The 144,179-nt window shown below is 39.1% G+C and overlaps 2 protein-coding genes across 2 annotated transcripts in view; one reads left to right on the forward strand and one right to left on the reverse strand.

The window, feature by feature from the left end:
* fmnl1a (formin-like 1a) overlaps nt 1-18,048 on the forward strand; it is a 27,493-nt gene extending 9,445 nt beyond the window's left edge. The window contains exons 3-26 of the mRNA XM_053514703.1: nt 2,671-2,757; nt 2,855-2,928; nt 3,037-3,120; nt 3,222-3,365; nt 5,607-5,712; nt 5,888-5,964; nt 6,060-6,153; nt 7,370-7,444; nt 8,139-8,249; nt 9,147-9,296; nt 10,389-10,490; nt 10,715-11,006; nt 11,105-11,371; nt 11,479-11,600; nt 12,403-12,602; nt 13,107-13,341; nt 13,442-13,510; nt 13,811-13,891; nt 14,402-14,531; nt 14,737-14,900; nt 15,019-15,120; nt 17,006-17,104; nt 17,209-17,314; nt 17,462-18,048. Of these exons, the coding sequence (XP_053370678.1) occupies nt 2,671-2,757; nt 2,855-2,928; nt 3,037-3,120; nt 3,222-3,365; nt 5,607-5,712; nt 5,888-5,964; nt 6,060-6,153; nt 7,370-7,444; nt 8,139-8,249; nt 9,147-9,296; nt 10,389-10,490; nt 10,715-11,006; nt 11,105-11,371; nt 11,479-11,600; nt 12,403-12,602; nt 13,107-13,341; nt 13,442-13,510; nt 13,811-13,891; nt 14,402-14,531; nt 14,737-14,900; nt 15,019-15,120; nt 17,006-17,104; nt 17,209-17,314; nt 17,462-17,526 (3,036 nt within the window). The 3' untranslated portion in view covers nt 17,527-18,048. The remainder of the gene's footprint in view (nt 1-2,670; nt 2,758-2,854; nt 2,929-3,036; nt 3,121-3,221; nt 3,366-5,606; nt 5,713-5,887; nt 5,965-6,059; nt 6,154-7,369; nt 7,445-8,138; nt 8,250-9,146; nt 9,297-10,388; nt 10,491-10,714; nt 11,007-11,104; nt 11,372-11,478; nt 11,601-12,402; nt 12,603-13,106; nt 13,342-13,441; nt 13,511-13,810; nt 13,892-14,401; nt 14,532-14,736; nt 14,901-15,018; nt 15,121-17,005; nt 17,105-17,208; nt 17,315-17,461) is intronic.
* Nucleotides 18,049-21,299: 3,251 nt separating this feature from the next.
* srcin1a (SRC kinase signaling inhibitor 1a) lies at nt 21,300-100,866 on the reverse strand. The gene is made up of 20 exons (XM_053514071.1): nt 100,841-100,866; nt 96,820-97,136; nt 83,199-83,225; nt 73,707-73,902; nt 69,152-69,447; nt 64,879-65,606; nt 64,542-64,634; nt 61,226-61,353; nt 58,458-58,478; nt 56,136-56,293; nt 51,033-51,208; nt 47,762-47,892; nt 47,438-47,585; nt 46,866-47,139; nt 43,686-44,120; nt 43,447-43,599; nt 37,727-37,777; nt 37,014-37,646; nt 34,338-34,451; nt 21,300-24,781 (listed from the first exon to the last, which is right to left on the reverse strand). The coding sequence occupies exons 2-20, from the start codon at nt 97,111-97,113 to the stop codon at nt 24,779-24,781; spliced, it is 4,059 nt and encodes a 1,352-aa protein (XP_053370046.1). The 5' UTR covers nt 97,114-97,136; nt 100,841-100,866; the 3' UTR covers nt 21,300-24,778.
* Nucleotides 100,867-144,179: the final 43,313 nt, after the last annotated feature.

A 144,179-nucleotide genomic window follows, 5' to 3' on the forward strand; every position in this document is an offset into this window, starting at 1 on the left:
AGTATTGATTTTAGTACAAGATTTTCACATTTTAGCCGAACCCCGATGACGGACTGTCCAGGGTGTGCCCCTCCTCATGCCTAAAGTCTCCTGGAAAAGGCTCCGGGCTTCCTACGCCCCTGTACAGAATAATCCCTATGAAAAATGAATGAATGAATGAATGAATGGGTCCTGAAGCTGTCCCAAGTAGTTTTGTAGTTTGTATATGGTCTTGATGACATCCTGCAGACGTCTGGGAGATGTCAACAACATCAAGTCAGAGTCACTCATTGTTCAGCAACTAGTGGAGGTAAATTTATCCGTTCTTGTTGTTGGAATCATACTGTAATGCTGTGCACAGTGTAGTGTAGCATTTTTCAAAATATGAGTAATAGTCCAAAATAGTGATATTCCTAATAATATTTTGTAACAAAAAGCTTGGTAAAAAAATTTTTACAAAAAAAAAAAAATGACCCATTTCTGGCTGATGTTAAAATTTCAGGTAATCCAGCTGAATAAAAAAAAAAAGGGAAGAAGTGAGAAGCCAAACGGAAGTAAATACAAGAAAGTGTCACCGTGTGCAGTGTGTCTACTTTCCTCAGAATATATTGCGTGCCATCAGACATAAAGTAAAACAAGCAAGAGACGTGTTGCTTAACATTGACGTTGCCTCATGTCCGGTACAAGCACGATAAACGTTAGCAGCACACGTAGGATGATCGTTTGAGGCTACGGAGGAAGCCCGACTTCCTCTAAACATCCATAAAAATTATATAATGCAACGTTTAGCAAAGCGTCTAGACTGGGTTTTGGGAGAGTTTTGCGGATTAAATGATCATCTCACTTTGTGCTGTTTCTTCATTTTGCTTAGACATCTTCATGAAAATCCATGTTATAACATCAAACATAGCAAACATAGCATCACACCCAACAATCTACACCATAATGAAAAAAAATAAAAACAAATAAAATGCTGTAGTGTCGCCTACTTGCGTCAACCAGGAAAATACTAAATAGGAATTCCAAGAACTAAGATACAGATATTAAGATGGACGTGAGATGGGGCTGCAAGGTAACAGCGCATTTCCTTCTCACTTCCTGTGTTAATATTTACATTTCGCTATGGCAACCACACGCTGCTAACTCGAATACCACGGCTGCAAAGCAACGAAATGTCATAGCAGTGTGAGCCGCAAGTCCCAGAAGTGTGCTTCCTCTCTCTCTTTTTTTTCTCTCTGCGGGTCGATGAGGACAAATGTTTCAAAAGTACTGTACTCACACACTGGATAAACCTCTCACTGTCCAGCCTTTCACTTATTCCTATTTCACAGAGAAGATACAGGTTCTAATATTATAATCGTTAGCTGTTTTAGCTGTTATTACTATATTTAGCTATAATTACAATATTCATTATTGCATTAGAAATTAAACAATGTGATTGAAAACAGTTCTTCAAAAATAAAAAAGGATTGATCTTGCTGTTTTTTGCATTGTATTACAGTATGAGTTTCTATTGTAAAATTATTAGAATTTTTTTTATCATCCATCCATTTACTCATCCATCCAATCATTCATGAATTTATTTGTTCAAAATTCAACTCTTTTATTAAGATATTTCACCCATCCAAAGTTAAATGATACTTCCATCTATGAATTCATCCTTTCATACATTTTGTTATTCATTAATCTTTCCTTTTTCCATGTATTTATTTTATCGTTCCTCCCTCCATATGTTTATACATTCATCCCTCAAATCATCCATTCATTAAACCCCTCTTCCACCTGTTGATCCAATAATCGATGTATTACATTGCATGGATGATGGATGGGTAAATAGATTAATAAATAGATTTTTTTAGTTTAAAGGATGAATGGAAATAGTTAATAGATACGTAATCTCTTCATTCCTCTTAATCACTTATTAACACACCATCCCTTATCATCAATATATCATCTGTAAAGCCATTAAATTATTTCTTAATTATTTCCATACATACATACATACATACATACATACATACATACCATCTAATTATATGTCAATCTATTAATTAATTCATACATTTATTATATCTTTTCATTTTTTCAACTTTCCATCTATTTATTAAACTACCCTTTCATCTATCCATCTAAAATGTATTATTATATTAACCCATCTATTCATCTATTATCCATCCATTAAACTAGTATTTCTTCTATTAAGATTTGTTTAGAAATCTATTAATCTGTTCATCCATCCATGTATTATCCATCCATCCATGTATTATCCTTCCATCAATCCATCCATATATTCATTTTTAAATCTATGTTTTCATTTATCAATATTTTATCCATTAATCTATTTATTCATCCATCCACCAAACATCCATTTATTAATATAGCTTTTTATCTTTCCATCCATTAATCACTTAAACTATCTATTATTCCATCTCTATGCCTATATGTAACACTAGTTTTAAATGTCTTCTGAAAGTTTTTTTTACTATACCCTTTCACCTATGTACAGACAGCATCTATCCTTTCATCAGTTCATTATCTATTCATTAGTCCATCAATCTGTTATGCCTTGCATATATGCATTTCCTTCCTTTTATCAATGCTTACATACATGCCTAGATATTACCCTCCATCCATCCATCCATCCATCCATCCATCCATCCATCATTCCATCCCTCTCTCTGTGTCCATTAGGAGCGTTTCCAGGTGAAGAACCCTCCATCTGCATACCTAAATAAGATCAAGAGTTTCTACCAGGATCAAGGAGGAGTGACACGCAGGGTTGGTCCTCGCTTCATTGTTCTCCTTTGTTTTCTATCAGCATTCCTGGAAGCTTCTACAAGGAGATAAAGTGTTTAATCTAATTTCCGCTCCACAGTTTAAGAAGCGCATTCAGGAATCCACTCAGGTTCTGAGGGAGCTGGAGATCTCTCTGAGGACCAATCACATTGGGTGAGTCTCCCTTGATCTCATTTTGGAACCAAATTGCGACCCTGGAAGAATGTCAACATGATTTATATTCTGTTAACAACTTCTCTATCCTTTTATTCCTTTTGTTAGATGGGCTCAAGAGTTTCTGAATGAAGAGAATCAGGGTTTAGATGTGCTGGTGGATTATCTGTCCTATGCTCAGGGTGATGCACCGTAAGTTCAAATAAATACAGGAAGCATGTATCAAGTTCTTTTGCCATGAAGACCTAAAAAAAGATACTCAATATGACTTTGATTTGCGTTGTGTGCTGCAGGTTTGAGTTGGAGTCAGTGGAGAATGGAGGTTCTGTTCCAGATAACAGGAGGATGTCCGAGAGATCTGTAGAGGATCTGACCAAGAACACCACGATTTCAGCAACGCAAGGCATGACCCGGGCTGCTCGAGCGTTCACAGTCCGGTTAGTTACTTGGAAATTAAAACCTCTAACCTGTCTTGGGTAACTCGTTTATTTTGGTCAGTCAGTGGATCTGAAATGGGACACCAGACACCATCATGTACACATCATTAAAGAATAGGAAAAAGCAAAGGAAGAAGAAGAAATTCTGTCACATATACAGTACACTGAACAGGACACTGAACTCTTTTCCTAATATATCCATGCTGGTAAGGAAGTGGCGGCACAGTGGTCTAGTGGTTAGCACTGTCGCCTTGCACCTCCAGGGTCCGGGTTCGATTCCCGGCCAGGCTTGATTCCCGTCTCTGTGTGCATGGAGTTTGCATGTTCTCCTTGTGCTTGGTGGGTTTTCTCCGGATACTCCGGTTTCCCCCACAGTCCAAAGACATGTAGGTTAGGTTGATTGGCGTTCCCAAATTGCCCGAGGTGAGTGTATGTGTGTATGCCCGGCAATGAATTGGCACCCTGTCCAGGGTGTACCCTGCCTCATGCCCTAAGCCTCCCGAGATAGGCTGCACGCCCCCGCGACCCTGAATACAGGATAAAGCGGTATAGAAGATGAGTAAGTGAGAGTGGTTAGGAAGTTGAAGTCAGAAAGCAGAGTCAACACTAAAGAAGGTTAAGACCCCTTGCTTAGAGATGTAACAGTGGCAGCTTCGTCATGTTGGGACTTGAACCATTGATCTTGGGGTTAATTATTAATGGGCATGTGGAGAAAACCAAGATGGATACTGGCAAATTGTAAAAGTAACCTCGGATTGTAAAGCAAAGACCCTGAACCAACAGTATAAGGAAGCAATGCTAACTGCTGCACCAATGTGTCAATGAAATGTTATATCTACTAAAAATTCTTAATAATAAATCACAGCTACTGTAGTTCCACAGATTTAGCATACACGAATAAAAGTAGCGGCGCAACAGTACACCAGCATGGCTTCTGTTGCAGCGAATGTCTAGATATACAAAAACTACTTTCTAGGAAATTAAAACTAATTTTTTAACCATTATATTACTTTGTAAAAGTAACATAATGTGAATTTTACAGTGTGGAACATATAAAAGACTGAGCGCATTGTTTTTCCTTACACAGAAATGGTATATTTATGTTGTTAAGTATCAGTTTCAAACCTGCTAACAGGCTAAAGCCTAACTATCATACTAGCTAGCTAATGTCCCCATCACACTTCGACAAAGCATCTATTGAGGTTCCCACTGCAGCCCAAAAAAAGAAAATTGAAGAATGCAGTGGGAACGGGGTCAAAATGGAAAATTTAGCAATTATCAAGTTTATCCTACTTCCTAGCCATGTCACAATCAGGTTCTCACTGTGACTCATCTTGTCACTAATTTCCTATCACACAAATGACCACATGCTCACCAGGGATGATGAAATCCAACCATGTTATTACTGTGTCTGACCAGATCGCACCACACTCTTACCAGGCGCTTATTATGCACTAAATGTGTTATTATTGTGTCTGGCATGGACCTCCAGTACCACGGACCTGAAGAGGTCGTTTGACAAATCCTAGTGACTTCCCAATGGCAACTCAACCAGAACCCCATCCAAACTTTTCCGTTTGCACCATGCCTGCAGTATCTTCTCATCTAAGGAGATAAAACTACATATTGCATACTGCATTCATCCAATTTTTGAGGATGTAGTGGGAACATTTTTACATTCAGGCATTTGGCAGACACCCTTATCCAGAGTAATATGTTTTATTTCATTATACATCTGAGTAATTGAGGGTTAAGGGCCTTGTTCAATGGCCCAACAATGGCAACTTGGCGGTCGTGGGGTTTTAACCTGGGACCTTTCAAACCATAGTCCGATAGCCTTAACCACTGAGCTACCCCTAGATCCTTCGTATCCTGGGTCAATGTGGGAGGTTTTCGCTGAGTTCAGCAACATGATATGGCCTCCGTACTGTAGATCAGGCTTGTTTGTTCGCTGTAATCCACGGATGTTTAATCGGATTGGGATCTGGGATTGGGTTTAGAGGTGGATCATTGGCCTTGGGCTCTTTTCTATCATGGCCAGAATTGATTTGTTTCCACAATTTGTGCTGCATTGGCTTTTCTGTGAGGTCAGACCAGACGGGGACGCCGTTGGTCCCCGTGGGCATGGGTGAGCCTTGGGTGCCCACGATCCTGTCAGTAGTTTACTGGTATATATCTGATTAGCTTTACTGCAGCTATATAATTTTCCGGATCCTCATTATTCTCTCTTTTCCCCCTCAGGCTGACTAATCTGACACATGGCAGGAAATCTCTGAAAAATCGCTTAAGCCAAAGAGATGATGTACATGTTTGCATTATGTGCCTGCGAGCTATCATGAACTATCAGGTACGTAAATAACACACAATCACTTTATTATACTACTTATTAATACTTTAAACTCAATCATGCCTTTTTGTATTTTGTATTCGTGCATACCGCAATCCTTCATCCTTGCATAAGGACTGTTTGTAAAAATAATTTCTGTATCTATTGTTTAATTTTTTTTGGTTGTCTTGGACAGTCTGGCTTCAACCTTGTAATGACGCACCCTCGCTGTGTGAACGAAATCACACTCAGTCTCAACAACAGGAACCCCAGGTACCCCAGGAACTAATATCCACATCTGTCTGTTTACACTTGATCTTTCTCTGTCAATGCTGGAACTATTTCACACCGTGTATTTTCTTGTGTAGGACAAAAGCCCTCGTGTTGGAGCTGTTGGCTGCCGTGTGTCTCGTTAGAGGTGGACATGACATCATTATCTCAGCATTTAACAACTTTAAAGATGTAAGAATAGGTCATATACTTCCCCCCTGAAAGTAGCTGATTCTTTAGATTCAAGATTGAAAATGAAGTGACTTTCAACTAAATTGCGCAACACCCTGCTTGGGTTGCCTCATGTGATGTGTAACAGTCCTAAAGTTGTGAAAGATTCCAGGGCATCTGACTGAGATCCAAGATGTGTAACATTTCCTTAGCAACTGCCTGGTCAGGGTCGCGGTGCTTTCATTAACAGTAGGTGATTAACTAACAGACGGAGCTGAGACCAATTATGATAAAAATAACATTTTTTGTTCTATTGGCAGAGAATTTTGTTTCTTTCAAGAAATAAATTGCTAAAAACTAACAAAATGATCTGACAATAGAACAAGACATTTTTGCTTGCAATTTCAATAACATTTGGTCACAACTAAGCATAATGATCTTACATTTGCTTTGTTGAAATCTTATTTTGAGTATGGTTAAGTATTACATAGATAAGTTTGGATAGATTCAGGAATATTTCACTTCCTAAGATGTATTTTTTTTTTTTGGCTGTAGTGGCATTCCTAGGGTTTTCCACAAAAAAAGTTACTTTTGACTATCTTTTATGATCTCATATTTTTATCTCTCTGATATCATAACAAGTGAAATATTCTTAAATCTAGAAAGCCAGACTTGATCTATAATAACATCTATATTTTCTTACAAAAAGATTACAATCATAAATATCATCTTAAAAATATAAGATTATTAAGCTTATTTCTAATCAAAATTTACTATAAATTTTAAGCAAAAAATGCATTGTTTATAGCCAAATAAAATCCCACTAGTATTAGCAATTTATTTCCTGAATAAAGCAAAATTAGGCTTACAATTTCAGTGACATTTGACTAATAATAAGCTTTATTTATTGTAATCTTATTTTAAGAAATGATAGTTTTGGCTAGATTAAAGAATATTTCACTTACTTATATATATATATATATATATATATATGCGTGAATATATGCGTGAATATATGCGTGAATATATATAAAACATACAGGGAGCGGCCCATACTTAATATTCATGTTCAATGTATTAGAAATATATCTTATGAATAGGCTCTGCAACCTGTGTGTCTAAATAGGGTACTCAGATTTTTTTAAGAAAAAAAAATTTATTCTATAATATATCAAGCCCTCTCTCCCTCTCTCCCTCTCTCGCTCTCTCTCTCTCTGTCTCGCTCTTTCTCTGACAGGTGAGTGGAGAGAAGAACAGGTTTGAGAAGCTTATGGAGTATTTCAGCAGTGACGACAGCAACATTGACTTCATGGTTTGTTTCTTACCCCATTGTTGCACTTCTTCTATAACACATGGATATATACCCAACATCTGGTTATACCTTACAACATTATATATACAGTACCTTACAACTCTGAACTTCTCATTTTCTCAAGAATAAACTCATTATTATTATTATTATTATTATTATTATTATTATTATTATTATGTACCATTGAGCCCCCAGTGAGGGGAATGGTGGCTCAGGCGCCTAAGGCTTTATGTTAGGTAGGATCTGGTTTTGAGCCCGGCTGTCAGTGGCTTGCCACACCCCATACTACCCAGCCACATGCGGTCCCAAGCCCGGTTGGAAAAGCGTCGGGTTGCGTCACGAAGGGGATCCGGTGTAAAACCAGATCAGATGGTCTGCTGTGACGGGAGCAGCTGAAAGAAAATCTTAAACCATCGATCCTTCTGCATTTCTATTAATATTACCAAAAACAGCATTAGTTTATGTATCTTGTTTGATGTGAGTTGTCGAATCAAGTGCACTTCTTATTGTCACTCTTGCGTTGCAAAGAAGATAATAATACAAATATTCCAAAATTTACTCATGATGTTATTCCTTTGCCAGCATCATTACAGTAATTTCAGTTGCCATGGTGACAGTTGCCAGTAACAAACCGCTGCTACCGCACCTTGTGATGTGTCTCACTTCTTCCCACGTGTTCTCTCTCTGACTGTAGGTGGCGTGTATGCAGTTCATCAACATTGTGGTTCACTCGGTGGAAAACATGAATTTCCGGGTACACCTTCAGTACGAGTTCACGCAGCTCGGTCTCGATCAGTATTTAGAGGTGAGTTCAGATCGCTTTCACCCAGCTGTGGCTTCTCACAACGCTATTTATACAACACTGATTTATACTTTAAGAAAAGCAACTTTGTTCTCACGAAAAGTCACCAGACAAAGTTCCTCCTGTCAGTCAGAGGAGATGTTAAGTCACTGAAACGAATAAAAGCATTCTGCACATTTCTGCATAAAATATATTATAAGAAGGACGCACAATAATGTAGTTATAAACACTGTGGCCTCGCACCTCCTGCATCAAGTCTACTGTGTGTGTATGGAGTTTGTATGTTCTCCCCGTGCTTAGTGGGTTTCCTCCAACAGGCCAAAGACATGCAAGGTTCCCCCTAGTGTGTGAATAAGTGTCAAAGTCAGCCATAAATAGGGTTCTCAATAGGGTTTAGATCTGAAGCCACTAACAAACATGGTGACTTTGCATGGTTAAAGATGTCCAGCTGTTATCACTTTTGTACTCACTTTGGTTGCCAGCTGTATGTTGAGTTATTTTCAGAGGACAGTAAATCTGTACTGTTATACAAGCTGCACATTGACTACTCTAAAATATGTCCAAGTTTCATTTCTGTAGTATTGTCCTTTGAGAGAAAATACTAAAATATTTTGCTGAAATTAGAGGGGTGTACTTACTTTTGTGAGTGGTGGTTTTCGACTTTTTAATATTGAACTACAGGTATACCTCCAAAGCACTAATAACCGATGGAATAATAACCAAGGGTGTTAAAGTCCACATAGACATCCAATTTGGAGAATCCACCCTCAAAGCCACTGTGAATTAGCGGTTACTATAGAAACGATGATGCGTTTAAAGACATTGATATAAACCTGACAGCAAGACAAATCATCACTTTTGTGTGTATGTACATTTATGTATGTGCATGTGTTTTCTCAGTCCTTGAAGTTGACAGAGAGCGAGAAGCTGCAGGTTCAGATCCAGGCGTACCTGGATAACGTGTTCGACGTGGGCGCTTTGCTGGAGGACGCAGAGAACAAAGGAGGACTAGTGGAACATCTGGAGGAGCTGCAGGAGCACAACGCACAGGTGAGGTTGAGTTTGAAAGGTGCAAACATTTTAAAAGGGCTGTACATAGTACAGTATTTGGAAACTTCTGGGAGGCCGGCGTTTCAGGCTGAAGCAGGCGGTCTGATATAAGTACATTAGTTTGTAGAAATTAGTAAAATTAGTAGAATTAGTAGAAATAATGCCAGCCGAAAAGCAAACAAACAAACAAACAAACAAACAAACAAATCAAAAGTCCCGGTTTGACTTGAACGCCCCTTTCATATCTCTCTATCTAGCTTTATGGTTCCCAGTGCTAGACAGTTTTCAAATTAGTGTCTGTCACAGCTTTACGGTCCAGGACACCGTGATGACCCTGGACAAGGGCCGAGCCGGACAGTTTTACGGATCGAGACGTCTCCATGGTTACCGCCTGATATTTGAGACGTGACGTACTGGCTAAATTGTTCACAGCAAGCACGACAAGAAACAAAACTTAATTCTGCAAAACGGACTGTGTGCCTCTGTCATGCACTATTATAATCTTTTTTTCGAGGAAATATACGCTTCTCTGCTTTCTCGGAAAAAGACGCAAGCACTTGTTAGCAGGTCCTGTCGCTCTGCTGCATGTCAGATTTCCCCAGATGAACATTGACATTTGGGGTCCACCTTGTGGAGAACAGAAATTTTATATTAGTTCATGCAGCATTTTGCAATTATTGATGCTATTAGCATGAAGTTTGAGGTTTAAAAGGGTAAATTCGGTCTGCTAAGATTGTATCTTGGTCCTGTTTCCCAAAATGTAACCGGATTGATGTATGAAAAAGGCATGATCATGATCAGATACACATGATGAATAAATGAGGGCATTTGAGGAAGAGGAAGAGAGAGAACGTGGCCTTATAAAGTCAGATAATAAGAACAATTTGAGGCGATATAAATCCTGCAATAAGAGCTCATTCGTGCTGAATTATGTATGAGTTCAGTCTCTGATCCACATGCAAATGAACACGGAGGCAACCTGATTGATTAACGTAGTGACCGGTCCTATACAAAGTCCATTTCTATACAAGTTGTGTGAGAATGTGCTCTTATATGACTTGTGTGTGTATGTGTGTGTGTGTGTGTGTGTAGCTGAGTGCTAAGCTGCAGGAGTATGAGAATGGAGCCATGGAGAAAGTGGCTGAACTCGAGCAGCAGCTCATGCAGGTCACTAAAGAGTCAGCGATTCTCAAGGTACCGTACAGCTTCCTCTCCGTCTGTCTCTCTGTCACACTGTCTCTCACTCGGTCTCGTTCTCTTTCTCAGACTTCATCACGCTGTCTGTCTCTCTCCGTCTCTCTCTACCATGTGCCTGAGCATGTTTAGAAGCAAAAACATGAACTGAAGGGCTGTGTTTTAAGCCACCTTCACTCACACGGAGACACCTTGTCTCTCTCGTCTTCCTTCCCGTGTCTCAGGAGAGCTTGCGGGAGTCATGCGCTCAGGTCAGCGCTTTGCAGCAGCGTGAGCGCGAGCGTGAGATCCAGAGAGAGCGAGAGAAGGAGCAGGAGCGCGTGTCTCAGCCGAGAAGACAGAGCGTTGAGAACAGGGACGCCGAGGAGCAGAGGGACAGCAAGCTCGAGGTAAAACTGAGGGAGCTGCAGGACAAAGGTTTGGTGAGGCTCGAGAGGACGTCCTCGGGGTCCCTGGACATTGAGGTCATCCCCGTGACTGTGGTGCAGACCGTTCTTGCTGGTGGCACCGAAACGGGTACGAATCAGATTCACTGTGGAGCTTCCGGGGTTTTTATTCTAATGATTGTTTCATGATTTGAAGAAAAGATCTAAATCTTGTTTAATGATCCACAGACTCAGCACCAGCCAATCTGGCTGCTCCGTCGGCAGCTCCTCCTCCACCTCCGCCTCCTCCTCCGCTACCTGGTGAGGAAGCTTCTCCCGCCGCTTCTGCCGCGCCTCCACCCCCACCTCCACCTCCTCCTCCTCCTCCTCCAGGGTGTGGAGGCCCGCCTCCACCACCTCCTCCTCCTCCTCCAGGTGGAGGCCCGCCTCCTCCCCCGCCCCCACCTGGGTGTGGTCCGCCTCCTCCACCAGGAGCCGCTCCTGCGGCCGAAACAGGTAAAGACGCCTTATACACAATCCGACACACCCGCGCATGAAAAAAAAGAAGACACATAAATATAAATACCCTGGTTTTTTTTCTTTTCTTCATTTTGGTGCAAAAGTTAAGAGCAGAAAGCCGATCCAGACTAAGTTCCGCATGCCGCAGCTCAACTGGCAGGCTCTGAAACCCAACCAGTTGGAAGGAACTGTGTTTAAAGAGCTGGATGATGAGCATCTCTTACAGGTGAGGTGGGGGAGAGGAGGCAGAAATTATAATATTTTTAAAAAAAAAATCTTAAAATGATATTTTACATGTAATTAAAATTATCGAAGAAGAGTTTCCTTAAATGTTTTTTTTTTTGTAAACTAATAATGTAGAATACAACAATAATTATATATTTCTTCATTTATTTAAAATTTTAATTTTAAATATACTGCATTTATTATAACTTCAAACTTTATTTATTAGTATAGCATGAAGTCATTAAACAACGTACTATAATATAATATAATTTATTCATCTATAATTTATATTTCAAATCAATATTATTTCTAATGTTTTGATGTAGAGTCGTTTCGTAGCATTTTTTATAATCCATGTGTTAATATATTTACAATTTAAATAAGATGAATATTTACTTTTATACATAAATATTAATAAATATTATTATTGGCCAATGCAATTAATTTTATTCAATGATAAAACAATACAATTATTTTAAATATTCAGGATAAATTGCTGCTCCAGTTTTTTTCATTTACATATTTTGTATTTTAAAACACAAATAATGAAATATTATTCATAATATAACATAATATAATAATATATATGTTTTATAACTAGTAATATTTACTAATATTTTCATGTTGTTTACTAATTCATAATGTCAAACTTCAAAAGGTTCATAACTATAAAGACTCCTCTCTGATGGCTTTTTAAGGTTGCGATTCAGAAATTGTAAGGTCTTAATAAGTGTGTGTGTGTGTGTGTGTGTGTGTGTTAAGCTGTTACAGTACTTATTGCTCTGTGTGTTTCTCCCTCACAGGAGTTGAACATGGACATGTTTGCAGAAAAGTTTAAGACGAAGGCTCAGGGTCCTCCAGCTGATCTCTCCAAGATGAAGGTGAAGGCTCAGAAAGCTCCCACTAAAGTTTCTCTTCTGGAGGCGAACAAGGCCAAGAACCTGGCCATCACCCTGCGGAAGGCGGGCATGAGTCCCGACGCTATCTGCACCGCCATCCAGACGTACGTAGAGCACCGAGCTCGCAGATTTAAACCGGGCTGAGGTTTTAATCATACACCAGTTTAACCTGTGCTGAAAGGGTTAATGTGGGATTTCATCAAAATAATAATTATTTTTACTTATACTGTATGTCATTATCAAATACAAATTTTATTGGATTTTAATTTTTATTCATCAGTCTCAGTAATATTCTTATCATGATTGTGACCAAAGATAGGAAAAATAAGTAAATAAATAAATTAATTAATGGCTAAAGATAACATTAAAGTAAAATTATACAAAAAGTAACATATATATTAAAGTAAAATTTACAGGCTTACAAGAGAAAATATAAAATAAGAATATAATTGTTTGTCTTTGGTAGAAAAATGTTTAAAAATTCAAAAATAATCTTTCAAATTCAACATTTTTTGTTTTATGTAAAAGTTACACATAAAACTACGCAATAGCAGTTGGGAGAACACCGTCTCGACTTCCTGACTTTATTCTCCCTCTTCCACCCTCAGATATGATCAGCAGGCCCTGAGCCTGGACTTCCTGGAGCTCCTGGAGCGCTTCATCCCTTCTGATTACGAGATGAAGCTGCTGCAGAACTACGTGAAGGAGGGACGTCCCCTGGAGGAGCTGACCGAGGAGGACCGCTTTATCATGAACTTCGGTAAAATCCCGCGCCTCGCTCAGCGAATCAGCACGCTCACCTTCATGGGCAACTTCCCCGAGATGGTCAAGCGGATGCAGCCGGTCAGTACAGCAGCGTTAAACCACGAAGTGATCTGCATTGGATGTGTATTCAGAGTGTGTGTACAAGGTCGGTCATAACTTCTCATCCTTGTTTCCGTAGCAACTGAACTCCATCATCGCGGCATCCATGTCGCTAAAGTCTTCCAGTAAGCTGAAGAAGATCTTAGAGGTGAGTGCTGTCAATCAAAATGTTTCAGGTCTTCTCTATACCGTGAATTACTTATTAGAATGAGAATTATTCGAATAATTTATTAGAATGCATAATAAAAAAAAAAAAAAAAACTTTCAGTACTATATATAGACAGTAATTATTGTTTTTTTTTTATGTCTGATGTCTGAGGTTTATGGAAGGAGTCTCCAGTGTCAGCACCTTGTTACCATAATTAAAAAATGATATAAATACAGCATTAACTATTAACGTTTTTTAATGTTAAATTAAATATTTTGATTCTAAACATTTCCCCCGTAGATCATCCTGGCTTTCGGGAACTACATGAACAGCAGTAAGAGAGGCGCGGCCTACGGTTTCCGTCTGCAGAGTCTCGATCTGGTGAGTTCTGACCTTAGAGCAGCTTCTGAATCATAGCTTAAGCTTTGAGATGTTTCTGGACGCTGCTTTATATTATAGATCTCTTATCCAAAAATAATAATAATAATAATAATAATAATAATAATAAGACCCGGTTTAAACTGGACACAGTGGACAATGAGGCGCCTGGGATAAATATGATGAAACGGATGTAAAAGCAACAAATCAGGCCATAACCTTTTGGTTAATCGGAACGTTTTATGAACTTTCTCCAATAAAATTACTAATGCAAGGGTATAAGCACTGTGAAATTCCATCAGTTAAGTGTAATAAGTCCGAACATTTTGTGACTCACTAGGTATGTAAGTGTCATAAATCAACGCCTGGCTGATTATAGAAAAAAAAACCTGTTATTAATCATGTATATTTCTATATATAATATTGTATACATAGGTTTATGGTTAAGACAAACATCAGCCGAACATATAAACGGCATCTTATTTTCTTCTCTCTTTCCCTTGTCTTTGTTAGCTCTTAGACACCAAGTCCACCGATCGCTCTCAGACTCTGTTGCACTTCATATCTAGCATGGTGCATGAGAAATACCCCGAGCTGGCCGCCTTCCACACCGAGCTGCACTTCATCGACAAGGCTGCTCTAGGTACGAGCTCTGAGCTCCTACACACACACACACACACAAACACCTCTTCCTCAAGTGTAGCCATGTGAATAATAACCAGGGAGCTCGATACTAATTAAATTTTATTCAAATCATAAACTTTATTGCTTTTTTTATGATGAGATGGTAGAAATAAAATGTCATGCATTATATATATATAAATAAAAAAACTCTCTTTTCGTCTCAGTGTCTCTGGATAGTGTGCTTCAGGACGTTCGCTCGTTAGAGAGAGGGATGGAGGGAACCAAGAAGGAGTTCATGGTGCAGGATGACATCGTGGCACTGAAAGACTTTGTTAAGGTCAACAGTCCGGTCCTGGACTCGCTAGTTAAAGACGGCAAGACGGCGCAGGTGATAATAACACACCTATTCGTTATCTCGGACACATTTCCATGTACAGTACTGTATAGCTCAATGGATTGACGAATATAATCTGATCTACTCGGTTGTTCCACGTCCTCTCCACTAGGAGGCGTATGTTTCAGTAGTGGAGTATTTTGGGGAGAACCCGAAGACCACACAGCCCTCCATGTTCTTCCCTCTGTTTGTCAGATTCGTTAAGGCCTACAAGGTAAGAGTGATGTGAGCTCTGGGTGACAATGAAAGACACAATTAATAAACACCTTTAGTTAACCTTGAAAGCTGAAATATTTAATGTTGAACACATTTGGGGAACAAAAATAAAAATATTCTTGATTCCTGATGTAAAAACGATGAAAATTGGTATTAATATTATATTGTTTTCAAAATAATTAAATAATAAAGTTACATTTGCATGAAAAAAAAAATCATGCAACAAAAAAAGGTGTGCTGTTATCGGAAACTCATCAAAGATGAACTCAACGTGATGCGACCCTGAGTTAATATTTGCGCCCCCAATTTTTACTATTATTTTTCCGTAACAGTTCTTACTATAACGTTTTATTCTTTGTATTTTACAGCAATGTGCCTTACATTTAAAACATAAAGTTATTTCGGAAATATTTTTCGGAAAAAATTATTTCCGATAACAGCACAACTCTTTTTGTTGCTTTTTGGTGCATTAATTTTTTTTCATGAAAATGTAACTTTATTATTTTAATATTTTGAAAGCAATATAATATATGGTTTTACTTATTTTTGTACTATATTTTTACTGTATCATATACAAGTACAACTATACAGTTATATACAGCCATACAAGTGCTGACACTGGGAACTCCTTTCATAGATATTAAGCATTTTTCATCTTATATTTTTGTTTTTTGCTAAATAGCATTTTTATGCCATTTGTTTACTTTTAATCTTCGATTATTCGTCTATTTGTGAGCTGTCAATCAGTTGGAATTGATGTCCTTAATCAACAACTTCTAACCAATGGGTATTACCACACTCGGGGTTGAGCTGTTGCTCTGAATATCAGCACGACTAACTAACTAACTGTGACTGGCGGAGGTGGCGACTGACATTTAGTGTAATTAACAGAGCTAAAAGTAGTTTTAAATTCTTACTGAAACTATGCAGCCAAAAGGCCCGGAGAATAAACCTAACCTGAGGAGGTGAATCAAAAACCTTAGAAATTTTCCTTTATATTTCCACTTATTCTGCTTTAGAATATCAACCCTAGTTAGATTTGCACATTTGGCAGACGCTCTTATCCAGAGTTTTTATCTCATTAAACATCTGAGCAGTTGAGGGTTAAGGGCCTCACTCAAGGGCCCAACAGGGAAAACTTGGTGGTTGTGGGGTTTGAACCTGGGATCTTCCGAACCGTAGTCCAATGCCTTAACCACTAAGCTACCCCTGACCCTGACTCACTCGCTAACTGACTAACTAACTGACCCAGTTAATTAACAATAGTAGAACACCTGTGATGCAGAGTGATACATACTGTATAGTTAAACGTCCCAGTGCTGTTGTGCTATTTATCGGCACTCGTGGATTGCCTCTGATTCAATCAGATTAAATGGTTTTAAAAAACGTTGTTTTTTTTTAGGTGCTTCATAAATTAGTTTTCTGAAACAAACATCACCTAGAACTCAAGTCCCTTCAACAAAAACACTGGCTTTTTAGGATTGTAGTTATTTAGTAAAACATTATTAAACTAGAAGTTTTTTCTCTTTTAGAGCATTTGGAAAATACGCTCTGCCAAATTGCTATTTCTAAATAATCATACATTATAATGTACAATACAGTAAGTATTTTATTAAATCTAGTCTAAAAGTTTGTTTGATTAACAGTTCTCCACAATGTTATTGTTTTTTTTTTTTTTATGTTTTTTTTTTTTTTCCAATTGCATAACATTGAATATTGATGTCATTTTTAATAGGAAGAAGTATTATTTGTGTAAATTTGTATTTACTTTGTCATAATTGCCTGAGCGGAATCTTCTTCCTAGTAAAAAAAAAAAAAAGTAAAAACAACAGAAAGACTAAAAACAAACATCTTCATGATTACGTGGTCTCTGTCCATGATAGCAAGCCGAGCACGATAACGAGCAGAGGAGGAAGCAGGAGATGGCGGCCGAAGAACAGAGCACGCCCTCGCCGAAGAAAAAAGAGAGCACGCCGCAGAAGGTCAGCCTCACTTCCACGTCTTTTCCTTTACTTCGATGTAAAAAAATAACTTCCAGGACAAAGGTTCGTTGATCTGCTCTCACAACATCTGTTCTTACCATCAGGGTCCCATGATGCCGAAGATGCCTCAGATGGATCTGATAGCCGAGCTGAAGAAGAGGCAGGTGAAGCCGCAGGTCACTGACGGAGCCATCGAGGACATCATCACGGGTAACAAGAACTACATGAGCACCTCTTACTACATTACGTATCACAGTTATACAATTTTTTTTTAAAATGAGATAAGCATCATGTCAAATAATGGTGAAATCAGAAATGTACATCCTGTGTGTGTGTGTCATTCTTTTGTCCCATCAGATTTGAGAAACTCTCCGTACCGTCGAACGGACGGACGAAGACCTGCGCAGCGGCAAGAAAATTAACCCCGTTATTCCCGGTCCCACGACCAACCTAAAACTAAACAGTGTTATAGCTTGTATTAGGGTTATTATACAGTAACTTGCACCAGACTTCAAATTCTTAAATACACCCATATTAAATATATATATATATATAAATACACATAAATACCCATCCAAATTACACACTAACAGAGACATCATACACACACTCATACGATCATCCTTATCACATATTATTATTATTATTATTATTATAATTATATATATATATTAACTATATTATTATTTTTTAACCTTGTATTACATTTTGAATGGCTGTACATAAATAATGATCTGGTTAATGATCTGAACTGTTTCATATCACCCGGCGTGCATATACTTTTGGATTTAATAGAGCCGTGGTGACATTCATGTGAAAAAAAAAAAAAAAAAAGACAAGGTGTTTTTAGGAAAAGATCACTGTATTAGAAGATAAAGTAGACATGAATGTCTTGTGCTAAACCATTAAAAAAAGCTCTGTTCAGCAATAAAAGAAAGTGTTTAAAAGCAACATTTTGCAACAACTGCACACGAAGCTATTAAAGTCAGCCGAAACTGTAAATGTTTCAGATCGCCGCATACTCACCTCCACCGAGACTGCAAGGAACTGTAAAGAAACACCGGGGGTGAGGTGTGAATACTGAATGGATAATACTGCAAAACTTTATGATTGTATAAAATATAATGGGCTCAGATTGAAATCCGTTTAACGAGAAGAATATAAAAGTGATCGAGATGTTCTGAAGGAAGCTCCAAGGTCCTCTGTGCGTGTCCACCACCTCTACAGGAACTTCAGGAAATACAGTTTATAATGAAATAATACAGTATAAATTATAATATAACAAGACAAGGAGCGTTCAAGTCAAACCGGGACTTTTGATTGCGCAGAATAATAGAACACAGTCATGAGAGTAAAACTCTTTCTATAGTCCCCTGCTACAATAATGCACCTGGATTCTAATCGAATGCATGTTGTTGTTGGTCTTTCGGCTGTTCTGTTGAGGAGTCGCTATAGCGGAGCATAGGATGGAACAGCACACAACTTGGAACAGGTTTTATGCTAGATGCCCTTTCTGACGCAACCCTCCCATTTTATCTGGGCTTTGGACCAGCACTGCATCCAGCGGCTTGGGTTTGGGCATAGAACATTGGGTGGGAATTGAACCTGGGCCTTCTGCATGACAGATGAGAAACCTACCAATGAGCCAAAAATGCACATACTGTAGTCTAATCAAATGCATGTAAATGTATAAATTCATAGCTTTTTAAAAATTTAGATAGTTTACATAGCTTGTAAAAGAAGGAAAAAGACAATGCTTTCCTTTCTTCATTAGTTACTAATCTGTGCGGATCCATTCATCCATCCGTCCACTGTAGGAACCTTTGTAGTCCAACTAGTGACCGTGGAGCCCAGTGGATTTATTATTGGTACCATTTGTGGTGGGACTTCCAGCCGACCTTTACGGACTACAGATGTTTTTTGGAACACCAATTAACCTTATGTCTTTGGGTTGCGGGAGGAAACCGGAGTATCCAAAGGAAGTCCATCGAGCACGGGAAGAACATGCATGCAGACCCCGCGGCGGGAATCGAACCCGGGACCTGGATGTGCGAGGCAAGACTGCTAACCACTAAGCCACTGTGCCGCCAATCTGTGCGAATATGAAATTATAATTATTATTGTTTTAAATTCATTTTATCACAAGTCCCGGTTTGACTCGAACGCCCCTCGACATAATAATAAAATTGTAAATGTCTGCTTTAAGACCACTGGTAACAGCGCTATACAAATAAAACTATAAATAATTTTTTTAATTTATAATTATAAATTTTTTAAATAATTTGTCAGGGTGCCAATAATTTTGAAATGATCAGGTTTGACTCCTGTCAGACAACAGCAGGAATCGTGGACGCACCCAAACTGTAATGTGTATCCATACGAATCCAGGATTATTATTGTTTACAAGGTGAAGCGTCAATTAAAACAAAGAAATGAAAATCTCAACAAATGCAATAATAATAATAAAAAAGAATAATCATTTAAAAAAATCAGGCACGGAAACATGGTAGTAGAAGAGAGCTGGAGTTTATTAGACACACCACCACCACCACAGCAAGTATGTACAAAATAATTTCAGCTCTCCGAACTCCTCGTACAGGGGTGTAATGTGTCTAGTTTCACATTTATTCGTCGCTGGCATCCACACCGATAAATTAGCGTCTTCTTTTCTTCAGTATAGGCATCTATATTTATACATCCATAGATTATTTATATAGAGATCTAGATTTCTTAAAGAGGTGTTGGGTTATATCAGACTACTCTAGAGGAAGGAGGGCCACGCTACGGACTCTACGCCGTGATCGGTGGCCGAATCCTTCTGTGACACACACACACACGCACACGCACACACACACACACACACACACTCGGCAACTGTCAATCAAATCTGGTTACCACGTCACCACAGGTTACAGTAAGACTGGACATGCCTTCGCCACGAACATATCTGAAGTATAAAAAGTCACTTTTTCCTACTTTAAACTCTAAACTTTATTTTTAAATAATTATTCATGTTATAATTATTATTATTATTGTTGTTGTTTTTACATCTGTGCCTTTCTATAGTCTCTCTCTTATTTTTTCATAAAACATGTAGACAACTTTATTTATTTATTTAGTCTTTTTTAAATTTTTTTTTAAACAATGGCACCGTGCGACTGCTTTTATGCTTTTATAATATACATGCATTGCTAATTATTTTTTATTTAATAAATACTTTAGAACTTCGACTTTTTAAATAAAACTTTTTTTTTTTTGTTTCCTGGACATAACTTTTTAATTTTTTTGTTTTTTTTTTGCATATAACTCTAAGAACAATGCGTTTTATTTACATACTGTAATATCTGTTAATCTTTTCCTTTTTAGTCTAGATTTCCGATGCCAAGTTTTCCAAACATCCACATGTCAAGTAAAAGCTTCCTAAAAGGGATAAAAGTTCAAATCATCTACAGTACACGTCGTCAAGTTTTTCATGTGCTGTCATATTGTCTGTGCTCTTTGTTAGCTGAAAGGACGGAATCGTACGTTAGCTAGACATAACGCTTAAACTAAGTCTCTTTCGCCGCAGGATAATACACACATGCACTTCTTCGCGTTATTATTATTATTTTTTTTTTTGCAATTAGAACTCGGTACCAAAAAAAACCGCAAACTCGAACCTTTTTACAGTTCCCAGTTACGGCAAGAATGGAGAGAGAGAGAGAGAGAGAGAGAGAGAGAGAGAGCTCTATCTCCGGTCTCACAGTTTCACCAGTCACACTGACTCTACTATCGTTTGTCCGGCTGTTCTCGAATTCGCCCAACATTTCCCTAACGTTTTTCACACACAAGAACTGATATAAAATCGGTATTAACAAAACTGCAAATTGCACAATCATCTAAAATGATAGCAACTCTATATTACATCGAAGTCATACTGTACATTTAGATCAATATTTTCAACTCAATATATAAAATGTTTTTTTTTTTCCTTCTCATGAATAAATAATAAAGGTAGTGTGATGTGAAAGTTGTAATTACACGTCTATAAAAAAAAACAAACAAAAAAAAAAACCAAACAAACAAAAAAGCTGTACAAAGCAATTACAGTTAATAGAAAACAACAACAACAAAATAAAAAAAAAAAAAAAAAAGGTTTGCATCATTGATTTGTTTAGGGACAATTGTATTACCTATGTTAAAACAAAACAAAACACCAAAAACACACATAATACATATTACATTCATTACGAGCTAAAGCTAAAGCTAATCACAGATATCATAATGCAAATTGTGATATCCTTAAACATGATTTTTTTTTTCCTTTCTCTCTAGTTGTCTGGAATTTAGGGATTTGAGACCTCCTTCGGCTCTCCATGATTTAAAGGTGCTAACACCTTAAGCGTTAGTGCTACACGGTGTGTGTGTGTGTGTTGAGGTGACAGACAGTAATGGACAGAGCTACACTTATGGAAATCGCCAAGCTTCAAGTACAGCATTCTGAATTATGATGCTTTGTGGATCAAACTGACTTATATTCATTCCAGATAAATGTTACATATTGATCCTCGTTCTGTGAGCATTCTGATTGATTTACGGTTTTACTCCTAGGGTCTTTTTAGAGAACGTCATTGATGCAAAACAATATAAAACTAGCAAACCAAAAGCCTACACTTTGAATGCAAAAAAAAAAAAAAAAAAAAATCATAAATCGACCTAGGTTCTCTCTGATTTGGATCTGCTGCGGGCGGATGGATGTCTTTGGCGTTTTCTTTGTTCGAAGCCTGGCAGTGAAGAAGCAAAATCACCCGGTGCCTTTAAAGATGACATAAAAGCCACCTGCCAATCATGCAGTTGGTTCAATTCATCCTGTCAGGCTCTCTAAAGGCCACACATCAAGAGCTCTTTCGCTCCCTCAAGAAAAAGCTGCACACGGAGCAGAGCTTTGTTTCTCGCTTCTTTCCCAGAAAAAATGGCAAAGGCGTTCGCCTACTGCCAGGCTGAACTGAAGCCAGAAGAGCCAGATTTGTTTCCTGTAATTAAGTTGATTTCTCTTGTGGAACGGAAATTCTTCCAAAGCTGTGGTTTTTTCACCAAAAAAAAAAAATAACCAACACACTCAAACACGTGTGCTAATCTCTCCTCCGGCAGCCTGCTGCTCTCACGGGCCCAACTCGCAGGCCATTGTTTTCATCTTCGCCCCGAGACAAATCAATTTCCAACACTCGTTACGTCAAACAGCTAGAAAGAAAAAGCGTATTCTCTTAACACTCTACTTTTCTTTCTATTAACTTCTTTGAAAGCAAGACTGAAAACCATGTCCATGACACCACCTCCTTTCTCAGATTTAAGAGTTACTGAGTCCTGAGATTAACAGCAGAGTGGATCCTAACGAACAGAATGTTCCAATTTTTTTTCCTTGCTTCTACCAAACCCTGTTTTGACGCTCAGTTGGACAAAATTCCTAAACATTGGCTGCATTTTGAGCCTTTTATGTTTTCTGCTCATTAGAATCTCTGAGGTTGATCCGGACAAATTCTCTAAACGCTACACCAATCCAAACCAAACACTGGATGAATGAGTGACGAGAAGCAGGAACAAGTTGACCCAATGGACTGACCCGATTTCTTCCGATTGCTTCGATCAACTTAGTCTGAACCAAGTGCTTGAATATGAGAATAACTTTTGAATCTATAGTCCAGTGTGATTGTAAGGATGGCAAAACCTCCACCAAATCTATTTGCTTTTCTTTTCTACATCCTTCTATATATATTAAAAAAACATACCTTCACATTGTGCATCGTGGCAGTGCCCAAGGGTAAAACAAATTGTGCCGATCTTGTGCTGATTGTCAGACACAATCATTGTATTTCATGCCTTGAAAAAAAAAGTATGGTTGTCAAAAATATCTCTTTAGATTTTGCTGGTTGTGCTTTTACGGCGGGTCTACATCTACACCTCTGTCATGGATTAATGTGCCTCACATAAGCTTTCGACATTCGGGCAGCTCTTCTAAAGCAACGACACCAACTGCAACTTTCTCAACCTCCTTACTCTGAAAACAACTTACATCCCAGAATCCATCTGTTGCACTTGTAACTTTGTGCCAAATTTGAAGAAATATTGAAATTAGCCATATAAACACTATTTTCCTTTTACATATTGATATTTCCATTACTTAAAAAAGACGATAGCACCAGTTTCGCTTACTTGCGTTCACCAAACTAGCAAGAATGCACATGTCGGTTCAAAGGTAGACCAACGGTTCTTAAGGTGTAACTGATTACTTTTAAAATCTTCCTCAACGGTTAGTTTCCTCCAACTAAAGTAAAAAAGACATACTTCCTAAAAGAGCCTCATCATAGCATAATCATTGTTCAGTATTTTACCTGTTCTGTTATTACCCTCCCAGAGGAACCCTCCCAGAACTAAACATGTTGATGATACAGTTTTGTTGTGGTGTTCTTTCCCCCCCCTCACATTCTGCCATATTTAATATTAAGATGATAAAAATTTTGAAAACATTGACTACTTTTGTACTCACTTTGGGATTATTGCAACTCTACCTTCGATCACGCATGTTCACAGTCTAATTACACTTGATAAAAAAAAAATCTACCACACCACTAGGTCTGTGAAAGGTGATACTTTGCAGATGGATGGCTGTGTTTAGGGTACAGAGTCCTTTCTCTGGCCATACGTGGGTGGTATTTTGCTGGCCCATTGGCGTGACGGAGAGCCAGGCTGGAACATGGAGGGGATCCAACCCCATCTGAGCGAAACTGGCAGTACGGTTAGGGTTCTGAAGTATCCAGATGGGAGAAGAATAAACCCATAATGAGTGAGAGATGGTAGGCTGTGTGTGGGCTGTAGCCTGCATCATTCTTCCAGACTCCTCAAAGGTTTAGCCAAGTTACTGGGCTGGATTCTACATGACTAATAAGTTTTCAAACTTTATGAATACAAGGTGTTTCTATTGTTCTTTAGTTCTTCCTCAAACCAGTACCTTACTCGTGGTTGTTAGCTGGAACAAACTGGGGTGCAACATCATTTCCTTTCTTCTTGTTTAGTGTAGCGTTGCCAATCAACAGGTTCGGGTCATGGGATGAGCCAGCGGACACAGGGGAAGGAGTTGTGGCTAAGGAGGAGGAGGTTGAAGAGGATGAAGAATGACTTTTGGAGAGTGAAGGGGTAGGTTTCGAAGAGTTGGTGCTCTGTTCTCGGAGGAGCCGGCGATGCTTGAGGGTGGTGGCAAGCAGGAGGGCCTCGGATGAAAGGGTGGCCAACAGGGCTTTGGTCTGCGCGGTGGAAGAGAATGGATCCTCCTGGTTGTTATTACAATGCCCAGTAGGTAGACATCCAGAGAAGCTAGCAGCCCGGCTGCTTGGGAGCAGAAACAACTCCAGGTGGCAAAATGCAGAGCAGAGAAGACAGAAAGAGAGAAGAAAATGAAGTTTCTTTATGAAGTAATTAGGTTAGATTGGGGTTGCTTTGTTGGTTGCTCACTGTAATCGATCAACCCCACATGCTCATAGGTAGGGTTTTGGTCAGGGATCCTATTTTTCTCACATACACATCTCACATCTAGGAAATGGGATACTAAGAGAGGTGTACACATGGCCGAGGAGACTCCAAGGAGGATGATGAAGAGGACAGAGGGAGGTGGGTTCAGGTCAGAACAAGTTGCGTTTCTTCTCACTGGGGTCAGGGATGTCAGTTCAGCGATGTGGTAGCATCGTCCCACGGAGAGGATGAGAAAAGGGCAGGTTGGTGAGGATGAAAAAGGAAGGTGGGGAGAACAAGAGGGATGGAGAGATGAAAACAGAAGACACTCATTAGTATTGAGCATGCAGGATGCCAGGCAGGCACAACAACAGTGAATTGTGCTATACAATAGAACCCCTACGTTCAGACGAGTAATAAAGCAACAATCCATTTGTGAGTAACTTCTACTAGGTAAGACACAAAAGAGCATTAAATCCAGATCATTTGATGTGTTTCTTTAGTTCCCCTCTCACAACTTTATTTTCTATGTGCAATTAATTCTTGTTTACACTTTAGCATTTCGAAATGGAAGACAAACATCTAACTAATTAAAATTTCTCACCCAACAGAGACATTGCCTGGAAGCTTGGATGGAAGTAGCAGAGATAGGGGATGTGACTAGCGAGTGTACAGAGCTTTATTAATCTGCTAGTATGTAACACGTATTTCAAACCAAGATATAGATTAAGTTTTGTTTTGTAAAATTCACTTATACCACTTCAGCACTGCTATTTCAGTAGGGAAAATATTAACTATTAACTACAGGGGTAGCTCAGTGGTTAAGGCATTGGACTACGGTTCGGAAGATCCCAGATTCAAACCCCACAACCACCAAGTTGCCCCTGTTGGGCCCCTGTTGGGCCCTTGAGCAAGGCCCTTAACGCTCAGATGTGTAATAAGATAAAAATGTAAGTCGCTCTTGGATAAGAGCGTCTGCCAAATGCCTAAACGTAACTAATTAATGTCTATTGGTGCAGGTGTTTATTTAGATTGAGTTTATTTTATTTAGTTTATTGGTAGTTTATTTTAAAGTAGATTATTTAATCCGGCACATAACTGTTCATAACATCACTTTTACCCAACATTTTGATTTCACTGACGGTGCAGGTTAAACTTCAGGCAGTTTAAGTACTGCAAAAGTGTAATAAAATTTTGCCTAGCAGTCGATTTAAGATGCGCCCATAGTTTGATGTATGCACAGTTTCTACTTGACATTTTGATTTCATTTATGGCGCAGGTTTAACTTCAAACAAACACCAAAGTACCGCCAAAGTTTCATTAAATTCAGTCCAGCCAGTTTTGCATTAAAAGAACTGACCAGTTCTGAACAGACAAAATCTTCATTTTATTGATAATAGATTACATTAAATTTATGCAAATAGTCAATATTTGCAGTGTTGAACCTTCTTCTTTAAGATCTTTGCAGTTCTCCCTGCCATACTGTCAATTACATCCTGACTGATGGCAGCCCATTCTTGCATAATCAAAGCTTGGAGTTTGTCAAAATTTGTGGGTTTTTATTTGTCCACCTGCCTCTTGAGGAATGACCACAAGTTCTCAATTGGATTAAGATCAGGGGAGTTTCCTGGCCATGAACCCAAAATTTCACCAAGCCACTTACTGTAGTTACCACTTAGTTGTGCTTTTGTACCATTCTTTATTCATGGCTGTGTTATTAGGCAAAAGAGGAGTCCACCCCCTTGGCTGAGAAGCGCCCCCACACATGAATGGTCTCAGAATGCTTCACCCCAGTCCTTAGTAATCCAATCACTGCATCTTTTGCAGAATATAAGTCTGCCCTGATGTTTTTCCTTTAGAAAAGTGGCTTCTTTGCTGCCCTTCTTGAACTGCATGAAGGTTCACGTTACCATGATGATGGTGGTGATAATGATAATTATTATAGTAATAGTAGTAAGAGTAGAGTAATACTTTTAATTGAGCACCTTGCTGCGCAGTTTACAATAAACATAATCGCTTCTCATGAATAAGATGTAAAATGAGCGTGAGACTCCTAATTAGTTTCTCCTGCATGCGTATATATGAAAACAATGTGGCATTGGTATCTTTGCATTCAAAAGAAGAAATGTACCATAACTTGTTTCTTTGTCTGGTCTCAGCACCTTGCTAAGCAGATGGTAAATTAGTGTACAAGTCTTAGATCTGAAGGTGAAACAGATGGCGCCTTGAGTGAGTGAGCGAGCGAGAGAGAGACAGAGAGATGACATGAAGAGTGACATGAATGACAGACAGCTGTAAAGAACGTCCCTAATATAAGAAACATAGACAAGGCCGCTTTTGCACAAAGTAAAATCATTTACTGGAACTCAGCATTTATTCGTGTTTTTATCTATGAATGAGTATGGAGGTCCATTCATCCCTGTCTGATGTCAGTCCAGCCGAAATCTACAGAATGGTCATTTCCGTTAAAAATATGGTTTCCCATTTGTCTTAAGAAACCATAAATGTTGCCCCCCCCCCGGAGTGGTGCAGTGGTAAAGTGTTCGATTCCCAGATGAGGGCCTGGAGAGAACTGATTGGCTCAGCTCTCTCAGCGGGATGGGATGGACAGCATTTAGTGCTCACACCACAATCACGGCTCTACAGACAATCATGGGTGTCTGTTAGCTCACGTAAGCGGAAGGAGCGGATAGCACTGTCCTCCGAGGTGTGTTACGCAACCCCCAATGTCTCAGGTCAATGTCTATGTACGTAAAGTGGACACTGTTTAAAGTTTGTTTCAAATCTTTTGGAACTTATCACTGCTCTCTGTACTCTAATGTTGGATGGAATTCTATCTCTCTACTGTATGTGTTGACTAAATTTAAATTTAAAATTCAAATTCAAATTTCACAGTCATACACAGTACGCTATGCAGTGAAATGCTTGGACGACTGCCCGTGACCGTAAGGCCTTGTTTACAAGGGCGTTAAGTTTTTGGATAAACGAACTTGCTCTGAATTTCCTAGACGTTTATGTTGCGTTTTGTAGTGGCGCTTGATTGACTTATATATCCGGGATATATCCGGTCCTCCGAAGCGTAAAAAATGAACGCGCAGAAAACTAACTAGAAGCGGTTTCCTTGTGTTTGTTGGGTTCTGAACGCCAAGAAAAAGCTGCATGCAACGTTTTTTAATGGCGTATAAATGCGCAGCCAGACAAACGCACATCACCGAAGCCCGTGTGAACACTCTCAGTGACTCCTACAGTATGTGTAGAAAACACTCGCCGCTTAATCTACGCTCACTGGACGCTACGAACGCAAAAAAAAAACGCTCGATTTTAATGCCCGTGTGAACAAGGCCTAAAAGACGCTATAATGTTTTTATCTATAATACAGCAAATTTTTAGCAAATTTATTTCTTAAATCTCTATATCTTCTTATAGTTTTAGAACTATTATAATTTATTGCTCTCTATCCCGAGAACAGGAACAGTGCTAGGAAAGAGGGCCTTCTGTTTCTCAGCTTCAGGTCCTTGGACCCGCTTACAGAGAGTGATTCAATTAGAGCGTCTTGTGTCATTGACTACCTTCAAGCCCTTGGGAAATTTTATGATGATGAATTCTCGTGCTACATGTATTTGTAATTTTTAATTAATATAATCTGCCAATTAGTTTTTCTCCCATATACCCTTTTTATGTGTCTTTAATCCGCTGCCATTTTGGTGCAGTCTCACTTGCAGAAGAGTATTTATAATCTAAGATGATCAATTCTGTTTGATTAAACACTGTATACAGATGGTTCTTCAGTTCTCCTTCTGGAGGTCAAACTAAGACTATTGATTGTGCACAGAATATCAGAACACAGTTATGAGAGTAGTTGTGTTAATTGTATAATATGTGAACTGCCTGCTGTAATGATACATTTTCCCTTTATGAATATTAAAGTACTCTCTTTCTCTTAATTTTTCTACATAACCCTGTGCTACACTAATGCACTCATCCCAATGTTTTACAAAGTTTTTCTGTTCTACTGGATATACAGTATGATCAGACTGCCTGCTTCGCGTCTGAAACTCCGGCCTCCCAGGAACTCCTTTGATATGTCTGGTACAGTTTTCTTTTAAGCGGTTTTACTGCGGCGAGGATCATCAACATACTGTGCATGAGGTCTTATGTAATTGTAAATCAGTCTAACACATTCCTTCACAAGTCTCGGTTTGACATGAACATCTTTTGCAGTTTGAACCAATTTCTACATTAGTGTTAGTGATATCAGGATGTACAGTGCCAAACAGGATTTTATTAATGAATATAACTTTTTAGCTTAAAATCCAATAGCGAAACAAGAAGCATGAGCTAGCTAGCAAACTAGCCCACTGGCTATAAGTGAGCGTTGCTTTTTTAGCATCTGTTTTTTTGCTAGTGGAAAAGAAAGAAAAAGTCTGTTTTGCTTTATTCAACAACTCTTCCTCATTATCTCCCTGCTCTTTCTTTCCCGGATCTTTTCTTATCTCTTTACACTGCAGACTCACCCTTTATTTATTCATTTATTTATCTAATGTTTACTTTTTCTTTTTTTACCGTGCTCCATTTAGCTAGCTCATCCATAAGGTCATAAAGAAAGACAGAGTAAAGTGGTTGTAGTTGCTGGTGATCATCACACATGAGGCAGATTACAGAACAAACACAGCGTTTTATTGTTCTTACACCTATACTAAACAAAAATCTGTTTTCCTATAGAGGTAAAAAAAAAAGATAAAAGGCCAGCATGAATTATAGCACAATAAACATAACCTCAGAGATGCAGCAGCATCAGCATTGTTTAATTCTGATGCTGTAAACTAACGACCCAACAAGTCTTGAGAATTTGCATGTGTGTAGAGTTAGAAGGAACTGTGCGATCTTGATTTACTGTAGAACGCATTACACTTTCATATCTTTGAGCAACACAATGTTTCCAATATAATGAAATATCTTTATGAAAGCTAATGCCAAAGACCGGTTAGGTTCAATGCAATAATGAGGGCCACAAAAAAAGGGAATGGGTGCACAAACTTTGGCGTACTGCTCCTGGGATAGCACACAGAAAAACGCTATGTCTCATACACTCGATTCAGACATTACGTCACGTCTTGCTTTGTTCCCAACAGCCCAAGGTTGTCTCGATTCTGATTCCCACAATGCGCTCAACATGTCGCATCTAAGCAACCTAGCCTACTGAGTAGAGATGGTTCTATCTACTGTATTGCGCTCAGGAGGTTGGATGTTTTTCAGGCGCTACGCCTACGTCCGATCTACTGTAAATGCTTTCCAGTTTGTATATCGACTCGGGGATTTTGTCGCGAGTGTAATGTACTCAGCAATTATTACAGCGCCTTGAGCAATGTGTTCAGTGTATTATTTATCTGTCCACCTACACCAAGGCATCTTCAACTCCAGTCCTGGACAGCCAGTGTCCAACACAGTCTGTAATACACCATATAAAACCTAAACACACTCACTGAGCCTAGTTATTAACAGATTAGTTGAATCAGCAGTGTCTGAGCAGAAGAATCACACTGGCCCTCTAGCACTGGAGCTGAAGATCCCTATACCTTTACCTAACACTGATGCAACCCTTTTGGTGCTCTTTGCGTTTGGTACAAACTTTAAGTTGTTATGGGTTTAAAACGACAGTAAAGAAACACAAAGGCTCCAATCGGTGGCATCATTTTCAGTTTTAAATACTGTGGAAATCAAAGCTTTGTGTATCTGCCACTATGTAAGACTACCTTATTTCTAGAAACCAAGCTTTTCTGAAACCTTCTCCAAATCCAAACCCAAATTGATTGGATTGATCCACTAGGATGAATTAACAAATAATACAGTATCGTGCAAAAGTCTTAACCCACTCCCCCATTTTCCCTCATTTTCTTCATGTAGTCTTCAGGCTTCCAGAAGGACTTTTTGTGGTTGAGCAGGTTTAGCGGAAATGTTTCTTTGTTTTTTAAGCCACACAGTGAGCTATGAATCATTCAAGCATAAAAACAAACAAACATCTAACTTAAGGCATGATCCAGTAAGTAACAGGTGCAGATGATGGGAGATGATCAGGCCAGTGATTATTACTGTATACTGCTGATGCTGAACTCTGAGTGGTTGGAACAGACGAAAGGGGAAATGAGGTTGCTGCTGAGGTTGTGCATTCATTCATTTATTAATGAATGAATGAATGAATGAATTCATTCATTCATTTATCTTGTTCTAAATCTCTTTTAGTGAACATGGTTGCAGGAGGCTATGCGAGGAGACTTTGGGCACAAGGTGGGGCGCACCAATGAGCAATTTGGAAAGCGATTTAACCAAACCTGCTTGTCCTATCTGTAGATGTCTGCATGTCCTTGGACTAAGGGGGGGAAACTGGTGTACCCTGAGGAAATCCTCCCAAGCACAAACGCACCAAATAACTCAAGGCGTGAATCAAACCCTCGACCCTGGAGGTGTTAGCCCACAGCGCTAACTGTCACATCACTATGCTGCCGAGTGTTAATACAATATTTCAATTATATCTTTAAGCACTTTGCAGCCCGTCGCATTAAAGCATTTATGCCCATTTAATTCATCTTAGGACATAATCTACAGAAATGACGGGAGGATTTACACTTCGAGGTATGCTGTTATAGAAAAATAATCAACATACAGTATCAGGTGGATCCAGTTGTACTGGAGAAACATGTTTAAATGCTTTTATTGAAAAATGTCACTTCGCTTTAAACTGAGAAACCTGATAAGGGCCGCGAGGCAACAAATCATAATGGAAAAATCTAGGATTGGCTCAGGGTGCATGGCACAAGGCAGCAGAGAGAACGTGCCACACTAAACACCTGGTTATCGAGCAATAATGCATCGTTCAGCTTGGAGGGAAATAGGAATGGGTGAGGAGGTACCGCGCGGGGGGAAGCAATTTGGAGAGAATTTTCATAACGGAAATTACGGTAGAGATAAGAAATTTCATCATAATAATCATTGTGACAACATGGTGGAGGAAATATGAGTCATATTAAATAGCCTCCTGTCATTAGGGGGAGGAAAATCATATTTTATGCCATTGGGAGGACTGAGAAAAGTGCAGAATAATTGCTCTCGTGTCCCCGTCGATTCACCATCAGAAGCACTTCTTAAAGGAATATTTCATGATCTGTACTTAATCCAGATTTAAATGTTATTTTTCAGTTATACGCGAAGATCGCTTCTTTACTTTGGCGTCAGCGCTACCAGGCTAATGCGTACGAGACGGTTATAGCCTCCAGATTAGCATCACAGAGAGTGCATGTATAAATCATCACACTCATAACATCAAACGTCTCGAAGAGACTCGCTGACACTGTATGACTCACAGTGTTATGGATAAAATTTAGCGAAAGTACATCATCTCGAGGCTGAGTCACTTTCTTCCTCAGCACAAAGTTTGGTACAACAAAACTTAGATGGGAGGCGTGGCTTAAAAATGCCTTTCTTTCATTTTGATTTTGGGCTACGTTTATAATGCAACACCTACCCGTGTTGCACGGGAAAACATTTTGTGGCAATTGGGTATTAAAGATAAAATAATCGCTTTATAGAGAGCGAGAGAAGAATGAAAGCAAACGGTGAGAAGATGAAGGGTGATGAGATGAGAAGGGCGAAAGTGGGCTAGATGAAAAGATAACCTTGAGATGAAAGAGCAAGTGAGTGCACACTTCAACACTTCATGGATTGTACATGTAAGAGAGAGAGAGAGAGACAGAGTGGGCATCCATACAGGTAAGATGAGTGCTGGAGGTTCTGGTTTCCATTTCAAAGGGAATAATTCAAGGTTTATTTAATGAGACAAGCTAAAGCTCTGATCAGATCTCTCTCTCTCTCTCTCTCTCTCTGGCACTCCTAAGTCTTGGCAATCCAGTGATTCAGACCCCTTCTGCCCTCCGCAACTGCCTGATGCATCCCGGTGCCCGACTTCTCATTAGAGCTTTCAAAACTGTCATGGCTTACGACAGCATTCACTCGAATAGTTTATGGACTGAAATCGCCATCAACAGTCCCCTACTCACGTCTGCATCAGTAAACAGTTAGTAATGTCAACGCAGTTTTGGCTGTGTTCTCATTACCACCTTGAATTGACTCAAATGCGATTTAAAAAGAAAAAATTTTTATTTGACAGCAATCTGATTTCTAGGGTCTGAATACAAAATCCGATGTTGTTCAGATCAGATCTGGGTCACTTTCATATGTGGTCCTAAATCAGATATATATCTGATACACGGTCTTCAGATCAGAATTTATGTAACGTTTTACCTCGTGTAAGATGATGACATCATCAGTAAGAACTGGCAGTTCTCATGGCAGCGCTAGGACCAGCTGCTAAAACAGCTAAAGCATTTAAAGACCTTTCGATTCATTAACTATCAAACTTTATTTATATAGTGCTTTTGGTTATTGTCGCAAAGCTGATCTACTGGATCAAAGGAAAATCATTCAAATGAATATGAATTGTGTGAGAAAATATGTATGAATGAAAATGATAAGATCGTCCCCGATGAGCGAGCCGAGGGCGACAGTGGCAAACCCCTGAGAGGGCAATAGGAAGAAACCTTGAGAGGAACCAGACTCGTTTGGGTGATAACGGACAGCGGGAATTGAGAATATCTTGCTTTCTTCCTCCTTCTAGACAACAATAAATACAGCTAATTGCTTGCCGTCTTCCAGAGCAAAACTCCAAGCATATCTTTTGCTTTGCATTGAGTGGTTGAAATGAATGAGAAGTTGCACAAATATGGTACGTTTTAATCCAGATGGTGCGAGCCATCAGATCTGGAGAATGTGGCTTGTAATGTAAACATAGCCAGTTCCTCTGAAGGTTCCTTGCTCATGTTGTCTCAGGGAGTTTTTCCTTGCCACTGTCGCCTCCAGCTTGTTCAATAATGTCAAAATTTGTTTTAAATATTATTCCTGTAAAGAGTTTTTTGCGACAATGTCCATTGTAAAAAAACGCTATACAAATTAGATAAAGTTGAACTGAATTGAGCCGGAGAACGGACAGAGGTGATTACATTGGAGGAAAATTTTATGAGGTCACACTAGGGGAAAAATTTTATGAGCTCACATTAGGGGGAAAGTTGGCTTGTTAAAGCTCCGGCCAGTACAAAAAATGGACATGCACTGGGGACCCATCACATTTTAAGTCTCAAGTAAATTTTTATTGTAGGTTTCCTTTATATCAGGTTTATTCCTGGCTCTCCCTGCAGCGGTCCTTAGAAAGGCTCCAAAATCCACCATGACTCTGGCAAGAATAAAGTGCTTACTCAAGATGAACAAATAATTGAATAAATATACATACAACACACACACATGTACTATACTGTATACACACTTATATATATTTATACTCACATCTTCCAAAGCTCAGTTTTTTTTTGCAGTATCTCTGCATACGTACATTTCATGAAATATTCTTTATAATGGAATTATAAGAATAGAAAAAAAACTCAGATCTAAGATTTGGCCCAGGGAACGATCCGAGTCTGTATTTTGAATTTATCATTTTATGCAGAGGCCGAATTTGCATAATACTGAGACAATCTCAGTTCTAATCTTTAAGGTGTCTTTATCACTTGTCAATCGTCGCCGAAATTATAACTCAATGCTGTGGACATCAGGGTGGCACTACTACTACTAGTTAACCAGAGTTAATCTGATTGACTGATACCGGTTGTTAAGGACAGGGTCAGGGGTGAAATGTCGTCCTGCATACCTGCTGCTGTCCCTGGCTCTTGAGGAAGTCTTCTCTCTGTTTGCCCACTTTGTTCTTGTCCAGGCCGCTCTGCTGGAGGTGCTTTAGACGAGATATCGCCTTCCCACCACCGTTCTGAGACACAGACAGTAAGATTTCTTTTAAAATGTTTTAGAAATATATATATTTTTTTATAAAATTGATTTAAAGATCTGCTTTTCTGCAGATTCGAGTGTGAAGCATTGCTAAAGAAGAAAGCAGAATAACAAGGAAAACAGGCAAAAAGGCAAGCGCACACACACACACACACACACATACAAACAAAATATTTTCAGAACATAATCCACTCTGCAGGGAGAGACAATAATAACAGATTTGGCTCTGTAATAAGTGCCGGGTGAGTGTTCTGAACGGTCTGTTCTTTCTCTCAGCTCAAATACTCAGAATTGTAGATCTAGAAAAAAAAAAAAATCAACACATGCTGTACCTGATCACCTCAACAGAATTATACAACGCGACCATCTTGAATTGGACGTATTTACTTTTAAATATTATCGAGTAGCATAATCTCAGTTCATAGTTTAAATGTTAAACTATAATGAGTAATGGTACTGAGTGTATTGAAATACCATTCAAGGGCCGGTCACATATTAAAAGTCACATATCATACTTTTTTTATTTTAAGTTTGCATAAGTCTTTAAAGGTCTGCAAAACATTTCTGTTAATGTTCCAGCTGAAACTCAGACCCTGCATTCTGGCTGCTTGATTTCTATTCCTGCTTCACTCCTTTTCCAATTACACCATTTCAGTGTCTGTAGCTTTAAATTAACCCTTTGTGGGTCGTTCAAGGGCAGTATATAATAATAATGAATTATTAATATTTTCATGGTCAGTCAGACTGCAGGGACTGAAAATGTCTCATAAGTAAAATGTAACTAAGAGCTGAAGAAAGCTAGGTTAGCTGTTAGCAGCTACCTGCTAGCCTAGCCCTATTTGCTATAAAGTGAAATCTTGGATCGCGAGTAACGTGGTTTGCGAGTGTTCTTTAAGATGAGCAAAGATTTTTATAAAATTTTGACTTGAAAAACTAGCAAGTCTTGGTTTACGAGTACCGAGTATCATGTATCACGCATGCGCTTCTTGTTTTGACGCCGGGCGTCACGTGATCAGAACTGAGCCAATGGTTTTTCTCTCTCTTGCGCTGCAGAATTGTGGGTACAAGACGAGTTAGTGCTCGTCTCTTACTGGTATAATCAACATCCGTGCACGCGTGTACTGTTTACTTTAACACTGTGACCACGTGTGCGTGTAAAACATATTTTATTTTGTGTTTGTATTCGTGTGTGTATAGCGGGCGTGTACTATTTATTATAACACACGTGTGCGCACGTGTAAAGCAAAAGAAAGTCTCATTAGAGAGGTTAAAGATCCATTTTCTCCCTCTCTGTTTCAGCCTGTCGTTACTGTATGTGTGTGCGCGCGGGTAATTTAACACTGTGACCCTTCACACACACTCTCTCTCTCTTGCCTTTAAACAGGAAACACTTATCTGTCGGGATTTATTCAATTATTTTTTTTAAAGTAAAGTGCAGGTTAATCTGTTATATTTTTACTTTATATTTTGTATTAATTATTTATGTATTTATTTTTTTAGCTCCGGAATGAATAATTTGAGTTTCCATTATTTTTTAATGGGAGAATTTGCTTTGATTTACAAGTGTTTTGGAACACAAGCCTGCTTCCGGAACGTATTATGCTCGTAATCCAAGGTTCCATTGAGTTCTTAAAAATGCTGCCCAGAGAATAGAGCTGGGCAGAGCAGGGGGAGGGACTCTTGGTATGTGAGGTCACAATAGGGGGGAAATCTAACTTGCTTGTTTAAGCATTGGACAATATAAAAATAGAAAAGGACAAAAAAAGAAAAAAATGTTTGTTTTTCCTCATGTTTTTATGTTCACATAGACTGGACTCCCAGTCTTAATGTCTAAAATCTTACCCTGCTTTTGTTATTGTTTTTTTTAAATTCCAACCCCCAACCCCGGAGGTGCGAAGTGACGGTACTAACAACTAAGCCGCCATGCTGCCTCCTTTGTCATTCTTTTAATTAAATTCCTTCATGAATTTGTATGAAGTATTTAAGGACCTAAAGCAAGACAACATTAATCGCAAGAAAATGCCATTTTCCCAAAACTTTCATAATTGCTTGGCTCATTAAAACTTAATCCGGGATTGCACTTGTTTATCGCAATTTGTGTGTTTAGAGACTAAAGCGATTTTCACGGTGTCTAGCTCGTAATAGGAGAGAAGCTAGACGCCGTTGTTCATTACTCAGACAGGAGGTCACCGCATAAGAGTAACAAGCAGGAGGAATAAAGACCCAAGAAACCTTGAAACGTTCAACAGCAGATGAGAGGAAAAAAAGCAGAAAAAAGAGAGAGAGAAGCAGTTTATTTTTATCACCAGACAGTTATGGCTGTAGGTACAAAGAATAAAAAGCAAAGGATAGATGAAGTTCAGTTTTATCGCCGTGGCGTCGAGGAGATAGTGTGATGAAAAGAATATAAACAAGATGGAAGGTCAAAAGGGGTCAAAAGGATCGCTAAGGTGTCTCCTTATCACCTGAGAACCAGTACCCAGAACCGGGGCAAGGAAAGAGACGTGCATGAGAGTATGAAATGCTACGTGTGTTCCTGAACCTTGGCAGTGCCGATACTTATGGAGGGTTTAGGTGGAACTGGAGGTCTCTGGATCTCTCCTCTTTGTACGCTCTTGGTTCCTGATACACTCGCAGGAGCAATGCTGGTGGATGTCTTGGAATCTGGAATCTCAAAATACGGAGGCCCAAAATCAACCAGGCTGAGCTCCAGCTCGCGGATGGTCTCTTCCAGATTGTCCAGCCGCTTATAGGTGCTGCGTCTAATGTCCTCCTTGCGCTCCTGGACCTGGGATTGGACTCCATCTCCTTTGTTTGTTTCTGTCTCATCGTCGATCTCAAATGATTCCTGGATCCTCAGCTCGGTTTTCACTAACCTCGCTGGTTTCTTTACTGTTAAAGGCGAAGGTGATTCGGTAATCCTGCCTTGCTCAAGCTCCTTTATCGTCCTGTCCAAATCTGATATGTGAGATTGTGCTTGATTGGTGGATGGATCACGTTTCCATAGTGACAGACGTGGACTCTTGACAATGTAGCTACTGTAACTAAGACCTTCAGGGCTCTGGGTTGGTTTGGCCAAGTTGGAAACCTGCGCCGTGGTTGGTTTCATTGATGAAGCTGGACATCCGGTCAGGACCTTCTGAGGGACGTATGAAGAGGAAGGTTTATCCGGAGGCTGTGAATTAGATATCATTAATTATACCTTGTTGTTTATCGCTAAAGTAGTAAAAAAGTATGCAGGAGTCATTGTCTTACCAGTGTGTCAGGGTTTGGTTGGTGGAGACTTTTCTGCAACGGCGTGAACTGCTGATATGGGAACATGCAGAAGTCTAAAACATACTTTATCAGCAAGATGGCATTCCATACACACACGTTATAAAGAACAGGATGTAGTATTAGTCAACACTGTCTTGCAAAATTCTTATGAACAGGGTCTGGTTGCACAAGCGTTTGGATATAAATACCACATCTTTAATATTTAATTGTCTGGTTTTAAGAGCCTGAGACATAGCATAGCCTTACACAAGCCAGATTCCTAGCTTTCCCCGGAGAGTCCTTGTGTCCCTCAAGATGTCCCAGAAACAGCTACGTTCACAGGAAGACATCCGCTTAGGAACCAGATTTGAAAAGCAACAAAACCCCCCCCCCCAAACCTTCCATAGCTACAACTAATGTTGTGTTTCTCACTTTACTGCTTCAGAGGAAATTTGAGAAATAAGGAAGGTCAAAAAATAGAGTGAAAAAAAAAAAGCAAAGGGCTGACATTTCCATCCAGGAGCACTTTAATGAATTCGCTGATCAGTAAGTGAGTCATCAGAGACAGATTCAGCAGCTTTAAAAAGGTCTAAAAGTCAAACTTTATACTTGGGCAAATTCATCAAGTCAATAACTTCTTTTTCATCTCTTCAAATAAACAGAGGCGTATCGGGCGAGACAGCTCCCCTGCGCTGGTTTGCCCTATGAAAAATGACTTCATTTGCATAGCGAGCGGTGACAACGAAGCTTTTTATATATGAAACTTAACGTTTCGTGTAGAGTTCAGATGCAAAGAGCTGATACCGGTGACGCTTTTGTTGTCATACAAAGCTGAGCGAGACGCTCTATTTTTTTCCGCAGTTTTCTTTTTCTCTTTCAATAAAGTTAACCAGTTCCCGTCTTCTAGCTAATTTTACGCATCCTGATCATTGTGGCAGGCTGGAACGCTAATACAGGGTTACAGAAATCAAGCTGTTGCATCATCTAATATCTGGAACATGTTGGCCATCAAGGAGAGATGGTCTAAACTTGTTTTAAAAACAATCCCTTAAGTACTATAAGGGTCGTTCAAGTCAAACCGGGATGTATGATTATGCAAAATAACAGAAGTCAATCATATGAGTTTAAAACTCCCTTTATTCCTCTATATAATCCCCTGCTACACTTATGTACTTATCCCAGCGTTCCACTAGTTCCACTAGTTTTTCACAGTACGCTGGAGGCATGACTAGACTGCCTGCTTCAGGTACAGTATGAAGCACCGGCCTCTCAGGAACTCCATGTGGAAATGACTTGAAGTGAGGCCAGGACTGTAAGGGGGATGCGGCAATAACTCCCAGCCAAGTTCCTGTAATGTGCAAGTGGTGTTGGTGAATGATTGCGTGTACAGTTTACACAGACAGATGCATCACTTTCTTTCGCAACTTATCTAACAATTTTTAAGGATTAGGCGTCACACTTGCCGAATGTTAATGGGAAAGAGTGTAGTGGTCTCCGAGCCACTTCAACCAGGATCGGCATTGATGGATGTACGGCACTTTGTGTCCTGTCTGATCTTTTGTTCCCAACCTGACTTTTGCTTCCGACATTGATTCCCAGGATGCTCTTTACCGCACACCAATAGTTACATAATCTTGTTTTGTAACATCATAATCAGTTGGCTTATTTATGGTCTATGTTTTAGTTTGTTCTCAGTCTTTACTAACATCAAGTATTAGCATTTGGCCCATAGCCTTACCATAGCTCGTAGATTTTTTTTTTTTTACTCTTCCAAGTTTTAAACCCAGCTGATACTTGGTTTAGGTTTGGTTTTGGTGGAAGACTACAGTACAGTATAGACATGATCATTTCGTGAATGAAGAGCAGGACTAACTCCCCTATTTGCTCCAGATGAGCTAACAGACTGGAGCAGTTGTCTAGTATTACAGCTACAGGTGGTTGCGTAGTCATTAGGTTAAACACATGGCTTAATCACCATATACATGGCAACCTGCAATGCATTCTTCTAATAAGAGAGAATTGAACAAAATGCGACAGTTTACACACTTTATCCATTTTGCATCTTTTGTTATGCAGATCTGGCAACCCTTATACATAGGTCATATCTAAGCTTACACATGCTTTCTGAATCACACAGCAAGTTTAATTACATGCTTATATAAAATTTCTCATTATAGTGAAACCAGTTGAGGATTTAAAGGCCTTTCAGCCATATTAATGCCCTCCACACTGTTTACTTGTTGTAACACAAAAACTGTGATTAATTCATGATAACATCCTCAGGCGGACACAATCACATGCAGAACTGGCCGCTGTTAATTTCCCAAAGGTTACTACATTGAATGCATTTCTCCGGGGCTGTTTTGCTCTGACTGGCAAACTTTTTTTAATGCATGGGAAATAAATGCATGACAAGGGGGAAGAATTCAAGAATTTAAAGATCCCGTATTTTACTATTTCTTTAACAGGTCAACACACATCTCAGAGCTTTTTTAAGGTGTGTGTGTGTGTGTGTGTGTGTGTGTGTGTGTGTATATGTTAATGCTCCAGCTGAAATTCCTCCCAGATAATGCACTTTTCATTCCTGAGTGTATTTCACTCCTCCTCCAAACACACCGTTTCAGTGTCTATGTAAATAAGCTACTTCTGAGCCCCGCCCCTCCATGGAACAGCAACAAAATGGGGGAAGGTTTCCCTGACATGATGGCTACGTTTACACTGCAGGTCTCGACGCCCAATTCTGATTTGTTGCCTATATCTGGTTTTTTTGACCGTCTGTTTACACGTTCTTTAAACTATGACTCATATCCGATACACGTGTTTACACTTGAAAAATCGCCCATACTTAAAGGGAGGTTCTTGCACTACACACTAGCCAGGATAGACGAAGGTGAAGTTTGCTTGACACTCTGCGATATATGCAAAGTTCGTGAAACGTCACCATGGTTTTAAAACGGAGGAGGAGAAAAAAAAACCCCGAAATAATTGCAGCCTGCGCATATGCTTCATTTACCAAATACTGATTTCTTAATTTTATTTAGCCCTAATAAGCATTAAAAAAGAGGGTGTGGGGAGAGGTGCTTATCCTTTTCCATGTCACCTGCGATGTTATAATTCCACACGCGCTTCCACCGGAGAATAACATTATGTCATTAAACGAAGCAAAGAAGTCGCAGTTTTAATGACGTACAGAACGCAATGCCTCAGGAAATCCGATCTGTCTGTTTACACGACAATCACAGTAGCACATATCTGATTTATATCTGATTTATTTCCACATATGAAGGAGGCCTGAAACCGATCTCGAAATATCGGAATGCATAAGTTTTTTTTCTGTTTACACGGACATAGAACATATCGGATATGTGTCACATATAAACAAAAGATCTGGATTGGGTCACATTTACCCAACAGTGTAAACGAAGCTGAAGTCACATAATGGAGAAAGAATCTTGCTTGTTTAAGTTATTGTCTAAAAATCACTACAATGTGACTTTTGCATTATAGGTAACCCTTAAAAGATGTATGCCTGGCATTATATAGAACCAAATGACTATCAAGAAAAACTCCATGATTACTCAAGGAACCGCACTGACGTGTTAAGTGTCATTTGTTTTTGCTAAACGTTCAGCACAATCTTACTGCAACCTGATAACGGGCTCTGCAGGAGTTTCCTGGAGAGTGTGCCAAAAGCAGTGCGACATGTGGCATCTCCAGCTTCGCCTTCACATTCGCTCAACCAAAAGAGAGCAGTCTGCACTGCCTGCTGATGCTAATGAGCCTCGCAGTGTGTGTGTGTGTGTGTGTGTGTGTGTGTGTGTGTCTCTGTGTGTGGAAATGTGTATTTACCCCTAAGGTACAGGAGCCAATGACGACAAACACTGACCGAGTTCAAGCTCTTGTGCGTGCATGTGTGTGTGTGTGTGTGCGTGTGTGTATCTGCCTGAAACACTCAGCAGGTATGGTATACATCTGGAACATTTAGCTAATTATATGGCATGCAGCATCTGTGTTATAACTAAATGCTTGCTTTTAGATCTGTGTATAGTGTAAAGAAAAATTATGACAAAAGTATAATGAGGATTGTGAAGTCTGGAAGCGGAGGTGCTGGCAACCTGCCGCTTAGGCATCTCTGTAATTTCTACGTGGAATTTTAGACTAATTGGCATTCCTAAATTGCCCATAGTGTGTGCATGTTGACTGTTGATCCTACCACAGTCGTAAAATGGGAATAAATACAATGGTCACCAATGGCCTCCACAGTCCCTAATTGGACTACAGAGGTTCCTAGATGGATAACCTGAATGTGCGCCCTTCAGGCACGTCATGCATACTGTACATGTGTGTTTGTCTCTCCACCGATTCGGGCCTGGCCGATTAGTTCATCTAGGTGTGGCGGCCACAACAAACAATAATTCTTCTTTTTTTCATCTCATCTTAAAACTCTTCTTCAACTCATCAACTTTATATCTGACATTTTGGTTTCTCTAAAGCTGCTTTTTAATGACATCCTTAATTAAAAGCGACATGTAAATTAAATTGAACTGAATTAATCTACGGACTCCAAGGACGGATTACTGAAAGGTGCTACTGGGAAGAGGCCCAAGGACCCAAGGTGTCATGGAGAACCCAACACCACAGACTCAACTGGCCAAAAGCCTCCCATAGGACAAAATAAAAAGCCTATGCATTTGTTTCAAAATGACACCTTTAGTGTTCTGTAGACTGAACCCTCTGTATTTTGTTGATGTTTGTTGACTCGGTTGTGCATCTTTAACCATTATAATTAGTTTCAAGCAGAATCATTGGCTCCATTTTTATGTAATTGGGTGTTATTTTATTTTGAAAAAATATGAACCAAAACCAAAATAAAACCAAGTATTTAGGTTTAAAATGCAGAATGGTAAAATATACACCTTGGTTATTAAACTTGTCAGAAAAGTGACACTACCAATGTGAGCTACAGTATTAATGTTCAACTGCAACTCAAATTAACACAAGGTACTGTAGGGGGTGTTTATTTATGCTTTCATGCCTCGCTACTTTACTTTATCTTCCTTACACTTCACTAACGCCACTACACCTTAATAACTTCTATAGAAAGTCCTCCTGACTGAGAACCTTTTTCCTGTGATGAAAGATCTCTACCCTGATGGATGTGCTTTCCGCCATCACCTAGAAGGCAAGAGAGCTTGATGACCGATTTTATGAGGATGAAAATGAAATAAATCAAAAGCTATGGCTTTCACTCTCACCAGATCTCAATCCTATTTAACACCTTTGGAAGATTTCTGGGCAACGTGGTATAAAGTGTCTACACTAGTATTATCATCACAGAGCAGGGGTGGCTCAAAGGGTAAGCCTTTGGTCTACTGATCAGAAGATCCTAGGTTCAAACCCCTGCACCACCAATTTGCCACTGTTGAGCTCTTGAACTCAGATGTATAGTCAGATAAAATAAAATGTAAGTCGCTCTGGATAAAGGTGCCTGCTAAATGCTATAAATATAAATTATCATAAAAAAAAACATCTGGGGAAATATCTTTAGTAAGAACAGGTGTTTATGGTGCCAATATTCTTCCATAGAATTTAGAATTAAAGTCAAGGCATGTCGGAGCTTTTAATAGCTAATAAAGCACTAAAAATGACTTTATTCACTGAATGTACTGAACTGGTTTCTTTCGATATTTTCCGTCTGTGTTTTGTGGTGAAGATTCTACCTCCAGTTCAGCAGCTGCCTGCTCGACTTCTCCGTCCTCTCTCTCTCCACCTGCTACGTTCGGGGGCGTCGAGGCAGGCCGAGGAGCTTCGGAAACACTCCTCCTCAACTTCACGTGCGGTTTCTGAATCTCAGTTTCCTCTGATTCTGATTTCTACAAACACACACTAGTCACAAACAAATAAAGCTCTTTATAAAGAAGGTGTAGAAACAGGACGTCTTTCTGATGTACAGTATTACCTTCATGGTCTTAGCGGAGGAGATGACCTCCCCGCTGCGTGTGGTGAGACCCGGAGAGGTGGGGAAGCTCCTTCGGGGAGGTGGAGGTGGGGGCGATTTGGACGGCTTCTCTGTGCGGTACCGCGGCACCAGGAGCTCGTCCGATCCCCGCCTGGAGCTGGCTTCCTTGCTTGAGATCTTGTGTGTGGGATGCTGAGGTTTGTTGGGTTTGTGCTCGGGTGTGGCATTGGGGCTTGACAGAGAGTCGCACTGGTTAATGTTCTGGTTCTGGTTTTGGTGTTGGTTCTGCACTGGTTTGATCTGTTTAGCAGCAAAGTCCAGATCCGGGATCGCTTTCATGAGCTCGGCCTGGGTTTCCTCCAGGAGTCGGTTAATGTCCTGAGCGCTGTACTGGGTGAGACTGGCTCGCTTTTCCTCCCAGTCCCTTTCAGCTGCCTGGAGAGAGAGAGAGAAAGAGAGAGAATGAGTCACACTCATTGCTGGCTTAGTACTGCCAATGACATTTTTTTTTTTATTTAGATTTACTTTTAACAATGTGAAACGGCTCCAAAACACGTTAGTTCCTTTTATTATATAATTTGTCATCCTGAAGTCATTCTTTTCCAGCTTTTATTTGTTTTTCTCTGGTTTCATCAATAACACAAAAATAACTGTTTTTCTTTCTCTAAACTTCTTTGCTGACACTGGAGACTCCTTCCATCAATGCTAAACAATATCTCCATATAAAAACGTCACTAAGCATATGTTTAATTCTTGGTAAAAAAAAATAATGCTATATTTTAATTGAATTATTTATATTCTTAGATTATATGAATCCATAATCTATTTCCTTATTTACTGTATGCTGTAATTACACTAGCAAGAGGAAGACTTTTAGGCAAAATTCTACTTTATTTACAAACCATCCCTTACATAATTCCCATTGCCTTGTAAAAATGCATGAAATTGTCAACATTCATGGTGAATTTACTAGGACACCTGGAGTTACGCATCTTATTGCATTTCACATGTGCTCCCAATGTGACAGTTTCCTGATTCAGCCATGATAATGATTTAAATATGTTCTTTTTTTTGAAAAAGGCGATGCAATCAAGCTTTTGCGACAATTAATCTTATTCTTTGACATCAGTGTGGAGGAATTTTGGCCCGCTCTCCTTTGCAGAATTGTTTTAATTGAGCCACATTGCAGTGTTTTTAAGCATGAAAGACCTATTTAAGATCATCTCAGTCAGATTTATAAGTCCGAACTTAGACTAGGCCACTTTTTTTTATCCATTCAGAGCTTGCTGGTGTGTTTCGGATCATTGTCCTGCTGTGAACTTGAGCTTAAGGTCATGAACTGATGGCTGGACATTCTCTTTAAGGATTTTTCAGAAGATTAGAACTCATGGGTCCATCAATTACAGCAACTCGACCATGTTCTGAAGCTGCAAAGCCTCTGGCCATCACACTACCACCACCATGTTTGACTGATGGTATGATGTTCTTTTTATAAAATCCTTGATGTTTGAATGGGAAACTCTAAAAATCTTTCATCCTTAAGAATTTACAATTAAAAAACAACAGTTATTCACTAATAAAGGATTTACTGCAAGGCTCACCCCTCCAACCAATCTGAGAATGTGGTAGAGCACATGGTTGTCAATTAATACTTGAAAGACTTTTTGGTCTGCTTGGCTTGAACGAGGTGTCAAACATTGCTTTCGAGATTGCCAGATCAGGTGGGTTTCTACCCAACTGGGCTACTTTATCATCATTTTAGGCTGGAAAATGTTTACTAGTCTAATTTTAGTGAATCAAGTGTGCATATGTGCATATGTAACTGACCTACAGTATAGACTTTAGTACTGTTATTATGTGGACTGGTTTATTGTTTTGAAATGGTTTTCAGCACTGACAAGTGAGGATTTTATTAGTGTGATGTGGCAACCCTGGTCCATATCATTACAGACTAACAAGCTCTCAGTTCCAGTAATACTTAAGACAGTGTACATGAAACAAAAGGGCAAGAAAATTCCTTTTTCCTCTTTGTGTCTGGTTCCTTCTCAAGGTATCTTCCTCATGTCATCCTTTGGAGTTTGCTTGCAACTGCTGAATATAGCTTGCTCATCATTTAATAAGTTATGAATCTATAAATTTCTCTGATTTCTGATTTGTGACATTGTCCATTATGTAAATCTAAACACAAGGGGTGTTCAAGTTGAACCAGGACTGCAGTCGTTCTCGTTAACTTCAAGTGAGTGGAACGCATGATCCTTAAAAATCTACAAATAACTTGAGCTGCCTACTTGAGGAAAAAAGAGACACAGCTGTCTGTGAAAACTGTACACACAACCATTCACCATCACCACTTAGGAACTCGGCCTGAAATTATTGCCACATCCCTCATACAGTCTTGACCAAGATATTAAAGGAGTTCCTGGGAGGCCATCGTTTTTTAAACATGAAGCAGGCAGTCTGATCATGGCTCCTGCATGCTGAGAAAACGTTCTACCTTGATGGTACCCAAGCAGTAGTGAAACACTGGGATGAGTGCATTAGTGTACTGGAGCAGGGGATTATATAGAGAAATAAAGGGAGTTCTGTTATTTTGCACAATCAAAAGTCCTGGTTTGACTTGAACAGCCCTCTTAAGATTGAATTAATTCAAGACAGAATTTTGAGGTTTCTTTTTGCTATCTTTTATTAGATTGGGAGATTTGAGAAAGAGAGGATGTGTTAGCTCTAGGAAGATTCTCAAAAGTTGCTTACTGCACCTTTAATCCAGGCATGGAGCAGAAGTTACAGTCTTATGCCATGTCCAAACGTAGCTGGGTATTTTTAAAAACTGAGATTTTTTTTCTGCGGTTTTTGCTTTCCGTTAACAAAGATATTTTTTAAACGTGGACAGAATTGTTTTAAAAAACGAAGAAGAAAAATCTCCGTTTTCAAAAGTACCTGGCTATGTGTGGACATGTCCTTATAGACAGACAGATAGATAGATAGATAGATAGATAGATAGATAGATAGATAGATAGATACTCAGAAATGAGAAGTGAATCTAAATGACTATACTGTAAATTGATATTATAATGCTAACGAGTATTTTTCCTAAAACTATGATGTCACCCATCGAAAGCATTTCACGACACACAGGATTTACGGTAAACCCGATAACCTCCCGGAAGTTCCCACACGTACCAGTCTGACTTCCACAGATGAGGTTTTATCAGCCCCTCCTCTGCCCCCCAGCTCCTCCAGGCCCCGCCCCTTCAGCTGCCCTGGCGACGGGTTGCCGTGGGGATGGGCGTGGCCATGAGGGCTCCAGTTAGCCAGCGTGGTCTCGTTGAGGTTGAGCGGTGGGCTGGTGGGAATCTCGAAGTCTGCGTTCTTCCTGTAGTCGTCTGCAGTGCTGTGTTTCAGAGACGGGTTACAGAACTCCTCCATGTTCTTCCTAACGCCCTCGTTCACCTGCCTGAGAGCACACACACACACACACACACACACACACACACACACACAGTTACACACACTTACTTTTTTTTTACTAATTCACAGCAGCAAACATTAGCAAGGAAAAACATACGGAACAAAATGTGTGTGTGTGTGTGTGTGTGTGTACTCAGGTGTGTATGTAAATATATGTTTTTATCTAAGTCTATGTAAAAGGTCATGCATTCGTGTACAGTGGTGTGTACTCAAGTGTGTGTTTTTCAGGTATGTTTTTGTGAGCGCAGGTTTGTATATGTGTGTGTGTGTGTGTGTGTGTATACCTCTTGAGCAGGGTGAGGGTATCAGTGATGGTCTTGCAGCGTTTGAGCAGCGCGTCCAGTCTGTGTGGCTCCTCCTTCAGGAACTTTACAGCCTCCACCTCCACCCTCAACACCACACGCATTTTACTCTGAAGCCCTGGGAACTGATCTACACACACACACACACACACACACACACACACACACACACACACATACAAAAACAGTCCCATGATCTCACCTTATATTGATTGTGCACAATCTGATTAGTGCTCCTTAGCATGACTTGGATTAGTGCTGTACAGATGTGTGTGTGTGTGTGTGTGTGTGTGTGTGTGTGCTCACTCTTGAGCTCAGTGAGGGTCTCTCCCAGTCTCCTCAGCACCGTGCTCTTCTCCTCCAGCTCCTGCACTGTGACGTGTCTGTGATTCACTGAGCTCTCCTTCTGGATCTCGTCCACTGATTTCTCCAGATCACTGCTCAACACACACACACACACACACACACACACACAGACACAGACAAAGATGATTTTGAAAAAAAACCCGATTGCCACGTGAAAAAACTTTGGCTAAACTTTATCACTATTTATATCGAGCTGCTGTTTTTTATTTTCATTACTTTCACGTTCACATAGCTCATAAACTTTATGATTTATTATTATTATTAATCCTACTATATAAAGAGTTCCTACTTTTCTGGGGTTGTAGTCGTCTATAATCCTATTACTGTACATCATAAATGTATATGGCCTCCATGAAGAAGAAAAGTAACTGCTAATCAATGCATCACTTTATAACACAGTAAAGCAAACTGTAAAACTCCGTCTTTTCCGTTTCTTTGTTTATGTGAGAAATTTATTTCTGTTTTGTTTTTGTTAGTTCTTTTGCAATTTAAATTTGTACCATGAAACAAAATAAAAAAGTAATTGAAATAAAACATTTTCAGATGACAATGCAACGTGAAAATATATTATTTGCGTGTAAAAAAAACACATGACCTTTTTAATATTATTCATTTGTTTACAATTTCAATGTTAAAACTATATTAATGATGAAAATCCAATTGTGAAGATGTATAAAAAAAATTATGAAAAAGAATATAAATTGAAAGAATTGAACTTGATTATAAAAAGATTCTAAACAAACGAAGCACAAATAAATCATTTGCAAAAAAAACCCACATAAACACCATTTAATCATGTGAAAGCTGAATTGAAAGTTCATTGTTTGTAAAAATCACAAGTAAACAATAAAACTTTAAAAAATTCAATGTGAAAGAAAATTTTTTGCAAAAAGTAAAAAAAAAAGTGCAAAAAAAAAAAATCACTTATGGAAAGTAAAAGGTCACCTGTGAGAAAAAAATCTAAGTGAATGTGCATTTAAATGTGATCAATAAATCAACAAATAACATATTAAAATAATATAAATTAAATAATCACATAAAAATTTAATGTTAAAGATGTTTAAAAATCATGTAAAAATGTAATATGGAAATATATAGAGCATATAAAAAACAGTTGTGTAAGATAAACAATAAATAAAAAAAAGAATAAAAAAGCATCATCTGTATAAAAAGTCTCAAGAAAAAAATTGTGTAAGGAGATTATATGTCAAAATTATTAATACGTTTATTTTATGTTAAAAAATCACAAGAGTAAAATTAAGCATTGAGTGAAAAACTGACGCGGGTAAAAAATATCACAAGTAAAAGCTGAATGCTAAAACCAAATGTGAAAAAAAAGCAAAAAAAAAAAAAAAAAAAAAGAAATAAATTAAAAGTATTTAAAAAAATCATGTAAATATAATTAAATAATTTATAAAAGATTCTGCATTAAAATGGTCATCTTTTGTACATACTGTATTCAAATCTGTAAAATAAATAAATCATATGTAAAAGAAGTATTTGGTCACCTACAGTACAAACAAGCAAGATTTCTGCCTCTCACAGACCTGTAACTTCTCCTTTAAGAGGCTCCTCTGTCCTCCACTCGTTACCTGTATTAATGGCATCTGTTTAAACTCATTATCAGTATAAAAGACACCTGTCCACAACCTCAAACAGTCACACTCCAAACTCCACTATGGCCAAGACCAAAGAGCTGTCAAAGGACACCAGAAACAGAACTGTAGATCTGCACCAGGCTGGGAAGACTGAATCTGCAGTAGGTAAGCAGCTCGGTGTGAAGAAATCAACTGTGGGAGCAATTATTAGAAAATGGAAGACGAACAAGACCACTGATAATCTCCCTCGATCTGGGGCTCCACGCAAGATCTCACCCCGTGGGGTCAAAATGATCACAAGAACTGTGAGCAAAAATCCCAGAACCACACGGGGGACCTAGTGAATGACCTGCAGAGAGCTGGGACCAACGTAACAAAGGCTACCATCAGTAACACACTGCGCCGCCAGGGACTCAAATCTGAAGTCCCTGGCGGCGCCAGAAGTCCTGCAGTGCCAGATGTGTCCCCCTGCTTAAGGTAGTACATGTTCAGGCCCGTCTGAAGTTTGCTAAAGAGCATTTGGATGATCCAGAAGAGGATTGGAAGAATGTCACATGGTCAGATAACACCAAAATAAAACCTTTTGGTAAAAACTCAACTTGTCGTGTTTGAAGCTACTGTGAAGCATGGGGGTGGAAACATCATGCTCTGGGGCTGTTTTTCTGGGACCAGGACGACTGATCCGTGTAAAGGAAAGAATGAATGGGGCCATGTATCGTGAGATTTTAAATGAAAACCTCTTTCCATCAGCAAGGGCATTGAAGATGAAACGTGGCTGGGTCTTTTAGCATGACAATGATCCCAAACACAACGTCCGGGCAACGAAGGAGTGGCTTTGTAAGAAGCATTTCAAGGTCCTGGAGTGGCCTAGCCAGTCTTCAGATCTCAACCCCATAGAAAATCTTTGGAGGGAGTTGAAAGTCCGTGTTGCCCAGCGACAGCCCCAAAACATCACTGCTCTAGAGGAGATCTGCATGGAGGAACGTGCCAAAATACCAGCAACAGTGTGTGAAGACCTTGTGAAGACTTACAGAAAACGTTGGACATCTGTCATCGCCAACAAAGGGTATATAACAAAGTATTGAGATGAAGTTTTGTTATGGACCAAATAATTATTTTCCACCATAATTTGCAAATAAATTCTTTAAAAATGCTACAATGTGATTTCATTACGCTACTACGTTTACATGGGCAGTATTTCTTCAATCATTTAAGATTAGAGATTCCAGCCTAACTGTTTACACTCAACCGTTTATTATTCCGATTATTAGTGAAATATCAGTGTCCACTTACTGTAACACCCTTACTGATGTGAATCTAATTGAAGCACACGGAGTGTATCCGCTCCCATCATACGGCACGATACGGCGGTGCTGAGTGAATCACTCAATCACATCACACGGCTGTTAGTTTTACCTCATAAGACCCAGCAATTAACTGACTCATAGGCAGGTCACACACCCTGATCAGGAGCGATGGACTGATCCAGTGTGGTTTAACCAGCTTTAGATTGGACTCTACGTGTGGCGATGATGTCATCAGACATGTATGACTAAACCTTCAGAGCAGAAATCAATATATACGGGATCGAACCCGAGTGACCGGTGACTCACTGCAGCTGCTGGATGATCAGCTCCTCCTCGTTCAGGTACTTGAGTCTCTCCTCCTCCACCAGGAGGCGCTGTCTCTGAAGAGGATCCTCCTGCTTCCTCAGAGCGTCACACACTCGCACACTCAGCTCCGCCTCCGTCCGCTTCACAAGAGAGCGCACTGATTCCTGGTTCTGCAGCTACACACACACACACACAGGCAAGGGGTTAGCATTAAGGCATGTACACACACACACTTACATATACACCCACATACTCACACACACACACACACACACACACACACACACACACACACACAGGCAAGGGGTTGGCATTAAAGCATGTACACACACACTTACATATACACCCACATACTCACACACACACACACACACATCCAACCAAGAACGCACACACAGGCTCATTTACAATCACACACACACACACACACACACACACACACACACACACACACACACACACACAGGCAAGGGGTTAGCATTAAAGCATGTACACACACACACTTACATATACACCCACATACTCACACACACACACACACCTACACACACACAACCGAGAACTCACACACAGGCTAATATTCACACACACACACACACACACACACACACACACACCTAACCAAGAACTTACACACAGGCTCATTTACAATCACACACACACACACACACACACACACACACACACACAGGCAAGGGGTTAGCATTAAAGCATGTACACACACACTTACATATACACACACATACACACACACACACACACACACACACACACACACACACACCTACACACACACAACCAAGAACTCACACACAGGCTAATATTCACACACACACACACACACACACACACACCTAACCAAGAACTTACACACAGGCTCATTTACAATCACACACACACACACACACACACACACACACACACACACACACACAGGCAAGGGGTTAGCATTAAAGCATGTACACACACACACTTACATATACACCCACATACTCACACACACACACACACACCTACACACACACAACCGAGAACTCACACACAGGCTAATATTCACACACACACACACACACACACACACACACACACACACACACACACACACACCTAACCAAGAACTTACACACAGGCTCATTTACAATCACACACACACACACACACACACACACACACACACACACACACACACACACACACACAGAGAATAATATTGTGTTAAATCACTTCAGCCTGATTCCTGACACAGCTCTCTGAACTCACAATAACAAACACACACTACTAGCTAAGAGGCTTTCAGAAATAATCACTGTTTTATTTATTAGATTTCACTGCTGTAAGAATAAACAGCCTTAAAGATCGAGAGAGAGAGAGAGAGAGAGAGAGAGTGTGTGTGTGTGTGTGTGTGTGTGTGGGTGAGGGAGAGAAAGAGAGATAAAACGTGTGTCTCGCAGCACAGCTCAGGTTCAGTGCAGAGCTCAGCCAAATAAAATATGTTGTGTACACCAGTTTTTTAACCTTAACAGAGAGCGCGCGTGCATGTGTGTGTGTGTGTGTGCGTGTGTGTGTGTGTGTGTGTCTGTTCTTGACAGCCTTCTCCTTCACCGCTTTAGGATGTCTTATCACGCAGGATCTTTAAACCTTAAGTGAAAGTTTTGGCCTTAAGGAGTAAACTGCATAAGATGAAGCATATGGGACCCTATGTGTGTGTGTGTGTGTGTGTGTGTGTGTGTGTGTGTAATCCTGAAGTAAGCACTTTCTCTCTGCTGTTTCCAAAAAAAGTTGTTTTTTTTCTGTATCATTGTGTAGTCCATCTATAACAATATGTGTGTGTGTGTGTGTGTGTGTGTGTGTGTGTGTGTGTGTGTGGCATCTACATGCATGCAGGCTTGTCTACCCATCTGTATGTCTTTTGGGTTATTCTCACTGCAGTTGAAGAATTCATGAACTTTGTATATTATTACACACATCATTCCTATCGTCTCAGGCAATTCGGCGGGGTCAAAGGTCATAGCTCATGCTCAGACCCCGAGCTCATGTGGCTAACTGGTTAATCAGCCCTGCCACTTAGGTCGTGCTCTCTGGTCCAGAACAATTGACACCAATCTTGCTGTTCTCTGTGTGTGGATTCCACATGTACTTCTGTAGTGCTGCCTTCATCTTCATCTATGAGAGATAGTGAGGCCACGCCTCCCTTGTCCAGACTGACAGGTAGTGTGGCCACACCTTCTCTCTTAATATGGAAGAAACACAGACTACACCTTCTTTTTAGGGCCTGAAGGCACAAAGACTACGCCTCCTTAATGCTTAATAAAAGGAGTGGAGGCCACGCCTACTTTAGTGGAACTGACAGATACAGAGGCCACGCCTCCATCAATGTTAGTAAACTCATAGAAGCCACAATTCCTTCAGTGGGACTGACACATAAAGAGGGCATGCCTACTTCACTGTTACTAAAGAAAATTAAGCCACGCCTTCTTCAGTGGGATTGACAGATACAGAGGCCACGCCTCCTTTGCAGTTACTAAATGTATAAAAGCCACGCCTTCTTCAGTGGAACTGATAGATACACAAGCCACGCCTCCTTCATTGTTACCAAAGATCTAGATCCCACGCCTCTTTCAGTGAGATTGACACATACAGAGGCCACACCTCCTTCGCTGTTACTAAAGGTATAGAGACCACGCCTTCTTCAGTGGAACTGATAGATACACAAGCCATGTCTCCTTTATTGTTACTAAAGAGGTAGATGCCACACCTCCTTCAGTGGGATTGACACATACAGAGGCCACGCCTTCTTTACTGTTACTAAAAGCATAGAGGCCACGCCTTTTTTAGTGGAACCATTGGATACTCAAGCCACGCCTCCTTCATTGTTACTAAACATGTAGATGCCACGCCTCCTTCAGTGAGATTGACACATACAGAGGCCACACCTCCTTCGCTGTTACTAAAGGTATAGAGGCCACGCCTTCTTCAGTGGAACTGATAGATACGCAAGCCACGCCTCCTTCACTGTTACTAAAGATGTAGATGCCACACCTCCTTCAGTGGGATTGACACATACAGAGGCCACACCTTCTTTACTGTAACTAAAAGTATAGAGGCCACGCCTTCTTCAGTGGAACTGATAGATACACAAGCCACGCCTCCTTCATTGTTACTAAACATGTAGATGCCACGCCTTCCTTAGTGGGATTGACACATACAGAGGCCACACCTCCTTCACTGTTACTCTGGAACAGAGGTCATGGCTTTTGAGTGGGTCTAATAGATATAAAGGCCACGCCTCCATTAGTGCGATTGGCAGGTATAAAGGCCATGCTTTCTCCATAATGCCAATTTCAGGCCGTCTTTGTTTGGACCACAAGTGTTAACAGTTTGCAGACGTCACGGTTTGGTATGTTTTTGGTACACTGAAGTAAAAACTTTTAAAGATATAAACTATAAATAGTGGCAAACCGGCTATAAATTGCTGAACACAACGAGTGTAGATGAAGGCACATCCTGTCGTCTCGGTGTCTGGGTGCTACTGTAAGCTGTTTGTGAATAGTAACAGCACTGTCTATAGCAAACAGAGCAAACAATGGTTCTCTTCAGGTAAGCGAGATTTAAAGGATATTCTTGAAACATTCCTTGCTATTTATTTTTCACAACTATGTGGATCCCTGTGAGTAAGTGGGAAACATGTCCTTCCTACAACGCCAGAACAGAAGACAACTTGGGATCTTCTCCCCAAATCCGAGTTCCATCCCTGTTCATGAGGGGACATCAAATCAACACGGCTGCTCACAGCATAAGACATAAACAAGGTGAAAATTCCTGCCTTTAACTAGAACAATAGGATATACTCTATATACAAGTACAAGGGTGAGTCAAAAATTATCCGCACTCTGTTTTTTAAATCTCTTTGTCCATCTGTCAACAAGCTTTTGTACGGTATTCCCTCATAATTGTGTTTTTATTTATTTATTTATTGCTGTGAGCCACGAATGCACCACTGTCTTCACTTCTTCATCAGAAGTGAAGAAGCTTTTCATTGAACGAAACAGTTAGAGCAAGATCAGGACTATAGCGAGGATGCTTTAACACCTCAAAACAAGGTTTTTGTAGAGTGTTGAGAGTGTGAGCAGAAGTGTGGACTGTTGATTGTTGAACCTTCTTCTCATAATGTTCCTATACTGGCTGTTTAGAATCTGTTCTTCGAGCTGATGGCTGATGGACTTTTGAACTTTTCCTTGATTGGCGATTGAGGATGTTTCTGTTCCATGCAAAAGTAGTGATAAATAGTGATGAATCCATAGACGTGTGGCATACTTGTGCAACCTTCTTTGAACGTCTCTATCCATTCATACACACTTCTTCGCGACAAAACATGCATCATTCATTCGAGTTACTCGCCTAGCTTGTTATTAACAAAACGCGAGCATGCAGACGAGCAATTTTCCAGTCTGTCCCTTAAACCTCAGCACTAGTTGAAGCTACCGAGTTAGTTTGGGCGTACCGAATGGTACATCACTAAACTGTTAATCTCTTCACATACAAACCAGGATTTATCCTTCAGTAAACTAAGATGCTTGCTTTTTAAACCAACACTACTCCTCCACACTGCCACGAGGACGTGATTTCCCCAAAGAGACAACAAAGTGGACCCTCACTCCTCTTCCACCCACTCTTTTTTTTTTTTTTTTTTTTGCATTTTCGCTGTTTGAGTTCTTGTTGAAATCTTTGTGAACTCTCAGTAAACTCTCAGCATGTGGTTGAACATCGCTCCTGCTTGCTCTGTCTGTGCGTTTTTCTCCCATTTTGACGAGGCTTGACAGAGATGCCTGCAGTTTTAGGGACGACGGCTCTGCGTCTTGAGGAGCTCAATCAATGCTCGCTGATTTCCTTTTTATCTTCGCAGAGACTCTCGACTTCACGAAGACCTTGATGTGTCAGAGACGTTTCAGACTAAACTTCCAACGTGTGCTACCAAGGCCAGGGATTTAATAGAGCATTAAGGGTGATAAAACACTTAGCGGTGAGCCTTTGATCGTTCATAATGTGAAATGGAGCTACAGCATACGAACACCCCGTCCTGCGAGGAATGAAATGTATCTTTACCTGCATCTTGCGGAGCTGGGCGAGCTGCTTGCGAAGGTCAGTGGCGTTCTGTTTGAGCTCGTGTAGGTGAAGCTGCATCTGGAGTTTAGACACGGTGGAGGTGTGTGGGCTCGCAGGCGGAGGAGGCATCAGGGCCAGCGGGGCCGACGGGGTCAGAGCTAAGGGACAAGGGTCATGGAAGCAAAGGTCATGTGTTACTTATATAAGTAGCAAAGCCTACACACCTAAGTGTTCTGAGGCACATAGACATGACACTTTGGTCCACACCTGCCCACACCATGTAATCCCTCTGTTACAGACACACACACACACACACACACACACACACAGAGTGAACGTGGCACACTGTCTCCTCCAAAGTCCATTCAGTCGGAGCAAGCATGCCGTTAGTGTGAATTTAATTTAGGAGAACCAGCGGCCCGAACACTGGGAAGCTGAGACAGATAAAGTGCACAATCCAGTGAAAACACAACCCTACACACACACACACACTGAAGTGACAATTTATTAGGTCCACTTTTCACTTCTGTATGTGTAGAATTATCTATAACTCTAAGGTGTATTTAGTGGTGTACAAAGTATTGGCACCCCCAATACTCACCTGTTCTTTAAAGAACCCATAAAACTATCTTGTCCAGGTTTTGGTCAATATTTTATGATAGAAGTACTTAAAATACAAGACTAAATAACAGGTTTATAATTTTATATTTAAGAAATCAATACATTTAATAACCTCAATGCATAGTTTCTTCTCCAATACACACTATTACGGATAGATCTCACCCATGGCATGCCAATGCTGTCATTACTTCTATCAGTTTCCTGTCTCTATCATTTCTGCTGCAGTATTTTGTAACGCACAAGCTCAGGTATTTCAACACTTCAGGCGGAGGAGGCTATTGTGACAGGAACTGAGTCTCAATAGACATGAGAAATCAAAGGCAAACAAACAAACAACTCAAACACAACAGCAGAAGAACTCGACACATTTTTACTTACGGAATGCAATAGAAGCAGTCACTTTAATAAGCAAGTGGAAAGTTTATTTGTTTTAATCTATAGATTATTGGGTCTGAGAAACAGGAATTGACTCTGGAATTTAAAATGCTTATTTTATAAGCCTTTTTTAAAAAAAACATTTTTGCTAAAGTTTTTCAAAATTTGTTGTTTCATTTCTATGTTGAAAATCATGGACAGTAGCGTTGCCACATATCCCTTAATTGGGCAAAAAAACCACATGTGGCAACATATATTTGGTATATTTTTCCATACAAAGAAGTATATAAATTATACCTTATACAAACATTTAAATTTTTTCTATATTTATTTTTTGTGTAATTTCTTGCATATTTGTATTACTGATATATATATATATATATATATATATATATATATATATATATATATATATATAAAAAGATCTTATTATGACATTCTTTTAAACATAAATTAAATCAAAAGCTGATAATCTTAAATGGTTTAATTCATTTATAATGTTATTTTAAAAGTTGTTGCTGTATAAAACCTATATACGTTGTTTTAAAATTTGGTCTCCTCCTGTAGGGGACAATTTTGTCTAAAATATATATGTCGCCTAAAATTTTTTTGCATAAAAAAAAGTAAAAAAAAAAAAAGACAAATTTCAAGCGTGAATTAGTTTCAATACAGCACATATATTATTCATAACTGCCTTTTGATAAAATTATAAAAGAATTATTAGATCGATATGACCACATTTAAGTTGCTACAATGTGATGTTTTTGCCTTGTTTTTTAAAGTGGGAAAAAAAAGCCGAAAAATGATTCACGAAAGAAAAAAAACAAAACCAATCAAAGATTGATCTAAGGATGAGAACATTAGGACCCGGTTCATTGCTAATCACTACCTAACATGATACGGTACATATTATATTGAATACTAACAGCTAGTTGTTACCATGGAAACATCAGCATCTGTATTGATATATAGCAACAGATTGATTACTGTGACGAATGCCTGGTCTCAACTTAGATCAAAAAAGAAATCACCTTATGGTAGTGAATAGCGAGCGTGAGAGATCATTAATGCGAGCAAGTCATTAATTATATATGTGAACCTAATAAAAAGGCCGTTCAGTGGACACACAAACACACAGAAATCAGTTACAGTAGGGTGAGACTGTCAGACTTTGGAGGAGAGAGAAGGAGCTATATAGAAAACACACACACACACACACACACACACACACACACACACACAGTAAATAGATAGATATAAAAAGCTTGTGAGCGCGTGTTTGCACACACAGCTCAAACTGACAGGGGAGAGCAGAGACGGCACTACCTTTCCTCTTCAGCCGGCCAGCTGAAACATACAGTACAGGCAGTCAGAGCGTCCGAGTCGCCGCAGAAACCATTGCAGCCAAATAAATACAGCAGGAATAAAAAGAGCAATGAGGTCTCAGCACTTTGGCACTTAAGGGGCTGTTCTAGAGGGTGGGTAATGGTGAGGGTAAATCCGTAACAGCCACAGAGTCGTCCCTTAGGAGAGATTTCTAACCTTGGATTTGATTCTGCCTCGCTTGGGTAAAAGTGTCCGCCAAATACTGTACGTGAGGTAAGGACTGAATGAAATACTCTGGGGTGTGGGGTTAGAGGACAATAAATCAATAACATGGTGTGGAATTACTGTTACTGCAACGGAAGTAGATTTTCTTCTTAGAACATCATGATCTAAGTGTTGTATTGCTCTTATTCCAAAGAAAAGAAAAAATTCTTAATCATTAAAGAACAACAGTTTATAGTTACAGGTACATACGTTTTATGTATACTATAGAATATAAAAAGATTAATACTTTGTTATGTTACATCAAGTCTCTGAACTGTTTCTGAAAAAAATTTTGACAGCAAAATGAGATAAACATTATTTTCAGACTTTTACTCATTCTGGCGTGTTATTATTCTTTGTCTGTAACAAAACTTTTAATTGGAAAACTGCTATGCTTCTTTTAAAATCCACGTTTTTGGCAAACCATAAGAAGGAACAGCTGTGTTACATAGTAAAACAAGACGCATCTCAAAATGCCAATCGTATCATTTCTATCTGTTCCATAATTAGCGAAGAGAAACTACTGGCTGGGCGAAATAGCGGGTATTGTGACTAAACTAGATGCGTTCAGTAGATTTTTGGGGAATGTTGAAGGATGTGTACACTCCATTGTTACTGTCATTGGAGTTACCCCAGCATCCAGGAACTAAAGGTACCGTATGCGTCGAAGGTTTTGAGATTATGTGATTTGGACATCGTGCCAACACCAGATTATATGGATTTATAGCGTTTTGCAAAATCATACAAAGTTCGCACTTATATAACCCAAACTATTTTAACATATTACATTGATATTTCTTTTTTTATCACTCTTGTAGCTCAAAGAAAACATACACAAAATAATATACCAAAAACTGCTTAAATGGAATGATCTCATTCTGCTGTCAAACTGTTTAACTGTAACCTTATTTTTCCTTCTGCTGTATAACTTTACCTTGACTTTATCGTACAGACAACTCCCCCCCCCCCCCCATCTTTATTGCTATAAGGGCTTTCTTCAATTATATAATTAGATAGCATTTTTGAACAGCAAAATATGACTATAGAGGTGCAGCAGACGGAATTGTCAGTGCTGTTGGGGTAGAAAATAAACCAAACCAACAATGCCTGGCAATCAGTATGGAGACTTTAACAAGGCTGTGGTATAAATATAATGTAAAGCTGAGGAGTGTGTGTGTGTTTGTGTGTGTGTGTTGTGGGGGCAAGCCTGGAGAAAGCGTCTAAGTGATGGTACCCTTTGGAAAACCATCAAAGCTTTAAATGTAAACCATCACTCTCTCTCTACATCACTCTGTTTGTGTGTGTGTGTGTGTGATTGTAAAAGATCACAGGGTAATGCCAGACTCTGTGTGAAGCAAGTGTACATAAAAAGGCTGCTAAAGGATGCATTTTCTTTTGTTCCGTGGTTTTAAAAAAAAGAGATTTAAACTGTTCTCTATTTATGCCAAATGTAGGAGCGTTTCGGAGAGGAAGGGCTTCGTGGACATGTCTAGCTTGTGGAGCAGATTAGTATTTAAAAAAAAAAAAAAAAACACCCATGACCCCGTCGCCGGTTTTCCTTCCATGGATCTCTGGAAGTCCTGACTAGTCCAAAACAGGAACATCCCAGAAGACCTGCAGTTTTGGTCTGACCCAGTTGTCTAGCCAACACAATTTGGCCCTTGCCACAGTAGCTACATTTTTAATATCTGGTTACAATAGCGACTGGAAGTGGGTGTGATATACGTAATAGGCGGCAAGTGATCCTTGTTTCCCTGAAGTTGATGTGTTGGAAGCAGAAAGAAAATTGGCAAACGTAAGGATTCAAGTTTCTTTGATGAGGGACAAATTGTGATGGTTAGGCGACTGGGTCAAAGCAACTCCAAAACTGCAGCTTTAGTTTCTGGGATGTGGTCTGGGATGTGATTCTGCAGTGGTCAGGACTTCCCAAAAGTGATTCAAGGAAGGAAAACCCGTCAAATGGCGACAGAGTCATGGGCGGCCAAGGTTCACTGATGCACGTGGGGGGTGAAGTCTGGCCTGTGCAGTCTGATCCAATAGAAGCGCTGGTGTAGATCAAATTGCTGAAAGGTGAATGCTGATTGTGATAGAAAAGTGCCTTCTTAAAACGAAAATACTTAAATCATTCTGGTGGCCATTTTGTTACTGACAAGCCCCCGATTTGGATAAAAAAAAAAAATGCAAGTTCCCACGTCCTCATTATGACGTTGTTGTGCTCAGATGCGCTCATCTTGTAAATCTGATCAAATGTCTAATACTAATTTGTATATTTTTAGTATATACAGTATACAGGACAAAAATAAAGAAGAAAACATTAAACATTTTGTATCAAATCTGATTTTTTTGCTAGGTTGTTTCAGATGTTTGAACTGCATTTTTTCATTTGTAAGTTATATTATAGTTAAATTAGTAAGAATGCCACTAATTAGCATGAAATCCATTTTAACAGTCAAAGGTGACACTTCACAGCATTGCAAGAGTTCAGGAGGACAAGGTCTACTCACTTCCTGTGCCCGAGCCGTCGCTGGTGGACTCCGTCTTCTCGCTGGAAGAGAAAGGGAAGGGCCGTGAGAAGTCGGTCCCTGGGTCCCGAGGGCAACCCGCCATCATGCAGAGCCGCAGCAGGCCGCATCTGAGGATCACACAGCCGTGATACTGCCACAGCCCGACACGGGACGGCAAAACGCACAACCACCTCACACTCATCAGGTAACGCTCCGGTAGCTGATCTACTCTGGCGTCCACACCCACCAACTAAACACCAGCAAACTCATAAACGGGGGAATAATAATGCTAATGTTAAGATCTCCCCCCCAGAATACACACTCATTACATCATTTTTATTTTGGAAGAGTTTCCGGATGCATTATTGGCGTGTGTGGAAAACTCTCACAGCTGACCTGTTCACACAGTAAACACTATACTGTATAAATACTTATATTTATACTACCACTAATACTACTGTCCTTTCAACAAATTAATAAAAATGAACTAATAGCTCCATGATAGCCCTGTCCCACATTAGCTCATATAATAACAAGCTATCTATCTTGTACAATGGGATCAAAAGTCTGAGTTCACTGGCGTTTATTTCTTAATCAAAAACTCAATCAAAAAAAGTTATACAGCAAAAATTATAAATATTTTTAAATTTAGCCTAACCTATTTATAATTTCTTAAAATTAATTTACAACAAACAGAAATAAATTAATAAGCTTACTTTTAGTAAAATTGCATTTTTATAAATTTTGATTTTTTCAAAAAATAAATTCCCATCTACTATTTTTTGTTCCCATCTACATTTTTTTAAATATAAGTTTTAGTAGCCTTTAGTAGCTATGACTAGAAATACACTTCATAATTGTATTTTTTGTTATATGTCATTTTAAAGGTTGCTAATATTGCTTAATGAGTCTCTTAAAACAGGTTTACATGTATGCAAGGTCAAAAAACACTTTAGTTTTCTCCAAAAATAGATTTAATTTTACCCCATTTCTAAATGATTCGTAAACTGACTCGTGTGAAGCAGTTCGAAGATTCAGTCTGTCTAAACCCCCCCTTGCCCTTACTGCTGTGATTGGTCTGATGGCGCGGTGATTTATGACTGGTCAACCGCTACAGCGTGTGTCGGAAAAAATACCGCCATGACCATAACTGAATGAAGGCTCTGGAGACCCGTCAATACATAGAAAAGATGGCGTCGGTTTTTCGAGCCGGGGTCTGATGATGAAACGCTTAACGTGACACATCGACAAGAAACTAGCACGACTGTTTCGCTAGCACAACTGGAGCAGGACGTTTCTCAGTGTAAATGTTAATGAACTGCAACTGAACTCTAACACTCGCGAAGTGTGCATGCCACTTGCCCTTCTACGGCAAGCCCTGAGGGGGAAAATGCATCATTTCTGGTGAATGGTGGAGAATAAACAGTAAAAAGGTTTTCGCCTGCTCCCGTTATATATATAAAATATATAATTTTGTCTTTTATGGCAGCACACAATACTGCATCATAGCACGTCTGCTTCTAATACGATGTGTTATCATAAATATTACAGTCTATCTTTTCGACACCTAATGTTTATCTGACACATCTGTAGCCTACGTGTGAATACTCTACGCAGGAAATCCAACATTTCACCAAACAGAGGAGAAAAAAAACCTAAGTTGATTGATTAACTTAGATTTAATCAGTAGAGATTTTTATACCTTAACGCTGTCGAATTCTGGATTCTGATTGGTCAGAGGATGTTGATTCATTGTCCAGAACAAGCGGTATAAAAATCTATGTGAATGCACTTGTTCTAGTATGTTATTGTTTCTACTTGTAAAGTCGAGCCCATAAATTTTGGAACAAGGATAGTGTGGTGTGGGGTGGGGGGTTGGTATAATGGCATTTGCCATCTGTACATCAGCACATTGAGATTGAAATGAAACACACAAGATAGGAGCAAAGTCAAGACTTTCAGACTTAATTTAAGGGGTTCACAAAAGTATGGCATTAAATCTTCAGGAATCACAGCCATTTTCACATACACACACAAACAAACACCCCATTTTTAGGGGGTCACATTTTTTAATTGAAGCTGAAAGGCTTGACTTCGCCCCTATCTCCTAGTACTTCATTTTTCAATTTAACATGGTTGTTGTACCAGAAAGACCAAATCCCAACAAACATTTCTTTATTCCAATATTTATGGTCCGGACTGTATATTGGACATATTTAACAGAAACGTTGTTGTATGCAAAAATGTATGCTCTCACTCACTCATGGTTTGACTTTATCCTGTATACAGGGTCACGTAGTGCCAATCCATTGCAGGGCACACACACCTACTCATATGCACATTCATACACTCCGGGCAAATTTGGGAACACCAATTAGCCTAATGTGCATGTCTTTGAACTGTGGGAGGAATCTAGGGCACCTGGAGAAAACGCACAGGAAGAACGTGCAACCTCCATGCACACAGGCTCGAGGCGGAAATCGAACCCAGACCCTGAAGGTGCAAGGCGACAGTGCTAACCACTAAGCCACAGCGCCGCCCTGAAAAATGCAGAATTGTTAATAAAGTTAGAAGGAGTCACCGGAGTTAGCACTTTTGTATTTGTAATATTTTGCAGCTTCTTAGAAAACCTCAAAAGGGTTTTTTGCCTATTAACTTTTTAAAGGAGAGAGAGAAAGAGAGACCATTTAATCATACGTATAAAATGCTCATCTTTAATATTTTAATGTTATAGTTGATCTTTTTGTAAAACTGATAAAACAAACACATTTGATAGTGGACTCAGACTTTTGCGATCTGACTCTGTGTGTGTGTGTGATCTGCTCCCTGTATAGATCTGGACACTTAATGCTGATATGGATGAGTTCCAGATGTGCGTTCATGACTGTCCATCAAAAGCGAATATACCAGGGTGAAAGTGGAAGACGAGGCAGCGCCCACGATGCAGGGACGATACGCTCCGCGGACGACAGGCCCGCGGATGCAAAACACATCGCACAACAGTCCACACTGCGTCTGAGCGTTACAAAAACACAAGCGGATGAGAAGAACTGAGCGACAGCCGGTGGCTTTGGAGAAACAAAAGAGTCGTATAAGCTTAATGACACACGTAAGACACACGCACACTGCTCGATGTCAATGCATGTGATGTTTCGTGTTGAATGGCTGAGCTTCAGTAAATGAGAACGACATTCAGTATGAGTGGTTTAAATGCCTGTGAGTGGTGTAGACAGTTTATATTGTATGCGTCTGCCTATTTATATTTATGCATGTATGTATGTGTGTGTGGGTGCGTGTGTGTGTGTGTGTGTCTTACGTGCTGTCGCTGTCCGGTGCTCTAGTAAGGACGCTTTGTACCAAGCCTGTGAGGCTCGCTATCTGTTTCTCCATTGCTTCCATACGATCTCTGCTAAAAAAGTACCAATAATTAGTGAAAACACAAACACACACACATACACACTTAGACACATGCATATTAACGATAAGTGCAGATAATTAAGGTTTAAAACAAACCCAAACTTAACCTTAGTAAAATTTTAAGCAGATTTTCTAAAGAGGACTGACAAAATCCAACCATGTCAGATCTTTCTATCCTTGTAGGAATTAAATCCCCGTAGACACAAATCTCTCTGTAAATTTTGAGTGCTCCTCACCTCGTGTTAGTCTCGTTCCCGAAGCCGGAAATCACCCTGCCCGTCTCGCCACCCAATGGTTCTGAACTTGAGCTCGGCCTTGACTTTGGACTGTCCACAAACACGGACGAGGACGAATCCTTCCTGAAGCTCTGTCTGACAGGCGAGCCACGGCTCAGCGTCCCCGAGTATGAGTCGGACATCTTCTGAGGAGAGGACGAAGACGACAGCCTGAAGCCCGTGCCCAAAGCGGAGTACGTGTCAGGGTACAGCGGTGCGCCTGGCTTATAGAGCGGGTCATCCAGGTCGCCCTGCAAAGCCACGGCTGAATACGTGCTCAGAGAGCGCACAGAACCGCGACGGTAGAGCCCACCCGGTCCCGGCATGCCCAGCGGCTCTCCCATGGACGCGATGCTTAGCCGATGTCCATCAGGAACCAGGCTGTACGGGTCTGCGTAGAGACTCTCGTTCTTCAGGAGCGCGTTCTTTGCGGCGACTTCCTCGTCGGGTTTGACGTCGCGGCGTTCGAGGATGGCTGACGGAGACGCCGTCATGCCTCCTCCCGGGCCGTGAGCCGGAGACCCGTGGTGTCCGTGTTGTCCGTGCTGAGAGCCGGAGAATGAGGGAGGTCGACCGCCGCTGTAGGAAAGACGGGAACGGGCAGGAGAGGAAGGGGAGGACCCGGAGGAGGGCAGGGTGTTTAGGCGGCGAGTGGGTGATGATTCACGTGAAGCATAGACCATCTCTCTCTGCAAGAAAAAAAGAAAGAGAGAGATGAATCGTTCTGCAGTACAATCATGTTAAGTTAAGCGTTTATTTGTCACATATACATTAGTGCACAATGAAATTCTTTCTTTTGCACATCACAGAATAACTGGGGTCAGAGCGCAGGGTCAGCCAAGATACAGAGCCCCATGGAACAGATAGGGTTAAGGGCCTTGCTTAAAGGCCCAACAATGGCAACCTCATGGAGCTGGAGCTCGAACCGTCTAGTTTCCAATCAACAACTCAGTACCTTAACCCTCTGAGCTACAACTGCCTGCAAAAATCATGTAGACATTGCTGAATGTTTACTGAATTGAGTTTGTTGATAACAAATAATGTTTTAAAAGAGTGTATGGTTGCCTCTTATAAGCTTATGTAAGTCGCACACTCTTGCCGCTTACTCCACAGTTCAGGGAGTACGGTAGCGTAAATGAACTGACTCCACTTCATTTCCGTCCTACAAGACATGGTTACATGGCTGTCACAGATATTAGCCCAAAGGACAGTGTCATGTTCTTGGGTCAGTCTGTCTGCAGGACGACCCGATGTTAATTTAGCCCGAGGGTGACAGCACGGAGACAGGCAGGAAGCAGCTTGAGAATGGGTGAGAACGGAGCCCCAGACTTCCTGCCCCCGTACACTCCCACGTTCTATTCATGACGAGGTAATCCGACTCGGGAGAACTCCTCTGGTTCTGTTCAGTGCTTTCACTCTGCTCGTCTAGAGTTCCGGGAAGAATACTAGACAACATGATGCTAAGATTGAGACACTGCCATCCAGCAAAACACACACACACACACACACACACACACACACCCCTCTGATCATTTTAAAGTTTTTAGACTAGTTTTGGCTCTCCTTTCAGAGTTTGAGGTACATCTAACATAAGTATAGTGGTATATATGTCATGAATTTCAGTCATCCTTCATACACACACTCGAGAGAAAGTAGTTGATGTGCACAGCAGCATGTGCTGCATCCAGGGATCTGTCAGAATGACAAAAAAGGAGTTCACTGAGGGGAAACAAAAGACCAGACACTTTTTTTTTATTTTTATTTTTTTTTAACAAAATTCCACTCTTCTCTGTTTCTTTCAGAGCCTCTTCCATCATGTTTAGAGTTGTGGAGTTCAACCCTTGCACAATAAACTAGCAGACTGTATATCTTCATTGTCTCCAGTGTAAGCTTAATGGGTTCACCAGACACACTCGGTGGCAGAGCCGTCTCAGTTCAATATCTACAACCAGTTCTCAAACAATGTCACCAGGATGGCAGACAATTACTAATTCATTATAATTAAGAAGATGAATGATTCAATATAATGGAACCCTGATTGGTTAAATGTGGATATTGAAATACGAAGTGGAATCATTCTTAGTTCCTTTTGTTCCAAGAGGTGAATTGGACGCCAATCGCCCTCCAGTGCACATGATCGGCTGTGCTGGTTTCAGCCTCGTTTCACGATGAAGGTTCGCTGCCATGTGATTTTAGGACAGCCTAGCTTCTGCTTTCCCTGTTGAGATGTCCACGTCATGGCTGTTTTCTGTTGGCGCTAGACGCAGGATGTGATCTTTACCCCAAACCAGCTTTCAGTGATGATGATGTCAGCTGGGGGCGAGTTGATGTCCAACTATGCACTTTTTCTTCGGTGATGTGGTAGAGGTGTAATATTCAGAGGATATGGTGAAGACAATGCTGTTTGAAATGCTGAAGACTTCCACGTCCTGCATGTATAAATTGCCATCGGGATGACGATCGTGTTCAAGAGCCGCTGCTAGAGACTTCCTGATTTAGCAGGTAACATTGTAGGTGGTGTCACCATCCGGTGTCAGCACGCTCACAAGATGGCTGAATCACATGCTGTCAATTTAAATTTCCTTTAAATTTAGGTTTAAGTTAATTCACGTTTGTGTTTCGCTGGATAGCAGTGTCTCAATCTTAGAGTCATGTTGTCTAGTATTATGCCCGAAACTCTAGACGAGAAATAAGATTAGGAAGTGTTGTACTTTTAGGAAATACAACAAGATGATGTGTGAAGGCATAAACTTTTACTGTTACCATTAATAATAATTTTCTCAAGATAACGTCTTCAAATAACCTTTAAGTGTTTTTTTGGTGCAAGTTGTTACTATAGAAACAATTAAATAATTAGTTTAATGGAATTGTATATTATAATTTGCATGTATCTGGAAATATTGTGAGCATCTACTTTTATAGTGTTTGGGCTAGGCTACACTGTTAGCCTTGCAACAGTTCATTACCTACAGGAGTCGGCCCACGGTGCGATGCAAACCCGCGTTTCCCACAGCTCTTACTATGTAACAGAAGCTGTTTTGTGAAACGAATTTCTATTTTTTTCTTTTTTATGTTCTCATATTGTCACCTAACAGTAGACATCTGTTGATGGTGTGACCCATACAGCCAGATGCTACAGTACAGTATGTGACTATTTTTGGAGTCAATCATTTTGCATAGTCAAAACTACAATGTAACACAACACTCAAAGTAAAACCTAGTCTGGTGAATTATTTCCAGTCTTCCAAAAGCTTTTGGAGGAAACTTATCTTAGTGTTAACTAAAGAATTTGGGGGAACAGTCTATCAATGTTTTCAAAAACTGTCCAAATAACTCAGTACAGAATTACAATTATACTGTACATGAAGAAGAGGTATGATACATAGAATAGTTTATACACTGTTGGCAAACAGGGTTCCTCATGGGTTCTTAGCTTTTATAATGGAGTTAAGCTCTGAACAGAGGAAAAAAAAAGTCTTTATAAAACTCTTTTAAAAAATACTTAGGATAATTAAGATGTCTTAAATTCTTTAAGGAATTGGCTAGAATAAGAAAAAAGTTCTTCTTGAAAACTCTTCCTGAGATTTTACTCGTTTTTGGGTTCATAGGTCTCTAAAGAAGTTCTACTTTGAATCTTCTCTGATTAGAATATAAGTTTAATTAAATGTTCCTCAATGGTTCTTTGGATGATTTAAAGTCTGATGCTTCTTAAAGAAGCCCTACTAGTATTCTTCTCTAATATTAAAGTAAAGTTCTACATGAGATGTCTTTCATGTCTTTTAATCTTTAAATGTTCACAGTTCCTGAAGATGTTCTACTTGGAAGCTTTTTTTAAATGTAAAAACTGGGAAAAAATTCTACATTGAACTTTCTTCAGTTGTCATTTGGATAGTTAAGGGTTTGCAGCATTCTAAAATAGGTCTACTTGGGATCCTGAGAATTTCCTTCAGGATTTTTTGGATATTCAAAGGGTCTTGACTTTCTAAATATTTTCAACTTGATGGCCTCACTGATAAGGAAACAGAGTTTTACCAAAAACCCTATAACCATGAATGGTCCTATGTTTACGAGTTCCCTGTGAATGATATTTGAACTACTTGTAAGGCTTATGTATGGAATCGTGTATGTTTTTGCACCATTTCAGACACAGACATTTCAGACCACACACCTTAAGTATAAGTACAGCTAGCATTAATGGTCTACAGCTAAAGAACAAATGAGCTCCCACACTCACCCGCAGGTCGCCATTGGCCAGGTGCGCAGCTGCTGTATAGGAACCGTAGACTGGCTCTTTGCGGTAAATCTTAATGATGCTGCGGTCCTGAATGTCCCGGACGTCCTCCAGTTCGTAGAAAACGTTACGTGCCTCGTCCTTGATCAGGATGGCTGTGTTGGGGGATTTGAGCATGCTAGCTGTTAGCTTCTGGGGGAACATGTGCACAATGAGGGCGTGTAGAGTCTCCATACTGCTCAACTCATGGGTGATGTGGACGCGTCTCGTCTCATCGCCAAACTGCAGGAACAGCACTCCTGTACAAAGAGGGAAAAAAGGAGAATGAGAAAGATTTGTCTTTCTCTGACAGAATGAGAGCGTTACAAAGGACCCTCCTTAAAGGGGTTATTGCAAACCGTTTTTGAGAGAATAAAACGTCTACACAGTCCTACATCCAAAATTCTGAAGAGGTCTTTGGATAGTTTAAGATTTTTAGTTTCTTAAAGGGCTTGTAATGACATTTCTACTTAGAACCTTCCTTAAGGGTCAATTGAACAGTTAAGTGGTTTAGCTTCAAGATGAAGTCCTGCACAGAATCCTCCCTGATAAGGAATGGAAATTCTGCATTCTAACTTTTCCTTAAAAGGTTTATTTTGAAACCTATACTTAACCTGCTGAAAATGTTCTACTTTGAAAGCTTCTCTGGTAGGAAATGAGATTTCATGAAGGTTTCTTGTATTGTTTAGGTTTTTTTAGATTGCTGTTTGGAACCTTCTGTGATAGAGACCAAGAGATTTATAGAGATCTCCCCTCAAAGGTTCCTTGGACAGCTCAGGGTTCATAGCTTAGCAATTGAGTAGTTAAGGAAGTTTGCAAAGAACAAAGAGAATGATGGACATATAGGACTAGCCTGAGAGACAGAGAGGCGTTAATCTAAGTCAGTGTGTTTAGCTGCTCCCTGATGCCTTCCTTCAGTCTGAGTCATTTCTTTCCCTCTGTGTGTGTGTGTGTGTGTGTGTGTGTGTGTGTGTGTGTGTGTGTGTGTGCGTGCATGATAGAATAATGGAACTATACATCAACCTTCACAGGACAGCACTCTGACAGAAAGCAACTAACAGCAATATAATGGGTGTGTATTGATGAACCACGTTCCTATGGTCCTACATCCCCAGGGTCCCATGTTCCCTCACGTCTATGTCCCTTCTGTATATTTCACTAAAGATGTAAAGATCAGTACTTTTTAACTCAGTAAATCATCTAAATGGAAAATAAAGTCATCTGGTTTGTGTTCTGAATTTTAATTAATTCGCATAATTACTGTATAACTTCCACCTAAATAATCTGTTAAAAAGAGACCTAATGTCATGGTTGAGATCAGACAGTATAAACATAGGATCGATTGAACATTGAGCTGATACAGAAAACCTGGAAATCATAGGACTCTGGAAATAAAGTGCTCCAAGAGCAAGGCAAGAAAACATTTTTAATGTTTACTAAAAATTATAGACCCTTCATTTCGTTGTAAGTCAACAAATTTACAAAACTGCAGGGGATCATACAATTATTTTCCCCACTGTACTTAAATGTCTCAGTGCTGTTACTAGCTATTATCACTACTGGTGGAATGTCTCTTGCCCAATCAGATGACTCTGTCTGCTACATTTAGGCATTTGGCAGACGCACTTATCCAAAGAAGGTGACAGTTAAGGGCCTTGCTCAAAGGCCCAACTTGGTGGTCATGGGATTTGAATCTGGGACCTACTGATCCAGAGTCCAATGCCTTAACCATTAAGCTACCCCTGACCCTATAACTAACTGTTATACAATATAAAGGTAAAATAATAGATGATTATAGATGGATATGGATTATATAGCTCCTTTTTTATTAGTAAAATAAATATGGGACTATACTGTATGGCTGTGTATAGTGGGTTGTTGTCCAGAAAACCTCTCAGAGGAAACACAGCACCATGCATTTCCTGAAAAGTTTAACTTGGGGAACATGGGACACAGAAAATATTGGATAGGTAAATAAATTGTAGGTAAAGGTTAGGTAAATAAATTGTAAAATATATATATTTCAATATAGGAATATTTTCTGTAAAATGTAAATCAAACAATAGAATGAATTTAAAGAATTAACTTCATTCAAGGCATAGGATATTCTAGGGCTTTGGATATCATTGTCTATCATTGCTGTGGAGTATACCATGAGTATACTCTATATCAGGTTCTGGAAATTTGATGCTAAATGAAATTTCCTTCGAGGATACAGCGCCTATAGAACATAGACTTGGTCCCCCAGAAAGGAATCTAGGACCCTGGGATTACTGGGTGTTAGTAATACAGTATGCCATGCAGGACAATGAGAAGAAAATGTAATGCCTGGAACCACAATGTTCAGGACAGTAAAGTGACTGTTGAAGCCCCTCCATATTATCCATAGCTACTAATAAGAAACACAATAAGCTGGGGCACAAGCTTGATTCATGTAGTTAAACACCCGTGTGGACAGCTTAACAACCAGGCATACGTACTGTATATCATGCTGTACCATGAATATAAGATATATACCTGCAATTAGACCTGCTAGGCTGCTGTTTCCTATTAACAAAGCAGAAGGCAGTTAGCCACACAGCATGTTTATCTGGAGTTCAATAGGGGATGCACACATACAGTATACACAAAGAGACTCACAAACAAATCCAAGTAAGGCGTCAGGAAATCTTAACACCTGGGCATAGATTGGGTAGGTGGAAGTGTGTTCCAAGGATAGGAAGAGAAGAATGTTTTACACTCAGGAAAAGCTACATAAATACAGGTGCTTTGAAAGAGTTACCGACAAGACTGTTAGACTATAGAGTACATAATGCAATATAAGTACATATTTAAAACTAAGAGAAATACATTTTTAGCTTTTGAACTGAGATTTTGGACTATTTATTTTTGCTAATTTATTATTATAATTAGCACCTGCCATCACCTGCCTTCAGGAATGCCTAGGTTTGATTTCCAACCAACTCCCAAACCCCAGCCCCATGATGCAATGCCAGTCCCAAGAAGAAGCAAATGAAAAAAAAAAAAAAAAACATACCAGATGTGCAGATACTCTAGCTATGGCAACCCCTTACATTTACAACATTTGGCATGACTGCCATTTCACGTCATTTTACATCTGAGAATTTGAGGGGTTTTTAAGGGCCTTGCACAAGGGCCCAACAGTGACAACTCAGTGATGATCAGATTTGAAACTGGGACCTTCCAATCAATAGTCCAACACCTTAACCACTGAACTACGCCTACAGCTTGTTGCAATTAGTCAAAAAACCGGCAACAACCACGACAAGTGTGTCTGAGTTAAAACTATAGCAAAACCAAACTGTTAAAACTACATCTTAGTGCAAACACAAGTCTATTCACTAGAACTAAAAGTTTATAAGCATTTTCACATTTCTGACAATCTGGTTTTAATGATGCGTAAAGATAAACTGATGTCACTTGCCATTGTAACATGGACATAACATTACTTTATGCCATCTTAAGCAAATTATTTGGCAAAGGCCGAATTATTAAAGGGGACCTACAGTACAATATTATGCAAAATTCCTCACAAAAAATATCTCTGCATTTCCTTTCCGTTTTCTGTTTTTGTTTGTGACCTCATATAAGAAGATCCCCTCCTCTGGCTTTCTGCTGTTCTCTGGTGGACATTGCTTGGCAGTAGCTCATTGTCATAGACACTGAAACAGCACATTTGGAGGAGGAGTGTAGCTTACTGTATAATAGGTTGTTAAGGAAATATTGAACCTTTAACAAAGACCCATGTATTACTGTAAATATGGCCTTCCACACCATATTAAGCCATGGACTCAAACCACATAATTTGTGACTACAACTTTGCTCTGACTGTTTACAAGCACAAGATACTAAGTGACTCTGAAATACCAATTTGTGGAAAAACTTACAATAATTACAGAATATGTTGTTTTCTCATAACAAAAGGAAAAAAATCCCACAAATACATCAGTCACACTTTGGAACAATGTATTTGTGCTTACGTTTTATGCAATCAGAGCCTGTTATCTTAAAATAGGTTATTGTTTTGAAGCAAAATATTTTGTTCACGTATTTCCACTGCCACTGCCCAGAAAAAAAAAGTGTAAAAATGTGAAGGTGTTTTTTTTTTTTTTTAAATATACTTGTGAAATATAGGTTCTCCTGACTGCAGAAATAAAAACGTATTTATAGTCTACTTACACTTTTCAACCCTGCTGCGAATGACTTTCTTCCACACTTTCTCTCTTATGGATTAAATTGCAACATTTCCGTTTATGTTTTACATCACGGTTAGAAGCAAATAAGTTCAGTTTCTGTATCCTGGAGGCACAATGTGGAGCCCAGGAGCTGGTCAATAGGTGTGTGTTCATGGTTGTGCATGCATGTATGAGCCTACAAAAGACGTATTTTTAAACTTGGACTTGGACAGGTTAGTAAAAAGTCAATGATCATGTAAGCTTTCAGGGTAGATCTATGGTCTGTGTGTGTGTGTGTGTGTGTGCATGTGTGTGTTTGTTACCTGGAGAGCGCAGTTTATTCTGGCTGGCAGAACGGGACAGCGGCAGGCTCTGGCGGAACCGGTTCATGCGATTAAAACCAATTGGTATGTCGGCCTCAGACATGGTCTCCAGAGACTCAGCTGAGGCGTAGGACAGTTTGGATGCCTGATCGGCCAAACCAGACTGAGTGGACTGGGAATGCCGTGGACTTCGACTCTGTACGTGAGAGAAAAAGAAAGAGAGTTAGAGGAAAAAAGTCGATTTTTATCACAGCGCTAGTACATAAAAGAAGTACAGAGTTCAAGTGCAGAGAATAAAGTGTGAAAGCAGTCAGTATTTAAATACACCACCGATCAGAGCTCTGATAATCTCACACAATGTCACTCAGGATTGTGCAAATAGGGATGAATTTTATCTATAAATGTTTAAAAGGCTGGAACTGACAAGGACACCAAATCCTTCACTAGGACTGACACACACCATGGGCCACACCCCTTCACAGAGACTGACAGATAGAGAGGCCAGGCCTTCCTATTAAGACTGGGGAACGAAGGCCATGCCTTCTTATTGGAGATTGAGGCACAAAGACCACACCTTCTTTTTTGACACAAAGGCCACACCGTTTTACCCAAGCTAGGCCAAACATCCATCATTAAGGCAAAGAGGCAACACCTTCTTCGTTAACACTAAGGCAAGAAGGCCACACCTCCTTCACTAATACTAAGACAAAGAGGCACACCTGCTTCTCTGACACTGAAGCACAGTGGCCACATCTCCTTTACCAAGACTGAAGTGTAGAAGCCAAGCCTCTTTCGCTGAGACTGAGTCCACATCTTCTTCACTAACATTGAAGCATAGAGGCCACACCCACTTCACTGAGACCAAAGCATAGAGGCCACACCTACTTCACTTAGACTAAGTACAGAGGCCACACCTCCTTCACTGAGACTGAATCATAGAAGCCACACCTCCTTTTATGGGACTGAAGCATTGAGGCCACACCTCCTTTAATGGGACTGATTCATAGAGGCCACACCTCCTTCTCTGGGACTGAAGCATGGATGCCACACCTCCTTTAATGGGACTGAATCATAGACGCCACACCTCCTTTAATGGGACTGAAGCATAGAGGCCACACCTCCTTTAATGGGACTGAATCATAGAGGCCACACCTCCTTTAATGGGACTGAAGCATGGAGGCCACACCTCTTTCACTGAGACTGAAGCATAGAGGCCACACCTCCTTTAATGGGACTGAATCATAGAGGCCACAATTCCTTCTCTGGGACTGAAGCATGGAGGCCACACCTCCTTCTCTGGGGCTGAAGCATGGAGGCCACACCTCCTTCACTGGGACTGAAGCATAGAGGCCACAACTCCTTCCCTGGGACTGAAGCATAGAGGCCACACCTCCTTTAATGGGACTGAAGCATAGAGGCCCCACTTCCTTCTCTGGGACTGGAGCATAGAGGCCACACCTCCTTCACTGGGACTAACAGGCAAAGATGTCACAGCTCAATTAAGGCATAGAGGCCATACTTGCATTTTTAAGAATGAGGCACAGAGGCCACACCTTCTTCTCTGAGACTAACAGGCAAGGAGGCCACATACAATCTAATCTAATCTACCTTATTGAAACACAGCCACTCCTCCCTCATTGTTAAAAGAAATATTAGCAGAGAATTCGGACACAGGCTCTGTACCAATTATAAAACCTGCTCAGTGATAATAAGGCTTCGTCTCCGTCTCAATCACTGCCTTTCTATCTCTCGCAGGCAGCCTGATTTAAAATATGGTTCTGCTAATGAGCAAGAGATGTGTGCTATTGTGTGTTTTATAGTCGTGTCTCTCTGTGGAGGCTGAGCAGTGTTTAATGATGAGACTCCCACATCTCCATTGCCGCACCACAGCACTGCACTCTTCGGTAACGAGCTCCCAGGATGTACTGCGCAGATGCTGGTTTGGGATTCATCCGTAAAGCAGCATGAAGATTTTTTCCCCCTTTTATCTGCTCTGTGGTTAATCCACTCCATGCTGATTTTTCCACCCAGCGATTTGCTCTCGCTGAATGATAAATATAATAACGGAATAATAATTATTATTCAGATGAGAAATAGGATTTTGATCGAATATATGTACAGATAATCCCACATACAGATAATCCCAGATCACTGTAAAGTGAGATACCACGCCTACCGCAAATCCTGCATTCACACTAGAAAGCAATAAAATTCTGTTTTCCATATACATTTATGGCACTCTCACTCTTTCACTCATTCTTTATACCACTTGTCCTGTCCAGGCTTTGGGACACCTCAAGCGGATTCCAGGGGGCACAGTCGCTAACCACTATGATAAATTCATGACATTTAGCAATAGTACTTGTGACAAAGAGTTTTTAACATTTTAGGAAGGAGTCTCCAGTGCCAGTGTTTTGTAACTGTTGAAGATAAAGCTGTATTTCAACCATGGAGTATCATGGGAAAATCTCAGGCTCAAATGCAAATGTTATAAATGGAATAAAACACTTTACTTTAAAAACTTGGAAAATAGTCAACTTTGCAGTGATAACAGTACCTCTTCTATACCAAATTAGATAACCGACCCATTGGCTATGACCCATTGGCTATGACTACTCTCAGGTATAGCTGGCTATTCACATGCAGTATATCGGACACGAGAGTGTTTTAAGCGACGACTGGCAACCCTGTGCTGAACTGTGAATACACTCTCTTTTTTATCCTCCTCCCTTTCTTCTTGCTTTTGTTCAATGAAGTATTCAGGACTGAAATTGCTCAGTACCACTGAAATTGCCTTGCCAAATAGCAGCAGATTGATGGTTGATTCAGTCTTTTGCTGAGAGGGAGAGAAACAGAGGGATCGTGTCACGCTGCTCTCCAGGTAGATAGTCAGAAAATGGCAGGCTGCCTCTCCACTAACAAATGGAGGGGAAAAAATGATGGATGAAGCATGGAGTGATGAAAAGAAAGTTTTCACCTGCTGATTTTTACAAAACGTTTTCAGCGAGCAGGAGAAAAAGCCGTGGAAGCTTATTGATTACGGTTCTCAGGAGTGCACAGGATTTGAATGCAAATGCAGGATTCTGAGAAGATCAAGACAATCCAAATAGGGGAAGCAGATGCAGATTGAAAGTAGGTAGGGTCAGGAGAAACAACATGGCAAACAAAATATGATAGTCTAGGAGATAAACTGTAAACTTTGCAAAAAAAAGTAAATCAAAAACAGAACAGAAAAAGAAATGTTCATAATCCTCAATGGCAGAAAGCAGGTGTGAGACTTCGCACTGAACAGGAGTTATTTATTTATTTATTATTTAAGTCTGGGTTAATTAAAGGAATCAGTGTGTGGGAATAGATGTGCATATGAGCCGTGTGTCATGATCAGTGTTGATGACACAGGGACGTTTATACTATATTCGTTAACTCTATTAAAAATAATGTCTTGAGTTTTACTATCCTGTCCCTGATAAATTCTACAGCTCTCTAGAACCAATTACTGATCACCCAACAACCAATCACTGATCACCATAGTCTCCCAAAAACCAATCACATCACCATTGTTCAACAACCAATCACATCACCATTGTTCAACAACCAATCACTGTGCATTGTGCAACAACAAATCATTGATCACCCTTGTTCCCAAAAATTAATAAATGTCCACCATTGCTTTTAAAAAGCAATCACTAATCACCATTGCTCCCAACAACCAATCACTGAGTATCATTGTTTAAAACAAATCACTGATTTTTATTCTACGCAACAACCTAGAACTGATCACCATTGTTCCCAACAGTGTTGGGGGACGTTACTTTTTAAAGTTACAAAATTACTGTCAAAAGTAATCAGTTACATTACAACGTTACTTTCTGATAAAAGTAACTAGTTTGCAGAAAATGAAAACTCCTTTGTGATTCCTCATGCATGTTGTTTTAGTCAAGACCTTTATAATTATTCTACCATCATCACTTAGCGAAGTTTGGCCCATAATCTGTTAACTACTACATAATCTGTTAAATACCCCTATCTCACCTACTGTATGCGCTTTCACACGGTGGCCATAAGTACGGTTCATCATAGTTCATCACAAGTTTTTGCGCTGTGATCTTTTCGCGTGCCAGTCCTCGCATGGTCAAACCACATAGGTGAGATAGGGGTATACCAGCAGGAATAACAGAGGAGGGTGGGTTATTTGGGCGGGGCTTGTAGGAAAACTTTCACACACACACCCACACACCAATGGATTGGGAGTGACTGCTGTCTGGCTTACGGATTACATAAATTGTCTGAATAACGGATTACATTTTTAAAAATATAACTAAATAACTGAGTACTTAAATTGTGGACCTAACGTGTTAGATTACTCATTACATCAAAAAAGTAATCCCAGTTACTTTGTAACGCGTTACACCCAACGCTGGTTCCCAAGAACCAATTATTAATCAACATTGTTCTCAAAAACCAAAGACTATTCCCAGCAACCAAGCAATGATCACCACTGTTTCCCACAACCAATCACTGATTACTGTTGTTCCCGAAAACGAAGCACTGATTAAAATTTAATATGATTCAATATGTATGCAAATAAGGCCATTATGTCATCTGGTAAGTTCTAGAGACTCCCTGAGCACCCATTAGCTACTTGGGACATGGAGCGCCTGTTAGTAACTGATGGAGGTGGTGACATGATTAACTGAGGATCCTGGGAAACTAATTTTATATTTTCGATGGAGGGTGACAGCAATGTCAGTGCATGCCAGAGAGCTGAGGTAGAACTGGATGGAAATCTGGGTCGCAAGACTCCAAAAACTCTTTGTAATTCGCACACATTGTGCACCTAACAAAATAGTCAATGAGAGTGGCTACAAGGGACTCAATTGGATGAGTGCGTGTGGACAGCACATGCACTTAAACAACCATCAAAGTAGGCTCTAGAGGCTTACTCCTTATGTTTGAGTGTACTTGTCCCAAAAAGAAATACAAAAATAAAAACACACTCTAATAAAAAGAGTCAACAGGATCAGCTTGTCTTATCCTTAAGAGATTAGGGCTGAAGAGCCAAAGAAACATTGACAACCGGGGATCACATGGCTTTAAAATATGAGCCACTTTCTTAGGGGGAAATGGCTAAGATTGGGACAATAATTTAATAAGAGCGTAATTCCATCGAGTGTAGTGTTTCTGCTTTTAGTCTGGAGGCAAGAGAAGCCTCAGGAGATGCCCTCATGTTCCAGTGGTTAACATTCACACAGTGGAACACACACACACATGGTTTTAAAGGTAAATCCCAGATATTATTCCTAAATCTCCTGTTATGACCTTTTCTACTTAAAAAAGGGATTATAAAGAGTAATATATAAAATGCATTATAGTTATGTATAAAATAGCATGCAAGAATGTATGGATCTTAAATGGGCCACAAATCAGCTTAGTCTTATGTTTAATGTCACACAGCAACTTGACCTTCAAAGCAAATGGCTGCAGGTTTATGGTATCAAATACAACGAGGTGTAATAAAAAACACATACGGATGGGTGATGGCCTGGAATTGACCGCTATTGGGTTTCATCTGGGACACAATAAAGTGACGGATTCTACCGTATTTTAGATGTCATTTGAACAAGAACTTACAGATGGGCCAATTATAGGCCAAACGCATGACACAGGGTGAGTGCAATTATTGGTTGCTTACATATAGCACACCGTGACTGACCCTTTAACGTACACAAACATACCAGGTTTTCATAGAAACAACTTGTTTTGCAGATGTTCCTTGACATTAAACGTAACTACAAAGGTGAGCCACAAATCATCCACACTAAAGTTATATTAAAACTTGCCGTTGGCCGCACTGTCTTATCAGCGCTTTATGTCCCAGACCACTGTCCCCCCATTCACTGCTGTGCAGGTATGAACATGTTACATCAGTTCATTTGTAATAAGAGTGCGAGCAAAAATACAGTGTGCTCAGTGATTCGCTTTTTTATGTGAGAGGGTGAACTCACAAAAGTGCATAAACAGAGAATCATTACTGGTGACGAGACGTGAATTCATCACTACGAGACTGAGAGTAAACAGCAGAGTATGGAAAACACGGAAACATTCTCGATCGCTGACTAAGAAAAAAATTTAAAGTCAACCTTCAGCTGGGAACGTCATTAATGCAAGAATGGGCGCTTTGAGGTATTTAAGTATCCTCCGTATAGTCCTGATCTATTCTACTCCTGAGCTACTTCGGACTTTCACCTTCTCGGTCCCCTAAAAGCAGCCCTACAAGAATGAAGATTCACGTTTGATGAAGAAGTGAAGACAGCAATGCATTTGTAGCTTGCAGTTCAGACTAAAATATTTTTTACTGAAGGAATACAAAAGCTTGTTGACAGATTGACATTGAAATTGTATTGGAAAGCAAGGAGATTTACAGTGATAACAGTAACTCTGCATTGTTACTATATTTTTCCTTAAGAGCATACCCTATCTTATTGTATATGGACATTCCTAAAATTGCCAGATGCTTTACTCTTACTTCCTCCACTTAACCCATTTGATTAACTAACTCTTTGCACCTCCTGTGTGATATTAACCATCTTTTCGAACTGCCATCCATGCCACATCTATTTCTACCTGCCCTGCTCTTTATAGATGATCTAACAGACACTTGAGATTAGTTACCAATGCATTAATCGACAGATGGAGCAGAAACAAGTCTATCACATCCACCAAGAGAGCAGGACCAATTACACTGTCTTTGTCCCCTGACTCCTAATCTTCTGACAATAGGAGGGAAGCTTAGACAGCTTAGCCCCTCGGGAACCTCTGATGGGAAGCAGAATTTAGCCTAAGTGCACAGCAGGATCTTACATTAGTCCCTCTCAGGTAGTCTATAATCACTGAGGTACTGCTTATAAACAAGAACGGTGTGTGTGTGTATGTATTTGCATGTGGAGGAAATGTGCTAACAAGACAAAAGCTGTGTGGAGGGAGTATGAACAATCAGAGATGCTAAGAATCTGATTACCATCTTATTAAACCAGTGAAGAAGGAAAATTAAGAACAAAAGAGGTTAACTAATGGTGCCATTCTGTTTATACGTCCCCACCAGACCAGGACACTGAGTTAAATATACTGTAAATCATTAACAACTACGGCATCGACAGAGTTCTCATGCTTGCTCAACACAATTAAAAAAGCTGCATGGTTTACATTCCATTTAGTCTAATAACAGTGAACTGAACAAGCTGTTAACCAGACTAGACTATCTGTACTATCTATTAGAAGATATCTATCTATCTATCTATCTATCTATCTATCTATCTGAGTATATAAATATACACATCAATTTCTTCCTTACGTTCAAGAAAAACAAATTCTTTCAAATTCTACAGTAAAAATAAGTAATATTTAAAGTGAACATAGAGTACGTCACTGTGAACTGTTGTATGTGGGTTTGATTACCCACCAATTTGAAAAGGCCATTTTATATTGAATCAAAATAGCCTCCTGGTACAGTTATATAAACGCGTCCAGTGAATTTGAAAAGTAATTACTGTCATAGTGGTCTCTGTGAACAGATGCGTGTGGGATTAAGGTTTATATATATATATATATATATATATATATATATATATATATATTTATATACACTCAACAAAAATATAAACGCAACACCTTTCCGATTTTTCATGAGATGGACTTAAAGATCTAAAATTCATTCCAGATACACAATATTACCATTTCTCTCAAACATTGTTCACAAATCAGTCTAAATGTATGATAGTGAGCACTTCTGCTTTGCTGAGATAATCCATCCCACCTCACAGGTGTGCCAGATCAAGATGCTGATCTGACATCATGAGTAGTGCACAGGTGTACCTTATATACATATATAATTCAGATATAAGATTTTGGTGTTAGAGACTTCTCTATAAACTGAGCCATATATACCTGTTTAAGTTGATTTATATAATTAAAATAATGATTATAAATACTATACTACTACAACTAATAATAATAATCATTGTCATGATCTACACCACTTTATCCTGTATACAGGTTCACGGGGGTCCTTGAGCCTATCCCAGGCGTGATACATCCTTTATGGGGTGCAAATCTATTGCAGGACGCACACACGCCGTATCTGCATGTCTTTGGACTGTGGGAGAAAACCAGTGTATCCAGAGGAAACCCACCAAGCATGGGAGAGCATGCAAAATCCATGCACACAGACCTTGAGGCAAGAATCAAACTTTCAAACCTTGGAGGTTCAAGGCAGCAGTGCTGACCACTAAGCCACCCTGCCACCTAATAATATTGTATTATATCATTTGCTTAATGCTGTATGGCATCTCTGTACACTTTTGCACGATTCTGTAACATTAATAATAATACACCTGTTTAGTCTTTATACAGCTGTGTAATTTTTGTGTAATTTTTTTCTCACCGAAAAAAAGATTTGGAAGATGATTATTATATAGAAAAGGTAAACTGCTACATTTGTGTGTCACTGGCAGTACTTAAAATCTTTTCCAAAACGTATCTTTATTCCTTTGACTTTTTCAAAGATTACAGTAGTTCATGTTTTTTAAATTATAATTAATTAATTAATGAATTTCTTTTGGATAGATTTTTGAAACATGATATAATTACCTGTTGTTGACTCTAAATGTGAGCTTTACGTCATGAAAATGATTCTATATTGCTACACTGGCACAATGCTTTGTTTAGCCATGTGTTTGTTTGGGCCATTAAAGGAGCTCTTGGGAGGCCAGCATGTCAGACGTGAAGCATGCAGTCTGCATATGACCCTGGCATACTAAGAAAACTTTCTACCCTGCTAGTATCCAAGCACTAGTGAAATGCTGGGATATGTGCATCTGTGTAGCAGGGGATTATATAAAGAAATAAAGGGATTTTTATTCTCACAAGTGGGTTACTTTGTCCTGAACAACCCTCATATTTTTCTTTTCACTTATTGACTTGAGAATTGTAAGTCACAACTAATACTAATAAGCAGCTGTTATTGTTAGGTACACAAGTATAATACAGTGAAAAATATTCTATGCATATTTCAAGCATGTTAGGAATTCAGGGTTAGGGCTCAGGGTCAGCCATGATACACACACATTTGCATAGTCAATATGTCTTAATAGACAATATTTGAGTCTCACAAGCTTTCTGATGTATAGAAATCCCTTTTCAGTCTTTACTAATTACTAAAAATATATAAATATAACATTATCAAAGATAAAATATAATGAAAGTGTCTTAGAGAGTAACACACACAGTTATAAACATTCTACCACCCACGCATACGTGCATAATCGCATAACAAGTCATACATATGCATTTACATATGTACAGTACAGAGCCATTCCAGAGATAATACACTGTATAGGCAATATGAATGAATTGTTGTTAAAATGATTATCATACATCCATATGCAGGAGCTATAGCATAAAAAGTTAACATATCGACTGACATTGAGTACTGACCTTAAAACTCCAGTAGTTTGGTTGTTGCTGTGAAAAGAGAAAGAGAGAGAGAAAAGAAAGGAAGAAAAGGAGTCAGTCATTTCACACATTTCCTGCAGCAACACAAAACCCTCTCAGCAGGTTCATGTCTCTGACAGCCAGCCTGCTGAGAGAGGGAGTATCAAAGAAAACGAGAAGGACGTCACTTTGAATAAATGAATTGCACTTTTTTTGGTGTTGCTAACTGCATATTTTACACCCTCGCACATTTTGCTTAAATAGTGTTTTAGATTATATTAGCTCTCAGACTATCCACTTCAGCCTAATCAGGAATTTATTGGAATTCTGTCACTTGGGTTATTAGCTCACACTGCTGTCTAAATTAAGGTTTCATGAAGTAAGCAAGGAAAACACAAAGGCAATGCAAAATAGCAAATAAATAATTGCTGTATAGAAATAATTAATTGAACTGCATTAGAGATCAGTCATTTGCCAACCAGTTAGCATCTTGCATGTCAATTTAGCATTTTGTTGGTTTTTGGATACGCAGAGGTCACGCCTTGAAGGGAATTGACAAATACAGAGGTCACGCCTTCTCCACAGAGAGTGACATGCATGAAGGCTATGCCTATTTATAAGGAAACAAAAAAATACAAATAAAGTGTTTCTTTTTCTTTTTGTAAGAATACCAGGTGCAGAAGCCACACTCCAATTACTGAGAAGGATAGGCAAAGAGACAACGCCTCCTTTACTGTCACTGATAGGCACAGAGACGACGCCTCCTCCACACTGACTAACAGGCGCAGGGGCCACACCACCTTCAGTGTGACTGACAGGCACATAGGACACATCTTCTTCACTGTGACTGACAGGCACTGAGAACACACCTTCTTCACTGTAACTGACAGGCACAGTGGGCACACCTTCTTCACTGTGACTGACAGGCACAGAGGCTACTCTACTTATAGTGTGACGGACATATAGGCCATTCATCCTTCATTGTGCCTAAAAGGCACAGGCACAACATCTCCTTTACTGTGACTGACAGGCACAGAAACTGTGCCTGCTTCACTGTGACTTATATTCGAAGAGACCTCGCCTCCTTCAATGTAATAAATAGTCACAGAGGCCACACCTCCTTCACTGTGACTGACAGGCACAGTGGACACACCTTCTTCACTGTGACTGACAGGCACAGTGGACACACCTTCTTCACTGTGACTGACAGGCACAGTGGACACACCTTCACTGTGACTGACAGGCACTGAGAACACACCTTCTTCACTATGACTGACAGGCACAGTGGACACACCTTCTTCACTGTGACTGACAGGCACAGAGGCTACTCCACTTATAGTGTGACCGACATATAGGCCATACATCCTTCATTGTGCCTAAAAGGCACAGGCACAAAATCTCCTTTACTGTGACTGACAGGCACAGAAACTGTGCCTGCTTCATTGTGACTTATATTCGAAGAGACCCCGCCTCCTTCAATGTAATTAATAGTCACAGAGGCCACACCTCCTTCACTGTGACTGACAGGCACAGTGGACACACCTTCTTCACTGTGACTGACAGGCACAGAGGCTACTCCACTTATAGTGTGACGGACATACAGTATAGGCCATGCATCCTTCATTGTGCCTAAAAGGCACAGGCACAACATCTCCTTTACTGTGACTGACAGGCACAGAAACTGTGCCTGCTTCATTGTGACTTATATTCGAAGAGACCCCGCCTCCTTCAATGTCATTAATAGTCACAAAGGCCACACCTCCTTCACTGTCCCTGACAGGCACAGAGACTACACCAGTTATAGTGTGACTAACAGGCATATAAGCCATGTCTTCTTTACTGTGACTGACAAGCACAGAATCCACACCTGCTTCACTGTGACTGGCAGGCAGCGAGACCACACCTCCTTTATTGTGACAAATAGGCATAGAAGCCACACCTCACTTAGGCTGTCTAACAGGCATAGTCTCCTTTATTTTACACAAGGTCCACACTGGTTATAGTTTGACTGACAGGCATATAAGCCATGCAATTTTCACTGTAAGTGACAGTCACAATCTCTTCCTCCCTGTCCCTGACAGGCACAGAGGCCACTCCTCCTCCGCTGTCATGCTGACATGCATGGCGATCGCACCTTCTTCATTTTGATTGACAGGAACAAAGGTCATGCCTTATTTACTGTGACTGACAGGCACATGGACCATGCCACCTTCTTGGTGACTGACAGGCACAGAGGTCACACCTCCTTCACTGTAACTGACAGATGCAAAGGCCACACCTTATTTACTAAGACTGACAGGCATAGAGGCCACGCCTTCTCCACTGTGACCAAATGGCACAGAGATCACACGTCCTCCACCTCCTGTAATGTTGAGATTACCAGGGTTAGCGAATGACTGTTTTAATTTCTCTCTCTCAGATACAAATTGAGATGTAAAATAGAATATAATCAGACTGTGTGTGTGTGCGTGTGTGTGTGTGAGACCTCATGGTCAGGGAAGTCCCAGTGAAATTAGACATCCAGAGCAAAGCCATGAATTTTAATTCACATTTCTCATCTCACATTCTCAGAGCTCCTTCACTCTTATCACTCTCTCTCTCTCTCTCTCTCTCTCTCTCACACACACACACACACACACACACAGGGATACAAAACGACGTGAGTGCCATGGGTTTCCTAAAAGACGTAAAATATACGCCCACAACACATTTTTTTTTTTGCACTAAAAATGCTTCAAAATTCCAGATATCTCTACTGATCCTGCTCATTACTATTCACACCACTGAATATTTCATGTGCGATATCACTGATATGGAGATGTGTGTGAATGAAATATGCAGATATCATACACATAAGTTGAATTTTTTATAGTAAGCCTAGCTTAGCATGTTGCTGAGATGGGCTAATGCTAATACCTGAGGTAAACATGAGGTAAAATTTTCAAAAATCATAATGGACTGAACTGTTACTGTTCAAGGTGTATGTTTAACTGCTAGTTTAAATGCTAGTTAGTCATGTTAAGCTGTGATAGCCACTGCTAATTCATCTTTTAAGAAAAAATACTAGCAAAAATGTTATTTAAGAAAGTACTTGCTGTGGAGTTTGCTAGTTTGATTTTATAAATCATTTCATAAAAAGCATGAAAAATATAGAAAATGAAATATGCAGATATCATACACATAAGTTGAATTTTTTATAGTAAGCCTAGCTTAGCATGTTGCTGAGATAAGCTAATGCTAATACCTGAGGTAAACATGAGGTAAAATTTTCAAAAATCATAATGGACTGAACTGTTACTGTTCAAGGTGTATGTTTAACTGCTAGTTTAAATGCTAGTTAGTCATGTTAAGCTGTGATAGCCACTGCTAATTCATCTTTTAAGAAAAAATACTAGCAAAAATGTTATTTAAGAAAGTACTTGCTGTGGAGTTTGCTAGTTTGATTTTATAAATCATCTCATAAAAAGCATGAAAAATATAGAAAATGAAATATGCAGATATCATACACATAAGTTGAATTTTTTAGCATGTTGCTGAGATAAGCTAATGCTAATACCTGAGGTAAACATGAGGTAAAATTTTCAAAAATCATAATGGACTGAACTGTTACTGTTCAAGGTGTATGTTTAACTGCTAGTTTGAATGCTAGTTAGTCATGTTAAGCTGTGATAGCCACAGCTAATTCATCTTTTAAGAAAAAATACTAGCAAAAATGTTATTTAAGAAAGTACTTGCTGTGGAGTTTGCTAGTTTGATTTTATGAATCATTTCATAAAAAGCATGAAAAATATAGGAATTTACTGTATATTGTGTCAGAACCAGGTTGGGTACGTTTGCTAGCTAGCGATAACTGTAGCTGGCTATCAAGGTTAGTGCTTAAAACCTTGTAGAACACGTGTATATATGTTTCGATTTCCTCTTCAAGTTGATTCTCAAAAGGTAAAAGATCATTTCTTTGCTTTCAGTAGTGGTACAAACAGTCGCACAACCTTATCCATTTTGTAGTTTATGCCTGAACAAAGTGTTGATGTTTGACATTATGCCCTTTAAATCGGTTCAGGCAAACAAACACACGGAGGCTGCTTTCATTTTTGTGTTGACGAGGCCGGCGACTGAAATGCAAATTCATCTCCCAAACCTGTCTCCTCAGAGACTGCGAAGCAAACATTCACAAATTCCATGAACATGAAATTACACACAGCCTGACACTAAACCCCTGGTGTGTCATCGATAAAATGGCATTTATTTATTTATTTATTTTACAAAAGTAGGAACCAAGGTCAGATGTAATTCAATCATACAAGCCTTGCTGTGTTGCCTCGTGTCCTGGGACTGTTCAGCTTGCCATGCTAAAGTCTTATCAGGTATCACAGCACATAAGCACTTAGAAAACGGACTGTCCTGTCCTGTCTGGCCTCTTTTAATGGCTTTTACTGCAGGAAATGGCTCAATGCATGCAAAACTCTCCTGGGGCTTAAACATGCAAGCTTAAAATGGAATGTATTATATTTTCCCACAACAATTTGGTATAGATTATTTCGGTTTTTTTTGCTTTTTATATAATTTAAATTGAATTGCAGGATGGAAATAGCATTTTTGTTACTATTTTAATAGGTATTTTTGCATTCTGAGATTGCCTAGATGTTAATCTTTGCATGAATTTATCTAGCTAACATAGGACAGCACTATGAGAATGGAGAAAAACATAAGACTTATTGCTCTTGCATATATCAGTATGCTCTTAGAACTGATGAACTGAATACCCTGATCAGGCATAACATTAAAGTCCGAAACATTAAGCACATTATTGTGCAGGTACCCCTTGTGCCAACTGAGCACCTCTGGCCCCTCAGAGCATGACACCCTATGATTCGAAGCTTCAACCCTGGAGGTGTGAGGTGACAGTTCTAAACACAAGGACTGTATGATTGTCTCTGTAACAAATGTAGCATGAAATTGCTTTTAAAGAAAAACACAAAATTAAATAAAGGTCCAAGAGATTAATTTCACCAAATCCATTATTAATGTTGATTCTGCTGCTTTTTCGGACATCTTCTCAAGAGAAACAATAAATTAGACTTCTGTGCTGATGGCAGGAACTCCAACCAGGACATCCAAGGAAAAACAACCCTTCAACTTGCAAATATGAGCTTCCTAGTTTACAGAGTGACATAAAATTAACATGGTTGTGTATCAAAAGTAAACCATGCTAAGCTGCTCATGTTAAAATGAGTTACACTGTAAAACTTGTTAAACCTATAACACTGAATCTGCAGACTATGTGAACAGCTGTATGCCAGGTCAAACTGAAATGGATTTGCAGCTTAAGACTTCCTGAAGAGATTTTTAGCAGGTTAATCAATGTATCATTTTAAAGGTGCTTATACAGTAGGTTTCCCATTTGAATCCACTGGTTATCAATGGGAGTTCATGGATTACTATTACAAGTCTGTGTATCTTCATGGACCTCCATGGATTCTTTCATGGGGCAGAACATGGGAGCTCATTAAAAAAATAATAGTACTCCCACTTGGAAAACAAAAAGTCTGGATATCTTAGGGAGAACCGTGAGGTGAACTCAACTAAAACCCACAGTAACTCAAGTAAGATGGCAATTCTGTCCTTAGGACCATTGTGCCATCACTGAGCTTCCATAATAAAAGGTAGTGGAAAATATACTTCGCATTAATGAATGAGCTGTATGAAAGAAAAAACCTATAGAAATCTTATGCAAAAGAGATCTTATTTTAATAAGTAACAAAAGGGGTGTAGGGCTGAATGGTCATGGCTCTGGGTTACTGATTACAAGGTCAGGGGTTTAAACCCCAGTACCGCAGAGCTGCTGCTGTAGGGCCGTTGAGTTAGGCTGTTAACCCTTTCTGCTCCAGGGATGCTCTGCACTCTGACACAAGCCTCCTAATAGGTTAAGATCTGTAAAAGGAAGAATTTCACTCTAAAGTAATTTCACATGGTATGTGACAAATGATAAATATGGTGTAAAAAAAAATGGGGCATTTGAAAACTGCAGTTGAATTGTGAAGTAACAATAATGTTCTATGAACACCTATTAATTTCATATTTTTAGAGAAAAATCACTGTAGAACTGCAATTCAGTTTGTGAAGGACTTTCAATGGTAGTCATACTTTGTGTGTGTGCGTGTGTGTATAATCCTTGTCTTTACTTTTTTTTTTTTTTTTTTTACAGATGATAAGGCCAGTGATTAGTACACTGGTGATGCTGTATGCTGAAAGGTTGGAACAGACATGAGGTGAAATGAAGTTGCTGCTGAGGTTGTTTAAACCCATAAAATGAGTTTACAAATTAGTCCAACTTAGGTAATACTTTTCTCCTATTAGTGACATGCTCACTCACATCTGTGTTCAACTTGTGTAGACAAGCCACCTACCTCCATGGTTTTGGGAGGTGGAAAGCAACTGGAACTCAACTAGATCAAGACTTTTGCACCATGCTGTATCTCCAATTCAAATGTCATGTTTTTATGTTTCTTGTCCAGATGTGTTTCCTCTAGCTGCTTTCATTTTCTCCACCACCCAAGAACATGCTAGTAGGTAGATTAGTGTATGACCTACTAGCTTCCCATGGATCCAGGATGTATTCCTGCTTTGCACCTAGTGTTCTTGGGTCAGGTTCCATATCCATGAACAGGACAACCGAGTCACTATACAACTAAATAAGGACAGCAGGAGAACAAAGTTTTTGCTTGCATCCTGACCCACCAGGTCATATATACTTGAGCAATTTAGCTTAGTTTGGTCAAGATTGTAAATCCCAGGAGCAAATTTGTGCCGTTGGCCAATTTTGTGTTTCTTTTAAAAGCAAGCCACTGGACAAACCCAAGTACAGGGTCACTATAGCTTGTAGCTAAACTCATCTGTCTGTAGAGACTTCTCCGAAAGTAATGGAACAGTAAGTTCATTTGGGTTGAAGAGACAATAGATAAAAATGTCAATGTAGATGAGGTTCTTGGTTTGAGCACATCCATTTTTCAAGAGATTTAAAATATTCAGTATATGAGGAAAAAAAAGAATAGGTCTTGCTATTCTATTACTTTTAAAGGCAAATATACATTAATAAACTTATATTAATTATATGGTATATTATTAAATGGTTTATAAGACACCTGTTTTTATCTCAGCTCTCTCTTGCTGTTAGTCTCCTGTTGAGGGGTCGCCAATGAGAACCATCTGCTCCATGCAGAACTGGTCACCTCAAGACTCTCAAGGTTTTATGTTGGAATCCCTTCCTGATGCAACCCTCCCATTTCATCTTGGCTGCAAGATTGCTCTGCATCCAGTGGCTTTGGTTTGGGCATTGGGTGGAAGATGAACCCATCCCTTCTGCAGGGCAGGTGAGAAATCTACCACTGAGCCACCACTCATCGTCTATACCACTTTATCCTGTATACAGGGTCACAGGGAGCCTGGAGCCCAACTAGGGCACAAGATGTGGTACATGCTGGATAAGGTGCCAATCCATCCCAGGGCACACATACATACACACTCATTCATATATGGGCAATTTGGGAACACTGATTAGTCTAATCCACATGTCTTTGGGCAGTGGAAGGAAACCGAAGTACCTGGAGGAAACCCATCGAGCACAGGAAAAAAGACGCAATCTCTATGCACACAGACCAGAGGCGGAAATCGAACCTGGACCCTGGAGGTGCAAGGCGACAGTGCTAACCACTAAACCACCATGCGACCCTACTGAGCCACCAAAGATATATATTTCATTAAATATTTTTACCGCTTGTATGCCATTTTTTTAGAACTGAGAACGCAAAAAACTTTAATAAGCAAATGAGTTGTGCAGATCCACAAGAATCAGTGGGAATACTGGTACAATTTGTGCATTAAAACAAGCCTATCCATATATAAACCTGTTATTTACTGTACTGTTGGAAATATTATGAGTGCTGCCGTTACAGAAAACAAATCAACATCGACCATTGGTTCCGACCAATCAGAATTGACTATTAAGCATCGCCTGTGTTTAATTAGCTACATCACCTTGTAGCTGGTTAATGATTTTATTCTCAAAAATCCTAGAAGGTGAACCTTCAGCTAATAGAAATACAGTATGTTCATTCATTCATCTCATTTCCGCTTCTGTTTCAATGCAACTTAAAACCTAATGAAACCCAGTCAAAGAAAGCATTTTACAATGTACAATGTACACACCTTTGCGCTTACACACACACACACACACTAATAATCAGGCTGCAAATCCTTTACAAAGGCTGTGCGTGTGTATGCGTTTGTGTGTGCAGGACAGCTGCCAGCTTCTAGTCTGATGATGTCATTTCTAGCCAGCTACTGGCGTCTCCTGTTGCTTAGTAACGGTGTAATGCACTGTCGGGGAAAATTGGGCATTTGACCTGCAGCTGGATGCAACAGTATGCTCGAGCCAAATGGAACGACATCTACTTGTGTGTGTGTGTGTGTGTGTGTTATTGTCTAATAGTCTAACCCTTGAGGGGTCCTAACCAAGATATACTGTAGAAATATGCTCTCTGTCTCTTTCACTCACACACACACACACACACACACACAGACACATACACATACACAAACACACGCACACACACACACAGCATGGTGGCACCAATATGTAGTTTAGGCTAAACATCATACACAAGCTGCACCTGATCAAACTGCGAAACATGTGTCAACTTGGTGAGAAAACACACACACACACACACACACACACACACACACACACACACATAATCCCATGTACAAAACAGTTGCTGACAGAAGGACAGAGCAGGCGCACGCCACATGACCCGCATGCAAAGCAGTCTCTCTCTCTCTCCCTCATACACACACACACATACACACAACACACACTCGTAAACGTACCCTGCGCACACTTACAGTCACAATGCACCTGCGGCTGCAGCTGGTCTCCACGACAACCGCACTAACAATAAACAATCAAACACCTCTTACCTGCACCTGTACGCATGGATGTGTGCGTGTGTGTGTCTGTGTGTGTACAAACAGACAGACACACACACACACACTACAAACGCCTGGATGCCTTCAGTCAGTGTAAGCGTCACTCAGCTGCCCCAGAACACTCATTTACTTGCCGCTCTCCCTCTCTCTCTTTCTCTCTTTCTCTCTCTCTCTCTCTCAGCGGTGGCGCTTTATTTAATTCATTACCACATCGGCAGGCTGCTGCTTGGCTGCTTTAACTCTACCGCGCTAGAGTGTCAGGGTGGTGGTGGGGTGGAGAAGGAAGGAGGTGTGTGTGTGTGTGAGTGTGAGACGCACTGGGCTAATTAACTCTCCGCTTCCTCTTTTACACGCTGCCGCACTTGCCCTCCCATTCCTTTGCTTTCCATCCTTGCTTCTATTCTTCCTCTTCCCCTCCTCCGACCCATTCCCAGCAGTATTCTGCGTATTCCTGTGATGCCTCTCTCCGGGTTGTTGCAACGATGAGATCCAAGCCCTTTTTTCCCTCTTTTCCTCTTCCTCTCTCTTTCTCTCTCTCTCTCTCTCTCTTTCTTTCTCCAGCCTGACCTTTGCAATATGATATCACCAGCTTCCATATAAGGGCAACGTCGCCGTAGCAACCGTGGACTCCACCTGTCTCTCACTCAGCCTCTTTCGGTGTCACTTGCTCGTACACACACACACACACACACACACACACTGGGCTCATTCATTCATCCTGCACGTACACGGCGAACAGGTGACGACAAGAGAAAAGCATGGAGATGCCAAAGAAAGCTTATAAACACCCAGAGATGGAGAGAGTACGAGACAGATGAGTGAACATAAGTCAACTATATTTTGTCCAATATTATCTGTAGCAGTTTGGAAAAAGCAAGTTTAAAAGAAAAATGTCCAATTTAAAGGAAAAGTCCACTCTGAAATGCGATATGTTTAGTGACTCTGGTACTTTGTGCTGCTTGAAGGTCCCAGAATGCAATGCAGCTATATGTACAATGCCTCAGTGTTCTACGAGATGATGAGTGTGTTGAAGGAAGCTGTAACAGGGTGGTTCATTTCGACAGACCTGGACAGACCTGGATGGACGAAAGGATTAAAGTGACCACAATTGATACCACCAATGTCCAGTAGAATTTGTATTTCTGTCTCTCACTCATTCCCAATAATGCTTGTCCTTTACAGGTTCATGAGAAGCCTGAGGTCTATACCAGGGGACTTGGGTCAGTAGGCGGGGTACACCCTGGACGGGTGCCAGTCCTTTACAGGGCACAAGCATGCACACACTCATGACTGCAGGCAATTAGGAAATGCCAATTAGAGATAGGAACGATTCGGGACTCAGGACTCAAACCCTTGACCCTTGAGGTGCAAGTACATAGTCGTTCAGGAACGTTTCTTTTTTCTTTTTTTTTTTTTTTAACAAGTTTTTAATAGATTAAAATAGATTTAAGAGATTCAAAACGACTCGGACCCGAAGCCTCATGAAAAGAGCATTTCAGTTCTGTTTCCTGTGTAAAGAACTGTATAGCGTCTATGGGAGTTACATGACAAAAATACAAACAATTCAGACCAGAAGATATGAGAGGTGAGCTGCATTGTAATATTTTCATTAATGGAACTATAGTCAAAAGTTGTGTATGCAGACGTGTTGGGGGTCTGTTTATTGAAAATTTAACATTTTATTTTTTTTCTGATCAAAAAAACGAAACGAACTAAATTACTCAAAAAAAGATTTGTTCATTTTGATGAACAAGATTCAAAGAACCGAGTCACTAAAATAATCCAAACTTCCCATCCAGAGTGCCATTAGTGCCACTAATCCATAGTGCTTACCTCTACACCACCACACCGTACAGCACGTGCCAAAAATATTAGTTTACCCAACGTAAAAATTTTATAGGTTCAAAGGTCCTATGTTTGACTATTTCTTCAACAAATAAACACAGGTCTCAGAGCGCCACCCAAAGTATATCTGTTACTACACCAGCTTAAATGGCCATCCATCCATATAGGAACCTTTGCATTCCAACTTGGGACCGTGGAGGCCAATGGTGATTGATTGTATTTATTCCTATTTTACGATCGTGGTTTTTGGGAATGCCAATTAACTGGCCTCCACCCAGAGGAAACCCACCATGCAAGCTCTATGCACACGGACCTTGGGGCGGGAATCGTACCTGGCCCCTTGAGGTGCAAGGTGACAGCGCTGAACACTAAGCTACTGTGTCACCAAAATATTATTCAGATAATGTATTTATTCATACCTCAAAAACATTTATTTCTCTCCTCCTACAAATGTGTTGTTGCAAGGTCAATGTAAATGAGTTCCTGCTGAGCCACACCCTACCAGAGAACAACAGAGCTGAGCAACAAGCCACCCCCCCCACCCACACACACACAGGAGACGCAACTAAATGTCTTTAAAAAAAAAAAAGACTACAACATGAATTTTGCATAATAAGTCCCCTTTAAACTAATTAACTTAGAGGGTGAATTGAAAATAAATCTTGAATGCCATGCCATTAAGGATCATTTGTTAATTATAAAGATGCCACATGCATGACATTCAGAGAGGATTTTTTTCCTTTAGCAGTTTAAAAGTGTAATTAAATTAGCAATAATTAATCAGACGCGCACCTAAAAACAAGAAAAATTCACCTTCTTGTCCCAATAGCCTGTCTGACCTGCTTGCTAGCTAAACTAGCCGCATCATCGATCATCAACGATAAAATCAGAAACAGAAACGTGACTGAGAGCAACAAGATGAAGATCACCGGATGCCCTTCCTGACGCACCTCTCCTATTCCTGGGACCAGCACTGCATTCAGTGGCTGGGGTTTGGGCGCTGGGTGGGAACTAAACTCGGGCCTTCCACATGGCAGGTGGGAAACCTACCACTGAGCCATCAATGCACTGTACCCAACGCGCTGAGCCACCGATAAAATTCCATAACAATCCAGCAAACTATAAAACATGTTCCTACTCACAGTGGGATTCCAGTTAGCAGATAATATTATCATAATGCTTAATAATATTTTATAATAATTATGATTATATAATAATTATAATAATATTATTATATTATCTATCCTGCTTATCCTGTTTAGTCATGACACACCCAGGACAGGGTGCCAACCCATGGCAGGGCATTTAAGCACACAGACTATGGGCAATTTGGACAATCCTTTTATCCTACCCTACAAGTCTTTGGACTGTGGGAGGAAACTGGAATTCCACCAATCCCTCCAAGCACAGGGAGAACATGCAAACTCCACACACACATCAGAGGTGGGAATCAAACTCCAACCCTGGATGTGCGAGGGCACAGTGCTAACCACTATGGCCCCGTGCCAACTGTGAGAATTTAAATTGAACCCAAACTGACAAAAAGGTACCGTAAGTTCACTTTTAGCTTCAATAAACCATTTAGACTAGACTCATTTCAGTTGGACGCCTTAAACTAGATTTCTTTTTTTATGTGTATACACCTTGCCCTATTGACATTTACAGTAGTCAGTCTTTTCTCGTATTTGCACGTGACTGGTTCCTGATACAGTGAACAGAGGCAGTGTAGAATTAATAAAAGAAAAGCTTAAAGCAGTGTATTTTCTACATAATTGTGTTAAAACTGCAGAGAGAGTGTAAATCAATAAAAGACTGTTTAAAGCAGGTGAAAAGCTGTGTATTTTCCTGAGTGACATGAGGTTGAATACACATAGGTAAATGTGAAAATTTGTGTTTTATGCAAATCATCTGAAACATCATGGCTAAGTTTATTATTCTTATTATTAATATTATTATTATTATTATTATTATTATTATGCAAATAAGGAGCATTTGTGCTGCTTTAATTCTGACTGGTCACATGGTGTTAACTTACTGGCAGGTGTTGCAGCTCCAACCCGCAGGTGTACATTAATGTGCTTGTTTCAATACATTTACAATTGATGTTAAAATGAATTAATTAAATGTGAAAAAGTCTATAATAGTAAGTATAATTCTCACACAATTAAAAATTAATTGTGTGGGTGGGAAGTTGCATGAATTACATGAGAAATAAATTGTGGTAATTTGAAATATAATAATAAAAAAAAACATGGGAAAATGTAAAAATCAGGTAAAAAAGTCTGTAAAAAATATCACATTGAAATAAGTTAATTATTTGGAAAAAAAATATGTGAAAATACATAAATAATTAAGATACATTTAAATAATATTTTAAACAAAATTCACGTGAAAAAAATTGGATTTAACTCATTTTGGGGAAAAAATGACATGCAAATGAACGAATTACCAAATAGATTATACTTATATTTATATTATATATTATCTATTTTATAGTCTTAGTATTATTTTTATTTTGTACATACTTATTTGTTTAGTTTTCTTCTTCCCAATTTATTTATTTATTTTTTATTTCTCAAAAATCTGCACAGTCTGGAGTTCACTACTGTTGTACTTGTACAACCATGTATATGACAAATAAAATTCCTAAAGCTTGAATGTAAATAAAAAAAATCACATAAGAGTTCAACTGCTAAAAAAAGATTTTTTTTTTTTTATGTACGAATAAACCAAGCATATGATTTTTAATTTGAAGTTCAGATGACTGCAGTCTTTTAAATGCGCATATGTGTACCTGTTCTCGTGCGCTCCTCTCCGAACTTCCCCTCATGCTCCCATGGGATGGAGACGGTGATGGAGGGAGGGAGTGCTGAGGCGGGTACTTGTTCTTCAGGTGGTCCATGAAGGCGTCGCGTTTGCGCTCCAGCTCGGCTTTGTGCAGATTGCTGAGTGCCTCCAGGCTCTGAGCCGCCATCACCGTGTGCCGGTGCTCGGATGTGTGCACGAGGCCCACGTTGGAGAAGCGGCGTGCGCCATTGCCCAGGCTCCGGTACTCGCGTGGGTACTCCAGGTCATCCGTGGAGATCATGTGACCGCCACCGCGCTCCGGGTCTAAATGAGCGGGACATGAAGATAAGAAGGGGAAGGAAGAATAGGTGTGGGTTTAAATACACAGTAACGTCATGTAGGCCAACATGGCACACACCATACACACATAAGACAAAGGGAATTAGACAAAAAGAGAGAGAGAAATGGGATGAGCAGTAAGATGAGTGCGAACACATAGCAGAGATATCGTGCTCAGAATAAAACATAAAATATAAAATATAAAAAGTCAACACACTGCAAATTAAAGAATGAGGTAGAATTCTCCCTGCAGGATGCTCCATTGCGTTTTCAACTTATTTGCAGTTTGAACAAACACACACACGTGCAAACACACCAGGTAAACACAGAGATGCCGGTTTATCAGGTTAACCCACCATACACGTGTCCAATAACTGACTTGCACTCCATCTATTACAGTACATACAGTAGCGTCTCTCCATCTATCCATGCTCACAGCACAGTGTGTGTTCACGCTCTACTCTTTCTCAGCGTCCAGATGCTGTGATTGTGTCCCAAACAGATGCGTGGGGAGTAATAATACTGTAATTAAGTTGAATAATAGACACCGTTTGCAAAATCGTAATCAGTTAAAAGCAGGCACGCGCAGCTCGAGTGAAAGTCCATTTGAAAGTTTCGAATGTAATGAAGTATTAAGAAACAAATTTTTTAAAAAGTGAATGCTTTTAAATGACTAACTTTTAGTTTTCATACTTTGCAGCTAGTGCTAGCTTGAATATGACATCCTAGCCACTTACGTTAGCTAATTGTATTGATGCTAGTCAACCTGGGATTAGCAAAGAAAGCAGTATTGTTACAGAAAGCTGTATTCCAATATACAGTAGCAAGTTCACAAAAACAAATGAGTAACACTTCAAATCTTCTTCAAATCAGATATCGAGGCAAAGGACACGCGGCACTGATTTACACCGATCTTTGCTAACTCAAATCTTATCCTATTGAAGCATTTTATTGAAGTCAAGCCAGGGATAGCCACATACAGATAGCCATGGTGCTAACTTCATTGTGTAACATAAAGAGGTTATCACAAAGGATAATAAATATACTTAATTGGATGCTATGACTGAATGCTACAGTAACTCGGGATTGTTTAATTGAAGTGTAAAGAACGCTCGTTCGCTAGATTACAGAAGAAGACACTTTTGAAGAATTTTTGGCGAAATACGATCAGTGTACAAAAAAAATGGAAATGTAATAATAATGTTATAATATTAATCATATTAATCATTGTTTTTCGGGCGTTCAAGTCAATCCGGGACTTTTAAAACCCGTTTCTCACTAATTCATCGATCAGGTGTTCCACTTGCGTTTCTCCTGAATGAAGGCATTTAATGTACTTCAAGCACAGTACGTTGATGAGACTCTTAGCTGCAGTAAAATATTTGTATATATCTGTAAAAGATATATGCAAACGTTTTTTTTATTTTTTTATTTCAGGTGGCTTGTAGCCCACTGCAATCATTCCCGTGAACCTTTAAGCAAGTGGAACGTCTGGTCTTTGAAAATCGACAGATAAGTTGTGGCCAACTTGCAGAAGAAAGAGATGGATGTGTCTGTGGAAACTGTACACACAACCGTTCACCATCACCACTTGCAAGTTACAGGAACTGTGGCAATTTCCACATGTTTGGCCCATTAAAGAAGTTCCTGTGTTCATGAGTTCAAGGCTCCGGCGTACCGAGAAATCTGTCCTTGATGGTGTCCAAGCACTAGTGAAATACTGGGATAGTTGCATTAGTGTAGCAGGAAATTATATAGAGAAATAAGGGGAGTTATGAATTCTCACAGCCCTCATCTGCTCTGTTATTCTGCAAATCAAAAGTCCCGGTTTGACTTGAACGCGTGTAGTACTTTAGTTTAATAAAAATTTTCTTTAAAGTTATTTAAAGTTTTTCCTCCCTGCAGAAGACATGCTGAGGTGTTTAAATATTCAAAGACTGCCTTAATCTCATATCAGCACAACACCCACACACCCACACACACACACGCATGCACACAACTCCATGTCAGCATGACTGCTATGCTCAGAATGCATCAAATCTCAAGTTTCTGTTCAAGCTTGTAATTAATTTCAAATGAAAGTGAGATGCCGTGGTAGATATTTCACCTCAAAATGTGTGTGTTTTATAATAGAATAAAAAGAAAGCAGCAGCTGTCAGGTGACACGTTCTCACTTCTACCGCCATTGTGCCCTGAATAAACAGACGAGGATGATACTCTTGGAGTGGTGTATTTCAAATGCCAGGTACATACAGTGTAAGTGCATATTATCCTTTGAATGCGTATTTGTTTCTGTAGTAACAGTTCATTCACACGGACTGAGGGTGTCTAAAGGATACCACACACACAACCGGTTTAAAAGTGTGTGTAGCTGTCATTTTACGAGGAGACGTTTATTTCAATTTTATGGACGCTGTAACATTTCCAGCTACAGATTCATGATTTGTGTGCCTTTTTTAGTTGTTATATAAATACAGCACAAGGTCAAGTTAATAGTATTTCTGATGCACATCTTCTGGTTCTGGACAGTTTTTTTTTTTCTCCCTTTTAAGCTTTTGCAATTCTTTAGTGTTTTTTTATACTCTTTCATTAGACATTTCATTCTTTGTAATGCTTATTCTAGGCCAGGTACACCTTGGACAAGGTAACAATACATCACAGCGTGCACACACACATACACACACACACACACACACTAGGCAATTTTGAAACACCAAATATATAAACCTGCATGTCTTTGGACTGTGGGAGGAAACCAGAGTACCTGAAGGAAACCCACAGAGCGGAGGACGGAACGTGAACCCTCAACCCAAGTGGTGCGAGGACACTTTGCTAACCAATGCGCCATAGTGGTGCATTTGTTTAAAACACATATGTGTTTGAAACACTGTATAGGACAAGTGCTAATGCAACAACTTAGTCGTTAACAAAGAGGTGGAGTTGGGAAAGTAGGTAAAGTAGTTTGACCAGAATCAAATTAAGACCAACTCACTTAGACCGTGATCAGATTTATTGTTTTGCTGTAACATTATTTTTCATATATAAAAAGAGATCAGGGGTAGTTCGGTGGATAGAACATTGGACTATGGTTTGGAAGGTTTGGAAAGTCCCATGTTTAAACCCATGGACCACCACGTTATCCCTGTTGGGCCCTTAACCGTCAACTGCTCATATGTATAATCAGATAGAAATGTAAGTCGCTCTCTAGATAAGGCCGTCTGCCAAATGCTGTATCCTTACTCTGGTGTATGGACATTTGCACACCTTTACCTGCCTACGTTCGTGTACATGGCATCCGAAAGAATTGTGAAATCCTGATAACCAAAAAAGCTGCCCAGAAGTGATGTTCTGCATTCCTGTAACACTTTCTTCTTCTTCTCGCTCCCTCCATCTGTCACCGCCTCCGTACCTCCTCACCCTTTCGAACAGGCCAGTAACTCATGACACACAGCTTGCTTCTACCATGATGCATGTCCTCCTGACAGACACCCCAACGACTGGCCTTTAATCACCCTGCTCAACCTCCAGCCAGACACATACACACACACATACATACATTTAAACACACACACACATGCTTAGCCAGACAGTTAAGCAGAAACATGAAACGAAAGCTGCGCAGACGAAAAGATTAATGAAACATGTTGATTGGCCAAAGAAAGACTTTGTGATTGGCCGAATGACGTTACCTTGTTTGGGAAAGTAGGTCCCGGTGTTAGCTGAAAGAGAAACACCAACCACAATTACTCATCGATCACACACCCACGCATGCACACAGGTATGCTTACCCCCCCCCCCCCACACACACACACACACACACTTCAGTGCCAATATTTCTGATCATTCCATTTCATGTGTTGCAGAATCAGCATCCATAACATCATACAGTACAATCAAGAATTACAGAGCACCAATGCGGTCGTTCCCGTGAAGATTCAACGAGTATGACTCCTGATCTTTGAAAATCGACAAGTAGCTTGTCGCCAACTTGCGGATGAGACGCATCTGTCTGTGGGAACTGTACACACAATCATTCACCTACACCACTTGTACTTTACAGGAACTCAGCTATGGGTTATCACCTCATCCAATGTCCAGACCTCACTCCAAGACATTTCCACATGTTTGGGCCATTAAAGGAGCTCCTGGGAGGCCGGCGTTTCAGACGTGAAGAAGGCAGTCTGATCATGGCTCCTGAATACTGGAAATTTCTTCTACCTTGATAGTTTCCAAACAGTAGTGAAACGAGAAACATCTCTTTCTTGGCTGTAGCATTCTCCAAAAAACCTTTAAACACATTTAAACCTCTCAAGGCAGCTGCCGTGTTGCACTAGAAGTATCTTTGCTTCACTGATTATGAGACAGAAAGACTAGAGTCGATTCTGGGTGCAGTACCAGCGTACACCAGTAGTGGAGGCAGTTTAAAGTGCTTATAGTTGATGCTAATTCCTGCAGACTGTTTTTTGAACCGCCGTTTCATTGCTAGCATTATATCTATAAAACATTTAGGACATTCAAACATTTTTTTCTTTCTTTTTTTAATCAGAATCTCTCCTGAATCTGACCCAGACCAAAGCGCTAGGTATAGATTATTATATTGGCCTGTTCAATACACCCAAGCTCTTTAGTAAACATAATCCTTGACTTGAAAACCTTGTAGAGAGAGATGTTACGCCTCTAATGTACCATCTAGTGGATGCTGCTTTTAATCCTCCAGATGTTCATACAGCAAGATACGCAGGTACAGTATGAGTGTGAACAATGCCCCTTTTTATGCAGCTGCATATAAACTGCCTATGCGCCCACACACACACACACACACACGCACACACACACACACACATACTGTATGGATGGCGTAAGTGAAGTACATTTAATTAAATTGTCCTCTTTTGTGGGACAAGTGGACCCAAAGGACGTCAAAACAAAATGCCTACCACGGTACAATGCTCAGGCTTTTTTTTCTTTGAATTTGTCACAGGTATTTTTGTCGAAAGGGACAAGCTGACAAATTATTCATTATTATAATTGAACAAAAAATAAATAACTTAATAAATCAGATGGTGTAGTTTTTTTACCACCTCATATTCCAAACTCAAGAAAGTATACTATAAAAATAAAAATATTTTTATCTAAGGAATATATTCTCTTTTCTTCTTTCTCCTTTCTCGAGCTGCAAGTGTTTTTTCAAGATCAACTTCGCACGTGACCAGCAGGCATCATGTTTCTTACTGAAATTAAAGTCACAATATTAGGCATTATATTTCACTCCTGGACATCTATTGATCTTGTTCACTAATTAGACAGGTATCGATTTACGGAGGTGTAAAAATAATACGAATCCCTCTATAGTTGCTTCCTTCTTTTCTTGTCATTCAGCAACTACTTCTTGTTATGTGTGAAAAAAATGGTTGTACTGAATTCATTAAAGGTTTTTTTTTTTATCCAAAAGGAAGTGCTACATCACTTATACACAGGAACATCTCAAATATAATCGTAGTTATTGTAAATAGTTTACTAACACCTTAGGATGAAACACACAAGTCATGAGTCAAAGTACGACACTTTTCTTTCAAATGCATCTCTGGTGGGTCAAACCAGTTTCCAAGTCTCAATACAGTACATGTAAAAGTCTCAGTTTCCAAGTCTCGACAATACAGTACATGTAAAAACTTTTTCATAGTCATCGTGCCCAGGTCATAGCACGTTAAGCAAAGCCAAGGGGACTGGAGTGAAACTCATCTGGCACGGCCTGGAGGTGAGATTAGAGACACACCTGAAGAATAAGGGCGCCACTCTGACTCACTGGTTCATCTCTTCTCTGCAGCGCTCTGATGATTTCCTTAGTTGCCCGCAGGAGAAATGGTGGAGCGTTAGGATATTAACAGGAGGTGACTATCTCGCAACAGGTTTTGCATTACAAGCTCACTACATTGCATCAAAGGTGATTGTGTTTGTAGCTCATTTATTTTATTGCATTCTAATGCTTACTACTCTTAAAGGCTACGCTCTCAGAGATGAAAACTTTCTACCTTGATGATATACCGGCAAACACTGGGATAAGTGCATCAGGATTACATAGAGAAATAAAGGGAGGTTTTACTTCTGTTTAGTGCTGTCCATTCATTTAAATCGTTAATCTACATAAACACAGATCACACAATCTGTGATTAATTACGATTAATCATAATTTAAAATACTTGTATTATAAGCGTGCAATGTTGGAATAAAGAAATGCATGACAAAATGGTTAAAATAAACAGATTATACAGTTTTATAAACCTCTGGAATGGGACCGGCACTGCATGCACAGGCTGGGTAGTTTGGGGGTGTGGCAATTCACTAACGGCTCGAACCCGGATCCTTAGATCCGAAAGCCAATAACCAAGAGCCTTAGCCACTTGAGCCACCACACCCATGTCCTACACAGCTCAAGCACACAACTTTGGTTTTATCCAAACTGTTTATAATGAAACTTGCTGTTCAGCACACTTTTATGTCACACAGCTGGTTTACTGTGCTGAGATTATGGAAAGCCACTAGGGTCAAATTTGTGCATATTTGCGTAAAATTTTATATTATGTTACAGTTTATAATATATATATATATATATATATATATATATATATATATATTATTTGTCACATTTGTACACAGTCATACACAGTGCGATACACAGTGAAATGCTTATACGACTGCCCGTGATCTTAAAAAAGATTATTAATAGGAAATAAATATGGAATAAAATAAGAAATAAAATATAAAAACGTTTAGCTAATAAAAATATAGCTATAGAGGTTAAAACAAAAAATATATATAAGAAAAACCTAGTTGTACAAATACAGAAAAGTTTTTTTTACAATATATAAAATATAGAAAACTTCCACTAGTGTGGAAATGAAATAGAATTTAAATAAAAATGTCCGGAGAGTGTGCGAATATGCGTAAATGTGTTTATATAATCTGTTTTTTTCTAGATTAATCACATGCGTTAACGTGGTAATATTGACGGTGCTAGTTCTGTTATTCTGCACAATCAAAAGTCCTGGATTGACTTGAACACCCCATATAAATTACAACATGAGGTAAATGTGTCTGTAGTCCATTATAAATATGACACTCTGTGATTTTCAATAAACTCGTGTTATACGGATAGTCGATATCTCTCCGGAATCGTTAAGACTTGTTTAATATCGCAGGAGTTGATACCGAGAGCCGCGCACTCGATATCCTCTCTATTCACAGCCGTAAGGATTTTAATCTCCCTCGCTATATCATCCAAATTCCTCCAGTTTTTCACCTTAATGAAGAGCTGAGTAATCTGGACCTGCTCCGGGTGTCACCGCAGCCCTTTCGGTATGCGAGCTTTGAGGAATTTACCAGTCGATGAATAATTCAGAGGTTATTTCAATAATGCAGCATTAAACGTGAAGCCAGGCGACAGTTTATGAAGTATAATTGGTGCTTTAAACACATAAAGGAATAATGTAGGGCTCTTGAGGAGAAGCTGAATCGAGTGACCTTGTGGTTAATATTGTTAGCATCGAACGCTTTAGCATACAGACACACAGACGCGCGTCTACACACACACACACACACACACACACAAAAATTATAAAACGGCTGGTGTGGTAAAGGCACTGACAAAATTAGCCTGATGAATGGTGTTATCATTAGCGCTAAGTGCTTTCATTTAAAATGAGGATGTGCAGTTTAGTATTTCACTCTGATTGGCTTTAAAATAAATGTCTGCCTGATTGGGTGCTTCAAATACTGTATGTTCATTCGAAAAAAAAAAAAGCGTAAAGGACTGAACTGTGGTCTGAGAGACGCACATGAGGGCAAACACTGCTGATTTCTTAGGATTTTTTTATTTATTCATATCAACTCCATCTGCAGCGAGCGTCATAAAGATTCACTTCAGAAACGTGAAAGCAATTATAATCAGCGTTACATAGCGTTCATCCTACACTTAAAAGTTTGTTAGCATTTTCGGTAAACTCGATAGAAAAAAAAAAGACATCATGGTGTGATTTATAAATCTCATGCTGCTGGGAGAGGCTACAATAAAGTTAGCTTGCTTGCTAGCTAGCATTTTCCTATGTGAAAAGAATCCTTCATACAGTACACTCTAATCCTCTAGGAACCGCTGCAGTCCTGTAGATGCCAGCGGTGACCGTTGCATGGAACGGAAGTGGGTTGAGAGTCTGTTGAGAGGGTTGAGAGGAAACTCTAGCAAACTTGACACCGGCAAGCGTGCGCAACAGCACAGGGCTGTGTTATAATATACTGTATAAGTGGAAGAAAATGATGTAAAGCTTTAAAGTACTAGGGTTTTTTTCTTTTTTTCTCTCTCTCTCTCTTTCTTGTATAGTCAAACACACCCAGGCTAATTAAACATAATCATCTTATTGGTTCTAAAGAGCCGAGGGAGAGATAACCTAAGCCAAGCCTAATGAATTTCTTTCATGGCGTACAGTATTTGCATGGGTGGAATCAGGTTACCGGCGTGTTCAGACATATGGCGGACAAGACTGGGAAAAAAACAAAGGCCTGGCATCCGCTGATATATTTGCATTGTTTGCAAGCTTCGTGATCATCAGCCTCACCGGAGCCAGTAGCAACGGCGTTGTCGGTGAACGCGTACGGCGAAGGGAAAAGTTTCTGCCTGTTTCTCTATTACAAAACCTTCTCTGTCTTGCCGAGTGTAAAGCGTAAGGTGGGAGCATTTGTTATGTTCCGTGATGGCTGGAGAGATGAAGTTGCTGTCACACCACCTACAATTAAGTCACGCTTCCCTATCGTTAGGGCTTTGTTTGTTTTAAACGGTGAGTGGATGTCACGCTAAGAGTTTGCACACAATCAAAGGAGATCGAGTGCTCACCAGTAAATACTCTCTTTGTTTTTAAAAAGGTGACTAAGTAGAGTTTCGCACATTTCTTGACTGTTCTGTGACCTAGGACTGTTTCGACTGGACACTTGACAAATTTCTCTCTCTCTCTCTCTCTCTCTCTCTCTCTCTTTCTGATCACAGTGAATCCTGAACACGAGCGTGGCCTGGACCGAGTATTACGGTTTAATGTGCCCTCAAAAGCAATGACCTGTTTTACAGTGGCCTCTAGAGGCTGGTGACTTACAGACACACAAAGATACACACATACACACACACTTAAGTCTTCACACACTGAGTGCGCTAAACACTTTCCCCTCTGCTTCGGAGCATCGTACGGCAAACCACCACCTGCTAATTACACTCAAAATAAACAATGTACTGAACATGTCAGTAAGACGATAAATGTGTCCAGTAATCATGTAATAAGTGCGACCCGACTCTGAGTGCACACTGACGTTATAGCTGGGAACTTAGAAAGTCAATTAGAAAGTGTTCCATCAAGATATGTTAAATAATAGGACTGACCTCCTCTCTCTCTCGGCTTGCATGTGAGAACAAGGTCTCTTCTTCTTTTTCTTTACAATCGCTCTCGCTGCCCAGAAGCCATCAAACTGACTCCGAAAACAACTCTCGCACCAGTGGGTCCATTAGGGTTGAGTTACACACAAAAACACAAACACACAAAAAACCCAAGCGGCACAGATCCATGCCAGCGACACAGCATAGGACAAAAAAAAATCTATTTAAAAAATGTGCGTATATGGAAGCCTTGCCAGTGTGTATTAATGGGGAGGCTTCAGATACTGTATCATCCGTGTACTAGAACAGAGTTATCATTACGTTTATAGCATGTAAATTTTGCCATTACTGGAATATGGGAATGAGCATATTAGTGTTTATTTATTTATTTATTTATTTATTATTATTTTGATCATAGAACTGAAAACAAATAGAAAAACACATAATCTTCCATCAATCAATGTATCTGTGCTATTTCTTTGAATAAAAACTGTAAGCAAAAGTAATTAAGAATCAAATTTCCCTCTGGGGTTAATAAAGTTCTTTGAACAGGATTGAATTTTTAGGCTTTAAAGGCTACTACAGATAATAACGACTATGCTGACCTGAAAAATCAACCATAGGAAACTTTTTTGTCTCTTTTGTCCCCACAATGTCAAAACAGTCAGATATCCCTGTCCTTATATGGGCATGTTGTCCACACTAAGATATAAAACATATTCACATATACCAAAAAATACAGAAATGTTAGTTTGCTTTTGTTTTTGTATATAATAAGTGATTATATGAAATGTATGCATTAAGGTTGTTCATCTGGACAGGCGTGAAACGTCGACGCGACGAGGGTCTGAAAAGGTGGGTTCGGTTCAGATTCGATTCCGGTTACAATAAGGACGCAATTCGACTCGGACTGCAGGAAGCGCACCAGACACGATGCGTACTTGGAGTTGTTGAAACAAAGAGAACAAAACACACTGGGTGCAGTTACAGGATGTTTTCTGCTGGTTATCATATTCATTCATTAATCATTTATTTGTCACTGGCTCTCTGTGTTCTGCACTCGGTTCATTTGTTTTTTTTTTCAATTTTGTTTTTCTGTCTTTATTCAATAAACAGCCGAGTTTTATGAATACATTTCAGTCTTTTCCATTCATATTCTCATTTTACTAAATGTTTTATTTTTCTTACACACACACACACACACACACACAACCTTGAGGTCCGGAATGGATTAACGGCTGTCTGTAGTGTATATAAGATAACTTTTTAAATTAAACTCAATGAAAGATCACCTACATAAAGTAACACACACACACACACACACACACACACACAGTAATCAATAGGATTTTTATGAAATGTACACTTTAATTTTATTTCAAATTATTTTTAAAATTATTTTGTTAATATTAAAATGTTTGAGCAGCCAAAAACAAACAAACAAACAAACAAACAAACAAAATAAAGTAAGAATAAAATAGACATAATAATACTTAAAAATATATATAAACATCTAAAATAAAATATTGAAAAGTTCAAGTAAAACGTTTGGGTAAATTATTAAAAATAAAAAATATTAAAAGCCATGAAAACTTGAAAACTAAAAGTTCTAAATGTATATATTTTTATTTACTGCAGCTTTAATTTAGTGTAATATCAGTAAACAATACTTCAAAGTTTGTTTTTTGTTTGTTTTTTGTTATGTATATATATATATATATATAGTATCTTTTTTAATGACTTAGATTATCATGTTTCGTTTTGTCTTGCTTGTCTGATAATGATAATGATGATAATGTTTATTAAACGTGTCTACAGCACTGCTTTAACATATTTAATGTATTTGTTAATGCTAATAAAGTCTTTCCAGAGCATTCATTTTTGTTCCTCCCAGTTGAACTCTATTCCCTCTCTCTTTGCTCACTTAAAAGCTTTATGCGTCACATTTCATCTCTCTTTTATGTTGTCAAGGAAACCACAAAAGCCTTTGTTACAAAGACCCCTGTAAGTGCTGTCATTTCACCATCAACCTCCCCAGGCTCAACAACAAACAGCCTTTCATCCACCTATTACGCGGAGAACGAAATAAAGCAGACACCTGAGACGCTCTGTCTCGCTAACTAGGCCGTTCAGATTTAAGCACGCGCACATTTTCTACTGAAAAAAAAAAAAAAAAGAAATCAGAACAGATTTATGAAAAAGGGGACAAGGAACAGCTGTGTGAGCGGCATGAGTCCAGAGGAGATATAAATATGTAGACAGGTGCTGAGTCTGGAGATTTATAAGTAAATGCTTTGATTTTGAGAATTGTCTATAAATAAAGAGGCAGAAAAATCAGTAGATGAGATTAGGGTTCCTGAGTCATGTAACAGAAAAGAGGAAATGGGGATTTGGCAAGAGTAAACTGGCGAAAAGATCAAAATAAAAAGGTTTAGCATTTATTGTTTTGATAATAGTAGAACTAATATAAGTAGTACTTTGTAAGTAATAGTAGTATACTAGTGGTAAAAGTAGCAGTAGTTTAAGTTGTAATAGTTTTATTGGTGATAGTAACAATAGGAGTAGTAGTTTTAGTTATAATATTAATAGTAGTCCATGCACACTAAGGCGAGAATCGAACCCAAACCTTGAAGGTGCACGGTGACAGTGCTTATCACAAAGCCACTGTGCCTCCTATAGTAGTAATAGTATTCGAGTAGTAGTACAGTAGTAATAGTAGTAGTAATCGTCGTCATGGTAATAGTACTTTTAGTAATAGTAAACATAGTAATGGTAGTATACATAGTAGTTTTACAGGTGGTAGAAATTTTTATGGTGTTAGTAGTAATAGAAGTAAATAGCAACAACAGTTTAAGTTAGATTTTAAATCATAGTTTTAGTATGAGAAGTAATAGTAGTAGTTTTAGTAATAGTAAAAGTAATAATAGTGGTAGCAGCAGCGATAGTAGTAGAAGCTATAGTAATAATACTTGTAGTTTTTGCAATAGTAACAGTAGTAATAGTGGGAGAAGCTATAGTAACAGTAGTGATAATAGTAGAAGTAATAGTAGTAGTTTTAGTAATAGTAATAATAGTTGTAGTTTAAGTAATAGTAATAATAGTTGTAGTTTTAGTAATAATAGTTGTAGTTTTAGTAATAGTAATTATAGTTGTAGTTTTGGTAATAGTAATAATAGTAGTAGTTTTATTAAAAGTAGTAATAGTAGTAGTTTTAGTAATAGTAATAGTAGTTGTAGTTTTATTAATAGTAATAATAGTTTTAGTTTTAGTAATAGTAATAATAGTTGTAGTTTTAGTAATTATAGTTGTAGTTTTAGTAATAGTAGTAATAGTAGTAGTTTTATTAATAGTAATAATAGTTGTAGTTTTATTAATAGTAATAATAGTTGCAGTTTTAGTAATAGTAATAATAGTTGCAGTTTTAGTAATAGTAATAATAGTTGAAGTTTTAGTAATAGTAATAATAGTTGTAGTTTTAGTAATAGTTGTAGTTTTAGTAATAGTAATAATAGTAGTATTTTTATTAATAGTAGTAATAGTAGTAGTTTTATTAATAGTAGTAATAGTAGTAGTTTTAGTAATAGTAATAGTAGTTGTAGTTTTATTAATAGTAATAATAGTTGTAGTTTTAGTAATTATAGTTGTAGATTTAGTAATAGTAATAATAGTAGTAGTTTTATTAATAGTAGTAATAGTTGTAGTTTTAGTAATAGTAATAATAGTTGTAGTTTTAGTAGTAGTAATAATAGTTGTAGTTTAAGTAATAGTAATAATAGTTGTAGTTTTAGTAATAGTAATAATAGTAGTAGTTTTAGTAATAGTAATAATAGTTGTAGTTTAAGTAATAGTAATAATAGTTGTAGTTTTAGTAATAGTAATAATAGTTGTAGTTTAAGTAATAGTAATAATAGTTGTAGTTTTAATAAAAGTAATAATAGTAGTAGTTTTAGTAATAGTAATAATAGTTGTAGTTTAAGTAATAGTAATAATAGTAGTAGTTTTAGTAATAGTAATAATAGTAGTAGTTTTAGTAATAGTAATAATAGTTGTAGTTTAAGTAATAGTAATAATAGTAGTAGTTTTAGTAATAGTAATAATAGTTGTAGTTTAAGTAATAGTAATAATAGTTGTAGTTTTAGTAATAGTAATAATAGTTGTAGTTTTAGTAATAGTAATAATAGTAGTAGTTTTAGTAATAGTAATAATAGTAGTAGTTTTAGTAATAGTAGTAATAGTTGGAGTTTTAGTAATAGTAATAATAGTTGTAGTTTAAGTAATAGTAATAATAGTTGTAGTTTTAGTAATAGTAATAATAGTTGTAGTTTTAGTAATAGTAATAATAGTTGTAGTTTTAGTAATAGTAATAATAGTTGTAGTTTTAGTAATAGTAATAATAGTAGTAGTTTTAGTAATAGTAGTAATAGTTGGAGTTTTAGTAATAGTAATAATAGTTGTAGTTTAAGTAATAGTAATAATAGTTGTAGTTTTAGTAATAGTAATAATAGTTGTAGTTTAAGTAATAGTAATCATAGTTGTAGTTTTAGTAATAGTAATAATAGTTGGAGTTTTAGTAATAGTAATAGTTGTAATAGTGGTAGTAGCAGCAATAGTAGTAGAAATAATAGTAATAGAGATTATAGTATTAGTAGTTTTAGCTGCAGTATTAATATTGGTAGTAGTTTTGGTAGTAATGAGAGTAATATCAATAGTAGGTTAAGTTAGATTTTACATTAAATTAAGTAGTAATAGTAGTAATTTTATGAATAGTAGTAGCAGCAATAGCAGTAGAAGTAATAGTAATAATAAAGATAATAGTACTAGTAGTTTTAGCTGCAATATTAATATTGGTAGTAGTTTTTTTAGATTTTATCTAGGTGCGCAGTTCATTAGTTTGTTTAATGGTTTAGCTATTTATTTAGTTAAACATTCTTTTGTGTCACTTATTAATGAGACTATTTTGCTTCCATACTCTTACTCTGCTACACTCGGCTAGACTCGACTAGCTTGTTGTTTTTTCTCTAACCATTTATTCTACACATGCAGCTGGTAGATCTACCGCGTGACTGTTTCACCAATCAGACGCAGCAACAATAATCACATGACTCCGTGTGACCAATCAGCCGCAATAACAATAACCACATGTAGTCAGGCGGCATTGTGGGAAAAAATCTTCAGCCGGCATATATGTATACAGTTTATACATATATAGACAGCACACACACACACACACACACACATTAATATATATTTATTATAATTTCTAAAAGAAAATTTTCTGACATTACGATTGGAACAGTTACTCAGTAGTTTTTTCACCAAATACTTTTTTACTCTTACTTGAGTAATATTTTGGATGAATACTTTTTACTTCTACTTGAGTAATATTATTTTAAAGTACAGCTTCTTTTACTTGAGTAAATTTTTTGGCTACTCTACCCACCTCTAGTGCTAGTCAATCATGTACGTCTGTACTGTAAGTTCATGCAAGTGAAACGAGTGGATAGCGCTTTTCTCCGCATGTGTCACGCCATTCCATTCGGTGCATGAGCACGCAGTTCTAAAAGATGCGATTGTCTGGCGTCAGGTGTCTCGGAGGTAACATGTGATAGCCTTCGCCCTCCCTGTAGGCGTGACGGGAGAGCGCTCTAATGATGGGTGGAAATCGAATTGAACTTTTTAACTTTTCATGTGAACACATGTTGTAGCTCTGCATGCCCTCGGTTTATCCTTTCAACAAAAGTCTAAACACCGGACAATCTGGGGGCTCCGCCATTTCTGTTCTGTAGCACAAGGCTGCTGCTTTGTTTCTGCTTCTTGTGACCATGCAGTGCATTTTGTTTCCTTTTCTCGGCATGAACACGTGACTCACGCGAAAGCTTCATGCTATTTCAGACACAGCTGTTTTCCACACTTAATACACGGCTCAGCATTTACGTTACTATTTCTGTACACTGTAAGACTGCAAGAGATTCCATATACATATAAATATATATATATATATAGTGGTGTATATACATACGGTATGTATATATACTCAGTTGATTTAGAGAGTATTAGAGCTCTGGGACCGCGTGTTGGGAAAAAATAAGATGATGGACTGATTGTGGACTTCTAACCCTCTAGAACATCATTAAATGGTCTCTCACACTCAGACCTGAGCCATAGTCTGCCTAAAGTACATCATGAGCACTGCTTCACTTAACAAGCTTTATGATCCTCTGGAAGAGATCTGTCTGATCACCATGACAACAGGTCTTCATCATAATCATCATCATCACCATCATCATCTCCATCACCGTCTCTCTCACATCCACACACACACACACACACACACACACACATAAAGAGAATATAAGAGAGACAGACTCATAGATAAAGATGTTAGAGACTGGCAGTCTAGACGGAACATACAGATGAGAGGATAGCAGGAGACTAAGGAGTCAGACTGGGGGGGGGGGACAAAATGAATCATGCTGTTACTCAGATATTTGGTGGTAGTTAATTAAAACATCATCATCATCATCATCCTCATCACAGCCAGAACATTTTAAGTAATTAGCTTTCGCTTAATCATATCACACATAAAGGACTGGGTTAAAAAAAAATGCAGATGTAGATATTTCAAGCACTGACCAGATACAGATACCGTACACCCTACTGCATAGCAAAACGCATGTACGTGTGTGTGTGTGTGAGTGTGTGTGTGCATGATGTCTGCATTTAAAAACATGATGCGAGCCAGCCGATAACAGGGACGTGCTGGAACCGGACCAAGAGACAGAATCAGCAGCAAATTCTCCTGCACGTGTGAACCAGATGTAGCACAGATGTGTCGGTGTTTTGTTACAGACGTACAAATCACCATGACATCGCTGTTCAGCTCTGCCCCGGGAGCATACAGTAAAATAACACACTGTATAGATGTATACAGTAAACTGTAGATGATGTAATAGCAAGCAAGTGTTTTATTCCTCTTATGCCACGCGACTCCGCCTACAGTCCCATTTACACCCTTAACATAGTCTTAAACACAACTTACAGTTGTAATTAATAAAATACTCATCTATCTATCTATCTATCTATCTATCTATCTATCTATCTATCTATCTATCTATCTATCCATCCATCCATCCATCCATCCATCTCTCTATGCCCCTTTTTACCTCTCTGTCTCTTACCTTGCATTTATCTCTCTTTCTACCAGTCTGTCTCTTGTATTAATCGCTCTCTCTCTCTTTTTCTACTCCTTTAATTTATATTAATCTGTCTCTCTGCCTTTGTGTCTATCTCTGTCTTTTACCACTTGTCTGATTTTGTATTCATTTTTCTCTTTCTATCATGTGTCTGTCTTATTCTACCTCTTTGTCTCTTACCTTGTATTCATCCCTTTCTCTCTCTCTCTCTCTCTCTCTCTGTCTTTTACTTTTAATTTGTCTTTCTCTTTTTTCTGTCTGTTTGTTTCTTACTTTATTATTCTGTCTTTCCATCTGGCGTGCCAATCTCTTTTACTTTCTGTTATTTTATATTCATCCTTCTTTCTCTCTCTCTCTCTCTCTCTCTCTCTCTCTCTCTCAGGAGTAAAGCCTGCTGAGACGGCTAGCAGAAGGACCGGGGCAGCAGTGTAAGTCCACAGATGGGCTGATGGGTAGATTTTTATGCATATGGGGGAGGAATAGGATGATGATGATGATAGGCCACCTGACTGCCTGCTGACTCACTCCACATAAACACACACACACACACACACACACACCTACACACCTATATCTGGATACATATTGTGAAGGCACAAGCAGGACAACATAGACAGATAGATAGATATGAAGAAATGCGAAGGTAGAAGTAAACAAGGAGAGTGAAATAAAAAAAGAAGAGAAACAAAGAAAGGAAAAGAGAGGAAATAGTTGTTGTTGTTGTTGTTAATATTTATGTTGTTGTCTTTAAATTTTAAGGTTTACCTACTGTGTTTTTCTTTCATATCTAATATACTTATACTGTTATAATGATTGATGTTATTTATAATGTAACCAAAGGTTTATAATTAATTGCTTTGGCGACGATGTAACATTGTGGTTAAGATTCATGCCAGTGAAGCTCTTCTGAACTAAACTGAGAAAAGGAAGCCATGTCTCTCCTCTAACAATCTCTCACTCTAACTCCATCTCTCTTTCCCTCCATACTTGTCCTTCTGGCATTGAGGGCGCTCTGCTGGTGTTCTCTTTATATAAAACCCATCACTCACTTCTCTCTCTCTCTCTTTCATGTTCTGTCTCTCTTTTTAACTAGGCCTTTTGCTCCCATAAGCCTTGCAAAGTTATTGATTTCAACCATCCATTCTCTCTCTCTGTCTCTTTCCCTTCATATTTGTGCCTCTGGCATTAAGGGCACTCTGTTGGTGTTCTCGCCATGTAGAAACACATAACTCAGCTGTCTCTGTCTCTGTCTCTCTCTCTCTCTCTCTCTCTGGGTTTGAGGGAGCGTGTGGTTCTCGGAAGATGGTTTAATTTATTTATTAATTTTTTTAAATGGTATTACTTAAAAAAGATAAAAAGTTTAAAGTGAGAGAGAGAGTGGGCGGGGCACCATGGCCTCTGAGGCCGGTGTGGAGACTCTGTCCCTCCAGCATGGCGTTGGGTGCGTGCCCGAGGACGGCGTACGGATAGAAGAGGTGTTCTTGGGAGAGCAGGTCGGGTGTGAGAACATCAACTCTGCCTCCCGAATGAATAAATCCATGGTGGTCTTTCTAACCAAGATGGACCTCGTGAGTACACTGACTGGGAGTGGAATATGTGTGAGTGGAACCACATGAAAAGTCACCCCAGTAACTAGTACAGTAACTAGCGCTGCACTGACCCCGCCCCTAATGTCTGCTCAGAACACGTACAGCAGCCACAGACCAGCACATCACCACTGACACCCGAAAACAGCACTACAGCCAAACCCAGGAGGTATAAAGAGGACACATCCGCCACAGAACCAATCAGCAAACACCAACCCCGCAGTCAGTCTCTGAGCGCCGCAATACGGCAGACTAGAAAGACTTAACCAGCTAAAGATACCTGAGGTGAGTTAGAGTAAGACGGTTAGTAAAAACGTTACTGCACACAGCAAAGCAGCGGGAAAAGAAAAACCGAAAACCTACTGACACTCAGGAAGTAAAAACGGACAGAAGCTGAAAAAAAAAGTCTAAACAAGATTGTAAACAAATGGATCGAAACAAAAACTAAAGAAAAAAAAAGAGAATTGTTGCTAATGTACTTTGTAAATATGTTAATACGTGTGTGTGTGTGTGTGTGTGATGTATGTGTATATGTTAAATATATGTGTGTGTACTGTATAATGTGGGTATGTATGTTGGTGTGTAATACATTAGTGTATGTTTATGTATAAGTATGTACAGTATGTGTTTGCATACAGTATGTGAATATATAGTATGTATGTGTGGGCATAGTGGCCTGGTCTTTTTCTCTAACGTTTCCTTTTTTTTAGTACTCTTGGCTTTCTTCCTATATATCTTCCTATATATTACCTATATCTTCTCTCTCCATACTTAAATTCTATGTGGATTAAGTTGCGGACACGCCTGTGATTAAGCGCACTCTGCTGGTGTTCTCTTTATTTAAAAACGCATCACTTAGCTCTCTCTGAGTCTCTCTCTTTTTTTTCTCTCCCTCTCTATCATGTTATAATATATATATATATATATATATATATATATATATATATATATATATATATATATATACTCATTTAGAGTTATCAGCCTGAAAAATGACCAATTAACAGCACCTCAGATTAGAGGCGTTATGAAGTCTTTACAGAGCAGAAGTAGCAGAAACATCTCACCATTAACTGTTTAATGGAGATTAATGCATTTTTGGACGCCTTCAGCATTTCTTTACAATGTAGAAAAAAATAAAAATCAGAAACGATCATTAGTTAGAAAGTGACCCCAAACTTTTAAATGTTGGTATATATATATATATATATATATATATATATATATATATATATATATATATATAGTTGTGGTCAAAAGTTTTGAGAATTACATTAATATAGGAAATTGGAAAAGTTGCTGCTTAAGTTTTTATAATAGCAATTTGCATATACACCAGAATGTTATGAAGAGTGATCAGATGAATTGCATAGTTCTTCTTTGCCATGAAAATAAACTTAATCCCTAAAAAACCTTTCCACTGCATTTCATTGCTGTCATTAAAGGACCTGCTGAGATCATTTTATTAATCATCTTGTTAACTCAGGTGAGAATGTTGACGAGCACAAGGCTGGGGATCATCATGTCAGGCTGATTGGGTTAGAATGGCAGACTTGACATGTTAAAAGGAGGGTGATGCTTGAAATCATTGTTCTTCCATTGTTAACCATGGTGACCTGCAAAGAAACGCGTGAACCATCATTGCGTTGCATAAAAAAGGCTTCACATGCAAGAATGTTGTGGCTACTAAGATTGCACCTAAATCAACAATTTATAGGATCATCAAGAACTTCAAGGAAAGAGGTTCAATTCCTGTTAAGAAGGCATCATGACATCAGACACAAAATCGCTAGTCTGAAAGATTTTAAGTTGGTGGAACTTTAAGGTGACAGTTACTGTTACTTAAGTACTTGCAGATACTTAAAATATCAAAAAGTTCTAAATACTCATCAAATTCTATCAATTTGAACTAATTGTAATTATTTAAGTTAACAGTACTCAATATGTTTAATTACTTTGAGTCTTAGGGTTTATACAGTACACAAACACACACACACACACACACATACACACACACACAGTGTCTGCGCACATAAACGGAACCACTTATCTGTCGGGATTTATTTTTTCTGTTTTTTACTTTATATTTTGTATTAATAATTTTTATATATACATTTTTTTGGGCTGTAGAACGAATAATTTGAGTTTCTATTATTTCTTATGGGAGAATTTGCTTTGATTTACAAGTGTTTTGGAATTCAAGCTTTCACTGTTCAACCATCCAATTTGAACTTCTTTTTTAACTTTGTGTCTCTTCTTCAATTGCCTCCCTCCCTCTCTCTCTCTCTTTCTCTTCGTATTTGTCCTCCTGGCATTAAGGGCACTCCGCTGGTGTTCTCGCCACATAGTATAACATCACTCAGCTCTTTCTCTTTCTCTTTCTCTCTCGCTGTCTCTCTCTCTCTCTCTTTCATGTTCTATCTCTTTTTAGTGGTCTTCAACTTTCATAACCCTTGCAAAGTAACAGTAACTTTCTAACTCTATTACCTCTTTCTATGTCTGTGTCCTGTCTCTTTTTCATCTTTTTCTACTTCTGCCTTTTTAAAATTTTCTCTCTCTCTCTCTGTCTCTTTGTCTCTCTTTCTCTCAATTTGTCCTTCTGGCATTAAGGGCACTCTGCTGGTGTTCTTTCCATGTAGAAACACATCACTCAGCTGGCTCGGTCTCTCTCTCTCTCTCTCTCTCTTTCTCTCTCTCTCATAAACACACACACACACACACAAACACACACGCTGCTCACTTGATTGTGGCAACCAAGGGCTATTTTTATCGAGAAACCTTGTGTTCTCAGCAGTGTAATCACGACCCGAGAGAACTGCTTCTCATCTCAAAGATTTTCGTGAGTTTTCTTTCTCTCTGAACTTCTCTCTGCTCGCGTTGCTCTGAAACTAACTGAAGGGAACAGAGAGCAAAAGGGAAAAAAAGCGAGCACGGCTGCAGAAGTGCGAGATAATTTTACTTAGACATCTCATGAATATGGAACAGCTCCGCTCGATAACAAATCACAGAGGATCACAGAGTCGGGAATTGCTCTGCTTTAAGACTGGTATTCATAAGGCTTCATAGCACCTACATAGACAACAACAATTCATCCGGGAAAGCAAGAAGAAAGTGCCAGATGCACATAGAAACTATGATTTGAGGTTATTTTAATGTCACAGCCGTCATATTGACAGTTTTTTCTGTTGTTGTTGTTGCCGTACAGTCATAACACTGTTATAACTCTTTCTTTCGAGACGCTTGTAAAGTTTGACATAAGGCTACATAAAAACATTATAAGCAGACAAATGCACTTCAGACGTAATGTACGTACAGTACATGACTCCATTGTCATGAGAACACCGGTCAAAAATTCTTTACGTCACTGTTCCTCTGACTTACTGGTCATGTTGCTTTATGATGCTTTATAACACAACCTCAAATGATTTAATGTTATTCTTGTGTAACATCGCTTATCTTAAACATGATGTCAACTTGAATCAAATTCAACAAAAGCATTACACCGCGTGCTCATACTGTACATCCATAGATTATGTACTTTTATTCCAGAGGTCACAAAGGGATTACAGTCTGTAGGTGTTATGCACTGTTATACTGCACTATGCATAACAGAATCTAGTTAACACTATCTTATCCCTACTTATAATGGTTTATAAATGAACTGAACATATTTATAAGACATTATACTGTACATCTGTGGTCTAATTATACATATAAATGGATTGCAGTTTATAGCAATGTTCATTACGCTTTATAATGCATTGTAAGCAACAGACATTTTTCAACAAAGACACATTTTCAGCTTTCATACTCTACTATATTAATTCCTATAGTACTGTACATATGCATTATTACAGTATACTTTATTTAGTGCATTTAATCATAATGTGGAACTGCATGTTATACAATGTTTGACACATTTATAATAGTTTATAAACAGGATGTGTGCTCTCTAAATTGAGTGAGATATTATAATTACTATAGGTGTAATGATTAGTGTTAAAATACAGTATTAAAATAATTTAATTAGAATTAAATGGCATTGTACTTATTTATAGCGATAAAACACTGAATAATAAAAAAAAATTGCTACAGTATAATGCACTTATTAACAACCATAACACGATAAAAAATTTAATAGCTGACTGTTTAAACTGAAAATTAGTTTCTTTGAAATACATTATAATGTGCGTAGCAAATACTATAATGCACAGCATGATGCAACACTATATCTAAATAAAATGTGTGTGTGTATGTTTGTGTGTGTTCATTCATTATACATACATTATGCATAATTAACATTGCTATGCGGAGAATAGGTACAGTAATGCTTCCCACAAAGGCTCTACTGTATGTACTGTATAATGACATAGCAGTACATTCATTACCTGTTACAACACATTCATCGGGAATTGTTATTCTTCTTATGAATGCATTATGACTATACTGCTATGTCATTATACATAGAGTATTCATAGGAAGCATTAGAAATGATCCAGATAGCAATGTTTGTTATGCATAATGAATGTCATATACATAGAGACTTCATAGAAGGCATTACCTTAGGGTCATAGTAAGCCTGGAGCCTATCCGAGGAGACTCGGGGCACAGGGCAGGATGCACCCTGGACGAGGTGCCAATCCATCTCAGGGCATACAAGCGTAGACACACTCACCCACACACTATGGCCAGTTTTGGAAATGACAGTTAGTCTAATCTGCATGTCTTTGGACTGTTGGAGCAAACCGGAGCACCCGAGGGAACCCACCAAGTGCGGGAAGAAAATGCAAACTCTATGCACGCAGGCCTTGGAGACACAAGTCCACAAGTGGTAACCATCACACCATTGTATCAACTGTTATTGTTATATCTATCTATTTATATATTTATTATTTTATTGAAATCAAAATGCACAGCATTTATAAGCAGCTCACAATTTTTATTATGTCAAATGCTAAAAAAAGAAAACAATACATATGATGCCTTATGAATGCATTAGAACATGCAATGAACATCAGCCATACCAGAAGCTAGATAATTCTCAGTCTTCCACACAATAAGGGACAGTGGTAGCTGACCCCTAACACTGACTTTCTTTTTCACTCATCCAGCTTCTACTCTCAGATAAAATCCTTAATGCCGCCATAAAACAGCTTCAAGGTCATGTTCTGGTGTTTTTACCCTCTTAACAAGTCTTTTCTTGAGGAAGCGTTGACAATCGTAACAGTTTGTCATGTTGTCGCTGTAACTCTGCTCTCCTCTATTATGGGTGGAAGAAATCCTTCAGAGCAATCAGAGTAGAATACGGTTTGGTCTTGAATGAATCACAGTTTCACAGAGCGTGAATTAAGTAGCTGTCACTATGACTGACATTGTTTTCCATTCATCTTATGTGTAGGACACGCTTTCCTTATAAGGTCTAACCCCTCCTGTTTGCATACGATTTTTTTATTTGTCTGATAAATCAATAGATAAATAAATAAGGTGGCATGGTGGGTCAGTGGGTAACACTGTCGCCCCGACGTCGAGGGTTGGGGGTTCAAATCTCACCTCCAGTCTCTGTGTGCGTTCTTTAAGGCTGAAGTTTTTGCTCACTGTCCAAAGACATACAGTGTAGGTTGATTTACTTTTTAAAAGTTGCCTGTATCATATTAATGGGTGTATGAGTACATGTGTGTGAGTACATCCTGGGATATGCACAAGACCACATCGGGAATCTTCACAGGATTAGTCGTATGGACAATTGATGGGCAGACGGATGGATGGATGGATGGATGGATGGATGGATGGATGGATGGATGGATGAATGAGTCAATTAATCAATCAGTCTCATCTACCTTGGATTTTATGTCATTCCTTATTGGGCATTTTAGACTTTCCAAAGTACACTCTTTATCCTATTTCATTAGCAGATGTGCAGACGTCATTATCAGATGTAAATGTATTAAAGGTATGTAAACAATACCTTTAAATATGTTCTAAAAGTTTGAGAACATCTTTAAGAATCTTCAAATATGCCTGATTGAACATGCCACCATATTATCACATGGCCAGTCTGGCTAACTGGCTAAATGCCAGTAACATCATTTACGTAACTAGGTCATGATTTCAGTCTGACCTCTGATCTTATTATATTTTCATACAATTCAATATCTGAGCATTTAATATCTAAACATTTAATATCTGAGCATTTGTTTTTTACTGCCATACTGTATATTCAGAATTTTTCTATCTTACAGAGTTTTTCCTCTCCTCACCCAAAAGCTGGGTTCCTCGTCAGGAGTCTGTAACACTGCTTTGTAACATTGTTGGCTTTATTTATTACATAATGTTAGCTTATATATCTAAATAGCTAGTTTAGCATTTCGGATCCGGTGGGTCGTCGATTCCAGGTGTCTTATGGCATTTCTGTATCATTTGCGGGTCTGATTTGGATAAGTTAAATCTATTACACTATACTGGTATTAACAACAGGAGAAATAATAATTCAAGGATCTATATAATTACATTAAGGACAGAATTTCAACTTATGTATGAATATATACAATACCAGTAAAAAAAAAAAACCTTCCAATTCAGTGTTATTTTTCTGTGTAGTGATTTATTTTTCACATTCCAGAACAATACTGGAGATTTCAAAACTAGGAAATAACTCGTATAACATTAGGTAATTAAGTCACTATGAACTAAGAAAGTTGTTTTTGGAATAGTTCTTGCAAGAACCGTATTGTCGAGTGCATCGAGCACCATGATGAAACTGTCTCTCATGAAGTCCCACCTTGTGCCCGTGAATATCAACATTGAGTATTAGTTTACAGTTAGAAGGGGTGTCCAAACTTTTGACTGGTTCTGTAAGATCAATAAAACCTTATGTAATAAATAATGATTTAATTTATGCAAAACAAACTTAATTTATTGTAGCAACATGGACATTATATCACTATGGTAAAGGTACATAAGGTTTAAGTCAGTTTTAAAATGTGAGGCTTCAAGAAATTCCAATAATTGTTTAATATTCATTAATATATCAATCTATTAATGACTGTATATCGCTGTACGACTCTCATATCTCCGGTATAATTAGTTTTTCCTGTTTTAAGAATAGTTAATAATTATTATGTCCTAATAAAAAGAAAAAGGGAGGAGAAAATGCAATGTACAGAAGACAACACAACAGTACAGTCTGGATCTGAGTAGGTTTTTAAAGTATTAAGGTTGAGGTCTTACATTTGTGAAAAAAAAACTAGTGCTTCAAAAATCCCTTTAATCCTAGCATTATGCTATGATATGCTGGATTAGCATGGCGCATAAACACGAGATCTGAAAGTTTCTCATCCTCAGCTACATCACTCAAAGTCAGGTTCAGAATGTAATCCCCTCTCTAGTAATTCCTCTGAAACAATTTATTCCATTCTATTTCCTACAATATACAGTAGGCTAAAAACAAACTGAACCAACCAGTGAGGGGACCCTGACCAGGGCGTTACTAAGGACAAATGAATGAAATGAGACATGCATTGTGTAACTGCATGCTGCATGTTAATTATATGGTCTTTCTGTATCCTGTGAGCTTCATATCAAATAAAAGTAAAAGACAAATTTCAACTTTCAAGAGTTCTTGAAACTTTTTTGTATTCCATTAAAACATTTGTTACTCATTCCGAGTAATCTACTCATATTTGCTTACATCCCAACATCTCACATGTCTGTATCTGTAACACGTCCTCTATAGCCAAAGGACAACCAAACCAAAGGACATTAGATTTTAAGACCGACCTTCCTCCTCAGGCTCCTCAGTTTCCATCAGTGCTCTCTTCCCTCCTGAGAGGTCTTGTCACTCGTTGCGTCTCCGCTTCCCTGTGCTCATGGAGCATTAAAACAGTCATGCTTTGTGGAAATGAATGAGGCTGAGAGACAGACTGAAAGCATGAAAGTCCCGGTGGGTGAGCTGGATAAGGACGGCTGCCAGTTTTTTCCTTTCTCGCACCCATTCTCTCTCTCTCTCTCTCTCTCTCTCTCTCTCTAATGCTCTTTTCACTCGACCGTTCCTTATAGTCCATCTTGAACATTTGTATAACGACAAAGATAGAATAGTTTGTACAGATAATGATGTAAGAGATAGAAGATGGAGGTGTGATTCGCTCAGTGGGTGGATGACAAAGTCATCGGTAATCTCAAAACCTGGCTACCTGACGATCGTACTGAGCAAACACACACACGCACACACACGCACCCCCCTCTGGCCATGAGCAGGTGTCCACTTGCCCTTGATCCACTTATTTTCAAGCACTGCTCTTAGAATGACCATCTAAGTTCTGTCTAATTGTGTTGAAAAAAGAACTGAATGTTCAGAAGGCAAAAAGTAATATAAAAAACCTAAAGATCCTTTGAAGTGAGAGTACGTGTCACTAAACCGTTACTTTTTAATCTCTTTTATTTTATTGAATATTTATTTTATAATCAGAAAATCACTTGCAATTAGCAATATCTCATTGCTATCTCAGTCCAGATCTCAAAATAACTCACACAAAAAAATTACAAGGGTGTTCGAGTCAAACGGGGACTTTTGATTGTGCAGAATGAACAAACACATGAGCGTTATGAGAGTATAAACTCCCTTTATTTCTCTATATAATCCCCTGCTGCACTAATCCACTTATCCCAGTGTTTCACGAGCATGTAGGTAGAAAGTCTTCACTGGAGTCATGATCAGGACTGGACTGCCTGCTTCACATCTGAAACCCTGGCCTGCCAGGAACTCCTTTAATGGCCCAAACATATGGAAATAGCTTGATGCAAGATCAGGGACTGTACTGGGATGTAGCAATAACTCACAGTCGAGTTCCTGTAATGTGCAAGTGGTGTTGGTGAAAGGTTGACGGATGCGTCTTTTACACAAGTTGGCGACAAGTTATCCATTGACTGCTCACAGGAACGACTGCAGTGAACTCGTACGGCCTTTTATTAAAAAGTTTTCAGCATTCAAATGTCTTACTGCAGCTAAGAGCCTCATCACCGTACTGTTCTTAAATCAGTTTTATGCCTCCATTCCTAGTTTGACAGTTTGACCACTCTTTCATACTGCATACAGCAGAACTGTACATGTGTTAAAACATCGACAGTTACCCAAGAATGCTTCCAGGTTGTCCTGTAGCATGAAAGCTTTCTAATATTCAGTGCAGGTTCTGGGCACCGATGCATTAAGAGATCCTGCTGTACGTGCTTTTTTTTTTTATGTTTTATTTGCCTCCGAAACGGCCATGCCTGCAGCTGTTTATTTCTCCTTCGACGCCCTCTGATCAGACACAGCGTAACTTCTTCTACAGGGGAAAACCCTCTAATGGGGTATAAAAGATGTGAGAAGTGTTTGAACAGAAGCTGGCGCACAGAATCAAAAATCCAAATCCCAAACACACACACACACACACACCATCTTTTTTTTTTTAAGTACAGACCATCACCATCTCTCTCTTTTTTCGTACACTACAATATGTTTAAGATAAAATATTCCAGTTAATATTTATTTATATAAGATCAAAGTTACTGTATGACGAGGGTGTGAATGCTCTGGAAGCCTTGATGAAACGCTGGTCGCTCAAACGGAGTCGCCTGGAAGGTTTTCCAACAGATTTGCAAACTTGGCCACATACTGAGCATTTTTGCCATCACTTTCAATCCAAACCATTTACACTGACCAGTCATAAGGTTACACTATTTGTAGGTGCCATGAAAACAGCTTTGACACATTGAGGCATGGACTCCACAAGACCTCTGAAGGTGTAAAGTGGTATCTGGCAAAAAAAAAAGTGCTGTGAGTGGCGTGGTAGGAATTTAATGCTTTGGACTGGTTTGTCCAGAATGACCCATGGACGCTTGGTCCGATACAAATCTGGGGAGTTTTGAGGAGTTTGTGGAGTTGAAGTGAAGCAGAGGACATTATCCTGTTGAAAGAAGCTACTTCTTCTTATCCCACTCCTTAACATTTACCATCGTAACAAGCTACAGCAGTAATCTCTGGATGCGAATTGACTTCGTTCTGGAGGTGAGATCTTGAGATGTAAATTCGTATTACAGCACAAATTTTTCCATAAGAAATAATGAAAAAGCAGCCATACAATACAACAATACAGCCATACCTCGGCATACAAACTCAATCTGTTCCAGAAGCGAGTTCTCGAGGAGAAATTTTTTATTGTGAAACGTATTTTCCCATAGGAAATAATGTAAATGCAGATAATCCGTTCCATCCGGCTAAAAATATGATCATTACCAGTTTCCAACATTATAATTATATTTTTGCATATAAAAACCATCAAAACATGTAAATGAAGTCAAATATGAAATAAATACACATTAAACCTCAATTAACCTTAATTCATGATTACTCTTGGCACCGGCTGCTTTAAAAAAACAAACTGAAAGTGGCTCTGTTTTATTATAATAATATTCCTTGGGACACATGGTGCTATCGTCACTACATCTGGCACAAAATGCAAAAAATAAATAAGGAAATACAGTAGACAAGACAAATGAATACAGTAGGCGAGACAAATTTCTTGCAAAATTTCAGTTCTTAAAAAATTTTATTTGAAAATTTCTTAAGGCAGGAGGTATGCTGAATTGCAAGAATTACACTGTATTGCAAAAAACTTGCATAAAAACACATACTGTAGCTGTGGGTCAAATGACCTGATGTGGTGACTCTACAATAAAAGTGACAAAGCCCAAAGTAAAAAAAACAAAAGTAGTAATAATAACAGATTTTTCTCTTTAACAAACCCATAAATCGATGATTATTTTACTATACATTCTTTCCTTGCAGTGTTGCATTCCTTAAATAGTGTGAACATTTCCTATTAAGAAAGACCAATTAAAATGTCAGATTATTATTCAACCATAAATTCATTTCTAAACATACACTTTAAATTCTTTTATAAAGCCTTGCAACATCCCTAAAACCTAATAATGTAGTGAAGAACGCCTTCTTTACAACCATATACTGTAGATAGTGTATAAGATACTGTGAAAATGATTCATAAGTTAATTAATGCTAATAAAAATGGTTAATAATAGTCGCAAATAAAAAAAACTCAAATTATTATCTGTGACACTATAAATTTCTCCCTGGCTCTTTATTTACTTATTCTTGCTTATTTTTCATCACAGGGTCTGTAAGTTTCACATTTCTGACACGACAAAGCACACACACACACACACACACACAGACAAAGTCTGCATTCTCGGGATGAACAGAACGAGGTGCAGCTTTTGATCTGGTTGCTGATTCTGATTTCTCCCAGTGCACGTAGGTTTGGAGGTGTCATGGCTGAGTGCGTGCTCCTCATCCTCGCCTTCTCAAGGTCATGCCCTCTGCTGCTCACAGCTCTGTTTAAAAGGCTGCTATCAAGGCATTTGTCCATAGGGCTGGATTTTAATTGACCGCTCAGTAATTAGTACGAGTTGGAAAGTTTTGTGGGCAGCTCCCCTGCCACGGGTTGTGAGTGGGTGAGTGAAAGCATCTAAAGTTTTAAAACCCACAGTACAGTACGTATATATACAGTAGAAGTTTTAAGCCCCGCTCACTTCAGCATATAAAATTTAATTAAATGATGTAGATTAAAATAAATAAACGGGAGCAAATGTTTTACTGCAACAGGCTGCAAAGTGTCTAAAGATCTACCCACAGCAGTGACCTCATTTCCCCTCTCATCTGTTTCACTCAGCATCAGCATCAGCATCACTAATCATCTGTGATCATCTGCAGCTGTTTCTCACTCATTCATGCCTTAAGTTAGAGGTCATTGTAGGGCTTAACAAGCAAAAAAAGTTCATCTGATTGGACTGAAAATAAGAAACAAAAATGTCCTTCAGGAAGCCTGGAGAACCCTTTTTGAAGACTATATTAAAATAATACAAGAAAGTCTGGCTTTTGGAAGCAAAATATAGAGAAAGGATGGGTCAAGACTTTTTGCTCTGTATGTCTTTGCACTTTTTGCACTGGGAGAGGCTCTAGGCTTCCCATGACCCTGTACAGGATACAGCAGTATAAATGATGAGTGTGTGGATAAGAGCGATAAGAAAAAACAGATACACAGAAAAAAAATCCCATATTGTTTCTAGAATGTAGAAAAATCTATCCAAACCTGTCACTGTTACAGTATAAACATTTCTTGTTTGAGCTGTCTCACTACTAATGTAGAATAAGTACAGAAAAAAATGTCTTAAAAGCAAGTAGTGTCAAAATCTTACATAATTACCAGTACTATTACAGATTGTACATTTCCTTATATGCATCTGAACGAATGCCAGTTACACGGTCGTTTCTTTCCATTTTGAATCGACCCAAATGAGTGGATTTAGTGCAACACAATAAAAGCCAACCACTTAGAGTTAAGTCTAAATGGAGTATTAGCAAAACTACAGTTATTAAATATTCACTATACTCAATAAGTAAAGCACAAATCCTCTTAAATGATATTTAAGAGAGGTTTTCGCCTCTGTTAAGTAAAAAAAAAAAACACTTATGGTTTGATGAATTATGAAAACGATCAGCGAGGCTTGTTTAATATTTTTAAAAAACATCTCATCTGAGAAAACCTCACCTTATCAATAATTACATATTGTATCAGTTTAAAAATGATATTGGTTTTAAAAAGTGTGGATGAAAAAGTGAGTTTTAGATAGGATCATATAACACCATTTCATTTTTCATAATACTTAATGATGCTCATCTCCCGATCCATGCTTAATTTTTTTGTTAATATGCATGCACATTTATATCAATCAATGATCTTATTTGTTACACATGCACATGACATGTGGTCAGTTCAGATTGTACATGAAAAGATGTAAATCTGAAAAAGTCTATTATTCTAAAATGCTAAATTGTTAAGATATTGCAAAAATGAATTTAACATTGACACCACAGATTTTTGAGGGGGGAAAATCCTTAATTTTGCACAGATTACCTTCATTTAAGCAACAGTTTTTACAGGTCATGTGCTCCTAGAAGCATCCAATTTTAAATATCAATACTCAAAGAAATATAAATAATCTGCATTTTAACGCTGAAAAGTGGCCATTTTTGGGGCACATATAAAATAATTTCTCCAAAACAGCTTGTTTAGGGAAACAAGATTGGTTACTTCTATGTTGCATAAACTTCAGAAGTAGTAGCGCACACATTTCATTTATTATATGCAATATATAAAAATATAAAATCAGCACCAATTCTGTGTTTTGGCCGTATATTTTTAAAACTCATATTAGAATAAAGGCTGTGATTGGCCTTGGAACAGAAGCTACTGCACTATTTGGGCTTCTGTTCATTCAGTGGAAACCAGTTCACGTCTTCGGTCCACTGGTTTTAAGTGTGTAAAGGATTTGAAAGACAAAGTCATACAAACAGTAAATAATGTTTATTCAGCTCCTTTTCTCAGAAGGGAGAAGAAACAGTGAGAAAGCCCTATTCAGATGGCATTATTCATTGGGTACAGTAAATCTTATCATTTTAATGTCACTACGTAAATGACTTCGCTTCCAGTGTTTCTGTCTCCTTCCTTTACCCAGAAACTTAACATTCAAAAGACTTTTTTTTGTACATAATCAAGGCTCGTGTGGTTATTTTAGTCTTTCCCCGCATAGACGTTTCTGAGATTTAATGTGCAGCTGGTGCCTCGTGCTTGGGAACATGACGGTTGCTTAATTTTTAAACACTTCCAGCAATTTCAATGAGTGATGCATGCTGCGGTAGAATCTCCCGAATACATGTTTACTGAGAGACTGTTACAAAAAAAAAAAGAATTTAATGTCTAATTAAACAATATTAGTATTCATCAGGGTAACATCTGTAATAAATACTTTTCCAATTGTAAAAAAAAAATCTTCATTTTTTTTTCTCTTTTAAAGAAGACCAGACTCTGAATCTGTTAGATGGAAAGTTTTTTTTTAACAGTTTTTGTTCTTCGATTTAAATAAACCAACACTCATGACATTCAAAAGCAATTATAAAGTAAGTTCACAGCCAGAAATAACCAGTACGCCTTTCATTATCAGTTTATATTTGTAGACGCTAGCTAATTCGATCTATCGCACTATCGCAGTATTCCACTTGGTCTTCAGGTTCTTTAAAAAGGAAAGTCAAACGTTTGGAGGAAATCCTTATAAAGAATCGTTTTGTGATTGCAAGCGCATGCCAATTATAGCAGGTGGCTGATTTCTGACTTACTCTACTTTGCAGGACTGTTTTAATTCATCCACATAGGAGGGTTTTCGAGCAAGAACGGCCCGATCATGGTCAGGACTTTGACTAGGCCACTCCAACATCTTTATTTTATTTTATTTATTTTTTGAGCCATTTGGAAGTGGACTTGCTGGTATGTTTCGGATCGTTGCCCTGCTGCATATTGCACTTGAGGTCACTAACTGAACATTCTCCTTAAGGATTTACTAGTAGCGTAAAAAAATATACCGTTCTATCAATTATGGCCAGGTCCTGAAGTTGTAGCCTGGCCCTAGACCATTACACTACCACCACCGTGCTGGACTGCTGGTATGGTGTTCTTTTTTTAAAAAAAAATATATAAAAGCTGTGTAAGTTCCGCCAGATGTAATGCGAAACACACACACACCTTCCGTATATATTCTATTCTATTCTATCCTATTCTATTCTATTTTATACATATATGTGCAATGGGTACATTCTTAAAAAATGTAGGTCAATATGCTCATTTCTGATTGGCTACATCACCCTGGGACCAATCAGAAACGAGTGTGAGATGGACAATAAGAACTCGTCCCATCTGTTTTGCATTTCTGTAACCAATAACACAAGAATGAACAGGAAAGCATGAGAACACAAAACCATCACCTGAAAACTGAAAAAAAAAGAGAATTCTTATCATTGTTTCTGTTTGGACATTTTTTTTTTATTCTGTAGCCAATCATAAACAACCATGTGATGTTCCTACATCTTTCAAGGATCTTCCCTTCCCATTGTTTGCCTTTTTTACTGAATGTCATTGTGTTTGAGCTTTTGCTTTTTCAGTTTGTTTATCTTTGTTTTCCTTCATGACAACCGACTACAAGAGGCAACAGAATCGCTTCCCGTTTCCCGCCTGAGCGACGAAATGATCCGTGCACAGAAGCGCACACATCCACCGGGGTGCTAATCACCGCCATCCGCTTGTTAGGGTTAATTACTGAGTGTACGTAAGCAGCACGACTGCTGCTCCACTCCGTGAACTCTCGTTGGCATCGCCCGGCTGCGTCCTAATTAAGAAACCATCCGTTATTTCTGTCCATTAGCACTTAAAGAGCAAAGTGGCCCCTTTTTTATTTACTTGTACAGCACGGGGATAAGAAACATACAGGCAGAAAGGTGTGTGTGTGTGTGCTTATGTGTGTGTGTGGCGTTTGTTAACATGAGGTTTGCTCCCTTGTGTCTTGTGCAAGCTGTTGAAAATCTTTGTCAGTGCATGCTGAAGTTTACACACACACACACACACAGACACAGAACTTGCATACGCTCGAGAAAACCTTTCTCCCGCACGCTGATGAATAATTTAAGTGAAAGAGCAGAGCTCTACTCCGTGCACTCAGGATTCACAAAACCAACCAAAAAACATCCCCCAGAGCGACAGTAAGCTGAAGCAAGGAGGTGAGAAAAGTTAACTCCAGGGGCAATGAAGTCAAGGAGGTGTGTGATTGGGTGTATAAAATAGCTGCCAGAGTTGGATTAACGGGTTTAACCTTCTGCTAAAAGCCTGTTGTTTGGGAAATAATGATTGGGAAGTAAAACTAGCCGTGCACACGAGCAGGTGAGTAGGAGTTAAGCCGCAGACAGGCCGAGCGAAGCCGAAATGGACTTTAATGATCGCAACGAAAGCAATTGTTTCTGCTTTCCTAAATCACGAGCCAATAGGATCAGATTCCTCACAGAAATCTTCGCCATTATACGGAGCGTCCACCAGACAGGGAAGGATAAAGCAATAGAGCGAGTGCATTAATATAAATGTGCGTTTCGCCTTGTTGTCAGAGCTGCTATTAGACAAAATTAACTAACTAACATTGTGTGTCAGAAGCAGGTTCTCTAAACAAGAGATGACAAAAACAGAAGTGATAAGGCACGAACAGTTTTAAACTGAGCACAGCTGAAATGGCCGATTTTTCACAGTTAGAATAGTTGTTGTTGGTCTTTCGCTGCTCTCGGCAAGGGGTCGCCATAGCGGAATATCCAGTCCGCACTACAACTTGGCACAGGTTTTACGCCAGATGCTTTTCCTGACGCAACCCTCCCATTTTTCCGGGCTTGGGACCGGCACTGCATCCAGTGGCTGGGGTTTGGGCACTGGCTGGGAATCGAACCTGGGCCTTCCGCATGGCAGGCGAAACATCTACCACTGAACCACCAGTGCCCACCTATTTTCGCAGCTAGAATAGAAGAGAGGAAAAAGATGCCCTTTGCATATAACAGGAAAACACACACACACACACACACACACACACACACACACACACACACACCAGGTGAGATGTAGAATGCTTTGTGACACGAAACAATGTATAAATGAAAAAGGACGCATTAGTGCAACACAGAATTAATGCAAATAATGGGATGAATTTATGAACAGGTCACAACCTGGGTGTCTCTGAATGATACAGGAAGTGGTCAGTTTCTAAAGATCTGAACGACTAATTTAATACAACATTGATGTATTATTTAAACATTGCATATTTATGGAGATTTATGGTACACAAATCCTCACTCATTCATCACTCACTCATCTTATATATCGCTTTATCCTGTATTCAGGGTCGCGGGGACCTGGAGACTATCCCAGGAGGCTTAGGGCACGAGGCAGGGTACACCCTAGACAGGGTGCCAATCCTTCGCAGGGCACACACATGCACACACTCGCAAAACCCATTCATACACTATGGGCAATTTGGGAATGTCAACTAACCTAACCTACATGTCTTTGGAATGTGGGAGGAAACCGGAGTACCCAGAGGAAACCCACCAAGCACGGGGGTGCAAGGCGACAGTGCTAACCACTATACCACCGTGCCGCTCTACACAAATCCTATACATGAGTAAAAGTAGAGATATCCCAGATAAAAACACTTCTACTCAAGGAAAAAGTCCTTCCTTAACATATGTCCTTGAGTAAGACCAAAAGTACTGACCTTTAAATTTACTTAAGTATCAAAAGTACTGAGCGTACAGTACACAGTAGCCTTTAAGTCAAAGTTTAAGTCTCTCTCTCTCCCTTTTTTTTTTTCTCTCTGTCTTCTACCTTTTTGCACTTCTTAACTGTGAATGTTCTGTTTTTCTTACTGTCTGCAACCGTCTCCGCTTCTGATTACGAAGATCTGCTACGCTATTTCATGGCGAGAAGGCAAATCTTGTAATTACATATATTAGTCAGCAGATGGTGATATTACTTCTTCAAATACTATGTCATCAACGATGAAGAAATGTAGTGAAGTAGAAAGTACAGATATCTGTTGCAGGCCATAGTAGAGTAAAGGTAAAAAAAAATATTCAGTAATAAATTTACTTAAGTAATGTACGGATACATTAAAACTGTACTTAAGTACAGTAATAAAGTAAATGTACTTAAGTTACCTTCCACCTCTACATTTTTAATAACCACAAAATAACCAATATTATTCACTGTCGACTACATGCCATTCTTGTGATTTCTGCTTCCACTTGCAGTGCTTGTATAGGCATAGGGTTAAGAGCCTTTATTAAATGTATGCTAATAATTAAAATAAAACACATCATCAGCAAATTATAAAATTCTGGAAGAATATAAAGCTATGTATCTGGACTGTGGGAGGAAACCAGAGCACATGGAGGAAACCCACCAATTAAAGGTAGAACACTGTACTACTAGTGGTGGCTCAGTGTGTTAAGGCTCTGAGTTACGGATCGGAAGATCGGTGGTTTGAGCCCCAGTTCCGCCAGGTTGCCACTGTAGGGCTTTTGAGCAAGGCCCTTAACCCTGCCTGCTCCAGGAACGCCGTAAAAATAGCTGACCCTGCGCTCCGACGCCTGCCTACTAACAAGAAGCTGGGATAAGCGAAGAATAAAGAATTTCACTGTGCAGTAATGTATGTGTGACAAATAAAGGCTTAGCTTAGCTGTAAACTCCATTCATACAGAGATGGGAATCGAACCTTGACCTTGTAGGTGAAAGGCGGCACTGCTAACCACTACACCACCATGCCATCCATTGCAAATCAAAAGGGAGTTATGGTTAGGGGGAGTGGTAAATACTTTTGTATGGCATATACTGTAAAGTGGTTTAGAAATTGTAAAAACATGTAAAATTTGTATTCTACAGACATATGTGATTAATGTACTCTGTGTGTGTGTGTGTGTGTAAGATCACAGAACATTTAGCTTGTTTAACACATATGATGAGCCAAGTGAATTAAAGGACAGGGTGAAATAGGCTAAAAAGTAAGGGAGGGAGAGAGAGAGAGAGTTGAGGATGCTGAAGTGCACTTGATGAGAAGGGAGATAAGTATTCAGCTTCTCTTCAGCAGACAGGAAAAGGAAACGTTAGATAAGGCATAAATGATGAAGAGAAAGCAAGTGGGATGAAGGGAAAGCGATGGTGGGGTAAAAGATAGACGGATACAAATGAAGGTAGATGGCGTAAACATTAATAAATATCATATCGATACTGCACGACTTATAATAACACTCGGCCGTGACCTTGTTAACGTGATGTGACAGTAGAGATCATTAAATAAGGAAACACAAACACACTTGTCCATCTATTGCCCAGGAATGTGTGTGTGTGTGTGTGTGTGTGTGTGTGTGTGTGTGTGTGTGTGTGTGTACAATGCAGACTCTGACACCTGCAGGGAAAAGCAACCAATCAGAGCATCAGTAAGGCTGACTCGCTGACTCGCTCTATCTCAGTCTTTCTCTCCCTCCAATAATCTCTCTCTATCTCTAGTTGTCTTTTCCTCTGTTTCTCTCGTGTCATCAATTTCTGCTCATCTCTCTCCATCTCCCACATTCTCTTCATTTATCCCTGTCTTCTTGTAATTCTGTCTTTTCACCTTTATTCTTAATGTTTCTTGTTCTCCCTAAGAATCTCTCCATCTCTCTCTCTCTTTCTCTCTCTCTCTAGGATTCATGGAATAACAATGAGGAAGAGGAAGGATGGCGATGCACAAGACATGGATAAAAGTTTGACAGTAGTGACAACATCCTTATAAACCTTAAGAATTAATTGGTCAAGCAAAGTCTTTTTTTTTCCTTTTCAAATATCTTTTGATCTTTTTCCCCCTGTAAATAACGCAGGTTCTAAGGGAATGTGGAGAAGTAGTTTACAGTGAAGTAGTTTCAAATGTTTAATGATTTAAGAACTGCCCAGATGTTGTAATGTTGTAAGAAACCCACAGGACCCTGTGTAATAATGTCATAGGCAGGAGGACATCCTCGTACATTAGAGGTTAGACTAGTGCTTTGCCCTTTGTGCTTTGTTAGCGCTAATGTACAACTTATAATAAGGTTATTTCCCACTTTGGAAAATCTGACATGCAGAGAGGGGGAAAAAGCATGGATGCATAGACAATATATGTCTTTAATTTTTTCTGTCAAAGCACGTAGGCCTAAAGCTCATATAAAGTGGCATTTTACACTTAAAAGCGTCAGGGCTATTAATGATGTTGGGTTATATGAAACTTTTACCTTTAATCATTTTGAACTGAAATTGCAGCACAAAAACGGATAATGAATAGTGTTAGCGATAAGCTAGCCAGAAGATGATAATGAGTAGTCTTAGCAATAAGCTAGCCAGAAGATGATAATGAGTAGTGTTAGCAATAAGCTAGCCAGCAAATGATAATGAGTAGTGTTAGCAATAAGCTAACCAAGAGATGATAGCGAGTAGTGTTAGCAATAAGCTACCAAGAAGATAATAGTGAGTAGTGTTAGCAATAAGCTAACACTTTCTAGGCAGAGGATGAAAAAGAATAGTGTTAGCAATAAGCTTAATAGCATAGGATAGAGAGTAGTGTTAGCAATATCCTAGCCAGCAGAAAATAGAGGGCAGTGCTAGCAATAAGCTAGCCAGAAGATGATAGCAAGTAGTGTTAGCAATAAGCTAGCCAGCAGATGATAATGAGTAGTGTTAGCAATAAGCTAGGCAGGAGATGATCGTGACTAGTGTTAGCAATAAGCTAGCCAGCACATGATAGCTGGTAGTGTTAGCAATACATTAGCCATAAGATAATAACAAGTAGTGTTAGCAATAAACTAGCCAGTAGATAATAACCAGTAGTGTAAGCAATAAGCTAGCCAGTAGATAATAACCAGTAGTGTTAGCAATAAGCTAACACTTTCTAGCCAGAAGATGAAAAAGAATAGTGTTAGCAATAAGCTAAATAGCATATGATAGAGCGTAGTGTTAGCAATATCCTAGCCAGCAGAAATTAGAGGGCAGTGCTAGCAATAAGCTAGCCAGAAGATAATAGAGAATAGTGTTATTAATAATCTAGCCAGTAGATGATAGTGAGTAGTGTTAGCAATAAGCTAGCCAGCAGAAGATAGAGGGCAGTGTTAGCAATAAGCTAGCCATCAGATGTTAGTGAGTAGTGTTAGCAATAAGCTAGCCAGAAGATTATAGAGAATAGTGTTATCAATAAGCTAGCCAGCAGATGATAGCGAGTTGTGTTAGCAATAAGCTAGCCAGCAGATGATAGAGAATAGTGTTAGCAATAAGCTAGCCAGCAGATGATAGCGACTAGTGTTAGCAATAAGCTAGTCCAGCAGATGACAGAGAATAATGTTAGCAATCAGCTAGCCAGAAGATTATAGCAAGTGGTGTTAGCAATAAGCTAGCCAGAAAATGATAGTAAGTAGTGTTAGCAATAAGCTATGCAGTGTTCGTGTTAGCGTTAATGTAGCAACAAGCTTAGGCAGTCTGGCCATCAGTACAATTATGCAAATAAAACCCATGCCATGAAATAATAAAATAAAGTTAAATAAAATAATAATAAAGTTGAAAATAGATTGGTTTGTATCTTGATGTAATAGTCTATAGAGATGTGTGGTTACTGGCCCAACAGGATGGACTGGTGCTGTTTAATTCAATTGGATAAGGTCTACTGAACAGTTTTACTAATTCCTACATGGTAGCCAGTTTAGTTTGGTCAACATGTTCACTGTGCACCCTGTTTAAACCCGTCTCTTGTCAGACGCCTCATTAGTGGCATGGTCCTATCATTTATTGCTTTAGCATTCTCACATTAGGCAAGATTCATTTGTACCTTCCCCAGGAATGATTGTTTACCCGCCCCCCCCCCCTCCAACACCCAAAATATCAAGAGTATCACCCTCGCATGCCTTCCTACTTTATTAGTTTATGGCCACGTAGGTCAGAGAATGAAATTGGTACGTGCTACTGGCTCAAGAAGATTTTGGAAGAGACGAAGCAAGAAGAGAGTTATAACTTGCAGACGCCACTGATGATGTCATGTCTAAACAGCAATCTACTTCCATTCTCAGGTACGATTGGCTTCCATATCTTATTCAACCCGTGCCCGAGGACACTGTATCATTCTTGAGAACACCCCTTCAAGTAGTCTCGGGTACGGTTCCCGAGCGCAGAACGATTGGGATCAAAAAGAACCAGACTGTTCAAGTGCCCACCGAAATGATCCCATTGCCCTAACATGAAAACGTCCATACAGGTTACAGAACAGAACTGTACTTGCACTCAAGAGTCTGAGACAGGTATGGGGCATCCAGACGTCTGGTAAAAAATAACTTAATAATCCAATGTAGCTTTCTGGGCTATTTCAAGACGAACAATCAAGGGAACCCGACTGACTCATCCGGTTAGGGTTCTGTCGCTCCCTCTGTTCAATTAAGTTAAAATAAACTTTGCTGGCATTAGCATAATAAGGATCAGTATTGCCAAAGTGTGTAGGCTTTGACAGTAAAGGACCAAAATAGCAATAACAAAAGATTTATATATATAAAAATATAAAAAGAAAGAAAAAGATTTAGTGCAGGGAAAGAGAAAGGACAGATTCAGAGGTTAGCCATGCTCATACTGCAGTGGATAAACTGTACTTCTTGGTATAAGCAGGGATAGTGCAATCTCTCTCTCTCTCTCTCTTTCTCGTTCATGTGTGTGTGTGAATACTAACTAAAGTAGCATTGTACATTTCCACCACCAAGGCCGACAGAAAGAGTCATAAGGGAACAAAGAAATGTGTGTGTGAGAGAGAGAAATAAAATGAATTTATTATTAAAGGTAGACACAACCTCCCCCAAATTACTGATGCTGAACTTCCTACAAAAAAAGGAAGAAAAGACAAGCCCCAGGCAAACTTGACTTAGCCCTGATCTTTCCAATATCCAGAAACACTCCAGCGCTACATCACTTATAAAACTGAAGAAATGCAGACAGAACTAGCTTGCTTATCTCTCCATCAAGTCATGGATTAAAAAAAAAGAAACAATTCTACAAAAAGAGAACTGGAACAGAGCCTGGGCGAAGCACCAAGCTGATGATGAAAGGTTTATTTGTCTATCTTGCTAAGCTGTAACTGCACATGAGGTTACACAGGTATCAGTGAAACATTACGGTCATGATGGCTGACTATTTTTTTTTTTACTGTTTGACATGCAAGAGACTACCCACAATTCAAAATTATAAAATTGAACTGCAAAATTGATAAATGTGGATGCTGTAATTCTCAAGCTGTAGCTAGTGTTTAGTTAGACTCAGAGACAGTTTTATCCCCAGAGCTGTAAACATGCTTAATCAGTCCATTAAGTGCCTGCAGTAAAAATGTAGCATTTACGGTTATAACTACCTTAACGTAATTTTCACTAAAACTGTAATATTGCACAGCCTGAGCCATATATATATTATAATATTTTAATGAATGCTTCAGCAGCTACAAGTGGTGTTTAAATCAAACCATGAAATTTCTGGTTAAAACCGATGGACATTTACAGAAGACTTTAAGCGCAGTACGGTGATTAGACTCTTAGCCGCAGTAAAAGATTTGAATTGTGAAACACTTTAAAGAAGGCCATACGTCCGTGAACGACGATCCTAAGGTGGCTCGGAGCATTTTTGTGAAAATCAACTGTCATCAACGTTCAGACTTTTTTTAAGAAACTGTACACAAAATCATTTACCAACACCGCTTGCCCACTACAGGAACTCGGCTGGAAGTTATTGCCACATCTCCCTTGTAGTCTTGCTATTAAGCTATTAAGCTATAAGCTATAAGCTATTTTCACATGTTTGGGCCATTAAAGGAGTTCCTGGGAGGCCAGGGTTCCAGACATGAAGCAGGCAGTCCGATCATGGCTTTGACGTACTGAGAAAACTTACTACCTTGATGGTGTCCAAGCACTACTGAAACACTGGGATGAGTGTGTTAGTGTAGCAGGAGCTTATATAGAGAAATAATGAATGTTTTTAACTTAGAATAACAATTTTGTGTCAAAATTCTGGTTTGACTTTTTAAAAGAGAAAAAAAACATGTGCAATGATTATGAGTGTGTTATAAAGTTTCCTTTTAATAAAGAGTTCTGATTCAAGAAAAATGTCTACAATCATAAGCTAAAGTGCTCCAACAGCTTATGTACTGCTTATGATATGCATAAAGTACACTTTTAAATAAACATATTTCATCTAAATGGTGCATACATAAACCCTTCATAGCATGTACATACGCATTCAGCTTATGTTCTGTCTTATGGCCTTCGATGACAAAGCTATGAATTTAATAAAAAGTGTATATTTGATCAATTTTGATGCACAAAACGCTCTGAGAAAACTAGACACACATCATGTTAAAACCCGAGCAATATATCACATGCACTGTACATTTACTCTAACGTCACCTCACAAGTTGTTACGTCTTTCATTAACCATCCAGCATAAAACCAGACCATAAATAACACTTTTGGTCAGAATCAAGACAAAAGACCAGTCACGATCCTGACTTTTGCTGCTGACATTTCCTAAACAGGATCCCCGCATTATCTCAGTCGTTTACAAAAATAATCCAAAAAAATACAATATGAATAATTCCTGCTTGGCTGATTTGGCAGGCTCGGCATTTCTCTCAGCCTCCAGAGTTGAGCTAATCAAATGTAGATGAGTTAGAGCTGAATTATGCAAATGTATGAATCAGACTTCCTGGTGGGCCTGTTATGGCTTGGGTTAGTTTTTTCCTTGAGTGCTGTTACACTCAAGACAGCGGGGATATGCAAGGGAAGAAAAAAAAAAAAAACACAAAGCAGGCAAGACATGGTGGTTGCTGGGTTAGGTTACGTTTTCATTTATGCATTTATGCACACTTTCCTGTTTTTTTATTCTTTAATTTCCACCAAAATGTCACTCCATGTTAAAGCATCACAAATGCAAAGAATAAAATAATAGAGAAGGTGGCTTAGAGGTTAGCACTGTGGCCTCGCGTGAGTGAAAATCAGCAAATAAAAATCAAAATTTCCATTAAATGCTTGTTCCTTTGTTTCCTTTATAATTATTTTATTTCCTTCAGATTTTTGCCCTCACTAATTTAGTTCTATCCAATTCCCACCTTTCTTATTATAAACCTATAAGAAAACCCACAGTTGAGCTTCAAAACCCCTCTTTAGGAAACCTGTGGGTGACGTAACGAAAGGGTTTGTACTGTTCTTATAGAGTTTATGGGGTCTATTAGTGGTAGATGTGTTTAATTCTCTGTCGCAGTTATTAAGGTTCAGGGTTTAGGACATGTACAGAGGTGCGAAACTTTATATTAAGTGCAACTCTAGATGTTAGTATCTTTCCCACGCTAACACACTCCATTCCAGTTAAAAACTAATTACAAACCTGGTTATGGCCTGAGCCTGTTATGTTACACCTGAGGAAAGACGAAATTTGCAACCATGCATTTTCCTGGATGAGCGCTGAGAGCCGCCATTGTGTGTGTGTTTTTTTTTTTTCAATAAGGGGAAGAGGAATGATTTTACACAGGGTTATGATTTGCAGGTTTATAGCCAGGGGTCCTAAACACATCCCGGTTTGGAGCTCTGGTGTCACGCTCAACCCCTTGCCTGAAGATTTACAACCTTGCAGAATTTTTTATCAGCTCAAGTGCCTCTTACATGATGTGGATGAAGATTGGAATATAAACTCTGCATGACTGTATCTCTTTCTGTATCTACACATGATCTTCAGCAGTGTTGAGATTTAAAAAAAATAATAATAAAGTTGTGTTTTGGGATTAAACTTCTATGGTTTGCACTCTACTCGATTTTTACTTGCCATTTTTTACATTTCCCACAATGCCGTTCGCTGGGAATTACCTGTTACCAGTTAATTTCAGATTAAGACAGAGCCTCATCCATCCCAAAGACTGGACACCAAAACCTTAGAAAACCAATATACTGTATGGTCCAATGGAGTAAAGAGTTTTCAGAGCTCTACCTTGCACCTGGATCAACAGGATACCTTCACCTGAAGGATAAAGGACATGTATTTAAATATGAGAATGAACAAATTTCAAATAGATGGTTCGAGGGAGAGGTAAAAAAAACATCTTTGTGCAAGTGGGAAATCCGTCTCTCAAAAGAGGTTTAGGTCTTAGGCACAACCTGTCCCCTATTTTCATGCTGCCCTTTCATCCATCCCCAGAAAGATCAAGACTTCTTCGAAGGTCCACCAATAAAGCCACACTTAAGGACTCCCCCTATTCTCTCTGGTCGTTACACCTTAATGACTTTCCCTAATCTCTCTCTCTCTCTCTATTGCTGTTTCTTCTTAACAACTCTCTCTGCACCTACTCTCTTACGACTCTCCCTTACACTCCCAACTTCTCCATTGTTAACATAACGAGCCTTTTCAGACAAGGGAGGATCCTTTAACCTTGGAGGACTCAAACACGAGGAACTAACTAACTTTTCTCGGACTACTTGAAAGAAGCTACTTGGATGAATAGCAAAATGTATCTCACTCACTCATCTTCTTCACCGCTTTATCCTGTGTTCAGGGTTGCGGGGACCTGGAGCCTATCCCAGGAGGCTTAAGGCACGAGGCAGGGTACACCCTGGACAGGGTGCCAATCCATCGCAGGGCACACACACATTCACACACTCACTGTAAAATGTATCTACCTAACAAAAAAAAGAAGCTCAGTTGTCATGAATCAACTTCCAAAAGCTAATTGAAACTTCCAAAGCTTCGATTAGAGTCCAGGAATATACCTATCTCCACAAGAAAGAAAAACTCCATAGATATAATGTCCTGATCATCTAGTACATTCAGGTCGTCAGCTGATTTCATTTTATTGCCACATAACATTGTTGAACCTAGAACTTACCAACCAAAGCAACCCCAGATCATAACACTTCCTCTAGAGACATGCACAATGGGCATTTTGCATGATGGTTGCATTGCTTTCTGCGCTTCCCTTCTTGCATCCATCACTCTAGAATAGGCTCAATCTGGACTCTTTGGACCACATAAGTTTTTCCTCTGCCCCAAAGTCCAATATTTATGCTCCCTAACAATTTAGTTCTAATTAGTCTCACTAAGAAGTTGTTTTTTTAGTCCCAATTCTGAGCACCAGGAGTGCACTGATTTATGCAATTCCCATTAGTGAATTTGATGCAATGGTGCCAGGAACTGAACCGAGGTGTCCCATCTGACATGGGAACACCAATGCAATATAACACCAATGTTATATTAAACTTCCAGCTGCCTAGTACACGGTATGACTGCAAAACAATCCTTGCAATCTGTTAAGATAAAATTAACTTTATTATCTGTCCCAATAGGGATAGAAATTCTTATTTGACAAGGCTCCATAATTTACAGTAAGGACTATAAAATCACAATTAGAAAATGCATGGGAATGTCTATTTATTTAACTGTTTGAACTTTTATTGCACTGGGGATGAATAATTTCTTGTAAATGTTTTTCCCGGGCAAGTGGGACTTTGTAGCGCTTGCCTGATGGCGACTATGCAGGGGATGAGAAGGGTCTTCCGTGACCAGGGTTGCTTTCCTCATCACTGAGGAGCTGTATTCAACCCAAATATTCAGTATGACGCCGGAATGAGCATGGGTTCCCTGTTGAGTCTGGTTCCTCTCAAGGTTTCATCCTATTGCCATCTCAGGGAGTTTTCCTTCACCACCGTCACCCTTGTCTCGCTCATCAGGGGTTATCCGATCATTTTCGCTCATACGTATTTTCTCACATTTTAGACACATTTTCAGAATTTTTTTTTAAACCTGTAGAGCTGCTTTGAGACGATGACCATTTTAAAAGCACTATGCAAATACAATTGAATTGAATACTCCTCACATGCCAATTGTTGTTAATTAGATTAAAAACTAGAATAAAAAAGACAAAGCGTTTCCTGCACTGTTTTTACACTGAAGAAAAGGAATTATCTGGCGTTCATTCTTTGTAGAACCCCAGTCTTTCCTGGCTGACCAATAAAATGACCATCATGATGCATTCAGATGGGACGTAATTCCGTTAGATGCCATGAGCGGAAATCTAATCCTGTCTGAAAAGGACTTAGAGTACCGTTCAGACAGGATAAGACTTCCAACTGTTTGTAATGTTGCTGCCATCATTTAAAAACAATCTGCTTCAACCATGCTGTGCTAATGAACCTTGATCATCAGTTGGTCTTGTGACCATTGCTCTTACTGGATTCAGATCATATTGTACCTGTGCCAGAAAAACCAATAACAAAGAAGCATCAATTGTTGGTTACATCCTTGTCATCCTTGTTGATTATATTTTAGGATCTTGATTTTAGACTTGGTTTTGTTTTTGAATGTAGTGCATCAACTGCGGTCATTTCCACTGCCATTTTACGTAAGGTAAATTACATTGAACTCTTTCCAGACCAGGTTTCGGGTGATGACTAATAAAAACTAATCTAGTCTGAGCAGTGTTGAAGTCACCATGTTTCTCAGGCTGCGTCTAAAATTATTGCTGATGCTTGGAACAACAGGAGAAGCAGGACGTACAGTACCTCCCTTATACAGGACATCATGGTTCTTTAGGAGTTCGGACAGCTCAGCTCAGCGCAGAACCGCACTGCAGGAACAATTACTTTGTACACGCGGCTGTGGACAACCGACAGAACAGAAAACCATCAAACGCGGACAGGAGCACATTGATAAGTTAACAGCAGGGTGATGTGAAACGAGGCTTTATAGATCCTGTAACGTGAAGTGCAAAAGGATGAAACCCTGCTGTTCTTGTCTTCTACTTTCAGCAAGTGAAGTGCAGGTTAGGAGAACCGAGAATGAATGATCAGAGAAGGGTTTTACTCTTGACAGGCTTAAAGTAATTGGTGTGAGCAACGTGGTTTGCGTGCTGGAGCAGAGAAGCTCGAGGCGGCGTGATGACAGGGCCTCGGTGTTGGTGTAAAAGAATTTTGTGAACTCCTTCAACTCTCGAGACTCCTCAAAGGATCCTGACGTACATTCTTCACTCCTGTAAACGGCTTCTGTAGTTAGTTGATGAATAGTCCAAGTTCGGGGGGGTTGAATGAAAATTAATAAGCGTTTATCACTTTTCATCCATCAAGTCGATTAAAAAAAATTTCATTTAGTTTTTTGCCACTATTATTGTCCACTTTGTGCAAACCCATAATGCTTTACGTGATAACATCATCCCTCTCGTTGATAAGGCAAATCTGTGGAGGTGCAGCACAAAATCCTAAAGCTGAATAGGTAAGAGCGAAATATTCTCTAGTGCAAATGAGTAAGGATTATTGCCTGGTCATAAAAATGTCAGAATTTAAGGGAAAAAAAATAATTAAAAACGT

This window comes from Clarias gariepinus, chromosome 16 (genome assembly GCF_024256425.1).
Source record: "Clarias gariepinus isolate MV-2021 ecotype Netherlands chromosome 16, CGAR_prim_01v2, whole genome shotgun sequence".
Lineage (NCBI taxonomy): Eukaryota > Metazoa > Chordata > Actinopteri > Siluriformes > Clariidae > Clarias > Clarias gariepinus.

Bases quoted from the DNA above. Each gene is read 5' to 3' on its own strand.
- srcin1a (XM_053514071.1), bottom strand. From the start codon at position 97,113: ATGATCTCCACGGATGACCTGGAGTACCCACGCGAGTACCGGAGCCTG. The intron at 56,294-58,457 runs GTAGTGCCGTCT...CTTGTCCCTTAG, and splicing joins TGGCCGGCTGAAGAGGAAAG to CTCTGACCCCGTCGGCCCCG. The intron at 34,452-37,013 runs GTTCAGGAACAC...TCTGTGTCTCAG, and splicing joins TAAGTATCGGCACTGCCAAG to AACGGTGGTGGGAAGGCGAT.